The 144,179-nt window shown below is 43.5% G+C and overlaps 1 protein-coding gene and 1 long non-coding RNA gene across 5 annotated transcripts; both read right to left on the reverse strand.

Moving 5' to 3' along the window:
- Positions 1-20,674: 20,674 nt before the first annotated feature.
- On the reverse strand, positions 20,675-87,201 carry ZFP64 (ZFP64 zinc finger protein). Of its 4 annotated transcripts, XM_072944431.1 has the most exons (9): positions 86,590-87,201; positions 83,439-83,678; positions 69,647-69,808; positions 68,552-68,614; positions 65,340-65,591; positions 32,931-33,080; positions 32,633-32,695; positions 24,925-25,176; positions 20,675-21,922 (listed from the first exon to the last, which is right to left on the reverse strand). In XM_072944431.1, exons 1-9 carry the CDS (start codon positions 86,633-86,635, stop codon positions 21,213-21,215), a joined length of 1,938 nt encoding a protein of 645 aa, XP_072800532.1. In that variant the 5' UTR covers positions 86,636-87,201; the 3' UTR covers positions 20,675-21,212. The 4 variants fall into 4 exon arrangements, with proteins under 4 accessions (XP_072800532.1, XP_031543551.2, XP_072800531.1 ...); XM_072944430.1 differs by lacking the exons at positions 20,675-21,922; positions 24,925-25,176; positions 32,633-32,695; positions 32,931-33,080 and adding an exon at positions 57,883-59,807 and having other exon boundaries at positions 83,439-83,672; positions 86,590-87,199; XM_072944429.1 differs by lacking the exons at positions 20,675-21,922; positions 24,925-25,176; positions 32,633-32,695; positions 32,931-33,080 and adding an exon at positions 57,883-59,807 and having other exon boundaries at positions 86,590-87,198.
- A 26,423-nt stretch (positions 87,202-113,624) lies between these two features.
- Positions 113,625-139,603, reverse strand: LOC116284294 (uncharacterized). Its single transcript, XR_012061831.1, has 3 exons — positions 139,428-139,603; positions 115,869-115,972; positions 113,625-113,712 (listed from the first exon to the last, which is right to left on the reverse strand). It is a non-coding gene; the product is annotated as an uncharacterized lncRNA (long non-coding RNA).
- Between the last annotated feature and the right edge of the window lie 4,576 nt (positions 139,604-144,179).

Raw genomic sequence — 144,179 nt, forward strand, 5'->3', positions numbered from 1 at the left:
GGCCCACGGCCCACATACTGTTGGCCAGGATGCGTACAAGTCATTAAACTAATCTTAAGACATTTCATCTTCCCACTTTGACACATAGACATTCATAATGACAAAAGCAAAACGTACGTGTCAAGCTATTGTCTATGTAGGATTCAAAGTCAGAAAATTATCACAAGGAGAGAATGTCCTTATTTTTGCACACGTCTGGGTGTCCTGTTGATGGCCTGTGATTTTCATGTGAGGAACGAACGCACTTCATAAATCACTATTTATCCCATAGCATTTCTCTTTGTTGCTTCCACTTCAGTAAAATCACAAAATAGGTAGTTACAGTCAAGTTTTTACATAATTTATATTCTACTGACCATAGACTGTAAAATATTTTTGTAAAGAGCCAGATAATAAATGAGGCTTTGTGGTCTACATATGGGGTCTCTCACATATTCTTCTTGGTTTATTTTACAAACCTTTAAAAATATAAAAACCATTCTTAGTTCACAGGATAAATATAGCCCTCAGGCTGTTAGAAATAAAATTCTGTCATTTGTTGATGCCTGATATCGACAATAATCATCTTAAAGATAAAAAATATCAAGTCCAGCTACATTCAAAATATAAAAAATGTGAACGTAGTCATTAAAAAATTAAATGTTAAAAAATACTTCATGAATGTTTTAAAATATTTTTCTACCAAAACATTCAAAATTATTTAAGATGGAATGGTAAAATAGATAAGATAATTGAGATCAAGCTTTATATAAAGATTATTTAAATGAAGCTAACATATATGTAGTTAAAAGAATTCATTAAAGCCCATTAAATATTTGCTATTAAAAAAAACCCTATTTTCAATTTCAGCATTCAGTATTCATCTAGCTGCCAATGTTGTGAATCTAAGCATGTTACATCAAGACCAATATATAAACAAATCGAAGAATAATATGAATTGTTTAATATCACATGTCGTCTGCTGCCATGTGCAACTGACGCAAATACCGTGCTCTTTGTAGGCACCTCCAGAATAATGAATTGGGACACTGAGAAGCAAGAAAGGGGATGGTTGGTATTGCTGGGGAGATAGGCTATACAGGCATCCGATGCATTTACGGCGGGAGAAGGCTTCGACAGTTAATTCAGTTGTCTTTTCTCTTTCCTAAGTGCTTCCCCTGTTCAAATTCTCCCCGCACTGTGGAACAGAGTCCTCTGATGCTGGCAGCAAGACGACAACCAACCTTCAAGATGTTCAGAAGCAAGTGCTTCTTGCTTTGCAGAACAGGATCAGAGATGTGAAGTGTTCCCTGTGGCCTGAATGGTGTCAGGCACGAGCGTGGATGTTTAATGCCATGGGTTGCCCGTCGCTCTTCCTACCTGAGTCTAAAGAAAGACTGCAGGATAGGTTAAACAAACTCAAGTGGGAAGACAAGGGCCACTGACACCAGGTGGCAGAATCAGAGAGATGACATGAAGTGGTGGAGATGTAGCGATCTGGGAAGCCCACATTCCTGTCTAAAGAAAACTGTCAAGATTCTGCCCTTACCAGTTATTGACAGGTAGGAAAGTGCACCTAATGTTGCTGGACTGTGTGATTTCTCAAGAGAATGCTAAACTCTGGGGTTTTATATGAAAAAAAATGATATTACAAATAATTCAAATTAAAAAAATTAAAAGGTACATTTGGAGGGATCACATCTTTAGGCTAGACTGATTCCCAAAGCCACCATGATCAGCCTTTTGGTCTACCACATGTTCCTGTCTGTGCTCATTCTGAAGCATTTATGATCATCAATTCTTCATTTTGGATAAATATGAAAGCAATGACAGAGTCAAAAGCATGGAAGACGAGGTATATGATTAGGTTAGAGAAGACAGTGAAGGTTATGTTTACACCTATCTGAACACAAGGGCTACACATGTTCTGTTACTTAGACTTAGCAGAACATGGACTCGGCAAGATCCTGTTTACAAGTAGTGAAGCCTCCATGTGAGGATATGTTAGTCTGTTTCTCTAAGTTCAGATAAATGTTGTAGAGATCTTCACTGTACTTCAACTAATTTTCAGTAATAGGAGAGTGAGTGGTGAAAAATGTGAGATGAGGGAGTGAAAGGATGAAGTGAGAGATCTATGGGGAGTATTTCTAGGAGAGAGGAAGACTCAGGGTGTGGGGGTGCATCCTGTGGTCCCAGAAGGGCTAGCAGAAGATATTTGGCCTGGGAGTCAGGGAAGGAGAAAAGAAAGGAAAGGTGTCCAGTTCTGTTCGAGGCATCTTGGGAGCACAGGTGAGAGGCCTATGGCGATGTCAAGAGGTCAGACTCCCAAGTTCAAAACCCAGCTTTAGTTGCTTCTGAAAAGTTGCTTCTCCCTCTGAACTTCTGTTTCATCATATGTAAGAGGGTGATAATTCTTACCTATCTCTGAGGGCTGCTCTGGGCAGTAAAGGAGCTAATCAAAGTCAAGGTCTAGTGCACATTCCTCAGTAAGTGCTCAATAAATGCTGCCTGTTGTTAGTAGGAGAGTCCCTGGGATTAGTGAAGGGAACTTGGAAATCATCAGCAGAAGGCAGGCAGCTGAAATCTGAAGATACCACCTTGGAAGGGGGCATACGTATTGGGGAACATATGGACTTGGGGGAGTAGAGGAAGGAAGTGGAACCCTCAAAGGGGTCAGAGAAGGAATTATTAGGTAGGAGAAAGGTCAAGAAAGGGTTAAGGGTTAAGAATTAAACTGGTTGATTTCCAAGTATTGAACCAACCTTGCATTCCTGAAATAATCCCATTTGGTCATGATGGATAGTGGGAAAGAGACACATTGGTCAGACCTCAATCTCAGGTTCCAGGATCCCTTTCCAGTCTCCAGGGTTCACGATACATGACCTTCTACACCCAAACAACACAACAGCTCCCTGAGACTTGGAAATAAACTAGAGGTCTTCAGGAGCAGTGATCTTTAAACTGTTTTTCTCTTATACTCTATAAATTAATTTTTTAAAAGTTTGTACTCCTTTGCATGTTTTAAAGTTGATATTTAGAAGATTTCCATATATTTAAATAGCTTAAAAGGATTCTGGGGCTTTATAATTTATTTGTTAGATCATTTCTTTAAATGTATTGAAAGTCATCTAAATATCATACATCCTTGACCTCCACTGTCATCCATTTAAATAACATATGAATAAGCTGTTCTTTAACAGTTGAAATTTTACCTCATTATTTAAGGAGTTTTTCTTAAATAATAACTTCAATTCTACATCCTCATGGAATTTTGTATTAATCTTATAAATATTTTTGGCTTAGAAGTCTTTTATTGGTCACCTTGTCAAACTTCTCAGCAAGGAAATTTATATATAAGTAAAAAAAAAAAGTTTAACTTCCTTTGGTCAAAATGGAGTTACTGTTACAATTATTAATTTTTGTGTAACTGATGAAAAGAAGGTGAATGTTCTACAGAATTAGAACATCAGAAGTTGTATCATTGTTGAAGCTGGGTCATGGGTGCAGGGAGGACCACTGTGATTCTCCTTTGTACATGTTTGAAATTTTTCACAATAAAAAGTTTAAAAACATATTGAAGAAATAAGTATGCTATATTCTGGTTAAACATTCCTAAAGAAGAAATATAACATTTTATAGGCAGCAACATTTTAAATAGATGGATGTGACTTTTCATAAGGTCCCTTTCTTTGGTGCAGATCAAGTAGCAACTCCTATTACCAGATTCTTGCGATCTTTCCAGGCATGTTGGGTGAATATATAAATATTCATTTTTTTGGATATACAAATGGTAGCATAATGAGCACATTCTGAGCACTATTTTTTTGCCTATATATCTTCTATGACTATGTCATATAATAATATATGTATATATACAGACAGACAGATACTTGCTTTCCATTTTTTAGAATGTCTTCAGAGAACTCCATGGAATGACTGAACCATAAGTTATTTAGCCAGCCTCTTTCCTACTTAGGAGCGTTTAAGTATTTTCCAACCTTTCACCTTTATAATCAGTGCTGCAGTGAATAACCTTCACAAATATTGATTTTACACATTTTACTTCACAAATCTCTGATTTTATCCTAGAAAAAACCCTGCAAGTTTTAACAGAAAAAATGCCCTCTTTCAATAGCTTAAAAAATGCCTTTCATAGACTTAAAAACTGGCCACAAGTGATTCTCTTGGCTCATTTTCAGATGGGCCCTTGTCCTCTTACTGCTTTTCTAATACAAACTAGCCAACCTCAGTGATCTAATACAAATCTCACTTCCTGTTATTTATTCTCCAAATATTTAAGCACAGCCGTTTGCTCCTTTTTCTGAAATGACAGAGAAGGGAGAGCTAGCATTTACTGAGAGTTTATGATATGCAGGTCATACTAAGAGATGTTATCTCATGGAGCCCTCACAACAACCCAATGACATCGACATTGTTTAAAAATAAGCAAACTAAGGCTCTGAGAGGTTAAGTCGCTTGCTCAAGGACACACAGCTGATAAGTGGCAGACAAAGCGATTCATCGCAAGGTCTGTCTGATTTCAAGAATTCACTCACTGCATCAGGAGTCCTATAATATAAATCCATGCTATCCAAGCCAACACCGTCTTGTATGCTTTTAAAACTACTTTCAAACTGATGGAAATATTTCTAAGATAGTATAGGAAGTTCTAGATATGCTTCACCCAACTTTTCCTAATTAATAAGCTAAGAAATTAACATTGGTATAACACATAACACTATTAACTAAACTAGACATTTTATTTCTATTTTACCGGTTTTCCCTCTAAAGTACTTTTTTTATTTTCTAATTTGGGATCCAATTCAGAATATTATATTTCCTGTAGGATTTTCTATTACTTTTGTTCTTTCTTTCCTGAATTTCTTAGCTCCCCCATTATTTCTTGAGAGTAAAAATGTTATAGAACATTTGAGTCCATCCTAGTGCCCAAGAGCCAGTGCTGGACCCACAACAGTGGAGTCAACCGTGATGTGACGTTTCATCAGGCTTGGCTTGATTTATGAAGGATCTGGCTGTAGAAGAAAACAGGTTTCCAGGGCTCTGGACTATCAGGTGTGCTAATGAATGTCCTGTGAAGCGGGGATGGCGGGGGGGGGGGGGCGCCCATCAGCACCTCATCACCTCGTCCGCCAGGCGCTGGAGGAAGAGGGAGATTTGTTCATAACACCAGGTCATTTCCTCCCTTCCTGTCCTGACCTCCCAGCTCTTTCAGCAGCAGCCAGCGAAGGCCATGGCCAAGTCACTTAGTGACATCTTAAGGTGAGGCAAAGAACTGACAGGGCGTGCTGGTGCGACACTCAGAGGGGACCTTCTAAATCCAGACTTCCCATCCTCGGCTGGGCTGCCGCACAGAAATATGAGAGGTCTAGACGCTGAATGGACATCAGAACATATTTAATAAAAAAGAAAATTTTGCTATGTAATTTTACCGAATTCCCTGATTATTTAGTACTTACTACCCATACTAAGGTTTTTAAAATGTGTGAGGCTCATTCTTGATTCATTCAACAAATGTTTACTGAATACTATGTTCCAGGCACTATTTCAGAGGCTGGGTATAAGCAATAAATGCTAGAAAAGAGCTTATAGGGATACAGAACGCAGACCAAAAATCAATCAGTCAATCAATCAACATAGTATATAAGGCAAGTGAAATGTTAGCCAATTGTGGTAAGTGTTACATTCATTTAGTAAGTATCTGAGCACCATCCTGTGCCAGGCACTGATCTAAATCCTGGAGATGTGACAAGGAACAAAATAGTCCCTTAGCTTTGAGATAACAGAGATTCTAATAAAAAGGGAGGTGATTTTAAATAGAAGGGATCAGGGAAGGCCTCTCCAGGAGTATCCTTTAATCTGGGATCTAAAAGATAAAAAAGAGCTAGCCTTGGGAAGAGGGTGGAAAAAGTATGCCAAGCAAATGGGGCAGCATGTGCAAAGATCCTGGGGTGGAAAAGAGGCCAGTAGTTCTGAAGAACTAATAGAAAAGAACATACCGAAGAGTGTGGGTTGAGCAAGGGTAGAAAGCAGCCATGGTATGGAATGAATATCAGTCCATGGGAACGTGGAAGCCACTGGGCTAATTTATTGCCATTTTGCCATTTCCTAGAATCCCCTTCCCATGGGTTCCAGGTCCTGCCAGTGGGAGGCACCCTTAAGAAACGTCGCTGGCAGAAGAAGAGAGGCTAGCTGGAGGCAGCTTTCTGGAGAATTTTGTGAGGTTTAACTGTGGTTAAAGGTTTTTAAAGGTTCCCAGTGGTTTTGGGCAAGCTTTTGAAAACTACCTAAGAGGGCAAGGGTTGACAATCTATGGCTCTCAGGCCAAATTCAGCCCACTGCCTGTTTTTGTAAATAAAGTTTTACTGGAACATGGCCACGTCCATTTGTTTGTATACTGTCTGTGTCTGCTCTTGGCTACGACAGCAGAGCTGAATGGCCTGCAAAACCTGAAACCTTTTCTTTCTGGTCTTCTACAAAAAAGTTTGCCAACCCCGTGCTAAGATGTGGCAGGACAGCATGTCAGAGGCTGGCCTTGAGCAAGGCTTCAGTTCTCCGTGCTCAAAGACAGGGTGATTTGAGTTATCCTGACCTGACCCTGACACCCAGCAGAAGTATTATGCGAGGAAATGATGAGGTCCAGGTAATGTTTTAAGATTATACTTTTTGCTGCTGTTTAGAGGACAGATTGGAGGAAGGCAACTGGAAGTAGGGGATCCATAAAGAGGCAGTTATCCAGGTGAGACATGATGATGTACCAGGGGGATGGTGGTGGGCTGAAAAGAGAAGATGCAAAATTTATTCTAGAGACACCCAACAGCAACAGATAAAACTAGTGCTCAGATTGTGCTTTCAAGTCCTATTCTCCAATAAAAAGAACCAAAGCTCCTTTGGGAAACGGTTGATCCCAGACTGAGGCAGGAAATACACAAGAGGCACCAGGAACATCTTATGATACCAGAAGTTAAGAAGTGCTTTAAAAAGTATGGGGCCATGTTGAAAACATAGGAGCCAACTTGAAGGACCTCCCAATGGCCAAACCTCGAGCGAGCTGAACAATAAAGCAATGAGAACAATAAACGATTTAAGTCAATAAACAAATAAACGGGGGGGGGGGGGGAAGACAGTACTTCTTTGGAGACATTCCAGTTAACAAATGTGAAAGAAATGATAGAAATTGAAAATCACCACTTGGCAAACCACAGGAGTAACTGTTACAGCCAAGAATCGTGGATGAATGCTAAAGTTAGTGGGCAGAAGAATGATGAGAAACAGGGTATTTGCAGTCTTAAAGAATCTCCCCTTCTCTCCCCAAGATTCTTATTAAGAACAAAGGGAAGAAGAGTAACTCTACAGTGAAGAAACTCGATGGACACCGTCTTCACCAAGTTCCCAATTAAGGAACATTCTGCAAAACACTGGTCAGTGCTCTTTAAAAGTGTCAAGTTCCAGAAAGACAAAGACTGAGGATCTGTCAAAGGACAACTAATGCATGCGGGACACTGAACAGGATCCTGGACCAGAAAAGGGACCCGAGAGGGACAACTGGCAGATTTTGAATAAGGTCTGTGGATGAGGGGGCAGGAACGTAGCGAGGTGGCTCCATGCCCATAGCTGTCCTCTGCTCATGTCGGACGGTCGCGTTTGGAGAAGCTCGGTGGAGGGTCTTCCTGGAAATGCGACTATTTTTCCAACTCTTTTCTAAGTCTAAAATTATTTCAAAATAAAATGTTGGAAGCTCCAGGGGAAAAAAAGACCTGGTTTGGAGAGAAGAGGAGCAAGATTGCAGATCATTGGGTGTGTAGGAAGAAAAGGGGAAGAAGTTACACTCTGCTTTGCATTGTTACCAAGTAAGATAAGAAGATACAGATACACGTAAAAATGCCCTAATACTTAAGGAAGACGAGCTTATAACCACCCCTGAACACTCTGTGTGTCTCTGCCCATAACACCCACTTATTTGTACCCAGTGGAATTGATTCTACACGTCAAGGCAGAGTTGTATGATTGGGCACCACCTCAATCCTGAATTTCCAGAAGGGAGCAGGGGAAATTCTGCCAGGATTATGAGTTTATATGAACATATTCATCTTGAATATATACACGATATGCAAATGCCTATCTTGATTTCATTATCCGAAATGAGAATCTCTTGTGAATATTTTAGGAAAAACACTAGAATTAGCTAGTGTTTATTTTGTGCCTGTCCCAGAGCCTATTGTCACAGACACTGTCATAATTTACTGGGGACATAACACAAAGATCCCAGTTATAGCCATCACTGAGTGAGCCCCTACCTGGGTCAGGTGCCAAATGCCACCCCTCCATGAACCCTGTGCCCATCATTTAGATGTGGACGCTGAGCTCCTGGGAAATTAACAGTCCTGCTCAAGATCCCCTGGTGCGAGGATGAGGCAAAGGCATCTGAGGGTCACCGCCCCGGGCCTCTCAGCCAGTAAGTGGCAGAGCCGGACTGAGACGTGAAGCTAGGCTTCTAACCACAGTTGCAGGTACTCTGTTCTCTACTCTCTCCATAACCAGCAGAAGGAGGGCCGCTCGGGGAGTGCTTCCAGTTTTGTCCAAGTCAGTGTGTTCGTTTGAGACAGCAACGTAACATGTTTGTATATTATAGAGACTGGGCCCTCAAGCCCCTTATTTTGTATTTTAGCCACTCTTTTTCCGTAGAGGTACTGGGGATTGAAACCACGACCTCACGCATGCTAAGCACGCTCTCTCCCACTGACCGATACCACCCCCTCCACCCCATTTTAGCCGCTCTCGTCAACACTTGGTATCACCAACTGTACAAGGTTTGCCCATCTTATGGCTGGAAACTCTCTGTCCCCATCAAGTTCATTTTCTCGAGTCATCCCCTTGCAAATGGTACTGAGCACGTCCATCCTCTCCCGTCACCTTCCTGTCCACGGCCTTTGTCATGTTTTCTCTGTCGGGTTCTCTTTTACTTACTCACTCGAAAGAGTCCTTTATGCACCCTGGATGTTAATAATTTGAAAAAGTAGGTGGCAAAGTTTTTGCCCAGTATCCTGCTTGTCTTTAAGTTTGCTATTTGGTGACTTTTACTGTTCTTACTATCACTGGTGTTTGGAATTTGGAGCTGTCACACCTCTTTCTTTGACGGTATTTGGGTCTTCTGAATAAAGTCAAATGTATTTTTCCATATTTTCTTCCACGACTGTCAGTTTTGTTAATCAATGGGGATCTATTTTTGTAATGGAAGCAGGGACTCTAACTTTACTTTTTCCCAGCTTGATAGTATATTTTCCTAGCCATATTGATTAAATTGTCCTTCGTCTTTCTTTTTCAGTTATATGTAAGATTTGAATCTTTTACAAATTTCCATGTATTATTTTTATAACAGCAATGACTGAAATACAATTACTTCAAAAGAATAAAATCATATATTGATGTCTCCCTCTCTCTCATGTCTCTCCGTGGCTCGCATAAAGCCAGCATAGTATGTGTTCAGTAAATATTTCTGAACTGAAGGCGTCAACTGTCTGTTTTCTCCAGACAGTCTTATGGGTGATATAATCTTTGTTAGCTGTGGTATCGTTACAGGCAGCTGGGGATAAGATCACATCATCAAAGATTTTGTGCTCTTACTGCCAGTTTTTCAGTTAGATTTTATAGAAACCCGTTCCATGGATATAAAGACAGAAAGATGGGGAACCAGGATTCTCTCTTTAACTAGTGAAATCAACACGCTGTCTGTAATCTTCAGATCCTCTTCAGCCCTTAAGTATCGATGGACGACTCATTTCACACATTTTTAACTACTCTTAAACGAAGCTACTCTGCAGCAATCCTGAATCTTCTCCCAAATAATTCAATGCGGATACAGAAATGAGAACAAGGAGTAGTCCTCAATAGACACTAGAGAAGCATTTCTCTTTCCTTCCTTTTAAACATATACATTTTAAGGAATTGCTTCCCTCCATCTCCCCACCGTACTGCACGGCTCTCACTCATTTTCTGACACACTTTATCCACTGCAGCATTTCCAATTTTCAGGTTGCCCTTAGTTACTGAAAATTCGGCAAAGCTGTACGTTTATTTTTTTTTTGTGGCGCCCATCTCATCCCCTTTCCTTGATCACTGTTGTGTTCAGCTTTCAAGAGGTACATTTAAATATAGGAGTAGAAACCATCTGTGAGGCTGTTAGTAATGAAAGGTAATCAATTAGAAATGGTTCCCTGCCCAGCAATTTTCAAGCACAGTCATCACCAAAAACCAATTACGCTGGCAGCGTTTGGTCATCACGAACGGCGCTGTCCAATTAGAAGTTACAGCATCTGCTGAGTCCTATGATTTATTTACAAGTGGCATTTAATATTGATTAAAAAAATCAAGGCTCATGGTATAAATTCCCACCATCCTTGGGAAAACGGTCCAGATTTTTAATAATTTCCCCTTTTGCTGGTTACTATAGTAATTATGAGCTAAATAAAGTAAAATTCTTTAGTAAAAAGCTAAATAAAATTTCAAATGATTTTATGTCTTGTGCCTCCTATGGTGCTGGATTAAGGTGTTGGGGGATTTCATTTTTGCAAACTGATATCTGGTCATCAGGACACTCTTTTTTTTTTGCCAATTTAAAATTTAATACACATCACTTAACTACACAAAAATAGGATCATGTATTATGGATTTTTTAAAAGTCCTCCACTAATGTCATTAAAAGTTACTAAGGCAATAATGATAATCAGCTTATCCAAATTAGCACAGTACTTAAAATAATACTCAGTTTTGGAGATGAGGAAAGTCAGCGTGGCCTTCCAGCATTGCTGACGAGGGGAAACCGGCCCCACCTTTGAAGACAGCAATTCGGCAACGCTTAGCAAGAGCCTTAAAAACGTTCATGAACTTTCACCCAGTAATTCAATTTCTGGGAATCTATCTGAAGGAAATAATCCTATAGATGGAAATTTATGCATTATGATAAATGCAGCATAATTTTTAATTATAAAAAAATGAAAAGAAACCCAAATGTCCACTAAGGGAGTAATGGTACGTAACTTACGTCGTTTTGGCAGAATGAAGAAATGCCATGTTAGGTTACAAAGAGGGGAAAATAAATTTCAAATTGTGTATATACCAACACACATTCCACAATGATGTAAAAACATACTAAGCAGAGCAAAAGACGGAAAAAAAAAAAAAAGGAGCAAAATGTTAGCAGCTGCTGCCTATGGATTTGGGACTTGATTTTAGGTAATTTTACTTTCCTGTATTATTTCGTATTTTCTACAAGCATGAATTTAATTTATATAATAGAAGTAACTATATTGCAATAGTTTTAAATTTAAAAAAAACTAAGATCACTATTTCCTTTTGGTGTGATGCAGAAATACACTATATTACCCCAGCACATTACCTGTTCAGAAGAGGTGCAGTCATGTTCTTCAAGAGATATTTTATTAAAAGAAACCATAAGCATGGAAGGTGAGTTCTAGATGGAATCTGGGAATAGATCTACTCTGTGACTGAATTTTTGGGGCAGAAACAAGGTTAGCTGCTGAAATGACTACTGCTCTAATCGGATAAATTCCTATTTCATCCTGAAGCTAGAATGTCAGAGAATAACAAAGAAACCCAGGAAAGCGATCAGTTCTTCCACGCTCACCTGTGGAAAGAGGTTCTGTGCAATTCACAAAATGCATTTTAAAGAGCACTTTTCAGTTGGTTGTCCAAGTATTTTTCGAGAAAATGAGATTAAAAAGTGCCTAAAGGCAAGTAGGTGGGTGGGAGGGAGAGACAGGTGCGGAGGCAGAGATTAGAAGAAGTAAAACAAGCAGTGAGTGCTCGTGGAACTTCGAAATTCCTAGGATTTTACACACTGAAATTAATACATCATTTATATTTAGAACATGGATACCGACAGAAATAAACCGGCAAAGCAGATGAGAATCTGGTGGATAAACTTAAAAGCTATTTTAAAAAATATTCATTTAATACTTGCTTGTTGTAAAAAGCCTAACAGAACAGAGGGGTATTCAAGTAATAAAAGCCTTCCTCTTTCCCACATCTGCTTCACTTACCAGGGACAGCCTCCATCAAAGTTATTTCACATCCTTGAAGACAATATTCACGCATACACCTTTTTTTAAAAACATCACTGGGGATTAAACTGTACAGAGTACTCTGCAGCTTAATTCCGCCCCCCACCCCACTTACTAACTGACCTTCAGCCACTTGCACGTCAACACACATGGGTCAGCCACACTTTGGTTCTTTTTAAAGTGACGTGTGGTCACGACTGGACGGCTGTAACGTCACCTGCCCAGACCTGTACTCACGGACGTTTGGCTGTATCCCGTTAACTGCTCTTGTGAACAGTGCCGCTCTGAACATCCTTGTACCTATTCATTTGCACACCTAGTCAGGTTAATTCCATGTGAGAAATTCCTGTAAGTCGAACTGCTGGGTCACAGGGAACTCAGATTTTAGTATTTTGGAAGATACCACTAAACTGGTCCCCTCCAAAAGTCTCCCTCTAACAGACCATGTGAACGCTCTTCCCCCCCTTATCTGGCTGTGGAATTAAGCTTTATTTATGGTGAAAAGGTGCTTTCTTCTCTTTTGGGTCCACTTATTTCTATTACATCTGTTTATTTTCAAAGTACAGGTGCTTCTTACTTGACCGAAGAGAAGAGGATAAAGGGGAAGGTGTGTGAAGGTTTGTCCTGGTTCAAGTAGGTGCATCAAAAATTACTATTAAGAAAGTAAATCTAATACATAAAATATGTGATTAACTCCAAAGTCACACATGACTGATTTGAGGATTAAGGAAATTCCTTAATTGAGAATTGTTGGCACTTATTAACTACTCTTTAAACATTTTGAATTACAATCAGCTAGTCTGATCTGGGGCTTAGCCCATGCCAGGCCCTGTTCTAGCTCTTTACGTAGATTAACTTTATTTAACCTTTATGACAACTCTGTGAAGTGGGTGCTATGATTATCTCCATTTTATAGGTTAAAAAAAATGAGGCATAGAAGGTCTTAAGTAGTATGACCAAGGTCATACAACTCATAAAATGACAGAGCCAGAATGCGAACCAGGTATTCGAACTGTAGCCTCTGGGCGCTCAACTACCATGCTAGCATATATTTAAAGTTCATCTTCGGGAAATAAGGATGTATTCCACAGCTCTCCACAAAGCTTTTCATCACTGCGTTGATGATGGAAAATTTCCTTTCTGCCTCTGGGCTGGAGGTGGCCCCCAAAGCAAGATGTTGCAATGACTGAATTATAGATTTTCAATTTTTCTTTTGCTTTCCTACATTTCCTCCAGTGACTGCATATTGCTTTTGTAATAAAACAAAGTTGCTTTGCAGTATTGACAGTTCTTAAGAGAACACTTTTGATACCAGAAAGTGGCTCATCTTTTTAAGTGTCTCAGTCACCATCGTACCGACAGTCACTCAGCATCAGGAGGGTTTCAGCCCATCAAACCACAAAACCACACAGACACCCCGACCTGCTTGTACCTGATGACTCTACTCCATCTGTAAAGTGGGGCCAGCATCATCGACACTGGAGAGTTGCTGTGTGGAGTAGAGATGTTTGTGAGGTTCGGAGCACCATTTGGCACTGGTAGCTCCTATAATGATTATTTCTGGCAGCTAATCCCAAAAGACAGCCATGATGACAAATTTTAAACCAAAACTTTTATAGATACAGGCACTGCTAATGGTGACTGCCTCCCAGAGGGGAAAATGGGGGACTAGGGTGGGGGAGAGACTTCACTGCCTTTCCTCTCATATTGCTGGATTAAAAAAAAAAACCAAAAAGACATATGTATGGAGTATTATTTTAAAAGAAATCATTTTAAGACCACAGAACTTTCTATAAATGACTTTCACATTTAGGAAGACCTTTTTAATTAAGCAAACATTTTGACATACGTCAATTTACTTGGAATCACTTAGATACATAAGGCACACTAGAATCTTCGATTACAACAGCTACACGGCTGAGGCTTTTGTACCTGAACTGCAATATATAAACCAGTATTTGGGAACAGCACGGGTCAGAAAAAATCCTATTCAAACATTCCGTTCACGTCAAAAACAATCTAAGAAATTCTGCAGAGAAGTTTAAAATTAAGTATCATTTAAGTTCTGACTGGCAGGGGATGTAAACGGACAGTTTGGGGGCTAAATCCAGCCAACTACCTGTTAGTTTATTTTTTTAACTGACATTTTTACCGAGGTAATTGTAGAGCCACGTGCGGTCATGGAAGCAACACTGAGATCCCCCGCATCCTTTGCCTGGTGTTCCTCGTGGTCACTCACCACCTGTTCTGTATAATCCACAAGCTAAGACTGGCTTGTAGATTTTTAAATGGTTGAGACAATTAAAGAAAAATAAATATTTTGTGGTGGAAAATCACATGAAATTCAAATTTCACTGTCCAGAAAGACTTACTGGAACACTGCTATGCACCTTCCTTTATGAGTCATCTCCGGCTGCCTTTGTGCTGTGAGGTCAGAGTTGAGCAGGTGCAAGAGGACCACATGGCCTGCAAAACCTAAAATATTTACTACCAGCTTCACAAAAATGTTTGCCGACCTTTGCGCTGGAGACTGGGCTAGGGTCAGGAGAGAAATGAGTATCTAGAATATTTTTCTTTTAAAGACAAAAAAAAAAAATTTCTAAATGCTGCCCGCACTGTTGATTCCCTCAGATGTGGATGTTAGAAATATCTTCTTGCAGCAAGGGACAAATGGACAATGGAAGGAGATACGTCAAGCTCTTTTCAAAATCCAGAGACGTCTATGTGTTTCGAAAGAACGACACACAAGACGTGAACTTCTCTTAAATATGAAGGGGTCATTGATCAAAAACTAAAAGAAATGAAGATAGATTGTTTCAAATCTACAAGTAACAACCAGTATGACTCAAATAACCATTTCCCTCCTAGGATGCTTAACATGAACACATGCAGATGACACTGGGCTACATACCAGAATAACAGCTCGTTTTCTCATGTGTTACTCCCCCAGCCTTGGACAAAATCCTTACCCTTAGCATCAGGCTGAAGCCAGTCTTTTGTGACCTTTCAAGAAATAGACGGCACATTGTGAGAGCACGTGAGTTTGTGCGACGCCTTGAGAATTTCAGAATTGTGTGACAAATGTACAGTGTCTGTTTTCTATACAGTCTCTCAAACTACCATGTGAGAACTAAGCCATCCTCAGAACCGTTTGTCACGAAAGGGCTGCACGTAGGTATTACAGACAGCCCTGTTTGGTGAATCCCTCCCCAGTTTTTTTTTTCTTTTAGAGGGGGTAAAAAATTTCAGTGCTGGTGCTGATGGATCTAGTTATGATGGAAGCAACTGCAAATTCAAAATTTTACCGAGAAAGCCAGACCCCAGAAATTCCACTCACACCGGAGGTCTTAACACACGAGGCAAAGGGCCCACGGATGTAATTGAGAGGGTCCAGGGATTCGGATGGGAAAGAAGATGAATCTCATTTCACTGGCCTCTTACTGAAACTGAGCACGTGTCAGTCTGGGATGCAGGTACCAAACCACAGCAGCACTAACAGGACCAGTGATTCAGTCGACAAAAGAAATCAGTTACTTTTTCATGTAACAGCCTGGTTGTTGTAACTATCTTGCAATACCATTTATTATGCACATTTCTACTTCAAAATTCGAGTACCCTTGAACAACACAGGTTTGAACTGCACCGGTGTACTTACGCACACATTTTTTTTCCCCAACAGTAAATACTATACCACTACACTGTCGTGGTCGGTTGAATCCGCGGGCATGGAGGAACCTCGATATGGAAGGCCAGAGGCCGACTATAAATTATCCTCATATTAGCCCCCGCATTGTTTAAGATCTCTAGTTAGTGGATTTGCTGTTACAGCCTTTACTGTGATGCTAATAAAACTGCACATAATCCAAGAAGCATTTTGATAACCATTTCAATATAACTGTTTTCCTTGGCAAACCAATGCATTTTGCTTTATTCTTTTAACATCACTCAGAGAGGGGACTGATAGAGCCCGCTGGGTTCACAAAGGGGTTCAGGACTCAAAAAAAAAAAAAACAAACACGAAGAAAACTGGCTTTAATGTGGGTCTCCCAGGCAGGCGGTGTTGGGTATTTGAAGGAGCGCAGACGCGGGGTCTGATCCCGACCGGCTGCTGGACTGCAGGCCTCTTTACCTTCATTTTCTTCTCTATTAAAGCAGAGGGACCTGAAGGTGGGGCATAAGCAAGGTCCTCGCCACGTGTTCCCTGAGAGCGGCTGAGCACGGGCCATTCGCGCTCAGGGGAGTTCAAGTGCAGTTATCAGCAACCATCAGTATCGATGCAAAATAGACTGTAATTGTGTAACCTGCCCGTGCTGGGGGACGTAACCTGGGTCATTCCTGCCATACTTGCTCCCAGCATGCGGGCAGACAGCCTAGGGACATTTTCCGATCATCCAACAACACTCACATTCGAAATTTTTTTTCCAATCCAACTACAGGCCTCACCATCTGTGCAAAAGATCTTGTCCTTTTTTTTTTGCCGCAGCACTTAAAACTCAAAAGTTTCCATCCCTGATCCCCCAACCTCTGCCAGTGGAAGATGCCCTAGACTAAGGGGAGAGTCAGGCTGCAGATAACACACAGGCCCTGGAGTTCAGCACACCGGGATGGACCATCCTGTACCTGCGGCACCGAGCGAGTTAACTTTTCTGAAGCGCAGTTTCCCTCCTGAGGGTGAACGCAATGCCATTCGTTGTAAGGTTTGAACGGAATCGTGCAGGGAAATGCTTGAACTTCATGGTTCACGGTGCGTGTTCCATCCAGAGCCCTGGCTGGACCTCCCCAGCCAGGAGTCTTGGTGTCAAAGGTTGAGACCTTTTTTGTACCAGCAATGCAGACAGCTTCCTTCTTAGGCACGTTTTCTTGCCTTCACAGGATTGGCTACATAATTTACAGGACTTGATGCAAAATGAAAACACAGGACCCCTTGTTCAAAAAAAATTTAAGAATTCCAAGACGGCGACAGCAGAGCACGCACCAGAGTGTGGGGCCCTCCGTGACAGCACCGCCCACGAAGACGGCCCTGCTGCTTCACTGGAGCAGCCGGACCTGCCTGGTTACACCTTACCGTCACCTGCGGGACCTGAGAAAGTACCGATGCCCAGGCCCCTCCGCGCAGAGACGACTCCAAATACCTCCCAGGGGACGGCAGCATGGAGCCAGCTGAGACCCGCGGGACTAGAGGGACAGAAAACCTCGGAAGAACGCCGTGGCCAGTATCCAAGAGCAGGCAGAGGGAGCCCCGGGAAAGCCCCGATAAAGCAGAAATGTCTGTGTATAGAAATACCCCGGGCGTTCCGGACCTGTGCCAGGCGTTTCACAGAAAACGAGCCTTCGAGAGTCTGCGCCACTGCTCGGGGGCAGAGAACACTCAGAGCCCAGCATCCTTCCGGGCTTTAACTCCGCACGGGCTACTCCGGAGCCACGATTTCCCAGCACCCTTTGCACAGCAACGCCGCTGAGCGGCCAGGTGGCCGGGGGAGGAGAGCAGAAGTTTATGCGCAACTTTCCAGCCGTGCCAAGGGGAGGGAGGATGGCCTCCTCCCATCCTGGCTGGAGCTTAAGTTGCCACCTCCTTGGACCACATGAAGCTGCGGAGTAGGGGTGAGAAGGACAGAAACCACGGAGCCCAATGTCGTAAAGTCACAGTACAAGTTCTCAGTTACCCTCACCACCCCCAACAAAATAAACGAGAAAAGACACAGAGGAGCCAGTTTTTGTTTTGTGTTAAACCAGCTGATTTTATCATTAAGCCAAATGCCCCAAACGGCCCATTTTACAGACGAGCAAACCAAGAATCTGAGGTAAAATCTTCAGCCTGATGATGGTGCCCGAGGCAGGGCTACTGTCATCTCCTCCCTCCTCGACCCCATCACCTTTTAACAGGAGAAGGCTCCTTCTGGATTGTTCTCTCTTCACCCCACTGAGATCAGCTTATTACTCTAACGAAAGATTTGTTTTTTTATGGGAGACCCCGTCTAGCACTTTGGTTAAAATCGTGGGCTTTGGATCTACACTGCCTGGGGCTGAAACCCAACTCTGTTCTAGAAGTTGCTTCACCTTCGTGCTTCAGTTTCTGTATCTGAACAAGAGGCAGGGACTAGGGTGAGGTGGCTGAGGCCATCCTCTCTGGTGCAAATACAAAGTGGCGTCCAAAATCTCACTGATCAGGGTCAATATTTTAATGCAACTTTTCTGAAAACCAAACGAAAGGCAGCAAAATCCACTATGAACAAAAACATCAGAATCTCAAAGACAGGACCAAGTCTGCCCCTGTACAGCCCTGCCTTAATTCCCAGGCCAACTTCTAATAAAACTTTATTTACAAAAGCAAAGCAGCTGACCTGTGGGCCATACTTTGCCAATTAAAAAGATTGTGCTTTGTGCTTTAGAATATGTGATGACCGAGTTTTTGGTGACTAGGCCTCCTTAGTCTTGCCCCAGTTCCAGCTCTGGTTGGCACCTGGGAGAAGGAGGTGAGTTAACACAGGTCAAGTTCTTAGTACAGTGCGTGGCTCAGAGTAAGGACTCACATCACCATGGCAACAGGAATTGAGGCTCACCTTTTTCTTTAAAAAACTGAATGCGTGGACAAACACAAAATCTGTGTTGTACAGCTTTGGAAGGCAGAAAGAAACCCTGGGCGGAGGAGAGCAAGAGGATGCCACCTTGATTTCTGGACTCTCCGCTGCAGATTTTATAGCTGCACTCAGTGTGGATCAAAAGGACTCAGCCCGTCCCAGAGCGTAATCTGGAACTCATCTGTCTCTGGCATGAAGCTGTACCTTCCTCAAAGGGACCCCGGGAAGGTTGGCATTCTGAGTATTTCTCCCGTGTTTTTACCCATCACCCATTACCCTGCTGCTTGCACTCAAACAACCCAGCTCAGGAGTCAGCAAGAGAAGGCCCTCCAAATCGTGGCCTGTTTTTTGTAAATAAAGCTTTATTGCCACAACGCTGTACCCATTCACTTACCTGCTACCACGGCTGCTTCAGGGACGATGGCAGATTGAGTGATTGTGTTACAGAGGTGAACAGAGCTGAATGGTTTCGAGAGAGACTAAGGCCAGAAAAGCCCAAAATATTTACTAAGTGGCCCTTTACTGAAAAAGTTCGCCAACCCCCGGTTCCAGGTGAAGTCGAACTATAAACATATCCATTAATCAATTTCCCCTTTCAGATCCATATCAACCTTGCAAAACGGAGGTGGGTATAGAAACTTGGCCTCCCCAGCTCTGCACCCCATCAGCAGCCTCTGAGCCATTATGGCCGTTTCCCAGTTTTATTTGGCAATTAGCTGTGTATTTTAAGTCTCACCCTAGCAGGGTTAGCCAGGTTGCTCTCCCACTTCCTGAATTACTTTACAAAGTTTTGTTGGAACACAGACACGTGGATTCTTTTTCTCACCATCTGGCTGCTCTGGTGCAGTCACAAAAGAGACCTTCTGGCTCCACGATGCCTCAAATATTTACTATCTGGTCCAGAACTTTTTGCTGACCTCTGCCCTACGGGGCATCCACATTTACTAGATGATACCAGGGTGGACCCAAGACCCTAGACGCCCACACAGTTGTGAAAGTACGCTTTCCAAAAAGGCTATTTTTCCTCTTTGTCAAAAGAGCTACACCACCAGAAAGTACAAGAAATGTTTGTACGATTTTGATCTATGGGTTTCCACTAGAAAGGTCAACAGCCCTTCTGTTCCTAGAACAGAAACATTGATAGCTCATGACAAATGGCAGAAAGGTGACAACAGACTGTAAAATGCACCAGCATTCCCCAGCCAAACCCTTCCGAACAACCGAAAATAACTCCAACGCAAAGAAATGATTCTATCATGGGTCTCCGCCGTGAACTCCATCTTTCCCTCTTACAGCGAAGATTCAAAACTGTGTTATCACCCGCCTGATGCCACCCTTCCGTGGAATCCGATTTGTTCAAACACAACTTCTAAAGTAAGCTATATCTTCAGTGAAACAGCCCCCATATACAACCAGTAACAGAGCTGTTTTCACATCCTTTTCCCCAGTTTACCAAAAACAATGAACTCTATTCAATGTTTTAAAAGCAGGGATGTTTAGGCTGACAAGGGCACACGAGAATTTGTATTAAACAAAGGCTGTATTTGAAGAAAGGAACTTCGCGTAAACTGTCACTCCACAGCCTCTTAAGCTTTGGTCAAATAAAATGTCCATTTACAAGAAATTTGGGTTTTCACCTGCTTGTTAGTTCAGCAAACACCAAGCGCTTACGGTGATGAAAGACACTTGTCTCAGGCTTTCCCACACATCACACGTCCCAGAACTAAGTCCAGGACCCAGTGGGCCCCTCATCTCTTTTAGAAACACAAGCACAGAAATTTTGAATTTCACAACACACAATTACAGGCTGAGCTGGGGTTAGCTTGATCTTTGGTGCCACCTACAGATCAAACTGCGTTTCTCTTCACTGCAGCGCTAAGACACTGAGAAATCCCACGTGCATTTACAACGAAATTACTCAGGGGAAGGGGTGGGAGGTGGGTGGGGTGGCACTGGAGAACCCCACACCGTAACCTGTCTATGGGAGAACATAAAAATGGAGTGTCCCTCATTCTACAGATGAGTTTGCATTTTTATTGTAAGACAACAGACGGAAGGAATCACACAAAAATGTATAAGGCGAATTACTCTGATAAACCATCACCCAGGTTAAGAAATCGAAACTTTCTGGCTACCCCAGGCCCTCCACCTACCCCGCCATCACCTTCACCTTCTACAGATCAGTGTAGTTTCAGTTTTCCCATGTGGTCGGTCTAATGAGTTTCATAATTCCATCGGAGATGGATTAGTTTTAGAACTGGAATCCATTGTGAAGACGCTATCCCTATTGGATAGAGCAGTGCTCAATGGACCCACACCTCGGAGCCGAGTCAACCTGCTTGGATGATTCTTGGAGGGAAGACAGCCACGTGGAGAGGGGTCTCCGTGGCACCTGCCCTCATGCCACGGGGACTGCAGCCATCGCCTCTGCAGGCCTGTGAGGTTGGAGAAGGCATCTCCAGAGCTAGTGATGCAAGTCTGGCTTGATGGCCTGACCGCAGAGGGCTGGGCAGGGGCACCTGGACATCTGGACAGCTGACCACCCTCTTGGGCAGAACTAGAGGCACTGGCTGGGCTCCAGGGACGTCTCGAGCTGCCCGACGGAGACCAGGGTGCCCAGCTGCCCTGAGACACTGCTTTCGGGCGGGAAGGTGACCAAATCCGAGTTCTTGCTCTCATTGTGGTCACTGTGCTGCTTCTTGTGGCACCGCAGAGAGTCGTCCCTGACGAAGGAGGCGCCGCAGGTCTCGCAGCGGAAGGCCCTCTGGGTCACGATCTTGGCCACGTGCTGTGCGCTGCTCTCCCGGGGCCCTTCCCTGCCCGGCGGGGCCCGGTTCTCCGTTTTGGCCTCGTCCCTGTGCACCTTGTCGATGTGCTTGGCCAGGCTGCTGGGCCGCTTGGTGTCGAAGCTGCAGAAGTCGCACTTGAAGGGGCGGTCCTTGCAGTGGACCCGGCTGTGCACACGCAGGGCAGCCGCGCTGGAGCAGGAGTAGCTGCACTCGGGACACTTCTCGGGGTGGTCGGCCTGGTGCAGCCGGCTGTGCTCCAGGAGGTCAGCGCGGTCCCGGCCCTGAAAGGCGCAGTGCAGGCACTTGAAGGTGTGCTTGATGCGGATGTGCGACTTGAGGTTGGCCTTCATGGTGCAGCGGACGTCACAGAACTCGCACTTGAAAGGCTTCTCCCCCGAGTGCACGATCATGTGCCTTTTCAAGTCCGAGCTGATTTTGAACTTGGCGCTACAGAGCCAGCACTGGAAGGGGGTGTCCCCTAGCAACGGAAGGTGTGTTTCCATTAGAGCGGGCAGGCCAAACAGAACTCCCCCAAAACATGCGTCAGAACACCTGGCTGCGGAGATGGTTGGGTCTTTGAACTCCCATCACCTGTCGCCTCCTAAGGCCACCACTTACCGTGTACATTGATTCCTTAATCCTCACGATCCTATGAGGGGTACCATTACGTCCATTTCATAGATGGGGAACTGAGGCTCAGAGAGGTCCAGTTGTTTGACCATGGCCAAAGAGGAGAGATTTGAACCCAGGTATCATGGTATCTAAGTCCACACTCTTCATGAGGACACTATGGTTTCGAACCTAAACTCACTTCACTCAGCATCCCAAATTGGACGTGGAAGGAAGAGGTGTGACTTACATTACATACAACTCTTCCAAATCAAGCTAAGACTTATCGACACACTTTAGTGTTTAAGCTGTATTAATACCTCGGTGAACTGGCTTGTACTATTTAAGTTTCATAGTTTTACAATGACAGACTTTTATTTATAAAATTAACCCACAAATATGGCAGCAAAGACAAGTAATGAAACGCCACAGCCTCTGCATTCCCTGGAGACACCGTGAAGGGTTTAGCTCCTTTGGAGGCTGTTCCTTTAAACATCGTTGTCAGCCGTCCATGCGCAGAGATGAGATTCTTACTTACCCTACACGCCCATCCTTTCCCCGCTTTCTGTTGGTTGTGACCTTCATTCTTCTAGCATTACTTTCTAAGTGGAGTAATAAGCTCCACGTTGAGCCCATCAGCTTGAGAGGTTTGAGGACTCCTTCCTCTTGGTCACACTACCTCCCTCTGCTTGTCAGAGATAGCTGTACTGCACTGACTTGTGAATTCTCATGTTTAACCAGTTGTTTTTAAACTTTAGGATCAAACCCCAGGTAACTGACATTATGGCTGGGCATATGAATATTCACCAGAGCCAAATGCTGCCCTGGGATCACATCTTCTTCCTCACAGGGTCACTGTCACATCGGGGCCAGTTGACTGTGTTGCTAGTATCAAGGTCAGATTGATTTTTTTTAAAAAATTGAAGTATAGTTGACTTATAGTATTATCTTAGTTTCAGGTATGCAACAGTGATTCAATATTTGTAGAGATTATAAGCCCTTTAAAGTAATTATGAAGTAACGGTTATATTTCCCAGTCTTGTGCAGTACATCCTTGTTGCTTCTCTTATACACAGTAGTTTGTTTCTCTTAATCCCAGATCCCTATCTCGCCCCTTCCCTTGATTCTCATTTCTCGCATGCTCACTTGGGGTCACATTCTGTCTCGCTTCTTGACTTGTGCATTTAGGACAAAAAGAATCTCACCATAATGTCAAAAGCCATTGTGTCATTTAATGATGTAACATTTTACATGAAATTTCTTACGGATTTTGAGTTTCATTTATGGAATTTCCTCTTAACATTCTATGTATGTATTATTCTGTTACTTCTCTTTACTTTGATTATATTCAGCTATATTCAGATATTCACATCATTGAATATCTCATGCCAAATTTGGTTTTTTATTTGGCTAGAGCTGATCTTCTGCAACTTCCATCAGCCAGGTGGCTGGGAGTAACACCGAATTCTTGCATACCTTTGTCTAGTCTACTTTCGTACTTGAGATAGTTTGGATGGGTATAGAGGTCTATGTTCCAGATCATTTCTCAACTTTGAGGGCACTGTTCCACTATTTCCTAGAAGCCAATATTACCAACAAGTTTTTCTAAGTAATGGATCTCTCCAGCCGTTCATTCCCTTTGTCCTGTGCAGCATGTTGTGAGCCCCCTCATCTCTCATGTCTCTAAGAATTGCAAAACTTTTCTCATTTCCTCACTTCTATTTTTTCTTCCTAGATCTAGTCAGAAACCAGACTTCTATCTTCTTATTGTTAGTTTTCCAACTTTTTTTCCCCTTGTCCCTTGGAAGTTTCTTTTATCTTTAAAGCCAGTAACCCTACCTCTTTGCTCTCACTACCTTTTTTTCACAGAACTCTTCTTGGATACAACATTTCTGCCAGTGGGTAGATACCAATTAGAATGGATAAATTCTTGTAAGTACCCAGGTACTCTGTTATCTCCAGTATTTGTTATTTGTTAGATTTGGCACCTTTTATACCACTTATTTGCTGCAAGTGACTCATCATCCATAGCTGACACTTTGCCTTTAGGAAGAGTAGATTGGTTTAGGAATTAGACATAAGTGCAACCTGCTGATAGACAGTTTGGGTCATTTTGCCAATAGGTTTCAGCTTCTCCTCTGAACTCTGACCTTTGCAGCCTCCATGCCAGCTCCAAGTCCAGAACTCTCCAGGCGGCCAGACATTGTCTGCGAAGACTGACTCCCAACTCTATCGCTGCCTCCCATTTGTCTCCTGGGACACAGTTTTCTTTATTCACTTTTAGATGTCAGTGTATTCCTGTCTGTCTGCCATTTTTCATGAATTCATTGAAAATTCTCATTTTCTGAACCTCCTTATGAACCCTGTAATACCCATTTTTCTGTGCCATGATGGGTTGGCTCGTTCTATCTTACTATTGCAACAGGGTCTCACAAAGAAGACAAGGAAAAGCTTTTTTGCAAAGTCTAATCTCTAGAACTAGAAGCTTGTGCTCTGCATTTATGTTCAACTGATTTTGCTACATGTTTCTGAATTAAGCCATGCAATTAGAGTTTAAGTTAGATGACAGAAACACCTAGTTTATACATCAGGCTTTTATTGAGATTCATCCTTTGCTTCTTGACTGCTGAATTGGGTAATCATCCCCAGCTGTATTCTGCGCAGTCACGTTAGTAAACCCAGCTGTCAGACTTTCGTGTTTTACTAAAAGCTGTTGTCCCAGGGAAAGAAACCACAATCTTCACAATCACCAGAGAAGTTCCAAATTTCTTTACTGACACCATGAAGTCATTTAAGTTGTGTTTTAACTAAATGAGGGTTGAGACATCAGGGAACGAGTCAGGCACAGAGGTCTCGAGGTGTGGGACTTACCTGTGTGGGATCGGAGGTGGACGGTGAGCTGGCTGGAGTTGCGGCTGGCGTAGGGGCAGAGCTGGCATTTGTACGGCCGCTCGTCGGAGTGTATCCGCAGGTGCTTCTTGAGGCTGCTGCTGTCCACGGCAGCATAGTCACACAGGTGACACTTGTGGGGCTTCACACTGGTGTGGCACCGCATGTGCATGGTCAGGTTGTCCTTGCGACTGAAGCACTTATCACAGAACTCACACTTGTGTGGTTTGTCCCCTTCAAACACATAAGAGTCAAGGTGTTAAGGGTTTTCTCTATCAAGATGATGACAAAGAGATTTGACCAAGATGGTAGCCTGAACACATGGGTGGGTCTCCTTCTTTCTGTCCAAATGCCCAGAGACAGCAGGACACTATGAGGTCTAGATTAGTACACTGGGAAACAAAAAGGTGTGCTATTCATTGATGGCTCAGAACTTTTGAAGAATCTTAAGAAACAGAGACAAAAACTAGACTGAAGGAGAAACTCACAGGCCTAACCTCATTTGGGAAAACGAGAATGGTTACAGGAGTATCCAAGATCAGAGATGGCAGGCATAGGGGTCTTCTGACTCACTAGTTGATGAACCGCATTGAGAATGATCGCCAGAATATTTCCACCAAACTGTGTTCCATCCTTCCTCAATAACCACTCCAGACTGATCACATCCAGATAAAATTAATCTACCCAATAACCAAATGCTTGGGGAAAGTCAAAATCAGAAAGACATGCCCAACTCAAGAACCTGAAGTTGGAGAAAATAATTATTTCTGAATACTAAAGACAGACGTGGGTCTTAAGATGGCTTATCTAGAGGCAGGGTGGTATAATTTCAGAAGCCTAAGAGTGCTGAGATCTTAAAGCTTTCAGGAAAAAAAAAAAAAAAGCCCTGATCAGCACAACTCCTTAGACAAAAGTGGATAATAGCAAGGAGACAATATCTGCAAAGTTCTGCAGAAATTATTTAAAGAGAATCCTATGCTTGAACGAGCACTCAGTGGGAAGAGAAAATACAGCTATCTGGCAAAGGACAAAATGCATCACATTTGAACTGTGTACATCAGAACAACAGAAAAAAATGGGAAGTGGACAAGATGTGGGGTATAGGTAATAAAATGGAAAGTTTTGCTTCCAAACCACAAGGGAGAATCCATCATCAAAAAAGAGAATACAGCAGAACACAAAATAAGGTAAAAATCAAACTAATGTCATTAAGTACAACAAACATAAATGGATTAAATCTCCCTATTAGACGTGTCAATTATATTTTAAAAAAAAAAGTCAGCTTATTGCTCTTAAGATACCTAAATAAAAATGATAGAGTAGAAAACAGGAAAATATTTGAGGAAAATGCTAAAAGAAATCAGAAATAGCAATGTTAGGCAAAACAAATCATGGTGAAAGCCACTCAAAATTTCATATTGAAGAGGCAGCTCACCAAGTAGATGTGAATCAGACTTTCATGAATCGAACCTGGTTTCACTAGAAGTTTTTCTAAGAGAGTGAGCCCTGAAAATTGTCAGACATATTTTAAAACAATTTTGTTCAAAAATCAAAACTCAGATTACCAACTCCCAGGAGATGCAGCGAGAGCTCTAGGTGTCAAAGCCTGCAGCCTAGTTACTTTTGAGAATAATGTTTGTGATCGTCAGTCCATTTTAAACAAATGGCTGAAAGCAAGGAAACCATACGCAACTCGTGAAACTAGAAGAAATGAAAATGCACAACACTTGATCAGTTAAAAAAAGATCATCGTTAAGAGGGAGGTTTGCTCAAAGAGAAGATACTAACAGGTCGGAGTTTTCAGTCTCGGCAGTAGGACCACTGGGGCCAGGTACTGTAGGACGTTTAGCAGCATCCCTGACTCCTTCCCGCAAGATGCCAGCAGCACCGCCCTCCCCAGTTCAAAGAGTCAAAAATATCTTCCGATATTACCCAAGGTCCTGGGGGAAAAGGAGGCAAACTTGCACTTGGCTAAGAACCATTTTAAGAGACAACTGGAAAAGAGACAGGACAACATGATTGACTGTCTAAGTAGACCTTTGCCCCAATTTAGAAGACTCAGTAAAATGGTGATGGTCTAAGAAGACATCGAATTACAAAGTCTGAATCAAGAAAGAGAAAACAGAACGATAACTTCGAAAAACTGTTATCAGTCATGGTGTGTCCTGAGGTGAACTGTTTATTGTTCAAATATCTGCTGTCCTTCCCAGGAGCATCACACTGCATGGTCTCAGCTGCAGGCTTGGACGTGTGACTGGCTCTGCCCAGTGGAATATGAGCACGACTGACAAGTCCCTGTTAGGCAAATGGTTTTAAGAGCCAGTTTCCGGTTGGCTACACTTGTTTCTCTTGCTCAAGAGGACCTGTAACATTGCAGATGAGGTTTTTTTGGTTTTTTTAAAATAGTTTTTTTAACTGAGGTATTGTTGATTTACGGTATTATGTAAGTTTCAGGTATACAACATAGTGATTCACAATTTTTAAAGCTTATATATTCCACTTATAGTTATAAAATATTGGCTATATTCCCTCTGAAGATCAAGAGTTCTTAATTTGAGCCTCGTGGATAAAATTTAGGGGATCCAAGATCTTGTATGGGAATGGATTACATTTTTACCTCCAATACCTCTAACTGAAATTGAGTATTCCCTGCATCTGTAAATATAGTCGACAAACCACACTAACGGAACCCAAGACCCTCACCAATCGACAGGAGCCATGTTCAGACCACATTTTCCTTGCTGTAGTTCTCAAAGTATCATTCAAACTCATCACTCTTCACAATTAAGGTAGTTAGTAGACCAGCCACTGGATTCTAACATTAAATGCATCTGGGGGCGAGATGGCTCATTAAAATGCAGATTATTTTCCCCCAGCTTTGAGATATAGTTGACATATGATATTGTGTAAGTTTAAAGTATACGATGTGATGGTTTAATACATGTTCATCTTCAGAAACGATTACCAAAGTCAGGTCCGTTAACACCTCCATCACCTCAGATAAGTGTTCTTACTGCACTATGGAAATTAAGATCTACTCTAAGCAACTCTCAAGTACACAATACAGCACTGTTAACGACAGTCACCATGCTGCACATTACTTCCCCAGAACTCTCATAGCCGGAAGTTTGTTCCCTTCGACCAACATCTCCCCATTTCTCAAGCCGAACTCCCCAAAATAGTAAAATGCAGTTTTTGATTCAGTGGGTCTGGGTGGGGGACTGAGATTCTCTATTTCCAACAAGCTCCCAGTGGTGCTGACATGTCTGGTCTTCACCAGATTTCAGGTAAGCAAGGTTTAGTGTATTAAAACGCCACATACTGAACACTTTGATAGCAATTATACTTAAGTATGGTTTAATGTGAGTTTATTATATTTAAAAACATTGTTCTGGGAAAGGGCCATAAGCTTCACAAAATCACCAGGAGTCCACAGCAGAAAAAATGTCAAGAACGCCTTTATCTGATGTGTTCCAGACAAAGACAGCGCCACCCGCTGGGTCCTGGGGAGAAGACCACGGGGAGCAGAGCTGAGCCGGACTCTGCGGGACAGGGACAAGCAGCCTTCAGTGACCACTCAGACTGACACTGTAATCGCAGCCTAACCTACACCTCCTCCATCCTCTGAAAAAAGTCGTAAGCAGAGGATTGTGGGCACGTTCTACCCAATTTCCCAGGAGAAGTGTTTCCACGTTCAATTAGTTGTTTAATAGCAGAGGGGAAGAAAAAAAAAAGCCTCAACTCACTACACGATAGGTTAACCCAAGTGAAAAAAAAAAGTGGGATAAAGACACAAACATTGTAAGTCAATTTTCTTTATGAGACTAAATACCAAAGAACCATCTTAATCGCAAAACATTTGAAATTCCACCATCATTCTTGATTAAAAACCTCAAACAAAACACACCTCAAAATCAACCTCAGAAGCCTTGAAGAAAAAAAAAAGTCCTTCACATGATAAATGATCCCTACAAAGCCTAAGGACTTGAACCATAAATGGTGGTTAAAAAAAAAAAACAAAAACTAAGTATTCCATTAGAGTAACGAATAAGATATACAGATGGTTACTTTCACTGCTGTTTTTCAACTCCGACCAGAAGCACCAAGATCAGGGCTCTCCAGATATAGAATAAACAGGGATACAATAGTCCATCTGCGCGATCCAGAAGAACAGACTTGAACTCTCGGAATAAGACAGAAGGGGCCGGGGAGAACACACGAAATTCACCTGAAAACACTGTGCTCCTGTCAGCACTCTGTCCAGTTCCTGTGCGCCCCTCATTCACACATCCTTAACCCCAGTCTTCTCCCTCGAGATAACCACGTTCTCCAACTTGGCAGGTGGGGAAGAGGGTGTGCCGGTGATTAAAGTAAGTGCCCAGCGATATACGATGCTCTTCGATTCACTATCTTAATTTAGTACTTTTTAGCTAACCAGATGCGGAAGATACAGTATTTGTGTTTCTTTGCACTTTATTGGCTTGTGGGCTTTTCATTGGAATATTGGCACTTCTATTTCTTAACTGACTGATTGCTTGTTCAAACCCTTTTCCATTGGGGGTCATTTGATTTGTAGGCATCCTTGAGTGTTCTGAAGATTAACTCTGCCCCATGTTGCAAATTTTTCTCATGGGACACTTGTCTCAACTTCAGTGGTGTTTTATAAGTTAAAACTTTAGTCATATTTAACGTCTTCTTTGTGGTCTTTGTTAATTGTTTTTGCCTGTCTACTTATACTGTACGTTTGTCATCCGATATTTCCTAGTAAGGAATGGACTTTAACATTTAACTTATTTGGAATTTGAATGTAAGGTGAGGGACTACTGACTGTCACTTGTCCCGGCACCATGCAAACTTCACCCACTCCTCCTCCAACCAAGGCTGGGTAAGAGCCATTCAGAGTGGAAAACAGACCAAGGGATTTTAATTTAACAGTTTGAAAAACTCATGGATGTGACTTGACTGCAAATTCTATACAGCAACTAGTCTTTAAGAAACTATCATTTGCTGTGTTTTGGTATAGTATTAAAGAAATACAATTATCTGAAAAGGCTATCAAAATACTCCTCCATTACATTATGTGAGACGCCAGATTTTCCTCCGATACTTCAACCAAAGCAACACAGGGCAGTGGACTGAACACAGGGACAGAGGCATGAGAATCCAGCCAACTATTAAACAAGACAGGTTTGCAAATGTGCACACAGTGTTACTGGTCATTTTGTTTTGGAAAATACTTACTTTCCATAGATGTGTTTATATAGAATGGCCTTAGTGCTATTTTAAAATCAATAAATATTTTTAAATCAATAACTATTTTAAAGTTTTGGTTTTTAACTTCAAGTGCAATTAACTGTAGATAAAAAACTCTCTGGGGATCTTCAGTTTTGAAGCGTAAAGGATCTCAAAACAGTGGTTTGAGAACTACTGTACTCATTCGGCGGAGGTGAAGCTTCAGTGATCACTTACACATACCACCATCCCTGCCTCCCACTTACAGCGGGCCCACAGGTGCCACTGGCCCTATGTATCAGTTCTTTTTCTCATTATAGAATCTTCTCTTCATAGCTGGGCACTTGCCACAGATTCAAGACTTCAAGCTCCTGGCCTTCTTTTCCACAGTGAGCACTGGCCATACGACTAAGTTCTGGCCCAATGGGCATCACCTAACTCAAGTGAGATAACATCTAGGCTGTGCTGTTAAAGAGGAAGCCATCTCAGACCATGCTAGTGAGAGCTACACCCTTGGGATGTCAAACCAACAAAATACGAGCCTGAGTCCCTGAAACCACGAGGCTGGCCACATACTTAACTTGGACGTCACGGGACAGAAGTCCTTTGGTTTTCTGTCCTTTGGCTTTTACTCATTATTCTTCTTGTCACAAGGGATCCTACTTCTGGGTCATGCCCAGACGGGGAGATGCTGTGAGGCTCCCAGGTCCCACTCCTACTTTCTACCATTCAAGAGGTTCAAAGTACTAGCAAGAGCAGTTGCCTTGAAACCTGGAACCAGAGAAGTAGCCTAAGTGTTCCTCTGCCAGAGGGGCAACGGGTCTGCCTACATTGCGTTCCTGACTCAGGGAACCCACCAAGGACAGAGCCTTGCTCTATGCTTTCTGTGTCCCCATCATGCTCTGTATTATCCTCAATAAAACATTATTAATCCAGCTGCTGCCTCGCGAGGTCCACCTGGCACTGCTGACATCAGGTGCCGACAGTTCTTTGTGGGACCTGTCCTGAGCATTGAGGGATGTTGGCAGCACCTTTGGGCCCCACCCACTAGATGGCAGTAGCACTGCCCCAACTGAGAAGGACCGCTCAGTTATCACCAGGGCAGTCACCCACTTCGAAGTTGCCTAAAAGTGCCACGTTGGTGGGGGTCTCATCTTTGTTCAAATGGTTCCCGCAGTCTGCACACTCTTTCCAACATCATCCTGGCAGCCTTGTCTTTCAACATTCCCTTTGCTAAGAAGCATTTCATGCTCCCAGCCAAAGCTGACCCTTCGTTCTCTATTTCCAGAGCACAATGCCCATTTCCAGCAGAGACGACTAACTGTGCAGAGGCAGTCCTCTTAATGAGGCCCCAGGATTTTAGCTGGGCATGAGGCTGCCCTTCTTAAAAACCACCTTCCAGCCCCCCGATGCTTGATGCGGCCACAGCTAAGTTCTGCACAAATCCCCCAGTCACAGGGGATGCTGCTTCTGGGGCACGGCCCGAAGGAGGGACGCCGTGAGCCCCTCCTCCTGCTGGTTTTCCACCCGTGGAGACCTGGAGTGCCAGCGCAGCTGCCCTGGACCAGGGGATGAGGCCGTGTGTGAAGGGGACAGCTCCTCTACCAGCTGTGGACTCTTCACTTCTTAAATCGGACTTAGGACACTGGATTATGTTTAAGTCACTTGGTCGGGTTTCTGTAAGAGCAAAGAGATCAGTATCCTAACCCATCTAGGTCCACACTAATGACAAAAGGTTGGCAAAGTTTTTATAAAAAGGCCGGACAGTAAATCTTAAGCTCTGTGCACCATGCAGCCTCCAGCAATTACTCCATAATGCCACTTTTCATAATAATTGTTAATATATAATGGGATTACTGTCATATATTTGTAACAGGCTGGATTTGGCCCCTGGGCCGCAGTGTGCAGATCCCGGTTCTAGATCATGCATCCCTTTGCTCCAGCACATCTTATTTCTTTGTCTTCTCAGTAGCCGGTTGCTCTGGAGAAAGGCACCTTTAAGGAGCAGCCTTATTGCTCTTATGGTATTAAGATTACTACACCAGGCCTGTGTATGGCAGCCCCCCACCTCTGCCAACCTCCCCAACTTCATCTCACCCGTTCTGCTCCTTCAAGCCTTTGCCCTGCTGTTCCCTCTGCCTTGAACTCTTCCTGCCCCTTGTCAGGTGACTCAGCCATCTTCCACACTTTAAGAGCGTCTTCCGAACAGCCTCTCATGACCCGCCTGGACCAAACGCCCTTCCCACAGTCCCAGCACTTTCCCCTTGGCCTCTCAGTTACCATTTTCGCCTCTGTGACTTTTTAGGTCACAGCCCACCCCACTAGACTAAGTTTCACGAGGCAGAGACCGTTTCTGTCCTGCTCACCGCTCTCTGTCCAGCACTTCACTCATATCCATTTCCTGAGGGTTTTGGGTTTTTTAAACATTACAGTTTTGAACAAATGAATGGGTACCTACCCGTGTGGATTCGTAGATGGCGGTCTAAATCTTTCATGCCGTGAACAGTTTTGAAATGGCAACCTAGAAGAGAGAAACAGGTTCTCTTTACATAACCTCAAAAAGGAAGCTACCGTGAATCTGAAATTCTGGAGTCACACACTGAGCTCTGATGCCCAGGACACGCAGCTCCCCGGAGAGGGCTCCTGTGCAGTGACTGGCTGGGACAACGCCAGGAGTCTGCGAGCGAATGGATGCAGCAAACTGAGCTCGCGCAGCCGCCCAGATGGGGCTCAGCACGTTCAAGGTTCTTCTTTACCTGGATAGCAACAGTTGAACGTCCTCTCCCCAAGGGTGGCTGTTTGTTCCTTTGACTCTGAAGGAAGAGCAGTTACAGGGGCTTTCTGGACGTCACCGCTGTCGGTGGAGGGACAAGGTGGCTTTGGAACCTCGTTATCTAGTTCTGCAGCTGAAATTTGAGACACAAAGTGTTACTTCATTTCTCAAATACAAGCACCATGGTACGTCTTATAATACAGCAGGTTTGGGCTCACTTCACCTACCTACCCACCCCCTCCAAAACCATTTAAAATTAAAAGCCATGTGTACTCTGGTCTTGAAGAATTCTTCTTCTAAATACCAATTTCCAGGGAAGTGCAGGGGACAAAGGAACATGCTAACATGACAGGTATACAAACGGCAAAGATCCAGGCAGCAAAACTCGGCAACAGCGCTTCTCAAAAAACGTAAGGAAGGCTTAGTTCCTTAAATAATTTCCGATCCATCACTGGCCAATATTTGTATAAAATAAACACTAATTACGAGAAAAGTGAAATAAGACAATAGAAGCCCAAACGTTATTTAGAGATGACAGAGAGCTGGATGCCGAGCTATTTTTAAGTGCTTACTCTCCATTTCTGAACTTATTTTGTCTCAACTCAGTGACAGGTCAGAGGCCACATGTCAAGCACCACTGCTCTGCAGAAAAAAATGCCATTGTTTCAGCTTGACAGATGGAGGGAAAAATCAGACTAAAAGACTTGAGATGATAGTCTGCAACATCAAGACCTTTTTTGGATCCTGATTTAAACCTATTGGAAAAGCCATTTAAGACTGTGGGACACATGAACACTAACTGAAAGTTTGATAAGGGCTTTTAAGATGTGAAGATGAAATTAAAGTTTTTAACAGCATTCTCGTCGTTTAGGGCTGGGCATTTATAAATTCTGTGTGTCTGATGTGCTTCAAAATAACCCAGTGGAATGGCTGTACAGAAGACTGGCCACCTGTACTTAGCTGAAGCTGAGCACCTGGTACGTGAAGTCCATTGTCTCATTCTCTACCGTTATTAAGGATGAACCATGTGAAACTGTCTTTTTTGGGGCCAGAATGGTCAGGTAACTCACATGGTTCAGTCTAATACGTAGTTTTAAAAGTTTCTATAACAAAGACAAAATACTCGTAAAAGATTGTAAAATGATTTCTCTCCAAACAGATTTAAGACCAGGGTAAAGAGAGGTGCTGTCAATGCCTTACGCCTTAAAAGAAAACTATATTGACCAGTTTATGAATTATAGGCCGAGGTCAGGGACTCTCGGCTCCAGATACAGAGGTGGGTTCTCTTTTCCTTGAGAGGTTTGTCCAGGTAAACCTTCTTACCATGAGAAGGTGTACAACACACTGGTGAGCGCTCTTAGGCACAGGGCTTGCTTAGCTATATGCTAGCTGTTAACTACTGGCAACTTAACCTTTCTGAGCCTCAGTTTACTTGTCTGTAAAAAGGGATCACTAACTCCCTCAGAGTTAAGAGATGTACAATGTAAATTCTCGGTATAGTGCCTGGCCTCTGTCAAGTAAATGTCATCACAGGGCTTCACTTAAAGGATGCAGCTTTCTCATCCAAGTAGCTGTGATGCCTAAAGCCCCTTAACAGGGTCTGAACAAGTGGCCTAGTCCTGTGGCTCTCAACTGGGGGCCATCCTGCAATGCCTGAGGATACCTAATTGTCACGACCATGTGCACACGTGTTTATGATGGTGGCATCTAGTGGGTAGAGGCCAGGGATGTTGCTAATCACCCAGTGATGCACAGGACAGCCCTGACACCTATGCCAGAATCACTTGAATTGTTGGTTAAATCTACTTTCAGAAGCCTCAACTGGGGATGAGGGTGGTTAAGGGCAGACCCCAGGAACCTGCATTTTTAAAGCACTCCCAAGTTATATGCTCAAACTACCCTCTAAGCCTTGGCTACGCGAAGGGTGGTCCCCAGAGCGCTGACATCAGCATAACCAGAGAGTTAGTTAGAAATGCAGAACCTCAGGTCCCAGACTTCCAGAACCAATCTGCACTTTAACGAGATCCCCAGGTGATTCCCATGCACATTAAAACTGGAGTACACCACAACCCCAAGCCAGTGCTTCTCAAACACCTGTGCATCAGAATCACCTGGAGGGCTTGTTAAGGTATGGCAGCTCGGGGTCCACCTCTGCAGCTCCCGATTCAGTATGTCTGGAGTGGAGCTGACAAGTTTTTCATTTCTAACAAGTTCCCAGCTGATGCTTTTAGTCTGGGGACCACACTTTTGAGAATTCCTGCCTTGTGAGAAGGGAAACTGGCTCAGAGGAAATGCTGCTCAAGACTGCAGGGCTACAAGCTTTCAGCTCATTTGAACTCACGCTTCCCAGACCTACAGTCCAGCTTATGTCCCTCAGAGGAAGACACAAAATCTTGCATTGTTTAGCAATTCACTTGTTAAAAAGAAAGTCATTAAACTCTTGAGAGTTTTCAATCCCACAGAAACCACATAAGACTGAATAGCTGGAATCTCAGTGAGAGGTTGTAAAGCACAAAGGTTTAGGAAACTGACCAGGAAGCTAGTTGGTAAGTTTCAAATTCCAATTCTATCTTTTTATTAGCTGTGTGACCCCAGATAAGTTACTCAACTTCCCTGTTCCTCAGTTTCCACGTTTGTAAAATAGAGATTATAGCCCCTATCTCACAGGTTTAGGTGAAGATTAAATTCTTCTACTTACAGACCTTACACATAAAGTAAGAGGACCTTATACAGTAGCCAGGACTGTATAAATGTTAATGGTTTTATTCACCGACGTGTACACATGTGAGCCACCAGATTCTCAGGGAGAGGGAAACACATTGTGCAACGCACACTTGAAGATGGGAGACTGATGAGTTAAAGCTATCAGAAACCTGTGCCCAAGGCCATAAAGGGTCACCCATGCAGAATCCAGAGAGGCATGAGGGGCCTCCAGAGGCGACTTCCTTCACCTTTAAGCATCCGGGAAAGCAAGGAAGGTCGGAAGCACAGTCTCCTGAGACAGGTACAGCTGGGGCAGAGGCCCCTCTGGTCTGAAGGAAGGGGTGGGCCACATTTGACAGTCTGAACTCAGTTTACCACAGTGGCCATTTTAACCCTTTGAGAAACTGTCTTGAGGCAGTTCCTCCACAAGCTTGTTTTCCTGCCCCTCTTATTTTCCCACTGGTGGTGACTGTCTATCAACTGACCCGCTCCATTGTATTTCTTCCAAAAGCTACAGGAGTTGCAAAGTGAGTTAAGAGTGGCTCAACCTTAAAAAAAAAAAAAAAAAGAAAAGAAAAAAGTCGGGCCTCTTGCTCAGCCTCCTAACAGACCTAACACGCCTGGAGGGGGCCCATCAGTTGGAAGGCCTCTCTTCTCCTCCGTGGTGGCTGCTGTCGGGGTGCGCCGGCACCCTTAGTGCTGCTCTGTACAAAACACCCTCCCCAGCCCTTCCAGACACAAGGGCAAGGCTCCAGGAGGTGCCCTCCAAGTGTTGTTTGCCGGAATGAAAAGTAGCCCATGACACTCATTTTGAACAGCCTGGGTTTATTCAGGGAGGATTCAACCTCCTCAGTAACTCCCCAATTCTTTTACAGGGGATCAGCAAGCGCCCTGCCCCCAACCCAGGAAGACCCTCCCGCTCCACCTACCTGTCCCCGTCCTAGGCCTTGAACACAAAGGCAGTTACGGCATTTTGGTTATGGTAGCCAAGCTTTAGTTTTAAACACAAACCATCAGTGTAGGAGTGGCTGCGTTAAGTAAGCTTCGCTCCTCCACTGCCTCCTTGGGAGCGTGTGGTCATCAAAGCCCACCAGACAGGCTGCGCTGCTGGAGGTAGGATCTTTCTGGCGGAAGAGACTAGATGCCTCCCCCCACCCTCTTGCTAAGCAAAAGGCAGCAGCTAACCTGGGCGGGAGGGCAGGTGGAGAGCAGAGAGATGGTCAAGCAGAAACCTACACAGTCTTATCTGAGTGCAAGATCACCAGAAAGGGAAGCGCCTGAGAAATGCAGATTCCCCGACTCCGCCCCCACCCCTGAGATTCCAACGCGTGAGGAGGGGGAGAGGAGCCTGAGGGTAGATCGAGGAATTCAGCGAATTCTCGAAGCTTCCTACCTGAAGGCTCTTCAGAAGCAGAGCTCGCAGGCCCACGGGGTAAGAAATAGTGCTCCGGGGGCTTAGAGCAGTCTAGGGACCCCCCCCCCCCCGCCCCAGCCTCGGGCATCCGGGGAGAGCCCGCGAAATCCCGCCGCGGCACTGCCCTGCTCACTCCCCGACCCCCCCATGGCTCCTCTTCACTTAAGAGTCAAAGACCTTATTGGATCCCGGGCCCGCATCACTTGTCAGACCTCAGTCAGTCCCGCTCCAGGCTCCAGCCTGGCTGACGCCCTAGGCCTCCGCACTTGCTGTTCCCTCTGCCTTGGAACGCTCTCCCCTCCGCCATCTCCAGGGCTCGCTCCCTTAACAACCTGCAGATTTTTACTCGACGGTGCCTTCCTTCGAGGCGGTCTCTGGATAATCTCCCCCCATCTAACTCCCTTCCCAACTTTATGTTTTCCCCAGCGCTCACCCCTAACACACTTCACGCTCCACCGCTTTATCTCGTGTGCCATCTAGCTCGTCCCCACTGGGCCATAAGCTCCAAGGACCGGAATTTTGTCCTCCTTGTTCATTGCTATGTCTCTCTCCAGCACCCGGTCCCGGGGTCCTGGCAGAAACTCAGACATTTTCCAGATATTCCCTCTCCATCCCGCGGAAAGACGCCCGGGGCCCGGGTCTCAGAACGCCCACCTTCCAGGCGCACAGACCCAGCCCGGAGCCAAGGAGGTCGGGGACCCGGGTGCCGGCGCACCCCGAAGACAGCCTCGGAAGGTCTCAGAGCATCCTTCCAACGCGTTCGGGAGACGAACCTTCATTGAATAGCTTTTAGGGGGAGTGGCAGCAGGAATCCACGCAGGGAGCGACGTAATTTACCCAAGGAGGGTGAATTTACAAGGAGAGGGTGTGTAATTTACAAAGGCGGGGGGTAGCGAGGTCGGAGCCCCAGAACTCGAGTTGGAAGCTGCACCCACCCTTCCACGCCCGGTGGCGGGGGCCTCGCACCGGCGCGGGTCTGGGGAACGACCGAGAAACTGCCTCCAGCCCTGGGTCGGGCGTCCGCAGCGCTACTCACCCGGCTCCCCCACCACCTCCGGGGCCGCCTCGGCGAACTCCTGGCGTTCAGGCTGCGGCTCCTCGGAGCTGAAGTGCTGGGGATTGGCCTGCTTGCGCCGCGACATGGCGTGAGGATCCGGGCTCCGGCGCGTCCCTACGAGTGGCCGGCCGGCCTCACACAACCAATTCCCGGAGTTCGGAAATTACACCCCCCACCACCCCGCCTCGGCCAGAGCGCGCATGTCCCGGCAATTCGGCTCTTCAGCGGAGCAGGGCGATTTATCAGGCGCCCTGACGGCCGATTGGACCAGAGCCAAGGCCTCAGGACTCCAGGGGAAGCGTGGTCCGCACCCGGGCAGCCCGCACCACCTGGGAGCTTGTTAGAAATGCAGACTCTCGGGCTCCACCCTAGCCCCGCTGAATCAGAATCTGCATTTTAACAAGCTCCCCAGGTGATTCGCATGCACATTAAAGTTTGAGAAACCGTGTCTGCATTTTAACGAGATCCCCAGGTGATTCGTTTGCCCATTAAAATTTTAGAAGCACTGCTCTCCTCCAACTTTAATGTGCGCACGAATCACTGGGGATCTCGTTAAAATGCAGATTCTGCCTCAGTGGGTCTGGGGTGGGGCCTGAGCGTCTGTATTTCTAACGAGCTCCCAGGTGGTGCCGTCGCGGCGGCTGCTGCGCGGGCTGCGCTTTTAGATTCTGACTTAATTGATCTGGACTGAAACTTTGGCACTGGGATATATATATTTTAAAAAGCTCTCCAGGTTATTCTGATGTGCAGCCAAGGTTGAGAAGCACGACTTCCACTCGTGGCTGCATATTCGAATTTAAAATTTAAATGAGACTAGAGTGTCTCCAATTGCAGAGTGAACCACTGGTCCTGGAAGAGCTGGTTAAAAATGCAGATTCCGAAAGTTCTGGCTTCAGGCGGCGGGGCCCAGGAATCTGTACTGCTAAGCAGCGTCTCCCTCGCGCTCCCCCCCGCCCAGCCGCGCCGCGGCTCCGGGATTCTGGCGCCCGGGGTCTGAGACCACACAGATGAAGCCTCGGGGCCAACAGGGGCGAGGGCCCCGCCCAGCAGGTGACTGAGGCGTGGTCCTCCGGGGGTTGAGCTAATTGGCGTTCGTGCTCAGACTGGCTGGGCTCTTGATGAGACCCGAGGGGGACCCCTCCTTGCACCAGGTAAACGACAACCAACAGAGAGCAAGAAAGCCACCTACATGCCCCAGGTGTTTACTTTCTTCAAGTTGGGGAGTTACTTAAGGCAAGGCTGTGTGCCCCAAGCTTGCCCGAACCTGAGAATCACGTGTGGGCCTTGGTTAAAACAGACCCAGGTTCAGCTCTGACCCCGTGGGGTGGGGCCTGGGAATCCGTATTTCTGACAGCGCCTCGGGTGAGTTTTTCGCTGTGGCTTGCTCGGGCCCTTTGGGGTTTCGCAGCGTCCTGTAATTCGCCTTCTGTGAGGTTCCCGTTGACAAACCCTAGGGGACTGCCTGCGAGATGAGCATTTTTATATTTCTCAAAAACAGAGCTATTATCCTCAAACTGCCCGTTGATTTTCAAGTTGTGAATTGATGGTAGTGATGTTTGTGTAATGCCAGGTGAAGTTACTCGAGGTTAAATTTTTCGAGGCGAATTTTTTTTAAAGCAACTTTTATAGTTTTCTCTGGGGAGGGGGTGTGTAGCTACACATATACGTAAAGCCATTTCAACACATACATGTGTGCTTGTGTTTACCTGTGTCCTTTTGGAATGTTTCAGAAGGATACTGGGTCATCAGGGGACAGTAGTTGCCTCTGGGGAAGTTAAAAGAGGAAATGCACCCAGCCAAGAGGTTGGGCGACATCTGATACCCCTTTTTCCTACTTGAGGTGTGTATCTGGGTTTGTTTTTGCCGCCTCTGTAGCTCATTTCTTCAGCTTGGGTGTACACAATGGGATTAATCAATGTTTGGTGCAAGACCCCTTTGTCATCACTGATCCACCCCTCGCCTGTATGTGGTTACTTGTTTGTTCCTTGGTTTGCTACGACATAGTACCAGGAAGCCCACTGCCCCAAGCTAGGACCTTAACTAGAACCTGCATTTCTCATATGTCCTTCTTTATTTCTCCCCAATTTAATAGCGATCAACCTAAACCCTTCATACTTCATTCCTTTGGTGCTTCTTATAAGCAAAGTTGGGTTTTTTTGTGCACTTACATGTATTCCTAAAAAAATAGCAGTTTTATTTTTTTCAAATGAAGGTACTGGAGAGTGAACCCAGGACCTCATGCATGCTAAGCATGCATTTTACCACTGAGCTATATACCCTTTCTCCTCAACAATTTTAATTTTTAAAGAACTTCATAGAAAAGATATGTAATCTTCCAGGAATTGCTCCCCTCACCCCATTTATCATATTGCTAAGATCATCCAGATTGTCACGGTTCACACATCTTGACTGATGTGTAATATTCCATGGTGTGAAAATACCAGTGTATTCATCTGCCCTCCTGTTGATGGGCACTTGGGTGGTTTCCCAGTCTTTGCTATGTGCATAGTGCAGCTATGATCTATGACCTCTGTAGCAAGTGTCAGCTTCTTAAATGAATGTATACACTGGTTGGATTATATGTGACTGTGTAAGAAATAATACAAAAGAAAAGAAGAGGAGAAATAATGCTACAGTGGAGGCACCAATTTTCACTTCCCCCAGCAAGGTCAGAGGTGCCACGGAGCCACGACCTTTCCCAAACTGGGTATTATCAGCTGTCTTAACTCTTGCCAATCAAACTGACAATACAATGATATTTCACCATGCTCTAGATTTGCATTTTCCCTGCATGTATTATTTCAAAAAAAAAACCCAAAATGAAAATGATCAATGTTTTCCACAAATATAATGACAGCAGCTGATTAAAACTTGATTCCTTTTTTGAAGGCATTATGTTAATATTTTACAATACAGCCATTCGAAGTTATGGTCCTAAATTAAGTTTATTACCATGTTTGGTTTTAATGGCTTGATTTTAAGGGTCGTAACTGAAAAACTGAAGGAAGAAACCCTCACAGGGTATGTAGATCTAAATGAAAGCAAAATATCTGCGTAGTCAGTCAGGAGTCTCCCTTTTTAGCCCCGCCCACCATTTATACACACTGACTGTTCATTGTCTTTGAAATCCAGCTTGGAAATGTTCATCATGAGAGCCCCTGCTACTCAACCTGGGGCTTTGGCAAATTAAACTGAAGAGGGTGCATTACTGTATTTTTAACAAGTGGATTTCAAACCCACTGAAGCTCTTTATTTGGAAGATGTTTAAACAGATGAGGAAATTCTGTTTTAAGTTTAAACACGTGGATAGAGATTTTTATAGGTGACAATTTTTCATTATTTTCAGCAACAAAATCACCTAACAAGGGAATCAACTAGACATGCATTTCAAAGTACTCCATAGGCTGTTTCTCTTGGAAACTAGTTACTTTCACCTTCTTTATATACATATCACCTTTATCCTGATTTATTTTTTAAATTTTATTTATTTATTATTATATTATCTTTTTGGGGGGAGGAGGTAATTAGGTTTATTTTATTTCTAGAGGCAGTACTGGGGATTGAACCCAGGACCTCGTGCATGCTAAGCATGTGTTCTACCACTTGAGCTATACCCTCCCCCTTTATCCTGACTTATTTTTAATGGTTGTTAGGTTGGCCCCTTCCTTCACAGAGAAAGTTAGTAACTTCTCAACCCTTGTCATTTCGTAAAAGAAAAATGGAGAATATTTGTAATTTTGATAACATAAGTATTTTGCCAAGAGATAAAGTATTCCTTTGAGTTACATGGAAGATTCTCCTAGCTGCTCTACATCTCCTTACAAAGCATTACAAAGATTCCAGAGGCAGTAGGACGTAATTACTAAGCACACGGACTGGGACTGGCCTGGGTGAGAATCCGGGCTCTGTTTCCATTGACCTGGAGAAAGCTGCCCTGTGCCCCAGTTTTCTCATCAATAAAATGGCGATGCTAAGACAGCCAGGGTGGTTGGGAGGATGAATGAATTCGTATATGTAAAGTACACGGAGCAATGTCTACCACAGAGGCAATGCTCTGTGAATGTTAACAGTCACTAATAATAACAGGGTAAGAGTGGCAGTTATCTGTAATCGTAGCTAACACTCGTCTAGAATTGGTGGCTCCAATGAACTCGGCACAGATATTCTATTTTATGTGGAAATAAATTGGAAGCAAACAAGCCTGGGCTGATCTTACCCAACCCTTCTGAGCTGCAGATTTCCCATGCCAGAAATACCCGTTTCTCTCTCTATATTAAACGAGTATTATAATAAGTTAATATAGTAATATAATAAAGTATTACTCATTTAATATTGGTCAAGTAATTGCTTTCTTAAGAGAAACAGATAACAGTTTCATCATCTCTCTGATTGTCCTGGGCCTCCTGCGGGTGTGTGAGCACCCTGCCTGGGTCGTGTTCTCCTAAGCCACCTCACTTCTGTCATTATCACTAAGTACTTTCCACTGTGGATACAGGGATGAATGAAGAAATATTTATCCAGATAAAAATGATTCCCAAATGGGGTGTAAAGCTGGACAGGAGCAAAGCTCATTTCTTCATCTGCCAATAATTCACTTCTTTGTTCATCTGATGATAATCTGAGCCCAGACTATTGCCTCGCTCTGTTCCAGGTGCTGGGGCTGGAGGAATAGGCAGAGCAAGATCCGGCAGGGCAGTCAGAGAAGGAATGAAGGAATGATTGAATGAATGAATGAACGAACGAACACACAGGTCATTTCAGATAGCGATGGGTGCGGCAATCAAGGTGAAATGGAGCGGTGTGATGAAGAGTGGTACTGGGGGCAGTACCTGAGTCTGGCTGGAAGTGACGTTTGAGCTAAAACCTGAATGTAACAGGCAGCCCTGGGAAGAAGGGAGGGAGCATTCCAGGGGGAGGAAACAGTAACTGCAAAGGCTCTCGGGAGATCGGCTCTGGTGTGTTTGAAGAAAAGTAAGAAGATTCAGTGACTAGCTGGCTCCCAGAGAAGATGAATGTGGCTGCTAAGAATTTGAAAAAAGATGTCCAGGCTCACTTATGATTAAAGAAATGCAAGTTAAAAATACATTGAAGTCCTGTTTTATATCCTGACTGAATAGAAAAGATTAAACACACACACACATTGGTAAAGGTGAGCATATGCTGTGATCCAGCCATTCCTCCCTCACTGCACGTCTCAAACTGTGCGCGGGCATCACTGGGGACCTTGTTAAAATGCAGGTTTTATTTTCAGTGCTTCTCAAACTTTAATGTGCAGAAGAGTGTCCTGGGGATCGTGTTAAATGCAGATTCTGGGCAACAAACCTATAAGAGGCATTTGCAGCCTCACTAATTATAAAGGAATGAGTATTAACCATAAATTCCTCTTTTTTCCTTTCACCTACCAGATCAGTAGGATGTAGGAATGGTGATAACACGGACTGCTCGTAAGAGTGCAGGGAGATTAGGTTTCTACCGCATTGCCAGTGGGAGTATGAATGTTTGCAGCCACTTTGGGGGGCAGTTCGGCCATCAGTCTTTCAATGTGCCCTGCCAATGACCCACAAGGGCTGATTTCCATCCTTTCTTCTCCACATGTGCACAAGGGGGCAGGTCCAAATATGTTGCAACACCATTGTTGTAGCAAAAACATTTGGGATACGACCTAAATGCCCGACAGGTTATCCCTGGGGACATGACAGCAGCATTTGTGACGCAGTTGTTTGAGTGACTGACATCATGCCGTATACCTTTTTGTAATCTTTTAAGTTTCAAAATTTTAAATAAAATCTGGCACACATACAAGAATGTATAAAACAGCGGGGAAGGTAGAGCTCAGTGGTAGAGTGCGTGCTTAGCGTGCACGAGGTCCTTGGTTCAGTTCCTAGCCCCTCCATTTAAAACAAACAAATAAATAAATAAACCTAATTACCGCCCCTCCAAATAAAAATAAAGGTTTAGATTATGTAAAAAAATCAAAAAAGAATATATAAAACATAAATGTGCAATTTAAGGAATTAAAATACCTGGGTAACCACCACCAACGAACATTCCTAGTACTAAAGAAACCCTTCGCCTGTTTCCACCCATCAGCTTCTCCTTCCTTCCACCACCTTCTTCCAGTCTTTAATTTTGTGTAATAATTACTTTAAAATAGTTTTGTCACCTAAATAACATGTTGCTTAGTGTTGCCCCTTGTTGACCTGGATGGCTAATTTTCCTTCACTTGCCTCTTAAGGCTGTGAGATTCCACCCGTTGCTGCAGGCAGCTGTAGTTCAGTCATTGTCACCCTGTGACGATACCACACCTCATCTGCACCTTCACCGCCAATGGCTGATCTCCAATTTGGTAATTAGAGCAATGTAGCTGTGAACATTTTTGCACAGGTTTCCTGACTCATGTGTGTGAGCTCCTCTGCGCCCAGAATCTGCATTTACCGAGATCCCCCCTGGTGATTCGCACACATGGTAAGTTTGAGAAGTGCAGTGTGGGAGGAATAGCATACGCTTATGTTCAACTTTCCTAGGAAATGCCAAACTATATTTCAACGTGGCTATGTTAATTTGTTTGTTTTGAGGAGGAGGTAATCAGATTTATTTATTTATCTGTTTATTTAATGAAGGTACTGGGGATTGAACCCAGGACCTCATGCAGGCAAAGCACGTGCTCGATCACTAAGCTATACCCTCCCCGCCTTATATTAATTTCTATTCCCATCAGCATCTATAACTTCTTAAATTAAAATGAAAAGAAAAAAAACTAGCTAACAAGTCAGTAGGGCGCAGTCTTAGTTGAAAGTGGAAATAACCACAATACAAATCCTCAGTTATTCCTCCTCTTTCCTTTCTGCTCCTCCACTCCAGCCCCTCCCCTTCATGGATTAGAATTTGAAATGATGAGATGAAATATAGGAGGAGGGTACTGTATAAGCAACAATGTGGATCAGGACTTCTATTTACAGTGAAAACAACCTCCAGTTCACTGCTGGTCCACCCCCACCCCACCAGGTTTGGAATTTCCTGAACTGTAAAGGAATGTTATCCAAGAATAGGAATCCTAAGCTTCTAGACCCGGGGCACAGTGTGGCACACCGGGGTTGGTCAGCTCTCTTACCTGCTCTTGAGAAAAATGAGTTTCTCATCTCTTTCTGGTGACATTGAAATCACCCAGATCATCTGTCATTTCAGGATCTTTTAGTGTTTTCATATCTTACAGCACACAGTCTCCTTGACTCTGACATTTTCCAACAGGGCTTGGTCCCATGACCATTTCGTTTGTTTACCAGACATTAGTTGGGTTCCAACTGGTTGTGAGGTGCTATGCTAACCTCTAGGAATGCAACACTAAGGCTTAAGGAAGTCACAGAGCAATCAAGAGGAAAAATAAAGAGACAGGCAGTGCCATACAGTGTGATGAAGATTCACACAGTGGTCAGACAAAGCTTCCTGCAAGAGGCAGATTCATAACCTCAGATGTATAGGAAGAGCAGGTCTTAGGCAGAAAGAAAAGTGAGGCGAAGAGGGTTCCAGGCAGAGGGAATAGCTTGTGCAAAGTCCAGCTCTGGCCAGGGTGGGCTCAACGTAACCCAGTGTAGCTCCCTGACCACTCCTGGGGTATTTACACACCAAAGGAAAGAGACAGAAGGACTGCCCTCTGCGTTTGCTGAATTGGGATGATGTTAAGCTGGAGTTGCCTGTGACTATATCTTTCTCCCATTTTCAGAAGAAACCACCTGCAAGGGGGAAGAATAAAGCCAAGCAAAGGCCAGCAGTGAAGAACGTGATCATGAAACAAGAGGCTACACACGAGCATCTCCCTGCTTTAGGTCTCAGGGTCCCTGGAGCAGCCTTGACCCTGGGGTTTCTTTCTTAGATTTTGGAAACGACCTAGTGTCTGTCCAGGAAGTCTTCTTACTTCTGGTAGTTTTATGTGTCTTCTGTCACATGTAACCAAGACAGTGGTAAAAATACCTGGTCAAGCTGTAGAGAAAGGGCGGAGAGGAACTCCCCTTACCTAAAGTCAGGAGGAAGCAAAAACCCTACGGAAGGAGCAGCCATGAGGTGTGTAAATCGCAGGGAATAGAGGGTGAGGTGCAGAACAGAGAAAAGAAGCCAAACGACCAAACAAATGTGGAATAGCTCGTTTACAGCAGAGAAAATACCAAGAACTCCCAGAGCGAATACACGTTGGTTCCCGTGTCTGATCGCCTGCAAGCCTGGGGGGCGAACTTTTATTATCTTGTACTGCAGATACCTCTGTTGTTATCACCTGAGTCTCAGAGGCACTTAAGCCCCAGTTTAAAAGGCCCTTTAAGAATCAGCTAGTTTCACATGAGTTGATATGGGATGATTTCTGAATCTTCAGCCCTGAGTGGGTGGAGCAAACTGCTCCACCCGTTCAAGATGCCTGGTGTACGGAAAAAATGTCTGGTGCATAGTAGGTACTTAATAAACGTTCATGAATGAACCCTGAGTGAGAAAAGGAAGGCAAAGTACAAGACAGTATGTTGAGCAAAGACCTTTAAGAAGAAATAATGAAAAAGAAGAAACTAAAACTATACATACAAGCATATGGTAAGCACGTGATTGCCTTTGGGGAAGGGAGCTGGGAATCCGGTGTGGAAAGAGTAATTTTTCATCGTATACCTCTTGGAATGTTTGAAATTTTTTTCACTCTCTGCATGTATTACTTTTTCAATTAAAAATACTGCAGTGACAGATAAATATGATAAAGCATAAAGAGTAATATGTTAATGATAGAATATTTGTGGAAAGAATGTGGGTGTTCACCAAACTTTTTCTTTCCCCCCACTTTGCTGTATGAAATGTTTTAGGAAGAAAAATTGCTGGGACGTTTTTACTTTAAAAAGTTCCCTATCTGATGAAATCAAAGGCCAGCCCCAAAGCACTGGTACCCACCCAGCTCTCAGAAGGAAGGAGAGGTCCCATGGTGGTGGTGGGGGGCATCTTTCTGCTTAAGGGTGCTAAGGTTTGCACTGTTAGACTGGAAACATCTGAGCTGGCTTCTCTGCTAAGTGCAAGGGCTGAGTCTAAAGCCATGACTTCTACATTGATGTGGCCCCCAGTTCTGCCCAGTTGGGGTCCACAGATAGTGACAATAGATCCCCAAAGAGCTTCTCTCTTTGGGATGTAAGTGCAAGACAAGATGGGGCTTTTTTCATCATGCTTGCACTGAAAGTGATTTTAAAGTGGTATTGTAGGGAAAACATTATTTCACTCACTCAAATAAATGCTAAACACAGAATATGGCAATTCAGTAGGTGATCATAAAGTGAGTTTTTTCACTAATAGTCTCCTGCATTAGTTTCTGCTGTGTAACAAACAACCCCAAAATCTCAGTGGCTTTCGATAACAAATATTTATGGTCTTCTTTATGGGCCTGTAAGTCACTGTGGCTCTGCTGGGTTGGGTTGAGGTCAACTCCATGTGTCTGCTCATTTCCCCTTCAGGTTTTAGCTACACAGGGCATGTTCTTCTCATGACAGGTCACGTGAGAGCAAGAGGATGAGCCAAATTGTACAGCACATTTAAAACCCCTCTTCCCACTGGCCAACACAAATCACATGGCTTTGCCCAAAGTCAATGGGGCCAGGAAGCCACCCTACCCACCATGACACCAATGGATAAGTATGATTCTGCACCAGGGAGAGAGTGCCGAGTTGGAAACAAAAATCTAATCTGTCACAGCTCCTGATGTTGAAAACAGGAATAGAATCACACAGCAAAGAATAAACAGATTGATAAACTTGATACACTTACAGTAATAATATATTTATATCTAAACCATTAGGTCAGAACCCAAACTCTGATCAGCTCTGTGGCATGTGGCATTATTTTTCTTGAAAAAACTGACCCACGGATATGAAAGTCTGATCTTTGCCTTGCTGCATTGTGTTGCTGTATTCTACCACTAGGGCAAGGCATTACTTGACAGCTTCTGGGCTGGGCCTCCCATCTGTTAGGGTGTATTAGAAGCTGACTTGCACCTGCTCTCCCAGCGTAATTATCACTAGTGCCACCTCACTCTCAAAGGTGTCCCAGTTTGATGTCCCAGGCTGGATGATGAACTGTATGATCATCTTATGTACACGTATACATGTGATGCTGCTTCTCCAGAAGTAAACAACTCTCCCAGGATCTAATATTCCACAAGGAGCACCTTTTCCTTTCTAGAAAAACGCTCCAATTATAAGTAACCTCTCTCCTTCAGACCCTCACGTGTTCTAGTCCACCTTAGAATGCTCACCCCCCACTTCCATGTTCTCTGATTTCAATGATCATTTTGACTTTCCAGGAGCAGCCTCCCCTGGGCCACCCAAATCTGGGTTATGTGGGTTCCCCGTTGTCTTGCTGTGTCCCCTGTTAGAGCATTTATGTGCTGCGACAAATGTTTATTTGCTCACCTGCCTTATTAGTGTGTGAGCTCCCAGAGGGCAAGGACCCTCCCTGCCTCATGTCAGACTGTCATATGCCCCTTTGGCAATTAGTATTTGCTGAATGAATGCAACCATTGCTATTGTTTTAGTAATTATTATAAAATATGGTGGAATTCAAAAAAACATACAGAACAACACTGCCCCCAAGCCCATTTTCTACCTGCCCCTCTTTCCCTTGCTCACCTTTCTCTGGCCACATCAACCTCAAACACCCCAGGCAGGTTTCCGTTTTAGGGTTTTTGCATTGGCTGCTCCCTCTGCTGGGAACTCTCTCCTTGATAGCCACATGGCTCCCTCCTTCCCTCATTCTGGTCTTTGTTCCAGTCCTAACTCCTCAGGGAGGCCTTCCCCGACCACCCTAGGTACAACTGCAACCCCTCTCCCCATGTCAAACTCCACCCCCCACCCCCCAGCGCACATCCTGCGGAGACACTGGACTGTGTGCCGTGGATCCCGTTCTCCATGTACTGTCTGTTTCCCCACACCATAAAGGCAGACTCCACAAGGACAAGGGTCACTCTCGGTTTGCTCTTGATGCCTCCCAAGTTTCCAGAACTGCAGCCAGCACATAGCAGGTGCTCAAGAAACACTGAATGAATGAATGGATGAATGAGTTCAATGACCATTTACTGAGCACTTCTGTCTGGGAGTTGGAGAGGCTAGAATCAGTCTCAGACTTCAAGATCCACAATTTTGGTAGAAGAAATGACAAGACAAGAAACAGTGGCATCATGACAGTAAGGCAGTGGCTGGATCACAGAATCCCATGTCCTCAGGGTTCCGTGGACTCCGTTACAAGTTCTACACTCGTGCGTGGAATGAATCGACCAGTCAACTAGCAAAACCGCAGCAGCTGATGGTGTTCAGAACATTCGCCCTATAGTCTCCCTTTTCCTAATAACTAAATATCACCCAATTCCACCTTCAAAATTCAACAGAAGTAACTCTCAGGGAAAGATAATACCGGAAAAATACAGCCCAAGCTAAATGACTATCATTGCTGCATAAGAACCACAAAATCAGCATTAAAAACATAATGACCAACTGATTATTTTAAAATTTTATAGCTAGCATTTTGAAAAAAAACAACAGCAGAGGGAGACTGGTTTAATACTCAAAAGCACTATTTTACTGACAATTTGCAAAAAATCTTGACTATCCTAAGAATCCAAATAAAAATACAAATAAATGTATCTTTGTGTGTTAAAAAAAAAAAAGGTAAATGTGCTTTGTGTGTGGAGAGATGCGTTTCCTGAGGATGTACAAGTCCCAGACCAGAGATGCTGGATTTAAAATACAGATTCTCAGGCACCCCCACCCAGATGCACTGTATCGGAATTTCCAAAGCTGTGCTGTGGCTGTAGGCGTTTTAAACAAGTTTTCCAGGTGATTCCCAACCAGGCCGAGTTGGGAGATATCTTTTCCTGCACAGTGTGGGTCATAATAGTGCCTCCCTCACGGGCTGTTGGGAGCATTCCATGAGATTATTAGGTAGTGCCTTACTGACCCTGAGTCAACATATGTTAGCTTTTTAATCACTGAAAATCATCTTTGCCATTCATTTAATACATATTAGTTACGTGCCTACCATGTGTAGGGTCCAGGGCAAGGAGTGGCAAATTCTGGCCCAATGCACCCGTTTTCGTATGGTCCATGAGCTAAAAATGGTTTTCACATTTGTTTAAATGGTTAGACAAAAGAAAAATCATAGTTTGTGGCACTTGAAATGAAGTTCAGATGTCAACGTCCATCCATAAGGTTTGATCGGAACACAGCTGTGCCCACTCCTTCACTACTGTCTCTGGCTACTTTCACGCTACAACAGCAGAGCGCGAGAGGCGCGGCGAAGACCACGTGGCCCACAGGGCTGACAGTGTCTCCCGCCTGCTCCTTTACAGAAGTCTGCTGAGCGCTGCTGCTGTGGGGCGAGGGCCTTCCATTGGGGTTCTTGTGTTTTGAGAATATACAAAGGTTTCTCAAGACGTGTATGGGCGTGATTAAGGACATCAACTCTCAGGTCCTCAGCTTTAACGTGTACTTCTCCCTAAAACTGGTCATCTAAGAATACACCCAGAAGGTGACTCAGGGTGCCCGTGCTGAGAAAGTAAGTGCCCCGCGACTGGGAAAGAAACTCCAGGTGGTTCAGTTCTTTGCTTTTAACACAATGGACCCAATTAATTATGGTTGATCCTTGTATGATTTTCTGGTATTTAACTCAGAAGGAATTACACCAATTGAGAAGCATTGCTGTAACAATACACTTTCTATTTCCGTATCCTTATTTATGTGAATGAGACTTCGCAGAGATCGCATCAATATAAAAGAAAATTGGGACTCTAACTGAAAAGTGACCTGTATCTCATTCTAGCAGTGTGTAAAACATTTTTTTTTAGGTCATAATCGTCACAGATATATAAGCTGATTAAAAACTAGGCCTGCTTCATTAAGATATATTCATTGCTGGCACATTTTTGCTTATTTTAATTATTTATCAAAATGTATCACATATTTATGTTTTTTTTCCTGGCAACACTGCCATTTTGTCCCCATGTTGCTGGTCACTGGAGCTAGGGCATCTGAGAACTGGATCAAATCCGTATCAAACTTTCCATCTCCACGAGAACAGGACTTAAAGATTACTGAAGAGAAAACAATCCTCTGTCCAAAGGTATCATTCGTCTGCTAGGATAGAAGAAATACCAATCTATGTGCCCTTTCTGAGAAATATATGTAAGAAATTAATGGAATAAGGATAAAATCAGAGTGAAGACATGAAATAGAGGGAAAAGAGCATAAGGAACTATGCTGGAAAATGAATGTTATAATTTTTGGTTAAATCAAAATGGATGGTGGCAATTTGGGAATTATAATGTAAGAGACACACTGTAGGACACTCAACGAAAGCCTGGAAATGAACTTGCAAGCCACCTCAGCAAAGCTCAGCATGCGGAGAGAGGGGGTTGTAGAAAGAGTCCAACGGCCTCCTCTTAGGAGCAGGAGACTCTTTAATGGAAGACTGGGGCCTGGTTAATACTGATATTTGATTTAGCGCTAGAGGAATTAATTTAAAGATAATTGCTAAAGTTTAGAAAGAATAGAGACATACATAAGAACTTTCAAGAGCCACGTGGAAAGTTAGAAAGGAAAAAGGAGAAAATCACAAAGCTTTATAAATAGTAACTATTAAATAAGAAAGGAGTCATACTGAGTGTATGTCCCTCTATAAATGCAAACGTTTTGAATTTTCCTACAGAAGATAAAGAGGAGCTGATAAAGAAACGTATTAAACAACAGAGTGGGCACAGATAAACCAGGCAAATGTAATAATAAAAAAGAAGACTTAGAAGACTTCGAATATTGCTATGAAATAAAGTGGAACTTAAGGCCAAAAGCGATTAAATGGAAAGATCAGGCATAGACTGAAGGACAAAATGTAAAATTGACAAAGAACATATAATAGTCACATACTTATATGCATCAAACAACATACAGCAAAATATAATAAAATAAAACACCCCAGTAATACAGAGAAAGCTTGATTAAAAAAACACAGCCATAGCGAAAAGTTTAAAAATACTTCTTTCAAAGTTTATCAAATAGACAAAAACTAAGAGGGGTTTAGATAATCTGAATAACAACGTCAACGTCCTTGACTCACAGACCACCAAACACCTGCAAAACTGGTCATGTACGTGACCACAAAGGAAACTAATAAATTACACAGAGCACATGTCTCACAGGCCGTATCTTCAGATCAAAACTCATTAATATCAGAAATCAAAACCTAAAATATAGTTTCACAAACCTTTATAGAACCCTTGGATGTTATCCCCCTGACTCACCAAACCAACCAACCCTAAAACTGAAATAACAAAGTACCTAGAAATTTATGAAAGAAGGACACTTCATATAAAAATCTATAGAAATACGAATGTCATGAAAATTTCTGCAAGAATTTGAAAGAGGCAAAAAAGATGACTGGAGGTCCTGTCAGATCCCAGCTCTGGGTTATCTAATTCTGGAGAGGTTAGTGCCTTTCAGTGAGAGATCTGAGGTATTTTACAACTTCGTGTGTTATAGAAACATGTAATAATGCAGAAAAACGTAAAGGAATGTAAACAGACTTTGTGGGTGGAATGCAACTGTTGGTTGTCCTGTAGACAGTGACCAGTTTTGCATCTGTCTGTAAATTCACTTCAGCATTCTTGATTGCCTGTGTGAGTACTGATTCACTGAATTCTGCTTCGATCCTGTTGTGACGTCCTGCTGATCGCCTTATCAACTGATGACTTACATAAAATTGCTAACACATGTTCCTTTGATAGTTTGTGACAGTCATGAGTTTAACTTTGAAAAACTGATCTTTTAACACAGATGAAGTCATACCAGAAAATATACAGCTTTCAATGCTTTCATTACTAAAGGCTGAAAATAAGCAAACTTAATGCAGGAAATTAGACTAACAAATAAATGGAAAGAAAAGCAGGGGAGAGAATTAATGAAGTTAAAAAATGAATGCTGAAATAAATAAAATGGAGGCGGAGTAGAGAAAGAAGAAAAAATGAAAGAAAACGTTTTACTTTTACATAAATGACAGAACAGATAAACTCTTGGCAAACTACCTAAGGAGACAATGGAAAATCCAAAAAAAAACCCACCCCAAAACCCACAAACAATAAAAAAAAAATAAAGAAAATGGTAATAAGAAAGTTGTTAGACCAGAAAAAAAAATGCCAAAGATTCTAAAATAATTCTAGGAGAAAAGTTAAGTGGAATTACACGTCTACAGATTTGAAAATTTACAGCAAAATGAATGATTTTTTCTTTTGCAAAATACAAAATACCAAAATTCATTAGGTTGAGACATAAAAGCCAAATAGACTGTTAATTACAGAAAAAAATTGGAAAAAATGAAAAAGGCTATCAGCCCAGAAAATAGATACTTCTTGAAACAGCAAACTATTGCTGGTCCCTGAAAAAGAAGGAAAGAGCCTCAATTTATTTTCAGAGCAACAACCTAAGACAAAAAAGCAAAGTCAGAGCGCAAAGAAGAAAACCAGTGCTCAACTGCACTTAACACACAGAGTTGTAAAAATTTCAAGTGAAATATTAGTAAATGAATGTATTAGAAGAATCATCCAACATGACCAAGAGTTTGCTTCAGGAATATGAGGGGATTCAATACCAGGCTATGTCCTACACTAATTCACGTGTCAACGTATTTAAGTACAAGCCCCAAATACCTATGTCAAAAGGTATTGAAGAGATATTTGACAATAAGCAGCAATCTACCTTGATAAATCTATCTTGATAAAAACTCTTGAGTGAAAATTGAAGTAGAGTATATGAAAATGAAAATGAAGTAGAGTACTTAAGTATACAGCACCCAAAATCTGTACCCAAAAGAACAACGTATATTATATTAAATTGGGAAATTCTAAAGCCATTCAAGTTAAACGTAGAGATGCACTAGAGATTCCAGCTGTATCAACATTGCTGGGAGGTTTTGACTAATGTGATAGGACATGAAAACAAAATAAGTAGAAGAAATGCTGCAAGGGAAGAGATAAGACAACCTAGGAATGAAGTGACTATATCATAACCATCATAAGTCATATTTATCAGAGACCAAGGGTATCTAATAAATACTGTCAATAAGGTTTTTTCCTAAGGCAGTGCAATACAGACAGAAATACCAATCATAGCTATTCTTTATGTTTGCAACAATTATTTTAACATGAAAAAAATCCTATTTACAATTATAGTAGGATTTAGAATAACAAGAAAATACAGGCTTTATTAAATAAGAATAGACTATATATGAAGGGAACTATGTAATTTTATTGAATGACGTTTGTAACAGGCTTTAAATGGAAGTTTTTGGGTGGAAGATTGAACATTTTTTAAAAAGTCATTCTTTTCATAAGTTCATGTAATTATATTGATGCAATTCTAACCAAAATCCAAAAAGATTTTCTTTTTTGGGAGGAGGGGAGAGAGGTACTAGACAAAATGAGAGTTGATTTGGAAATACGAGTATCTAAGAATTGCTAGGGAAATTTTGGAAAAGAATAGCTACAGAAAGGCCCTAAAAGTCTAAAAGATCTTAAGGCTTACCTTAATGCTAATATGATCAAATATGTGATATTGGCAAACCGGAGAAGATATAAAGATCAGTGGGACAAAAGAAAGACTCCAGAAATAGATTTAAGTATACTTGGGAACTTCATCTAGAGGTGAAATTAAGATTTCAGTTCCAAGGGAAATAATATTTTGCTTAACCAGTATATGGTATATGTGGGCAGCCAAACTCCTATATCACACATATATATAAATATGAATTACGGCTGCAGTAAGGTGATAACTGAAAACAAACACTGAAAATAACAATGAAAATATTAGAGAAAAAACCCTCAAGAGAAGGAAGGACTTTCTTAGAAAATACAGGAGCCACAAGTAAAGCACTGGAAGAATCTGACTACATAAAAAGATGGTTTTTTTATATGGAAGCAGCACCATGAGGAAAGTCAAAAGACAAAAGATAAGAGAGGAGAAGACTCAGCACTATGTGACAGACATGGGGTTCGTACCCCAGGTGCCCAGGAACCCAAGGAGAAAAATGAGTATGAGTTTCAAGTTCACAGAAAAAAAAAATCAACAATTCTAGGCAGAGATGTCACGCAGATGCAAATCCCAACACCAGCTGGGGAAACGCACAAAGACCAGATCACCATTTTCACGCATCACATTGACAAAACTTCAGAAGACGGACAGCACCCAGGATTGGTGACGGTTGGACCCCGCACCACAGACGAGATAATCCTTCTGAAAAAGTCCTCTGAATCTATGCAAGTACAAATTACGGAAACTCACTGAAATTGACTTTGGGAATCAAACCTATGGAAAGGGGAAAAAAAAAAGCGTAACTGAATGGGAGGAATTATGTGGGATGTTTACTGTGGCAGTTTGTGATGGCAAACAAAAACAAACACAATGGAAATATCCATGAATACAGAGATGGTTGAATAAAGCATGGTATAGTCATACTCTGGCTTTCACTTGAAAAAAGTTAGGCAGACACACAGTACTGTTAAATGAAATAATAAGAGCAAGGTAGAGAGAAATGTACATAGTATGATACAATTAGTATAATAATAGGAAAAAACCTTTTCCAGGTTATCTTTTGGGTCTATCTTTTGGTATGAACAAGGAGATCTTACTTTGGGTGGGGTGAGGATAGGCTGGAAATATCTGGCTTAGTTTTTGTACAATTATATATATATATATATATATATATATATATAAATATATATATATTTTGTACAATTATATATATATATAAATATATATATATTTTGTACAATTATATATATATATTATTGCAAGGAACAAGTTTTACTGTTGTAGTTTGTTAAAAAAATCCAAAAATGCATGTATGTGTATTGTATGCATACATGGAGGGCAGCATCTGGGTGGAGATAAAAAGATACAAAGAGAAATACAGCATACAAAAATAGTACACTCAGTTCAACCCCAGTTCTGTAACTGGAGTAGAAAACACACAAGCATAGAAAAAAGCAGCTCAGAAGGAAGTCCATCAAAATGGTCAGTTTTTACATCTGGGTAGTGAAATGATTAAGGACTCTGAAGTTTTCTTAATAACATACAGATAGGTAGTCTCTGACTTACGATGGCTCAATTTATGGTTTTTTGACTTTACAGCGGTACAAAAGTGATACACATCCAACGGAACCATACTGTGGATTTTGGTCTCTTCCTGGGCTAGCAATCTGCAGTCTGACCCTCCCTCCTGACGGATCACGAGGGTGAAACACTGCTACAGTTACAAGCATTCTGTACCCCTACAATCCACCCGCTTTTCACTTTCAGTACAGAATTCAGAAAACTGCATGAGATACTCAATGCTGTATTATAAAATAGACTTTCTGTGAGATGACTTTGCCCAACTGTAGGCTAATGTTAAGTGTTCTGAGCATTTATAAGGTAGGCGAGGTTAAGCTATGATGCTTTGAAGGTTAGGTGTATGAAATGCATTTTTGACTTAATGGTATTTTCAATTTACAATGGGTTTATCAGATGTAACCCACTGGTACATCAAGGAAGATTTGTAACATGGTTTCCATATTTTCTATCTTGAATACACATTACATTTATAATCAGGAAAAAAAATCCTTTAAATGTTGAAACAAGGGGCACTTTGGAGGGGGGTGAGATGTAGAGTGCAGGTTCCTGACAATAGAAGTTTCCTAGCTAAAATTCAGTAGCTAAATAGTTTCCTAAAGAGTGGCAAGCAATAATTCTAAATTGATGAAATAACTAAAATACTAACAAAAAGAAAAGCTGCAAGCTTTTCTGATTTCTTACCAAACCACAGTTAATGACGCATTATGACCATTGGTGATAGGAAAATAAAGAAATCCTGACAAAGAAGACGTGCGAATGATCAGAACTGTGTTCAAACATTAGGGATCAAAGGAAGAAAGGTGACAAAATTCAGCCTGAGCCCTGTTATATATTTCTTAAGGGAAGCTGATTTTCTATTTCCAACAGGCAACCCTCAAGGTTTCCAGCATCACCATTTTGCCTATTTCCTTAGTTTGTTATTACCAAAAGAAAAAAGGAAAACAAAAAAACCCCAAAATCTTTATATACAAGTGAGCTTACCTGCGTGAGAATTTTAATGTTTATGTGTAGGGAAGTAAAAGTGGTGACAACTCTGGCAAAAATGCATCTAAGCATTCTCCCAACATTTTAAATGTGCTTTTGTCACAAAGTAACCTCCCCTCCTCACCAATCCCTGCTGTCGCTCTGTGGGAGAATGTTTCATTCATTCCGTATTTATTAAGAGCCCATCATGAATTGCAGATCACGCTAGAGGCTGGAAATCAGAGATTACGGCCCTAGTTCAGGTCCTTAGAGAAGTGTGAATAATTCTAGCTCACTCTCTGGCGCCACCTACTGATCACACGGTATTTCAATTCAAAACAAAAAATGTTAATTTCCGTCACGGCAACACAGCCTATGCTTTGAAAGAAACTAGGTACTTTTCCAATCCCATTTGTCTGGTCCCTGGGACTGCACATATATTAACATCTAAAACAACAGTATCCAAGAAAACGGTCCTAAAGGTTAATAGGATCTTGCATTCTATTTGCATCTAAACAGAAATGTCAGGTTTGTCAGCCTGAAGTTTCAAAATCAAAACAGTTGGGTCACTTTAGGAATCACGCATATTTGATTTGACTGTGAAAAAGGTAAGACTGTTTATGAGAGAGGACTAAAAACCTTTGCTTCTTCAAGTTCTCTTTAATTATATAATTCACATCCCAATAACCTAAATCACACCATTACTCTAAAGAATCATTAACATTCAGTATAGTTTAACCATGTATCAATTTATTAGGAAACCATTCCTTTTTTTCTCACTTGCACTAACCTTTTTTTTGGGGGGGGTCAAATATCCGTGTAACATTGTGTAGAAAATGGTCCTTCACGCCAATAGATTTGTATCCATGTGTTAAAAACACTATTATCCCAAACACTGGGGGGTATTTTCAGAGGCTGGAAAGTACCATCTACTACACAAATTTAATGAGATGGAAAAACTCTTTATTAGAGTTGGGAAATCAAGCTGGAAGCAAATAAGTGTATTCACTACTCAATTCATTTAATTCCAACCCATAATTGGAATCATCCTGGTAGCGTTTAAGATTCTACAACAGTTGCAACACGGCGATTCAGAAGTGGTCCGGAAATTACCACAGTGTTAAAAAATTATAGTAAGCAGTATAAAATTACAATTTATTACAGAGGTGGGGTGTTTTCACAACGATCTTTCAAAACGTTGAGGGCAAACCTCTTACAGAATTCTACTTCTGACGTTTTTGGGGTCATCCTTTTCTTCCCCCTTTCTTTCGTTTTATGGGCACTAGTCTGGTATGGAATCTGCTGGACAGAGCAAAGCTGGGTGGGCGCCTCCCTGGATGATGGAGTAAGTCTGCTTGGGGAGCTCTTGCTGGGAGGTGGAGAATATGGGCGGAGCCGTGGTGGGCACGGCGATGCTCTGGCCTCCGTCGCTGACCACGGTCACCTCAGCGGTGCCCTCCTGAATCAGCGCGTTCAGGCCTTCAAAGTCAGTGCACGTGATGCCCGAACTGGTGATGAAAGTCTGGTTGCCGGAGCCTTCCTGGGGGCCGCCCGGGGCCGTGGGGATGAGAGTCTGGTGCAAAGTGGCTCCGTCCGTCTGGTCGTGAGTGGTCAGCAGGACAGCCGGCTGGGGCATCGTCGCGGCCGCCTCGCTCGGACACCCCGAGGACGGAGGCGGGGCGATCAGATTGACCTGGCGTAAGATCTGCAGCCGGCTGTTCCCCTGCAGTTCCTCTGGGTTCTGGGCCACCAGCGCCGGCTGCACGATGTTCACGGCGGTGGCCGCAGCCTGGACGATGGTGTTTGCCTGGGGCACTTGGTGCCCGACGATGATTTTGACCCTGCCCTCGCTGAACTGGGGCACTTGGCTGGGCTGGAGGGGCACCTGGAGGTGCCCCACGGTGAGGGGCGCGGCGGGCTGCTTGCCGGGGTCGATCTGGAACTGCAGGACGGTCACATCCGAGTTCTTATTCTCGCTGTACTCACTGTGCTGCCGCTTGTGGCTGCGGAGCGAGTCTTCGCGCATGAACGAGGCATCGCACCTGTCACAGTGGAAAGTCTTCTTGGCGTCCAGCCTGGCCACCTGCCGGCTGCTCTGCCGGCCCGCGTCCTTCCTCTCCAGGGCCTCGGTCCTGACCACGTCCCCGTGGAACTTCTTCACGTGCTTGCTCAGGTTGCTGGGCTGCTTGGTGTCGAAGCTGCAGTAACTGCACTTGAAGGGGCGGTCTGCGCAGTGGATGCGCTCGTGGATGCGCAGGGCGGCCTTGCTGGAGCAGGAGTAGCTGCACTCGGAGCACTTCTCCGGGTGCTCGGACTGGTGCGCCCGGCTGTGCTTGCGCAGGGCGGCCTTGCTGTCCCCCAGGAAGTCGCAGTGCGGACACTTGAAGCTGTTGCCGCTGTGCTTGATGCGGATGTGCGACTTGAGGTTCCCCTTCATGGTGCAGCGGACGTTGCAGAACTCGCACTTGAAAGGCTTCTCCCCCGAGTGCACGCGCATGTGCCTTTTCAAGTCCGAGCTGATTTTGAACTTGGCGCTACAGAGCCAGCACTGGAAGGGGGCGTCCCCTGTCAACACAAGGTGAGTTTCGATAAGAACAGGCAGGCAACAACCACAGCGGATCCCCCCGAAGCACACACCAGAAAATCGCTTTATACCAAGGCAGGCGGGCGCAGACCTTCTAACTGCAGCTCCTAGCAGCCCCTGGGAGAAAAAAAAAGAGGGGTGGGGTGGGGGGGCTTCTCTCCTTTTCCCAAACCTAAACCACCACCACAGGCTTGGGTGCACGACCACAATGATGTCTCCCAGGAGAAAGACGGAGACTGAAAATCAAGCTATTTAATAACTCCCCCATAAAATAAGATCTGCGAATATACACCTAGCATATTCTGCAAAACAGTCAAGCTATTGTTCCTACAGTTAACGTGCCCACTCTGCTAGTGAACCGTTCAGTTGTATATTTTTGCATAATCCGTTGATTTTGATTGAGTTACATGTTGTAACAGATTCAAGGGCACATTTTCAAGTTAGTCAGCTCCCGGCTCACTCGTCAGCGTGTTCTTTTTATAGTGATTGAAACGCCCAGCTTATACTTCATGCAGATTTTTATTAATAAAGACGTGTTTATTGCGCACAATTTATTTATCCCACATTGCCAGCTGCGTTCTTTACTTGTGAAGTTACAAAATCCAGCTGCTTGATTTCTTTCCTTTTTTTTTTAAATTCATGTTCAGTGAAAGATGAACAGAAAAAGCGAAATTGCAAACATCTGAAAGGACATGATATTCCAAATTTATTTTCCTCAGTGAATGCCAAGTCCAAATCGTCTACGGCACTGATAATTCAAGCAAATTGGTGACCCCGCCTGTGGCAACAGTGTTTAAGCAAGCAAAAACAACAGCCGCTAAGATTCTTCCGTCTCTTCTGGGATGGCAGGCGCCCTGCTGAGCGCTCCACAGGAATGGTCTCATCTGATGATCCTGACTGTCCCATGAGGTGGGTACTGTTATCAATATTATTCTCAACACTATTGTACAAAGGAGGAGACTGAGGTCTAGAGGGGCTACATGACTGGTTCACGGCCACCCAGGAGGACACGCCAGAGCTTGGATTCGAACCGAGACTGATTCCAAAGCTGGTTATTCTCAGATGCTAGGTGAGCACCTGTACCTACAAGCGATGTTTGCTTTCTTAGGCCATACGCTCAAAAGAGTGGGATGGTGTTCCCGGCTTTTTGGTATAAGACCTATAACATCACAATGAGCTGTTTAATAAATGCAATTAAAGATGCAGGGAGCAAATTAAACAAGCTTCTAGGAGATGGAGAAGCCCCAAACTAAACGATGCTTTGTATGACTCAATGCCCCGAGATCATTCACACAAAACTCTAGAACAAGGAACCGTAAGCTATATAGACTGTCGGCCAAATCCAGCTACAGCCTGTTTTTGTAAATAAAGTTTTATTGTAACACAGCCACGTCCATTTCTGTGTTGTTGATGGTTGCGTTCAGGCTATATCAGTAGAGGTGAGCAATCGTGACGGGCACTGAATGGCCTGCCAAGCCTCAAGTGTCTACTATCTGGCTCTTTACAGAAAGCTTGTTGACTTCTGCCTTAGAATGTTGTTCTTAACCTTTTTTTATGCCACGGACCCCTTTTTGGCAGTTTAGTGAAATCCATGGACCCTTTCTCAGGATAATGTTTAAATGCAGAAAGTAAACCAAAATAAAAATCAATAGGAATACAAATGCAACTAATTGTATTGAAAATTACTTTAAAAATTAAAAGAAAAAAATCGTGATATGGCAATGTGTGTGCTTTTTAATGCATTAAGTAACAAGCTCCAGCGGCGGGTCGAGTGACTGCGATAATTTCTAAATAGAGGAGAGAGTAAACGATATTCTGATCGATCACTTGCTGTAAAGAGAGCTGCGACTTCTACTGGCGACAAGTTCACACGCCCTGTTATCAGATGGGACGCCTATTTTCATAATTGAAGGACACATCACATTTCAGGAAGGTTAGTGAAAATGAAGATGTAATTTCTTTTCCTCATCCAAGTTTACAAACCTCCTAAATTCTACTCATGGACCCCTGGGTGGAGGTGCCTGTGGACTCAGAGGAAGAGTGTCTGCTCCAGAATGTTCTACTAGGTCTTCCAGTTCCATCACTGCCCAAGTTGGTGATCTGTTTGTCTTTTGTTTTTCTTTTTCAAAGCAGTCAGCAGAGGTCAAACGCAGAACAACCAGATAACCAAATCTTGCAGCTGAGTTGCTTTCTGACATGAAAGCAAAGGGCTTACATCTCTTCATCGGCCTCCTTCTCATCTTCTTCTGCTTCTTCCTTTTAATCACGGATTTGTGTCTTCAATGAGGCAGACTGGTCAGCAGCACTCCCACTAGACTGTAAGCTCTCCAAAGCTAATGACCATGCTCATCCCTACCCACCGCCTGATCCCCACAGTGTCTGGTACCTGGTGGGGACTTCATGTTGCCCAATGAGCAAGCAACTGGCATATTTAAGCTGACAGATCTTTCTTAAGTTTAAGTTGCTAGTAAGACACTGCAGTTGAACAAAGCGATGGAAGGGTAAAAACAAAATCCTATTAATTTCACAATTTGTGAAATTTTATTAAGTGCCACAGATTTATAAGAGGGAAATGAACATTCCATGGAGACACGTCATAAATGGCACACATTTACATTTTTAGAGAAAACAGCCTTTCTAGATCAACTTAAAGGTGCTACTATAAATGGTAAGTTTATCCTCATAAATCAAAATGATTCCGAATCACTTCCCTAATAAATCCTTCAGTGCCTCTAACTTAGGCTGGGGAGATTTCTCAAAAAAGTCAGACAGGTATCAGTTATGTCAATGTCTTAACCTGCTGTAGGAGATTAATGTCCCCAAACCTCCCCACCTCCGATCCCTCCCTGTAGCCATGGCCTCTGCCACGTATGTAATTATACATGCTCTCTTGACAGGGGCAGGATGACCTGCCATGACCCCCGAAAACAGACAGGACCGTGTCACTGGATTTCGCCGATGGTATGTTAACTAGACTCACTACAAGCAATGGCTCGAAATGGGCTTGCGAATTGGGGTTTGCTCGCTGGCCCTGTGTCACGCACCGCCACGAGAAGGTCAAGCCTGTTCTGGCCCTCCAATCCCAGGAGGCGGATGACAGATGTGGAACAGAGCTGGATTACTGCTGCCAAGTCCAGTGGCCGGCCAGCCCACAGCCCGCAGATTCTCGGGTTTGTAAGTGAGCCCAGTGGAGATCATCAGTTCTGCCCAGGTGTCACCCAGCTGATCCCCAGGTGTGAACAGAGAAGGCATGTTGCTGCATCCACTGAGGATTTTTGGGGTATTTGTTACACTGCATTACTGTGACAACAGGTAACTGATACAGATATTGCATCTAGAAACAGAGGGCTGCCATAACAGAAAACTAAAAGATGCAGTGTTGGCTTTGGGATTGGCGGCAGGCAGAGGCTGGAAAAGTGGCAGTGCACATTATTTAATGGCGAACATTTGGTAAAACTGTCACCTGTGGTAACTGAGAAGATAGAAAATATGCCCACTGAATTTTGGACTTGAGTAAAGAAATGAATTCTAGGCAGAAGGGTGAAAGTGTCTTTCAAGCCGCCTATGATAAGGTACCTTAAGAAGGAGAGAAACTCAAAAAGAACCAGCCGTTTTCAAAATGGAATTTAGAGAGAATATAGGAGATCAAAGATGTGCTGGGTTAGATGAAGTTTCTCATCTCCAACCAGCAAAAGATTTTCAAAGTAAGACAAAAGCCTGGGGACGAAGATCACATCCAAGGAACCGATCTCAGAGGGAAGAACAGATGGGCGATGAGGCTCGCAAAAGTGAGGTTCTTTGTTAAAATCGCCAAAAGAATAAAGTTGGTGCCAAGGAAGTTCTCGCAGCTAGACAAGGAGTCCTAAAAGTCTCATAGGATTCAACCTACAAAAGGCTAAATGCCAAAAGTGCCTATAGTGGGGTTTAAAGAAAAGACAAGTCTCCAAAATAATTATGGGTGTGGCTTCTGGCACCCAGATACACAGGAAACTCACACAGTTTTAAAGACAGCTCCACCAGTGAAACTGTCACCAGCTTAGACTAAAATAAAATTAAAGATCCCAACTTTCGGTAGGCAGGTAGTAGACTGAGAAAGTCTCTCAGAGGTACAGTTTCCACTCCTTTTCAGAAGTGGTTTAGGAAGGTGATGAAAGGATGCTCCAGGGACAGTCAAAACCCCAGAGACTCAGCCAAGGCCTAATGAAGAAACAGTCCCGGTCCCCAGAGTCAGGGGACCTAGAAATATTTGCCCAGAAGGATTTCAGAAATCTGTGGACCAGTGACTACCAGGTGCCTCCTGTCCCTCCCTGTTGAAACAGCAGGATTATTATCCCAGCTCGGTCTCACCACTGCACACTGGGAGCGTGCGGACAGACAGCATGCCTTTTTACGTCAAAGGGCTCTACGTCAGGAGAAGCTATACGCCTACCTGATGGAGAGACGATGTCTTGGTCTTTAAGCCTGAGCCTATGATTGGGTGTGACTTGTAGGGGTCCTGGGAGGGCATGAATGTCTCTGCATGTCAGAGAGATGTGGTTGATGGTGGGGTGAGCTGAGGTTGCTTGCAAAAATGGCCTTTGCCACGTGACCTTGTGATGACTCTCCATGTGGGCGAGCTCAGCCCCATCCCTTGACACCAGGCCCAACCATATAACTTGCTTTAGCCAATGGGACGCAAGCAGAGGCTTGAAATGAGCTTACACACTGGGGCATGCTTGTTTGTTTGCTGTGCAGAGGTCTGTCATTGTCATGAGAAGAACTGGAATAGTTCATGGATTCCCAGAGGGAGGTGATGAGACACGTGGAGCAGAGCCAGACTGCCCCAGCCAAGGCAAGGGGATGGCGAGCTAACCCATAGCCAGCAGGTCCCTGGCCAAGGTCAGCCAGTGGACACCCAGCCTTTGCCACACATGTGATTAAGCCCAGCCAAGATCAATGGAAAGTCAATCCCACCTTCGTTGACCTGAAGTATGTGAGCAATAAATGCTTTTACAATACGACACTGAGGTTTTGCGGTAGTTGTTACACAGCATCATTGTATCAAAAGCTAACTGATACACTTGCTAACAGGAAAACATACATAATTTGTTAAGTTATATACTCAATTTGTTAACTTATATACTCTGCTGAGTTTTTCTATCAAGCTGTCTCATGCTGAACCGATCAGAATATACTTTAAAAAAATGACTGAACTGCCTAACCATACATTATACAATTTATTAAAAATGCATTGTTTGTATCTCTTTTATTTAGTGCACCTCCTCATTTAAATACTTTACTAGTAAATAAGTTATAAAGCTGCATAAAGATATACGTAAAGTTATAACCTTGATGTTTTCCCCTATTTTACTGAGAAATGCACTTCAGAGCAGACGAAAAGCAAAACTGCAAACCATGGGGTGACCAAACATCCCCGATTCCTTTACCCAGGTTGCGACTACGTGCTTTACGGTCTTGTGACTGAAGCAATAGGAAACTGGGAGGGTAGCGCGAGGACCACACGAAGGACTAACCTGTGTGGGATCGGAGGTGGACGGTGAGTTGGCTGGAGTTGCGGCTGGCGTAGGGGCAGATCTGGCACTTGAAGGGCCGCTCGTCCGAGTGTATCCGCAGGTGCTTGTTGAGGCTGCTGCTGTCGGCGGCAGCATAGTCACACGTCTTGCACTTGTAGGGCTTCACGCCTGTGTGGCACCGCATGTGGGTCTTCAGCTTGTCCTTCCGGCTGAAGCACTTGCCACAGACTTCACACTTGTGGGGTTTGTCTCCTTCACACGTGCACAGATGGCATCAGGAAACAAGGTGAAAAAGGAAAAAGGCTTATTTCCCGCTGCCTTATAAAAAGAGTAAAACACAGTCACCAAAGAATATTTAAAAACCCCCTCTGCACTAGATGGATGATTGGCAAAGAGAGAACATCTTGGGAGAGGGGGGATCTCTTCTGTTTTGCTTATTCATATTTTCTAATTTTTCCTACATTGAATATGAATTCTTTATTATTTAAAAATAGATGGCAACTCAAATGTTTAAAGTACAGCTAAGTAAAATAAGAAACACTATCTTGTACATCCATTGGTTCTTCTTTCTTTTTCATAATAGACATACCCTAAAACTCAGAATCTCTAGTTTAAGGAGAACTCATGGCTGACCAGCTAAAGACATTTTCCAGCCTCCCTTGCAGCTAGGTGTGACTCTGAGACCAAGTCCTCATCAGTCAAAATGGCAGAGAAGGTAAATGTGTCCTTCATAAAAGGAAATTGCTTGCCTCATACGTTTTCTCTTTCCACCTGACTTGCCAGCTGTTACCAAGACACAGGGGTCAACAGGCGAGGGCAGCACACCTGCAGACGGTGGATAACGTAACCGAATGTACTCTAATGACACAGAAGGAACTTAAGTCCCTGGATGATCTCCTAGGACAGAACTGCCTACCTGCTCAGACCACTTGCTTACCTCTGGACAGTGTGACAGACATAAACCTCTACCTTGTATGAGCTGGTGTCTGGGATTCTTTGTAACAGCAGCTTAATGGGTCCTCACTAACACACAAGTCAACTTGCTACCCATGAACTACTGCTTATTTTTCCAATTATTTCTGTATGTGTATGTGTACATTTTGGGGAACAAAAATATTCTTGGCCAAAGTCACCTGAAATACTTATTTTTTGAAAAGCACTGTGCCTCTGAGTGATTTTACTTAATCCTCTCAACAAGTGGGATTAGTACCCAAACTCTTATTTTCTTAGCCAAATCCAGCACTGCCTCCCCATTGACTGCTTTCTGGTACTTACAATATTTCATTTTCACATCATTAAGTTTCTACAACGTGATTTTCTTTTTTTAAATGAAGTATTTCACTGCATGGATGTACTGTGTATTACTAAACCAATTTCCTACTTGGCCATGGAAAAGAATGACGTAGATACATATATAATGACATGGAAAAATGTCCAACATTAAATGAGAAACAGCAGGTTGCAGTGATAGGTACATAATATTAACTTAATAAAAGATGGAAAAAGCAAATTGTGTGTGTCTGTGTGTAGGCCCGGTATAGGTAAGCCAAAATTTAATGACACACACTGGACTACTAAGATTTGGTGACTTTTGGGCATGTGTCAGATGATGAGGTGGGTGGTGAATAAGAATTTTCACTTTTTACCTTATATATTAAACATGTATTTTGGCCAAATCCTAAACAGCCAAGAGCTAAAATCAACTGCAGCCAAAGCTGATGACAATCGCCACAGAGTAAACACCTGGGATTTAAGAAAGCATCTCCAAGTGTATTAAAGATCACACTCTTATTATTAAAAATGTTCATAGTCGAATTCAAAAGTCCAGGAACACTACTTTCTCATTATTGTCAGTTGCTAAACAGCTCCTGTGGTTGCCAGCCTGTGTCTTTGCGGCACTGAGTGGATGCTGGATGGTGGTGGAGCTGGATGGTTTTTGGCCAGTTCTGCTGGTAAAGAGCCCGGTTGCTCCTGGCCACGCCCTCCTCTCTGAAAGTAGCTAAGGTGAGGACACCTTGTCAACCGTCTGACTTGAAGATGCTGACGGAGATGCTGCAGTCATACAGAATCTATCTGACAAACCCAAGCTTGGCTAACCATGCGCAGAAGATGCTTCCTGAAGATGTGCTGCCACGGACTTCAGGTTGCTGTCCTCACTTATATTTTCATAATGCTTCCCCAATCATCATGAATAATGATAGCACTTTACTCTGGCAATGATGAATGTGGTATGCGTGACTGATGGAGCTCCACCAAAGGGAGCCCGCCAGGAGAGACTCATTGCTTGTTACACTGAGAATGCTTACCAATACCTGAAACATAGTAACGTCAGATTCTGATAATTAGAAGAAATCCAAATGACAGATGCTGTGAGGCTGATCAGATATGATGGAGACCCCAGTGCAACAAGGCAATCACTGGCCACGGCCAAGGACTATGGAGACCACTGCCGGATAGTTCATCTTCCAAAGGCTGAGGCTAAATAGCAAAACCTTGGCAATGGGTGATGCCCACACCAAATTTCAGCGTGTCCCTCCCTGATCCACACTGGTACTCTTTCAATTTACACGTCTGTATCATTTGAATTATGAGCATCTAATACTTTGTTTAAAATAGTCTAAAAGCTATTCCTCCTCCATGCAAAAAGTCTACGAGACGTAAAAATAACATATTGAAGAAAACTAAAATCATCAGAAGTAATCACAGTGTTCTTTTTCCAGGCATCAATCTTTTTTCTGTCTTTAAAAAATAACTCTTTATTAAATTCCCCCTTCTGAATGCAAAAATAACACACACTCATCATATCCAATGATATAGGGTAAAGAAATGAAATAAATGAAAAGCTACTATTCTCCCCCCATTTTCCTCTTTTTACCAGTTATCACACACACACACACACACACTTTTATAGGATCAGCTCCTCAAAAGGAGAAGATGTGCATTTAATTTCAATTAATTCTGGAAGAATAATTTTCAAAACGGCTGTCGCCATTCTCAGTTCCTCTCCTGTTCGCTTATAACTGTCCTAGTACTGGATTTTCTTGCTCTAAACATTTCCTGCCAAAATCACATGTGGAAGCAGCATCTCATTTTTATTTAACTTCTATTTGTATCCCCGTGATGACCAGGAAGGTTCTGGGTCATATCACGTGTCTGACTTGTCGGGACCCACAGCTCCTAGCTCAGAGGAGGGATCTGTGTGACTCACTTACCTGTGTGAATTTTTAAATGACGTTCCATGTCCTTCATGCCGTAGGCAGTCTTGAATTGGCAACCTTCAAAAGGCGAGGAAAGATTGTCAACCGAGGGAAACACAGTCACCTTAGAATAGAGAAACCTGGCAGAAACTTCCTTAACCAAGTGATGAGGGCCAACCCTACGGTAACAGGACCAAGAGACATCAGTGTGCCTCCTGACAACACGTACCAAGAAGCACACAACCTCACTTCTGTGATTCCCACCTACGTCCAATCACGAGGAAACATCAGACAGACCCAAAGGGGCGAACATTTTATCAATTAACTGGCCTGTACTTTGAAAAACTGTCAAGATCATGGAAGACAAAAGCTTAGGATTAAAGGAAGCTAAAGACATATGAAAACTAAATGCAACTTGTGATCATGAACTGGATCCTGGATCGCAGGGAAAATGTTTTTCTTTTGATACAGAGGATATTTGTGAAACAACTGGTAAAATCTTAATAAGGTCAGCAGTTTGATAATGTTATGTGTAAATGTTAATTTCCCGATTTTGATGATTGTACTGTGGTTATATAAAAAAATTCCTTTGCTTCTAGGAAAGACACATTGAGATACTTACGGGTAAAGGGACATCAGGTCTGCAACTTTGGGGGAAAAATACACGTATATATATAGAAAGTACAACAGAACAAGTGTAATATGCTAACATTTGGGAAATCCAGATGAAAGGTATACAGAAATTTTTTGTACTATTTTTGCAACTTTTCCCTAAGTCTCAAAGTTTTTTATTTAAAAGCAAGGAAAGAACAATTTTTCTGGTTTCTTCCCAAGCTATTGCACAGAAAGAAAAACTCACAGTAATCTGAAATGCCCACTAGTCCCATTCAAAGTCCCACAGCTATTAAAGTCTAAATAAGAGCCCATGTGCATGGTGACCAGAGACAGTGAGAGACGGGTCATGTGTGATGATGGAAGAGCTGTGGGGTTGTCATGTTTAAGCCAGGCAGCCTGGAGCTTCCATGTCCCGTTGTCAGGAGTTCACAAGTTCAAGCCCTGGACCTGTTAGATGTCACATTCTCTACATGTGGGACACGATGCTGCCTTTACCTGGATAGCAACAGTTAAGCCTCTTCTGAGCAGGTGGGACCGTGGGCTTTTTGGCACGTGACTTGGCAGGGAGAGAGATGACAGTGGCTGTCTGGTTTTCATTGCTTTCCGTGGGCAGATACGTTTGATAGCCATGTTCAAAAACAAATTCTGGAGCTGAAACTAAAAGAGACGATGATTATTAATTTTCATAGTATGAATACCCAATAGCTCTTCCCTTTGCCTACTTCCTTTGTAGAGAATGAACATCTTAGATTTCTTTCCCAGCCTCCTTTGCTGCTTAGGAGTGATCATGTGACCCCATCCTAACCAATGAGACACTAGAGAATATGTTGGGGTTGGGTTCCGGAGAAGATTTTCTCCCTGATTTAAAAAAAAAAAAGGGAGGGGCAGAAAGAGAGGCAGCTGAGGAAAGCTCATTCTTGCTGCCCTGATTGCCCTACTTTCTAACTTTGGACGTACTGGAATAAGGATGTGACATCTGGATCTGTGGCAGCCATTCTGTAACCATAAAGAGAGAGCAAGAAAATCAGATGTTGAGCCACAGCCCTAAAAATAATTCAAATTGAGACTTACTAAACAAATAAGAAATGTTCCTATCATTTACACCAGGGAGGTTTTCTGTTCACTTCAGCCAAAAACATTAGGCACTTTCATAAGCTTTATCACAAAATCCTAACAGACACTGGAAAGGAGCTGACTGAAGGAATTTCGGGCAAAACTACAAATACACTCTAAACACAAGTACTCATTTAAAAAAAAAATTCTTGTCCTCTCACTGAAAGTTTGAGGAAAAAAGAATGAAAAGGAGATCAAACATCTTTATCACCTTTGTCTTTAACTTTGTCATTATACCAGGTGAAATATGCAGTCTCACATTTTTTTCCCACTTATAAAATTGTTTTTACTACTTTGTTAATTAAACTTATGATCTGGGGCTTGGGAATATGTATTTTCTTTCTTCCTTTATTAATGTAATCGTCACATGGAGACTTGGGTTCAAATAGAAGTAAATGTAACCATGGGGACTGTTCATTGGGTGAACTTGTCCGGCCGAGACACCCTAATGTTGACTTTGAGAGCCACTGTCACATTCTGTTTCCCAAACGTCAGTCACTGAGGTACCACCTTTGCCATTTCTGCCACTGTATTCACAGAGTATACTTACCTAAGTGCCTGGTGTCCCTCCCTATTCTGGCTTTGCCTGAAGCAGTAAAACTCATTCCACAGGTTCTAGTCATATTTTCTCTTAAAACAAACTTCATCTTTCTTTGAATCTAAGATGTTATAGACTGCTAGATGCAGCATTATTTTACATACAGTAACTTTTAAAAAGCCACCATTTTGACACATTATAATAAAATGCTTTCATACTCTTTGGGTATTTCATACACATATTGATATTCCTTAGAAATGCTGTATTGATTGAATGAATTCTTTTAGACTTCACTGAACATTGACAGGAAATCCAAGTTCCTGACCTGTACCTCCTGGGCACCTTTGGCAGTGACATCACTCCAGTGTGCGTCTATGAACACCTGGGTTTTATCAGCATTTGGTATTTGAGCAAACTCCTGGTTTCCATTTTTCTCAATTGAAACATGAAGGGGGAAGTTAAGTAGCTTTTGTTTAAAGGTGGCCAGAAGATTCTGACAAATTCCATCTTCACGCCACATCTCTCCGATGCATGAATCAACCACACCTGCCCCTTGTTGAAATGTTTATTGCTCCTGCTTCCTCTGCTCTGCTTGGCTCTTAAAGAGTGGTCCCCAGCCAGCAGCACTAGAACTTGCCACGAAGGCAGATTCTCAGGCCCCACCCCAGCTACTGTATCAGAAACTCTCGCGTGGACCCAGCAATCTGTTCTAACAGGCTGCCCACATGATCCTGATCTCACACTCAAGTCTGAGAACTAATGGTGTAGATGAGGCTTTTCCGCACATCTCAGCAGCACATCTTAACCCAGCTTTGTCTAGTTGAGGGGCTCTGTCTTTCTCCATTGTTGCTTTACAAGAACTGCAGTTGTTCCTCCAACAACAAACATTTGTTTCATTAATATCAAATTGATCCCCTGCTACTGTTACCAGGTATTTCTGGGCATCCAGTTACTTTTCATCTTGAGCCTGAATCATCCTGCAATATCTCAAAAGGTGTTTCAAACAGCAATTAAACTCAATACACACAGTTCTAAAAAAAATGCACACAACTCTACTGAAGTGACAAAAAAAGTGACCAGCGATGATCAAGTCTTCACAAGTGCTCAAAGACAATTTTTTGTGACTGTCTGTTGGCTGACAGTGTGATCTCATTGCTTCAAAGGTGCACCACCATTTCAGATACGTTACAATATATCTTTGAATTGATGAGTCCAGGTTCAGCCGCTGCCTGTGTGGGACCTCAGGCCAGTTATGCAACTTCTCTGAGCCTCAGTTTCCTTGCCTGTGAGTGGGGGTAATCCCAGTGTCCCCTTCATAAGGGTGCTGCAACGTTTACTGAGAGAATCAGTAGCAACAGCTGAGTCTTAATAAATGTCAGCCGCTACAGAGAACCAGAACTGGGCACCAAACTCTCAACGGGAATGGTCAGGATCCAGCAGGGGCCAACTGCCTCTGCTTGTCTGGGACTGAGGGGTCACTCAGGACACAGGACTTTCCATGCTACAACTAGGATGGCTGGTCACACTATTACGACTTCCCAACTTCTTGCTCTACCACTTTTTGAACAAAAAGAAGGCTGGAAGGCGCTGGGGTGGGGAGGGGTTGTGAGAGTGGCCAGATCCCCCCAACGGTTCCACTGTGGAGTCCTCATAACCCTCCTGGCAGGTAGCTGAATGCTCCTGAGCCCAGGACTTCCTGCCCGCCTCCCAGGGAGATGGGCGGGGCTCTGTCTCCTAACTGTCCACCTGCCCCTCCACCTTAAGCCTTAGCATCCTTCTCGTGCAGAGTGACGGTAGAGGGGAAACGTGGAAGTATTCCGGATATGAACCTCTGCTCAGATACACATTTCTGCCCTTCTGTAGGTTGCCTTCACATTCTGTTGGTTGCTTCCTTAGATGCACAGAAGTGTGATGTGGTCCCATTTGTCTATTTCGCCTGTGCTTCTGGCGTCTCCGGGAGGTGGCAGAAGCACAGGGAGTCAGGCACCCAACTGCAGGAATCATCTGGGGGTGGGGCTAACCACACACAGTGTGTGTCACCCCAAGTAGATGGCTCCTAGACCAGAAGGGGTCTGCTCAAGAGCTTGGGCTATTAAGTCTTATCTCCTGAGCCTCAGTTTCCTCACCTGGAGAATGGGAACAATTTCCATTCCTGTCTCCTAGGGCTGTCGTCAGGATTAAGGATCAGGCACAGGAAACATGCTGTTATTGTCTACTGGTTGATTTGGCACCTACTATGTGCCAGGCACTGTTCTAGGTAATAGAAACATCAGGGAGCCAAAGGAACAAAAGTCCCTGCCTTCATGGAGGTGACGCTAAAGTTGGCAGTGGTGCAGGCAATAAGTAATCTAAATCCCTACAGCCAAACGCTATGGAGGGAGATAAAGCAGGAAAGGGGAGCAGGGATGCCGGGGGCACGCAGGTGCAAGCAGGGTGATCTGCAAAGCGGTCAGTGAGATGATGACATTTCAGCCTGGAACGTGGAAGCACGTAACTGAACACGTGTCGGGAATTCCACAGCCGACAAAGGGCACTGGGGCATCCAGTACCCCAGTGGTGGGGCCCTCTGGCTGGCTTTATCCCGGTCACTTCCTCCCATCCCTCCCCCACACTCGGCCCCTTTCCAGGATCCCCTGTAAACAGCAGGACCTGCAGATACCTTCAGGGGGCTTTGATCTCAGGGGCCGCTTCAGTCCTTTCCAGTGTTGGCGTGTGATTTGATGTCGAAGTCGCTGTTAATTTCAAGGGGGGGGTGTGTGTGTGGCCTCAGTCCTTTCCAGTGTTAGTGTGATTTGATGTTGAAGATGTTAATTTCAAGGGTGTGTGTGTGTGTGCGCGTGTGTGGTCAGACTGACCCGGGACCCACATCTGTCTATGGGCCCTGGACCAAGTCCCTCGTCTGCGGTTCAGTTCTTTCACCAGGAAAATGGGGATGGACGTTAGCTGTGACCTCAGCACTTAGACCTCATTGTTCCAGTCACACTATGCGGAGGCTAAGACACACCAAGCTGGGCACATTGCCTGCGCTGGAAAGTTATCAGAGCACAGTGCTGTCGTATTATACTAGGAGGAATGGAGTCACTTGTCCGCCTTCAGATTCGGCAGGAACGGTGGCAGCGGCCTTGGGGGATCTGCGTGCCCAGCAGAAGCGAAGGCAGCACGCACAACCCCATGCACCCAGGTCTGCTGAGGGGGGAGGTGCGCAGAGCAGAGGCGTGACTTGTCCCCAGGGCAGAATGTTCTGAAGCCCCTCTTTTCACTGAGGGTGTAGCAAGCGACACCACTTTCTGGGCACATGGGGTGGGGTAGGGTCTCATTTCTAACTTTCTGCGAGGGCTCAGGGCCTCATCTCCTCCTTGGGCGTGGCTGTTACAACCTAGTCCAGACTTAGTGAGATCAGCCCCCAGTCCTCTGACTCCCAGCAGCGCACAGCCTCACCCTGCTTTCCCCTGGGTTTCTGCCCGCAGGGCCCTCCCCGGCTCTCCGGGCGCCTGGGGGGTGCATCTGAGATGCGTTTGTTATGTGTGGTCCCAGCCGCAGCGGGGGCACTTTGGGCGTTCGGTTACTCATGACGTTGCTTAAAAAGCAAGACTGTCCCATGAATTTCACAGGGAACCAAACTCTTTCTCCCTGAGGTTAGGACCCATTGATGTCTTAGACCCCCTGGGCTCGCATGGGCAAACTGTAGCTCCTTTCCCAAAACTGCTCTTCAAGTAGCTTTCACATCTCCCAATCCACTTTATTTCTCCCTTCTCTTCTTCAATTAAAAACCTCGATTTTTTTATCCTTTTCACTTCTTCCACTCATTTTTTAAATTAAAAGTGTATTATTTTTGCAAAACCAAAGTAAACACCAATTGCAGAAAATCTAGCAAGTATAGAAAAAAAAAAACCCCGCCCAATGCTGTCCTCACAGGACAATGTACCCCCTTGCATGACATCCTCATTAAATGCTATACTTTTTCTCCACAGCGCTCAGTCTCTACCGCAATTAAATGGTTCTTTGGGAAAGTAATGACCGTCCTCTCCTCCATTTGGTTGGATGAGCAAGTGAGGACAACACCTGTTTCTCTCCATCACTGTCTCCCAGCATCTCACACACAAAACCTGGCAAAGCGCAGGGGCTCAAAGAAAACTGGTTGAATTAATGATGAGCTAAATGCTAATGCATTCTTTTTACACAGATTTTTAAAGTATAAAACTGGGATCATGGCTTAAGCCATTTTGTATTCTTTTCTTTTTTTTCTGTTAAACAATTTTACACAGTTTTACTAAACAATTTTGCTATGTGAAAGCCTTTTGCCATGTTATTATTCACCCGGAACATAATTTCTTAAGACTATATAATACACACCTATTTTGGCTGCCATAGTTAAATCAGCCCTTCCCCTTTTGTGGACACTGAGCTGGTTTCTACATGTTTGCCTCTAAAAATAACACCTATCCAAAAATGTAATTTAGCTCTGGTTTCTCTGGATACCTTCCTATAAGCTGAAAAACTGGGTCAAAATGGATTGGTCACTTTATTGCTTGGTGATTCATAGTTATATGATCCTTCCAGAAAATCTAGATCAATGTACATTCTCCCCTTCACCTTGGCTACCACATAGACTATTTGACAGGACAAAATGAGGTCATTTTCATTTAATTCTTTCATCACTGGTGAAGATGAACCCCTTTTTGCCATATTTTATCTACTTGCATTCCTGCTTTGTGAACTGCTTGTTCAAGCTATTAGCTGCTTCTTTTTTTTTTTTTTGTATTTTTACTTTCTTCTCATTCACCTGTAAATGGCCTTTATAAATTAAGGATATTCCTTCATTGTCATATATATTTGTATCTACTGCTTGTTTCTTCCTGTTCCTTCCAATATTGTCCACACCTGTGAGTCACATGTAGGGGTCTTGATTCAAATGCAGACTCAGGATTCGCCTCCTGAGAGAAAAGCCACTTCTCTCTCTAAGGAAAAATCGTCTCAGGCTTTTCCCGCGTGTGGTACACACCTTCCCAGGCACATCAGCCCAACTGTCCCCTGTCCCGCGGGAGGAGCCTGCTGCCCTGTTGGAATTCCTGACCCTGCCCCTTCTCTCTGCTGCAGTTGATTGGTCCAGGGCAGACACCTGCACAGAAGCTGGACCAGTCAGACCCGCTTACCCTGGAACTAGGAATTGGGGCTAAGCTTTTGTAGTTTTGTGTGGACTTTCATTCTGAGAAGGAAGCACCTATGTGCCAGACATACTGCCACCGATAGATTTCCATCCTTTCTTGCCTTCCTCCTGGTCCAGTGGTTCTCAAAATCGATCATGTACCAGAGATTCTGATGCAGAGATCTGGGTATAGTCTGGGTATATTTATAGCTGTATTTTTTCTAAAAAAAACAACAAGTTTTCCAGGTAATTTTTTTGCATACCAGCATTGAGAATGCCTGCTCTAGACTATTCTAACAGGGTAGTGGCAAGAGTGTGGCTCTCCAGAGGGGCCTTGGGATTGGATTCCACTGCCAAGACCCTCTTCCTTGTCCCTTGCTGCCTCCAAGACAGGGCAACTGGGCACAGGAACTGGGCATGTTACCCATCTTGGCTGATGGGATCTGGAGATTCTGGGGAAGCATTTCCTCTCTGATAAAGGGAAGCTTCCTCTTTCTCCATCCCTGGGCAGGGCTGAGAAGACTTGAGGCTAAAGCAGTAGCAGCCACCTTGTGGCCATGAGGACAATCGCCGAGGACAGCGAGAAGATGAAAAGACCTGGGTCTGCCCTGCCTGTTCTCATCCTGAGATAAGCAACATCTCACAGTCCAGCCCACTTGTAGTTTAGTGTTGCTACGAGCAACTGAAAGCATCTGAACTGACCCAAGACCTCAGTCACTGGCTGGTCCAGATTCCCAGGACCCTGCTCAGGCCCACCCAGATGGAATCCTCAGGGGAGGGCACTGGGCCTCTGCGTTTTTCACCAAAGCTCCAGGTGGTTCTTTTGAGAAACACCACAGCGAGGACTTTACTAAGGGGTGATGTGGTATGGCCAAGTTACAGACGCTGCAACCAGGCAGCCTGGCTCTGAGGCCCACCCAGTCCTGCCACTTTACGGCGCTGTCACCTTGGTCAAGTTATTCAGCGCCTTTGTGATATAGCTCATTCTTAGTAAAATGGGGACAATAATTCTGAATACCTAATTTATGTTTTAAAATTTTAATTTTTAATTAAATATAAAATGCATCTTTTTTTTTTGAAGTATAGCCGGTTTACACTGTTGTGCTAATTTCTGGTGAACAGCATAGTGATTCAGTTATACATACATACATATATATATATTCCATCTCATATTCTTTTTTTAAATGTTAAATTTAAATTCACAACAATTTAAGTAGTGAAAAACTACTTCACACAGAGGACTTAGAAACGTGCGTGGCACATAATAAACACTTCCTACGAATTAGTTGCTCTTCTTCTTATTATTGCCAGATCCTCCTGGCAAATCAGTACATAGTCTGTCTTACTAAATTACTCACACACTCAACAACCTTCAATGGCTCCCCAGCTCCTTCAGAACAAAGGCCAGAGCTAAAGCATGGCTTCCTACATTCGTCCTGTGTCACTGAGCTTCCCTACCTGCAGATCAAGTAGGCAGTGCCCCCTTCCCACCATCTTCCTCCCAAATGCCAGGGAATTTTTCAAGGCCTCTCATACATTCATTCTCACTCATAACTTTTCCCTCCAGGCTTTCCCCATAGGGACCAATCTACTCTATTGACTTTTTGCACAAGGCTGTTCTTGTCACAGATGGCTGGGCTTGTATGCGTTACAGCTAAATTCTCCTCCCCTCCGCGTGCGGGCTTGGGGTTTCCTCTCCGGTCCGTTATCTCAGCTCTAGTAGGTGGCACAGAACAGTCCCAGAGCTGCCCTCCCCCGGCCCTCACGGCAGGGCAGATGCCAGGCCAGGAACTTCGGGCACCTTAACAAATGTAATCCTTACAGCCGTCCTTTCCCGGGCTCATTCAGTAACTGACTTGCTGAGGGCCCCGGATGTGCCAGGCCTGGTGCTGGAGGGCAGGGAAGTAAGCCTGATTAGCTCCTGCTTGGGGGAGATTCACAGTCTAGTGAACTAGAAATTAAGCCACTACTTTGGAGATCACAGGCTCAACTTTTTTTTTTTTTTTAAAAGGTTTTCAAGATCATTTAGGTGGGCGAGGTCTTCCCTCTCCTGATGACTCTGGCCAAAGACCACCAGGGACACACCTGCCATTGAGGGAAAACTCCCACCACAGGAGCCGTGGAGGGTCTCTGGAAGAAGGCGCTAGAAAGGGCTTCGTGTATTATAGGTTTGGGGTTCATGTTAGATGGTTCTGGAGGGAGGGTTCAAGGCCACACTGGAGGCTGTCGGGAAGCAGGGACAAGTGCAGGATTTGTATCTTCGTGAACGTTACCGGGCAGCAGAGGCTAGAGCCGCACCAGCTAAAGCAGCAGCGTCCCTCGGGTTAGCGGGGGAGGAGGGCATGCCTGGTATTCTGTGGCTCAGAGATGATAACGGAGGGGCTTTGTTTGTGTCCTGTTCCCCCATGGTCACAGCGTGGCCCTGTCTCCCGCTGAAGTTCTGTGAAATCCTGATGCTCCACAAGGGAACGGCGTGGCCCGCCCGGGAGAGCCAGCCAGCCCCCAGCACCACCAGGGCCCCGCTGACGATGCTTCCTGCCTGTTGGAGGGTGCCTTCCTCTCCCTCTGCCGGTGGTCCACAGGCCCGCCCACCCTCCACCACAGCAGATCTGTTGCTGCCTTCACTGCCACCACTTGAACCCCGGGAGCATCTGAATTCACTTCTCTGGCTAACTAAAGACTGCTTGATACCAAATAACAAGTTAACTGCAACTGTGATAAGTGCTCGGTGGGGAAGCAGTGAAAAATCTAACCTTGGGGTGGGGTGTGGGAGACAGGGAGGAATCATGGCCAGCTTCTAGGTGAAGGTGAGTTTTATTCTGGGACCTAAGAGTAGAAATCAACCAGAAGAGGTGGGAGAGATCATTCTGGGTCCAGGGATAATTCAACTCATATCAGCTGTCGGCTTGCCATGAGCCAAGCCCTTTGCAAAAATTTCTGTGTGCTGTTTAATTTTCACCGCCCCCTGATTCGGTAAGCAATGAGAGCTAACCCTGATGGCTCTAAGTGTCTTCTGTGCAGAAGCCCACTGAAGCCTGGCTGGGACCCTGTGAGGTCGGTACCATCATCATCCCCACCCATTTCTCAGTTGGGGAAACGGAGATACTGAGACCCTAAGTCACGTGCCCAGGGTTACCTGGTTAGCAAGTGCTGCAGCCGGGATCTGAGCCCAGGCAGGCTGGCTCAGGACCCCGGACTTGTCACTACCAAACTCCATGGCCTTTCTATTTATTTTTGTCCCCACTTTAAAAATGGGACACCAAGAGCTCTTTTAACTTGCACTGGTCACACAGCTCCTAAGGCCCTAAGCAGCCAAGACTCACACTCAGGGGCCTGATTCCAGAGCCCCGTGATTTTAAGTCATAAACTCAGAAAATGCATGTAGGATGTGCTAATTCTTTTCACCAGCATCAGTAGCTAATTCTACTGCTTCTACAGGAAGATTCTTAAATGCCAAACAGGTATCTTATGAAGCTAGCAGGCAGAGAATAAATTTTACTTTACATACTGGGTCAAAATTTTACTTTACATACATACGAGCTGAGCAAGGAAAGGGTTGGTTTAATCGAGTGCCAAAGAGGGACCAATACCCCCAGTTCATGTCTGGGTGGGATCAGCCAGGGTTGGGGGTCGAACTGTGGCCTTGGGCAGTGAGTGACTCTCCAACTGAGTTGAGACATGCAATCTCCCGGGAGTTTTTTAGTTTGTTTGCTTTTTAAAAGCCTCTTATTCATCTTTTATTTTTATTTTGGGGGGAGGGAGGTAGTTAATTTGACTTATGTATTTTTCAGAGGAGGTACCAGAGATTGAACCCAGGACCTCATGCATGCTAAGCATGTGTTCTACCACTTGAGCTACACCCTCTCCTCTCTGGGAGTTTGTTAAAAATGCAGATGCCTCAACCCAAGCCTCAGTGACTCAGATTCAGAGATACAGCCCAGGTACCAGTGTGTTTCACAAGCTCCCCGGGGACTGTGGTCCACAGGCAGGTCTGGGGACTGCTTCTAGTGGGACATGGAAGCCCAAAGTTCAGGGGAGTCGGGCCCAGTAAACCAAAATAAAGGGTGTAAAAGAAGGGAAAAAGCAAGAGTCCGCTTGTTTTGTGGCAAAGACACAGGAGAAATCAGGAGCAGCTGAGTCAGGCCGAGACAGGGCATCCCACACATTGCACCATGCACCCACCACCTGCTCATTCATCTCTCCATTAATAAAACAGCTGTTTATTGAGCCCAAGTGACTCTGTCCCAGGTCCTTTATGTGGCTCATTGAAGAGTCCTCACAATAACCCAACGATACCAGGCACCTAATTCTATCACCTAATAGTATTAGGTACCATTATAACCCCTTTTCACGGGTGACGAATATGAAGCAGAGAGAGTAAGCGACTTGCCCGCAGTCTAGGTTGGCAGACTGGGATAAAGGCTTGGAGCTCCCATCAACCCAGTGCAGTGGGTGCCACTGGGAGCTGGGCACAAGAGGACTCCAGGCCCGGCCTGACCGTACAGGGCAGTCAACAGCACTGGGGCATGGCTCACAGTAGACATGCTAAGAGAAGGGTGACCATCTCTGAGTAGACAACTAGGGCAGAAGGAGCAGTTATTTGGTGTGAGGTCAGCTTTACTGATGGACGTGAGATTTGGGCAATTGTGTGTTCATGCCCCTAAAGAATAAGTAAGTGCCTAGAATATGGTGCTGGGATCCATGGTGAACAGGAGGGGGGAAGCCCTGACCTCACGGTGCTTATGGGTCAGTGACGGGACAGACCTTAAGTTTGTTCTGCAAACAACCATTTAATTACGGGACCTGGTCTGGGAGAACAGTGTGCACGCGGTGGGTGTTGTCAGAGGGGCCCTTTGAGGAAATGCGTTTAAGCCCAGCTCTGATGCATGCATAAGAACTGTCAGTCCCAGGCGGAGGGAACAACACATACAAAGGCTCTGAGGCATAAGGAAACGTGGCTCATTTGGAAGACAGAAAGGAGATTGCAGCTATGGTAATTCAGAGGGTAAGGGACTGTCCTGAGAGGAAGCCAGATTCTCCCTGTGTAGACTGTCCTGAACCTTAAAGTTCTGAGGTTGACTTGGCATCAGCCAGGCAAAGGCAGGAAAGGTATTTCAGGCAGAGGAAACAGCATAAGCAAAGGCTCAGAACCCAGAAAGATGCAAAGGCCATAGACAAAGTGTGGCCCTTGAACCCTCCTCACGCAGGGCCCTCGTGTCACAGGCTTCACACCCGGTGTGTGGCGTTACTGGGAGTTTGTTTCTGAGGACAGGGGACCGAACACGAAGTCTCCAGGCAGAAGACCACTAGGGTAAGGGCCAAAGTGCTGAAGTCCCAGGACTGTCTTGAACCTGTGGTGGGACCCTGGCCATGTCTCATGCCCACTTGCAGCTTTACTTTGTCCAGCTGTCAAATGAGAAGTTTATACCAGGACCAACTCTAAGGCAGTATTCAGTTTTAACATTTTCTTGGTGACTTTCTCTAAGATGAGAATTAAGATAAACGCAAGAGAAAGTGGGAAGATCTCAAGGTAATCTTACTGCAGTTTCTGAGGTGATCAATTATATTTCAATGCTTAAAAAATTCAGCAGAAACATGTTGGATGCATTAAAGAAACCACAAAACTTTGCTTACTTTGCTGAAAAATTCGCATACCACATCAATATACGACTGACAAGGTGAAAGCTGGTACCCCCACTTCAGATGTCCTCTGCTCTGCAGCCCCAGATTAACTACTTGGTAAACACTGAGAACAGGCTAGAAGTTGCTGGTGGGCTCAGTCAGGCTCACAGATGTGTTTTGCTTGGTCAACAAAGTTTTAAAACTTGGGGAATTTTACATTTTTCAGTTTCTCAGACAAACCCAAATTTCTAACCAACTGGATCTGAAGAGTAGCTTTCTCCACTTTACCACAGTCCCCACCATTCCCTGATACCTTGTGCACAGCTTACTTCTCTCATTAACATTGCCTGCTTCATTCCTGTTCTAGAAGCTTTCTGTGAATATAATACCATGTGTGTACACATATGTGTGCTTTTTCACACTCACCTTGAGAATCTATGTCTGTACACAGATCTAGTGCCCCTTTTCAAAGCTAAGTCATATTCCATTGTCTGAATGTATTCATTTAATAAATTGTTAGATTACTATTCATTATTCATCTCTAGTATTTATTCATCTAATTTCCTCTTGACATATACATACAAAGGTTCCATTTTCTTTATAGTATATACTGTAAGCAAATGACCTTGCACACTTGTTTATCAGGTTTTATAGGATAAATACCTAGAAGTGGACTTGTTGTGTATATGTGTTTCTGTACATTTTAAAATTTGAAAAGATTTTAAATGTAAGATTTAAAGTTTGAAAGATACCACAAAATTGCCCAGGTTACATGAATTTACATCTCCAGAAAGGAAAGGAAAGTGGTACCTTGGCCCTAAGCCTTCTTTTGATTTGCATTTCTTTAATTACCAAGGCAATGACATATCCTTTTATGTTTAGCAGCTCTTGAATATCATCTGCTGCCCTTGGCTGACTTTTCCACTTGGTTCTTTTATTGATTTTTAGGAGTTCTTTATATATGAGGGACAAGTCATGTATGTGCTGCGATTTTTTCCCCCAATTATTTGTCTTTAGATTTTTTTATACACTGTTTTTACTTTGGAAAAATAGTAACTTCATTTGCAGCCACATAACATAATTCTTTTTCTTTTGGGGGAAGGATCCCACAACTTGTCTTCCTTGACGGGCACAGTTTTAATAAATGTATTTTTTAAATTAAAAATCAGCTAGGGAATACATTCTCCATTTCCCCATGGGATCCAGCAGTGTCTCTACTATCTCATAAATGGGTTACTTTCTGTTTTTAAAGTTCTCTGGTCCCTTAAGGCAGATCGTATAGGTATAAGTATGAGGGGAGTGTGTGCACATGTGTGTTTCTGTGTGTGTAATTTTTACTCTAGAACTTTTACAGTTTCATTGTGTAGATTTAAATTTTGGATCCATCTGAACCTTATTTTGGACACAACCAAGAACTAGGATGTACTTTTCTGTCTTCTTGTTGGTAGTACAGGGGAGGGGAGGCATCAATGTGTGTTTATAGATTTAATAATTTTTAAAAAATCACTGTTTCGTCCCTTTGCAAATTCAGGAATCACATACATATTCCCATCACCCAAAATACTTTTCCCTTTTTATCATTTCTTGCAAGTATTTTTTTCTTAGTATATAGGTTTTTGTTTTAGAAACTTGATTTTTGCCTGTTTTTGTTTAGCACATGACAATTTATAACTGCTACCACTTAAAGCTTTAACCAAGCAGCTCCCAAACCTGGCTGGGCAGCTGGCTTCCCAGTGGAGCTTGTTAAAAATAATGAATCAGCAACCCTCAGTGGTGGGCCCTGGGTATCTGTATTTTTAACAAGCTCTGTGGAGGCGTTTGGGACACAGGTTAACTCTAAGTGACTTCCTCTCACCCCCCAGCCATACCTGTGATCGTCTGGGTCTCCGAGGTGATGGTTCGTGTGGTGGTCTGCGTCTGGGTGGCAGGCACTGTTTCCTCTGATACAAACTGGACGGTGCTAGGCACTGCCCCGGACGTGCTGGTCAGCTGGCAGCCACTTTGCTTGTGAGCGACAAAGGTGTCCAGGTTGTTAAACTGCTGCTTGCAGATGCCACAGATGTGGATGTCGGGAGTCAGCTCAACCAGCACTGTTGTGCCACCTGGAACTCCATGGGACAAAGGGAAAGTCACGGATGAATTCCAAATAGGTTGAAATTACTACACAAACCAGATTCATGGTAGGAAAAAGGACATGGTGGCAGGCATGACTAGTTACTGGCCCAATATCCATTCGACTCCCCTCTTCTTCATTGCAAACAGGATCCCAGTTCTGTCCCAGCAGCAATGTACCCAGACCCAGGTGGTGCTCCTGATTATTGCCCACAGGGGCACTAGTGGCATTTTTATGCAAGAAAGTTTTTCAACGTGCAGCGTTCTGCACTGCACTTCAAAGGATCAGCAGGCATCTCCTGTTCCAATTAAATGGTAGTTGTACTTCCCAGTCATTATGAAAACCAATGCCCCCACTTTCCCAACCCCCTCCACAATCATGAGAACCACTAGTCTAAATAATCTTGGTCCCCTACATACTTGGGAACCCCTCTAGCACAATGCTGGAGGAGCTTCTGGGAAAAGTGTGGCTTTGTGATAAAAAAGGAGCTGATATGGTTGGGACTGTCCCCCTCTTCTTCGGGCCTTGAAAGCAGTTGTGATGCCAGGGGCTTTTGCAGCCATGTTGTAACCATGAGGTAAATGCTAAGATCCCTACAGAAGCTTACTTCACTGATTCCCTGAATCAACCTTGGAATCAAACAATTCCAGACTTTTCATTAGGCCAGTATAGTTGAGTTTTGTTACTTGTAGCCAAAATTCATTCCTAACTGAGAGAGACATTATTTCTCAATAGTAATAATACCAAGAGTTAATACTGTGTTAACATTTGCAAAGCACTTACCACAGTCCTGGCACTATATTAGAAAGTGCTATATAAATGTTTGTTAAATAAAGAAATATAGTTAATAAGTCTCTAATATGACTACCTTAATTTTTATTTTAAAATCTTTGTTTGCCTCATTACAAGTAAAGTCATGTTTATAACAGAAAATTTGGAAGAGAAGAAGCTGGGAGGGAAATCACTTATGTGTACCATGAATATTACAAAATATTTCTTTCCATTCATTTTCAATTAAAAATTATTTTCCATTAAAATTGTTTGAGATCATAATGTGTTGTAATTTAATCTTTCCCCCACGTAATACTGCATAAATATTGTGCTATATCACTAAAATCTCTTTATAAATGTAATTATTTAATGACAGCACATTATTCCATGTTTCCCATGCCTCATAATTTCTCAGTAACTATAAGGTCTTCATATTATTTCCAATTTTCCCCAAGTCTAAATAGTATGAGAACTACCTTTGTGCATATATAGTTGGCACCCATGCATCATAATTTTATGAAAATTTCTAAAATATGAGCATTGTATCCAATTTCCCCCTTCCAACCAAGACATCTCTGTGTGGAAATACCATTTGGTTGACTTGCTAAGAAAAGGTGCTCTGGGCTGAGTATGGTAATGTTTTATAAGCCATCTTGCAGAACACCCTGTGCACTTAAGTACTTTGAAATTAGTGGATGGAGGGAATGGACCCTTTTCTTCTCTGAAACACCACCTTCCTGTGCCCACGGGATTAACAGGAAGGTAAGAAACCAAGAGATGTAGCCTGTTGCATCGCTGAGGATTCTTTAATGGTCAAATAATACTGATGCCCAGGATGAAACGGGGAGAGGGTTCTGCCTCCTAGGATGGTTATGAGGATTAAATGAGTTGGTCCTTGTAAAAGGCCAGCACGGGGATTGCCACCCCCCAGCATGCCACCTGGTGGGCTTATTGCTGAAGTGCTCTATTTGAATTTGAAAGTATCCCCTCTGAAAATCTGTAATGAGAATTAACTGAGACCAAATAAAAAACAAGGGCAGTCTGTGCTCACCTCAACAAAAAGAATTCCTTTATCTCTGCAAAGTCCTCCAGACCGGTCTTGGCATCAGAACAACGGGGGTCGGGGGTGGGGTGGGGTGTTTAAACATACATATCTGAGCCCCACTTCAGAGACAGTCATAATGGAGGAGGGGTACATGGGGGCTGGCGTTCCGGGAAATCTGTGCTTTTCTCAAGTTATGCGAGGAATACATAGCCAAGTTTGGGGGCCAGCGTCTCCAAAATTGTTAACAGTTAACAGCTAACAAGCTAAGTGCTTACTACGTGCCAAGTGTCTGCAAACCCCTGCGCCAGGGGTTCTCAAACTTTACGTGCATCCGAATCGCCAGGGTAAGGTGGGCAGATCCCCCTCCTTCCCTCAAACCCAGCCCCTCACTGAATGGGTGGGGCCCAGAGAGGTTTTTTGCTTTTTTGCTTTTTGTTTTTAAATAAGCGCTTCAGCTCCCAGGTGGCTGGTTTGCGCTCAGTCCCTGGACCAGACTTTGGGAAACACTGTGCCGGACGAAACCACGGGCTTGAAAAACGCTGCTGTCCTCAACAAGAAAATAAAAATGAACCCCGAACTCTAAGCAAACGACCACGGCCCCGTTCCCTATTCAGATCTCCACCTTTAATGTGCAAAAGGCTTTGCAGTAAGCCGGCAAGGCCAGCCGGCCAGACCTCATGAAACCTTACGAGCTCCAGAAAGATTTGGGGCCACCGAGGCAGAAGTTTTCCCATCAGCGTTGCCGCGGTTACCCCAAATCCACCTTCAAACTCCACCGGGGGGCGGGGAAAACCCCGAGGGGGTGGCGATTGTCTGAACGGCATGCCCTCCCCCACCGTTCCCTTCCAACGGGTCTTTCGAGGCTGGAGAGCGCCCCCCGCCTTGCGCTGGGTTGGGCGCCCCCACCCCAAGCCCACTCCGGCGCCTCCTGTACTGCGCGCCCGCCGCGGTCCCCGAGGCGCCGGCTCCGGGCCGTCACCCCGATTTCGGGGCCCCGGGCCTGCTCGCTGCGTCGCAGACGTGCTTGGGCCCGGGCCCCGGAGCGCGCACTGGGCCCCGGAGCGCGCACTGCGCCCGGAAAAGCACTTACTTTGCACCGAGCCCGGAAAGCTCTCGCCCTCGCTGCTCGCGTTCATGGCCGCAGACTGGGAGGTCCCCGGCCGGCCGGGGTGCCAGGGTAGGGGGCGCGGGTCTACATGGTGCAAGGACTTTTCCTTTTATTTTTCCACACCCCCCAGCCTTCCTTCTCCCAACTCTGCGAGGCGGGGAGGACGGATGTAAAGCAAGCTCCACTTCCGCTGCCTAGAGGGCGCTGGCCGGGCCCGGCCGCCCCAACCTGGCTTCGCATCAGCGGCTCCCGGGGGAAGCAGCGGGCCAATCCCGATGCCCAGGCCGCGCGGCCCCGCACCCGCGGAATCCCCCGGGGTTCGGCTGGTGCACACGCGTCCCAGCGCGCTGGGCGACCGCGGGCGAGAGATGCGCCCCCCGGGCTACAGCAGCCGGCGTCCTGCCCGCACCGCTGCTATCTGGGCCGGCGCGTCTGGCCTCCGGGTTCTGGCGCCTTTGCACCTGCCCCTTAGGCGTTTGGTCCCCACGGCGGCCGGGCAGCCTCATCAATCCGGGGTCGCCCGGGAGGTTTGCAAGAGGACCGAGTCGGGGTTCAGTTGGAGGTGTGCGCGGGGCCCGGCGGGCTTGGGAGAAACCTCGGCTGAGCGTCAGCACCCCTCAAATCAGCAGAGCGCTGGGCGGGTCCCCTGCCCAGCTGGTGGAATAAAGAGGACCGTGATCACGTGCATGGGTAACAGCTGGGATGAATCGCTGTAGCGCCCCCCTACCCCCGCCCCGGGTCTGCCAACATTTTTGTGCATCTCAGTCACCTGGAGAGCTTGTTAGAATACGGACTGCTGGGGCCACCCCAGAGTTTCTGATTCAGTGGGTCTGGGGTGAGGCCCAAGGGTGCGCATTTCTAAGTTACAAGGTGAAGTTCCTGATGCTGGCTGACACTGCCCTCCCTGATGTCACCGCTCGCCTGGCTCCATCTCCTACTATTTCCTTCTCTCTGGCGTCAGCCCCACACACTCTCCAGCTTCAAGGCTTTTGTGCTTACTGTTCCCTTGGTGTCCACCTGCCACCCTCCCTAACGCCTTCACGTCTAGATTTCAAATTCACATTCTTAGAGATTCCTTCCTTGGCTAGCCCGTTCTAATACTGCAGCTCCATCCTCCCCACTCGGTGGCTCCCTGTTTCCTGCTGGTCTGCTTTATCTTCCTTCTTAGAACTTAACAAATCCAACATTGTGTATCTGGAGTGTCTCTATCTGTCCATCCATCCATCTAGCTATGTATCTGTCTATAGACATAGATGATAATTTGCTTGTTTATTTCCTGCTTTCCCTTTCGCTTATATTCAATAATTCCCCATGAAAGTGGGATTTTTAAAGAAACAAATCTCTTTACTTCACTGAAGCATCCATCCCCAGCGACCTGGCCGAGTGCTTGGCACATAGTAGGCCCTTGGTAGACAGGGCTTGTACAACTAATAGAATTATCCTACTGCTTTCATTAAGGGTTCGTTTACCCCTCCTGCAGCTATACTCCTGTTCACAGTGGGCCAGGCACCGTACTCGCCCCTGGAGGTACAAGGGTGATCCACAATATTTGGTGCCTGCTCTAACAGAACTGGGCTAGTGGCTAGCGATGCAGTCAACACTAAATAAGCAGATCAGCAGTGTAATTTCTTAGTCGTGATATGATCTCAGAAGACATAACACCAGGATGTGATAGTGGCTTCGGGAATAGTCAAGGAAGCCTGTCTGAGCAGGTAATATTTGAATGAGGTGACAGGGCGGGGGGCCCGGCGAACTGGCAGGAGCAAGAGCCCTGAGACAGGAATGAGCTAAAGGGAACTGGCCATTGCCCACCAGTCCCACTGCAAGTCTTGTCATTGTGTTCCCCACCCCCCCTCGGCGTTCCTCAGGTCAGCCACACCTGCCTCCTTGCTATTGTTCAAACCCACCCTCCTCTCCCAGCTCCAGGAGCTCTGCATCGGCTCCTCCCTCCGCCTGGATTACTTCCTCCTGGTCTTTGCAGGACTGGCTTCTTTCTATGATCCAGGGCCAAATGGAATGCCACCTTCTCAGGGAGACTTTTCCTGTCTCTTATCTAAAGCACCTGCTACCCTCCTACTTTCCGCTACATCACCTTCATTAACCTGCCCAGAGCCAACATGATCCAGGATGGCACTGCAGCCAAGGGCAACACTTACTCTCTAGTGCTTGCTTCAGGTTTACACATGTGCACACCTGGGTAACCCCTATATGGATGAAGATACAGAAACTCTCCAGCCTCCTGCCCCTTCCCAGTCAACGCTACTTTGGCTCCCCTGGCCCAGAAAGGTACCTGACTTCTGTTGTCACAGGTTCCTGTCATTGAAAGTACATTTTCTATTTGCTTGGAGGGAAGAAACACCAAGAAGGCTTGCTAAAGAACAAATTCTCAAGTCCCAGTCCAGGCCAACTGCATCTGAGTTTCCTAGGGCAGGACCTGGTAACTTGCATGTATTCCACAGGTGCCTTGGGTAGTCCTTACCATGTACGTCAGGGCCTTACCAATAGATGGTTAAGTCTGTAGGTCTTGGATTCAGGCTGATCTATGGCCAGGTAAATCCTGCAGCTGCGACACTGTAACTAGTTGGGTGACCTTGGGCAGGAGATTCAACTGCTTCTCAGCTTTCTGTAAATTGGAGAATAAAAACTGTGTCTCAGTTTTTTGTAAATTGGACATAATAGGTGACACCTACTTCACTAAGTTGTTTTTCAGAGGAAACCAGTCAATACACATAAAGTGCTTAGAACAGCGCCTGGGCGACATTAGTGTACCTGGGCCACAAATCCCAGCCATTATCATTTTATACCTTATACTTGGTTATTACCTGTCTCCCTTCCAGACTGTAAGCTCCAGGAGAGCACGGACTTGGCTTCTTTTATTAACCCTGTATCCCTGGAGCCTAGAACAGGGTCTGGCACACAGGCCTACAGTACAGTTTTGCTGTTGAATGAGTTCATGTATGTTTCCATCAGCTCCGTTTTAACCATTTGCTGTTATGCCCAGCCAGAGTTTACTGCACACATAGGTCACTGCAATGTGTTTTTTCTTCTGCTCTTAAAATATCCTTTTTTTTCTTGTTTTTCTTTCTGTACTTGTTTTTTCTTATTATAAGAGTTTTACAAGTTCTTGGATTAGAAATTCAGAAAAAATATAGAATAATATAAGGAAAAAAATAAAATTCATTTATAATACACTACCCAGAAATAACATTTTGGTTGATGAATATACCTAAAGTCTTTTTTCCTTTTTATGTGTGTGTATATATATATACGTATATACATATATATACACACACATATATATGTAACACAAGTTATATTTATATATTTCATAAAAATGTGATTATAACTTACATGCTGTTTTTAACGTCTCTTTTTGGGGGTATATATTATGATCATTATTTATAAAAATTACACAGTACATGGCTACCTGAGATTTCTTCCTATAGAAATATAATAGAATGAACCATATGAAATTGCAGACATTTATCTACTTTTTACTTAAAAATGGTAAAAATCACTAGATATTCACCATATTAGTATTACATTTCTGGTAGAGATTTTGTTTGTGTGCCCATCATTAGTTCTCTCAAATTCTCTTAGTATTAGAATTTCTGATTCGCAGCTGAGCACATGGCCTCCCTGAAAGGACAACACGGGGAATATAGCCAGTATTTTATAATACCTGTAAATGGAGTATAACCTTTAAAAATTGTGAATCACTATATAGTATACCTGTAACATATAGTATGGTACGTCAGCTATACTCCAATTAAAGAATATGATACTGTAAAATAAAGTTAAAAAAAGAATCTTTGAGCACAAGAAACAGAAACTGTAGAGGAATAGAGATTTGCATGGTGTTTCAAAGCCAATCTATTAGAATTCTTTCCTTCTCTAACCGACTTCTGGCAGGACCAGATAATTTCTTAAATTATTAAGAGAATACACAATACTTTAAAAATTCTGGCAAGAATTGACTGGGAAGGGGCAGGAGGCTGGAAAGTTTCTGTATCTTCATCCATGTGGGGTCACCCAAGTGTGCACATGTGTAAACGTGAATAGTGAGAGCATAGTCACTGGTTTAACTGTCGCAGGTTTTGTGAGCAAAGGTATCTCTCTCTTAACAAAACAGTTTATAATTTCAAGGGATCGACATTATTTTCCCACAGCAAACATTTTAACACAGGGTTCCTATAGCAGCCCTGCACAATTCACTAAGATTTAAGTCCACAGGGCAGAAACTTCTGTTTACTTTCCTCCTTGTTGCACACCAGCGTCTCTAACAGCACCTGGGATCTAAAGAGGGCTGGCTGGCTCAATGGTTAGCATCAAGGTTATTTTGGAAGATAACTGTTACCAGTTGGCTGTATCTCCACTGTGACCCCAGACCCCAGACGGGCCACTGTGGCCTCAGCTTCTGGCAGGTGACCCCGGCTCCTAGTCTCTGAAAACACCACCTCCTCCCGTTGTGCCCAGCCTCCTCCCTAGGGAGCAGGAGCCGTGACTTCCAGCTGCTACTAATCTCTGGGTGGTCTAACTGTTCCCACGTGGCCTTTCAACTCTTTGATCGCCTGTATGTCAATTCCTTACATTAAGTTGACTCAAATCCTCAGAGTTGCTTTCTTTTACTCGTCGGGACCTGACTGACCCGGCTGGATTAAAGTTTGTGAGGCTTATAATTTTATTCTTGCTTTTCTGGACATGGCAGGTGATTCTTAACTGGAGAGTGCCTTAGAGTCTCCAAGGGAACTTGCTGAGAACACACATGCTCGGGCACCACCCAGATGCCCTGGAAAAGAATCTCGGGGTGTGGAGTCCAGGCACAGAGCATGGAGACACGGCGTGGGTGACACTAGTGAGCCCCTCCTGACTTTATCACCGAAACCTGATCTGAAATCTTCAAAGCAGACCAGGGGGAAATTTTTTTTTTTATTCTAAAATTGATTCACTAACAATGTTTAACAACTGCCTGCAATCCTTACATAAACATGAAAGTTGATGAAGAAACACTTGAAAGTTAAAATCAGTGCTAAAACCTTCTGTAATAGGTTATAATCAAGACTGAACTTGTTGGACATTAAGTGGTGATTACACAACTAATTATTTTGATGAGCGCTGGCTGTGAGTCTTGCCTGGCACCTACCTGAGTGTGGCACACCTGTGTTTTAATAGTATGTTCACTTAGATAATCTCACAGGAGCAGCCATACACATGCCTGACTTTTTCCCTCTCTTTTGTATAGTTAATGTCTGAACATGAAAATGCTCAAAAAGTATAAAAAGGTATACAGTGAAAAGTGGGTGCCTCTTCAGTGTCTCACAGCCCCCCAGTTTCCTTTCCAGGAAGTAAACATACATCACCAGTTTCTGGGATGTTCTTCAGAACTTTCCTACATACCCATAAAGGTATATGTGTATCCATCCAAATGATACCATAATGTAAACAATACTGTACACCCTGTTTTTTTTTTGGCATACCAATGTATTTTGGAAAATATTGCTTATCAGAGGATCTATGTTTGCCTCGTTGCTTTAGGAAGAGTTCAGTTTTCCATTGTGTGTGTATATATATATATATATATATATACTAAAATTTACTTAAGCAATCTCTGTTAATGAACATTTTGTTTCCGTTTTTTATAACTACAGACAAAGCTGCAATAAATATCTGTATCTATATCTGTATCTATGCCTGTACGTGAGACAGTAGATCTGTAGAATAATTTCTTAAAATAGAATTGCTAGGTCAATGGGTTTATGCATTTAAAGTGCTGAAGCCTTCCCGGGGGGGTTGTAGCACTTAGAACTCCCATTAGTAACTTGTCGGAGTACCTCTTTCCTACATCCTCACACAGTGTTATCAAGTTTCTGATTTTTGTCAATCTGACGGGTAAAAAAATGCTATGTTGTAGATTTAGTTTGCACTTCTCTAATTATGATACAGTTCTGAATTTAAGCAAACAAAAGCAAACTCTTAACAACCATCTGCATCAAAACAGAACAATGTACTTACAATCTGTGTAATTATTGACGCAGAAGAGGTTCAAATATAACGCGTCGATGGCAAAGGAGACACTTTGTTCCAAATTTTGCATCTCAAAGAGCTAATCTGACGGTACATGTGAACTTGCTGGGGTCCGCAATGTATTAAAAGTTAGCCTGTGATACTCTGGCTTGTGTGTTTTCAAATGGTTTTAATATGTTAAAGATACATTTAAATGAGATATTTGCTCAGCTGTTGAAACCCCCCCAGTGACACTGTGGTTTGAAAACGACTGACCTAATCCTCATTTTACACAATGGGAAACTGAGGCCCTTCCTTTGCTGTGGGATCCAAAGCTACTGATGGAAATTGGAAAATATTGATTTATTTTACCTTTTTGAATACCTTTTTATTTTGAAATAGTTTAAGACTCACAGGAAGTGCCAAATCAGTACAGAGTCCTCACACTACCTTTCCCTCAATGATAACATCATATTCTTTTTTGAATTGCGAATAAATAATCTTGAAATGTTCATTACTTTTAAATGCTTTTTACCCTTGTAGGTTCGCAGCCAATTCAGGAGGTAGTCCTCTCACAATTGTATTGATAATCCAGATTTGCATTAAAACATCCTGGGAATTATTTTAGTTAGGGCCACTCTTGCTAACTGAAGTCAAGAGTCCCCCAGATACAAAGGCTCAAAGTCACAGAAACTGACTTCTCATTCTCAGTGGTCTAGGATGGTGTCCCTGTCAGTGGAACGGGAAGTTCTTGGTCTCCTTGAAGGAGACCTAGGCCCTTTAGACTGGGGGGTGGGGCAATGTCTGATGGACAGCTAGCGGGCAGCCGTTCTCTCCCATGATGTTATCACCCAGGAGATCGGGGGACCTAGGTTTTAATTCAGTTTATTACCTAGCTAAGTCTAGTGGACTGTTTTGTTTGCTTGGTCTTCCTAGGACTCCTTTCTTACTTCTGATAACAGGACTGCTTCTTTCCATGACTTACTTTTGGGAATGGCTCCCCCTCACTCCACCTAATGTTAATCACAGCCCCCCCCCATCCCAGTGGTCACAAAGGTGAGCATGGGACCCCGACCTGGCCAGTGTCTCCTCCCACACTGAATTCCCTGGAGTGCCTCCAAGCTTCCGTACCTCTGCATTCTGTTCTGTTTCCTACTTTGTCTCCCAGGATCATGACCACGCCTTTAGTCTGGGCTCGAGGTCTCTTCTGTGAAGCCTCCTTCAGGATCTCCTGGGTGCCTTTAGGGGCCTTTCCCTAGATCCCTGTGTGGCCGTATCCCAGCGCTTACCCCAGTGCTGTGTACTGGTGGACTTGCTGGCCTGTTTCAGTTAGGACGCCTTTGGCTGCTGACATTTACAGGGAGTTTTTCTCAGTTATGCCTCAGGGCAGAGATATCCCCAGTCCTCCCAGTAGCTGGACAGACCTGGGTTTGCTGGCGTTCCTGGACTGCTTACCTTGGTCAGGACCAGCTTTGTCTGGGGCTGTGTCCCGCTTCAGACTAAGCTATACGTGGAAATAGTAATTTCCTTTCACTAGTGATTAATTTATCCAGTGGACAGGTGGGATATTGTGATTTATATTGAGAAATATGTATTTGGTTTTCAACATTTCTTGGCATGGAGCTCCTAAAACCCCTGGAATTTCCTAAGTGCTGTGAGGAATTAAAATATCTTTTGTTATGTTAATGAGGCGACTTGTGGAAAGCCCCTAAGTAGCCTAAGGATGGGGGCTGGTTGTCAGGGGGAAGGAACCAACCCTGAGATGAGAGGGCTGGAACTTCCAGTCCTACCTCCCCTCCTCCCTGCAGAGAGTAATCGCCAATGGCCAATGGTTTAATCAACTCTGCCTCTGTAATGGAACCTCCATAAAAACCCAAAAGGACAGGCATCAGAGAGCTTCCGGGTTGGGGAACGTATGGTGATTCAGGGAGAGCACGGGAGCTCTGGGCCGCTTCCCACATCCTTGCCCCCGGGCATCTCTTCCATCCGGCTGTTCCCGTGTTGTGTCCTTTTATAATAAACTGGTAACTGGTAAGTAAAATGTTTCTCTGAGTTCTGTGAGCCACCCAGCAAATTAACTGAACTCCAGGAGGAGGTCCTGGGAACCCCTGCCCTACAGCTGTTGTCAGAAGCACAGGTGACAACAGGGACTTGTGATTGGCTTCTGGAGTGGAGGCAGTCCTGTAGCGCTGAGCCCTTAACCTGTGGGATCTACAGGCAGGCAGTGTCAGAACTGAATAGGACACCCAGCTGGTGTTGGAGAACTGCTTGGTGTCAGAAAAAACCCCAAAACATACCTTGGAATATGTGACCAAGTTCTGCTCAGTAAGACATAGAGGAAATCTCCTGGCACCTCCTGAGAAAGACCTTCCATCCTGAAAAGAAAGAGGCATGTGAGAAGAAAGTCCTTCCCTCCCTCATTCCCAGCTTCATCCTTTTTAGTCTGGGCGTTGCCATGAGTGGACCAGGTTTCCCGCGCTGTGGCCACCATCCTGTGGACTCCAGGGGCAAGTCTGTGGGCGGAAGCCGGGATGCTGAGGTAGGTGGAGAGCAAAAGGGAAAAGAACCTGCGATCTCGCTGACACCACTGAGCCACTGACTCCGCTCTGGGACTGCCTACCTCCTGACTTCTCATTAATTGTACTAATAAATGTCCTTACGATTTCAGGCAGCTCTCTCTAGCTTTTTTCACATCAGGATACACGATTAAAATAATAATTAATTATTGTCACACCAGGGTAAAATGGCAGAAATTTTGAGGCATTGATATGGAGGCTGGTAAAATAAATTAAACATATTTATGTTATTTCCTTAAAATATATAAAGTAGTTTTAGAAATTAAATATAATTGTATAAAACTTCTTGTTACAAAATACCAGATCTTTACATGAGAAAATTGAGTTTGCATCCATAGATGCAACTTTTATGTATCAGATTTTATGCTTAAAGTGGCTACATGTAATTTCTTTTTGGGTCTTTCTAATGATGATCTTTCACATATTTGACAGGTACCATCAATGAAAAGCTTTGTGAGTACAGGGAGACTATATAGAAATATACAACTAGTTTTTTATAACACCCTTTCAGAAATTTCCAATACTAACATTTTATTTAAAGGCTCTAACAGTAAGGATCTCCTTTGTTGTCACTGGTAAATGTTGGAATTTCTTGTGATGGTGCAAATGACTTTCAAGTCCAATCAGACTTAGAGGTGAAATATTGCATATTTTACAATACTGATGAACCGCCACCTGCAGAACACAGAGGTGCGGTTTAAAAAACCCCCTGCAGTGAGCCCGGATCCACTAAGCGGGCACGGCTGAGGATGCAATGACGTAACCAGGTTACATAAAGGCAGAGATCAGGACGACTGCCTGGAAGTGGACCAACCAGGAGTTCTGGCCAGACGCTCAGCCAGCCCCGGGTCAGTCGGCTTGGGTGCGGTGTGCCTTGGGCATCTGGAACCCCGGGTCCTGCAGCAGCTCCGTGGCGCGTTGGCCACTGTGCGCAGTAGCAGCAAGCGAGCCCTGCAGTGGGAGTGGACGCCCAGCTGGGAGGGCGTCTTCGTGGTCGCATTCGGCACATCAGGCACCCTAGGGCTGCTCAGAGGGGGGCCTCAGTGAAGACGTGGTGCTTCCTGCTGTGGAGGGTCCATAGCTTTGGTATTTGCCAGTTTTCTGTCGGTTGTTAATGACAGAAATCCAACTTTGAACTGGCTTTAAACAAAGAAGGGGATTAATGACTCCTACGTCAGAGATGGTGTTCTGAGGAATGGATTTTTTTCTTCCTCTTGCTGGCCTGATTTAGACAAAAATAAATTTCACCAAGTTAAATTTGTTTTTAGTTTAGTTTTCATTTTCATCCATGTTGTAAAGGCACATAGTTTTAAAGAGTTAAATAATTCTACAAGGCTTGTTGTGAACGAGAGTGTTCTCTCCACCCCTATTTTCCAGGCCCCCAAAGAATCACAGTGTAATTATATTTAGACAAATATTCAATGTTCGCATTATGTAAATCCTGGTCATAGTTGTGCCATAGGATATTCTGATTATTTTTCCTGTTCTGCACAACTTTTTGTTTTCATTAGAGTTAAAATTTTCCCTCTTCTGTTTATCTGCTTACTTTTCTGTGCACTAATTCATCTGAATGCCACCACTGCCACCACAATGTGTAACTCTCTTCTCACTGTATTCAAATACTTTACCATTTCTATCGCGTTCATGTTCTGAAGGTTCTTCCGTGTGGGCTGGAGCAGCTGAGCAGCTGTGTCTTGGGCTGTTGTCTTTATCATCATCCTGGGGATTTCACAGGCTTCCTCCTGATGGCAGATGCTCTGGTTTTACAGATCTCATGTCTCCACTTGGTTTATTCTCCACCATCCACTTTGTGTGTGTGTGTGTGTGTGTGTGTGTGTGTGTGTGTGTAGCAGACTCCTGTGACAAAGTAGAAGGAAGGTACATTTCAAGATCGAACATGTGTATCCTCATACTTTTATTGACTTGAGTTTAAAATGCTAGGCTGGATAGACTTACTCAGCAGTGAAAAGGAACACATGACAGAAACACATAAAAACTTGGATGAATCCCAGAGGCAGTCGGTTGAGTAAGAGAAACCAGGTTCAAAGGTTACCTACTGTAGGATTCCATTTGTAGGACACTCTCTAAAAGCCAAAATGATAGCAATGGAGAACAGAGCAGTGAAGGCCAGGGTTGAAGGGTGAGGGGAAGCCTTGGGTACAAATGGGCAACACCATGGAGATTTTGAGGGTGGGGGATTGAACTGTTTGGTGTCCTGACTGTGGGGGTGGTCACCCAAATCTAGACATGTGTTAAAATTCATAGAACTGTATGCTGAAGGAAAAAAGTCACTGTCTGTATTACAAAACAAAAGCAAAAGAAACACCCTAGGTTCTAATTCTAGTTGATTCTTGTTGTTCGAGGGAGCGTGTCCTGCAGTTACCATAACCACCAAATTAGCCAATATTGAGCTGCTGTCTGGGAGAAATACAGAGTTGGGTTCCTTTGAGCCACTGGTCATGACATTTTCATACGCCCATCAGTCCATAATCCTATTTTGTGTGTGTTTCTGTTGAAGGACAACTTATTTCATATGCACTCATGAGCATTGGACTCTGCCAATAGAGCGGCTGCCTGTGCCCGAGCCATGCTCCCCCCCTACACCCATGTTCCCCACGGGGTGTGTGGGAGCTTCTTGCACCAAGAGCAGTTCAGCGCCAGCTTGGGGCTGTTTCAAACAGTTTGAAATCACTGACAAGAAGCACACACAAAAACCGTGACCCTAAATGCACTGTGAAGAGGACACTTGCTTAGCACAAGATTGGGGAGGGAAGGCAGAGGGTTGCCTTGGTGGGCCCCAGCTGGAAATGTCTGCTTCACGGGACTCAGATTTTGTGCTGCTCTGCACGTGTCTCTAAATGACCTGAAAAGCACCTCAAGTATTGATTTTGGTGTTAAAAATATATTGTAGTGAGTAGATAAATTCCAAATACTGAATCCACTAATAATGAGGATCAGCTATAACTGTCCCTCAGAAATTTGGTGGCCTCGCTCCACTGTCCTTGAGTTTTTCATGTCGATGCCATTCTGATAGTTGTACCTTTGGATAAAAACTTCGTATTTTTTCCACCAGCTTTTAATTACTTTTCCTTGTCTTTCTGTAGTCTGAATTTTAATGATGATGTTTATTTGTTGGGTCTATATCCACTCATTGCACGGATCCCTGCTGGCTAATAACTCATGTCCTCTGGTTCGGGGACATTTTATTGGGTTTTTTCCCCTTTCCCTCTGTCTTCTCTGTTCTCTTTCTAGAACTCCCAGTATTTGGGACTGGAACCCCTACATTGGTCCTCTCCTTTCCAATTTATCATTTCTCTCCAAGTTCCATGTCTTGATTTATTTTGCTCTACTTTCTGAAGTATTTCTTCAACCGGATCATCCAAGCTTTCTATTCAGTTTTTCATTTCTGCAGTCGTATTTTTAATTTCCCAGAACTCTTCTTTGTTATCTGAATTTTAAAAAAGTTGACATCTCTTACGTGTGGCTGTGGTATTTGCTCTTTTCGACGATGTTAATGTTTTAGGGGGAGAGATTTTTCTTCCTCCTGCATAGTTTTGACTCCCTCCGTGTGGCCTGACTTTGGCTGTTTGGTTCTTTTAGTTTGTCTTTCAGGTGTCTTCAAAGGTCTTGTGGACGTCAGGCGTCCAGGCATCTCCTAGAAGGAGGCACCAAAGACCTGATGGGCGGCTCTGAGAGCTTGGGATGAGGGCGGTTGCTTGTCAGCCTGAGCATCACTGCAGGATGATCTGGCTGGGCTGCGTCACTGCCCACCCCACCCCCTTCACCCACGTATCAGTATCTTTAGGTTTTCTTTTTCTACACCAAGCAAAATTTCCAGAGAATCCTCATCCACTTGCCTGCCTGGAGGACACCAGCCTTCCTGCCTGTGGCCTTGGAAGATGGGGGGGGGGAGGTGGGAGGTGGCGTGGAGAATCTCAGCTATCAGAATGTAACCTTTCACGCGCTCCTCTGTTTCAGTTCAGTCCCTGAGCCTGAAGCTCCCTGTCCCGAGACCTTTTTTTCTATCCTCTCAAAAGCCCAAGTCCAGACGTGGAAACTGGTTTGAAGAGAGCTGGATGCCCAGCGTGTGGCATGGGGGAGGGGAGCACAGGCTTCTAGCTCTTTCTTAGATTTTCACACACTCGTCCTTTTTGGGTCACATTTTCACCTCCGGCTTGCAGAGGTTTCTGGTGCCACTAATTCCTGAGCGTCTCCAGGGCTTTGCAGGATGCACGGTTCCTTCCCGGCCTTTCCCACGGCCAGCTTAGGAGGCAGCTTTCCTGAGATGGCTGGTTCAGGGCCACTTGTTCACCTGCTTTCTAGTGTTGCAAGATAATTCTCAGAAAAGGTAGAGTCATGGCTCCCATACAGACAGGAAAGTGAACACACCTTAAAGATTTTAAGATTTTAACGGGTTGGGGAGAGTGTGGCTATAAAGGGGCAGGATGAGGGTCTTTTCTGGTGGGGGTGATGGAACTGTTCTGTATCCTGCTTGTGGGGGTGCCTACACATGTCGATATAGGGGTTAAAATTTATAAAACTGTACATCTAAAGAAACAAAATCAAATGATCTGCATTTTAAATTAGAAAATAAAATAAAAATACATTAATTAATGAAAAATTTAAGACGAGGCTTTACCTTTGGAAGGATGTGTAGTCTGAATCCCTAGCAGTGGGCTCTGTGGAGGCGAGATCTGAGGCTCAGGGAGAGGCTGTGTGTATTAATAGATTTCTACACACCTCTCCTCCTCTGGCGCTGAATTAGAGGCAAGTTGGTTTCCAGTTTCCCATTTCTCCTCCTGTGTGGGCAGAGTAATGCCCCGCCCCCCAAGATGTCCAAGTCCTTATTCCTGGAAACTGTTACCTTAATAGCAACAAGGACCTTGCAGATGTGACCGAATGGAGGATCTCAGATTGCGGAGATGATCCTGAACTTCCTGGGTGGGCCGAATGTCATCACAAGGGTCCTCATAAAACGGAGGCAGGAGATGTGGAGACCAAAGAAGAGGTCAGAGAGAGAGAGAGAGAGAGAGAGGCTTGAAGTTGCTACCCTGGTGGATTTGAAGATGGAGGAAGGAGCCATGAGCCAAGGAATGCAGGCACCTCTAGACGCTGGAAACGACCAGGAAATGGATTCTGCCCTTAAACTTCCAGAAGGAATGCAGCTTTGCCGACACGACATCTTGGCTCTGTGACTTCTGCACTGTAGATAATGGCCACTTAGTATTTTGAAGACATTAAATTGTGGTAATTTGCTATGGCGGCTTTAGGAAGCCAGTACAGCTCTGTTCACACAGTCACTCCATGTCCCTGCTCTGTGAATGTGTTCGTCCTTTGGCTCCTCCTTTGACCTGGTTCTAACACCTCCATCAGGAACCAGACCTGCTCAAAACCTTAAATGCAGCCCAGGGAGACTGTGTTTGGACTTCTGACCTCCACGGCTGTAAGATAATACATTTGTGTTGTTCCAAGGCACTAAGCTTGTGGTAATCTGGTACAGCAGCGACAGGAAACTTCCCTCTGCTTTGGGACACAAAGGGAATTTTTAGCGCCTGTGCCCGAGATGAACAGGTGGGTGTGGAGAAGTGCTTGAAAAACTCACGAACCTAATAACTCAAAGCGAAGCCTGCAGCCTGCAGCCTGGGTTAGAGTACACTTTTATCGTATCAGGAGCACTTAAGAGGTTTTCGAAATGCATTCAAGGCCCCAAACTCCTATTAACATAACAGAGATCCAGCTAAAAGTGTGAGACACAGAGATCATGTTGGGTCAGCATTGCTGTCTGACCACAGTGTATGAGAGGGTCCCAAGACCTCCTCTCATCAAAGGAGATGAAGCTGGTGTTAATGAGACCATGTCCAGGAGGTGTCAGAGGCAGACGAAAGGTACACGGTGATGGTCACTGACTTTCATCTTTTACACCACGCTGCCAAGATGACTTGATGGCTGAAATATCACAACTGACTTCCTTTTTGATTTTTACCAGAGATTTCATCGCTCGCTTCATTTTTTTTGTTGGCAGATATGTGACATATTTTTTTCCAAAAAACTTATTCAGCACTTCAAGGTGTCATTACTCTTTAGCCCTGTGTCCTAGCATATTTGGCTCAAGTTAAAAAAAAAAAGAAAAAAGATGACTTTAGTGTGTACACTTGGCTGACCAGTCCTAGAGTAAAAAGGAGAATGAAAGTGAACAGAATTGACCAAGAAGATTTCAGGAAGGTCTCATAACAGCTCATTTCTGGCACGAGTTCCACATTACATATATATACTTTTTTTTCCCTTAAAGTCTTCTTACCTGGGAAATGCTGAGAGACACACAAATAGGTTAGGGCCCAGGTTCTGTTGTGGGTTGAATTGTGAACCCTCCAAAAATTATATTGGTTGAATCCCTAACCCTAACCCTAACCCCTGAATTGAGCCCCTGGTTGAATCTGGGGACACTGTAGCTCATACTCAGCTGTTGTCTCAGTCAGCGTGGGCAGCTGTAACAAAAATCCATAGACAGGGTTTGTATGTGGGGGGGGGGCTTCAAAAGCATAGATTTGTCTCTCACATTTTTAGACGTTGGGATGTCCAAGGTCAAGGACAGCCAATCTGTTTCCTGGTGGGAGCTCTCCTTCTGGTTTGCAGATAACTGTACATGGCAGAGAGGCAGAGAAAGAACAGGAGTGGTGCGGTGGTGGAGGGGACACAAACATTCAGTTCACAGCAGCTGTGTAGATCTGCTCTGTTCAAGGTGGCAGCCCCTAGCCACACGTGGCCACTGAGCCCTTGAAATGTGGCTAGTCCAAATCGAGATGTCCTGTGAATGTGCCACACACATGAGATTTTGAGCACACAGTACCAAAAAAAAAAACAAAACCCAACAGTGAAAGATCTCATTAGTAATTTTTAATATTGACTACATATTCATCTGTTTTGACTCTAATGGGTTAAATGAAATGCACACTCCAAATTATCTCACCTGCTCATTTCTGCCTCTGTAGGAAAGTAGCTGCTAGAACACTTTTAACTGACCCGGGTGAATGGCATTATATTTCTATTGGACTGAGCGGGTCTCTACCCTTGCACCTGTTGGTCATTAGCTGAGGGCTTGGGTAAGGCATTTCTAGCTCCCCTGATCCCAGGCAAAACTGGCTTTGGCAGCTCGAGGTGGACAAAGAGCCCAAGCACGGGGCTGCTGGGAGCAGGAGCGCGCCGGGAGTCCGTGTGCAGGGAAATGGGAGCAATCCTCAGGGATGCGCTGTCCTGATGTCATCTGTTCTAATCTGCGTAATCCTTACACCATGACTTTGTTATATTTTCATTTATAGGAACTTCTTTTAAAACAAAAGTTGATCATAAGCAACATCATTGTGGCATCTCAGGCTTGGCACACTTGTGACATTTATTTCTGAGATACATTAAAATAAACACGAAACAATTAAAATAGAATCATATTTATCTCTCGTCTCACCAATGGCACAGATTTTGGAACATTCTGGCAAAAACCAAGTTTGTTAATCTTCAGCAAAGGAATTCTGTTGAAAGAGCAGTCAATCATTCTCTGATATGTGTAATTATGACTTTCCTTCTCTTCGATTTTATGAAGCCATTTGAATTCCTCCAATGTGTTACTTTGACACAATGCAATGTTTATGCAACAATCATAAAAATTAATTGTCTTCCTTCTAGAAACTATTTAAAATACCCATCCTTGGCCTGCCTTATTGACATGTGCACATTAAAGTGTGACTATGTGACAATAATAATTTTACAACAATGAATAAATGTCAAATTAGTTATGTTAAAACAGTAATTTGTCTACCTCCTTTCTAGTATGTATAATTATTAATTTGGGGGAAGTGTGCAGGAAATATTAAGTATCTTGTCAGAGCTGAGGTTCAACCTCCTAAGTGATGTTTACTTTCTCTTCTGAAATGTATTATTTGGGAGTTTCCTTCTTGTCCAGATCTGTTACTTGGTGGTCAGTAAGTTTTAGGGAAGTTCCAGACTGTGTCTTAGATTTCAAACCAGTGGCTAGAAGGTGTCGATCGCAATATAACCACGACTTTCTGTTTATGAAAACTATGTGGGGTTTTTTTTTTTTTTTGGTGAGAGAGGGGGCAGGTTTTTCTTCTGTTATGATAAGGATTGTAACTTCTTCATTTGCCAGGATATCTACACAGCTAAAACTAGAAAGCACATGTGCTACTTTTCATTCTTTGAATATTTCCTTAAATACATATCCTCAAAAACTCTTCCCAATGTAAGCTTAACTTTTTTGGCAGCGTTCTTTGCCATCATCTAAGATGATACGAAGAGATGAACTGAATCTCTCTCTCTCCTGTAATTATACCTAGTTTGTAACTTTTACACAAGTAATTTTTCAGGTGTATGCTTCCAGCACTCTTTCATTGGAGATGCACTTGGTGAAAAGCAATGTGGATATAATTGGGGTTTGTGGGTATAAATGGGGGCTCTGGTAGATTGAGGTTTAGCTCCCAAACTCCTCTTTAGTGTAATATGGTCCTATTGCAGAATCTCTTACTAGAAATTACAGGGTGCAACGTTCGGCATGATTTTCCTGAAGGCTTGACTATTAAAGCTGTTAACTGTGGCTGTTGGCAGAGCCCAGAGACCCAGGCTGTTCTGTAGGCCCCTCACTAATCCTTGGCCAGTTCGAAGCCCACCTGCCTTTTGCAGGGGCCAGCCCACGCCCCACCTGTCTTCTGGGTTTGCTTTGGGCAGGCCCCTCCCCCTCTCTGTCCCCTAGGCTGGGACCTGCCTCTGAGCGCTCAGCTCTTGCTCTTGTCCTCTCTCTTCCTCCTCCTCCTCCCCTTCCTCCTCCACTCACATTCCTTCTAGAAGGCAGGGCTGGGACTAGGGTGAGGGGGGTCTTGCAAGCGAAGGGGTAGATCCTGTCCTTTTAAAATTTTTTATATTTGTTCATTGTGGATTTTTTTCATTAATTAAAAAGATTGCATTAAGTATTATTTATCATGATTATTTGAGTTTTTCGGTGCTGCCTCTAATTTTTCACCTGAGGTGAGTGCCTCACTCTAGACTTGGCCCTCTTTCCTGATAAACTGGAGTAAATGCAGCACAGTCTTGACAATTCTTGCATCTGGATAATGAGTATGTGGGGGGGTCCTACTATTCTCCATGTTTGAATTTTTCCAGTAAAAATACAACTTTACAAAAGTAAATAAAAATGCATGTGTTTATACATAATATACATGTAATAGGGAAAGCTTTGTTGTGTTGTTTTACATATATTATATATAAATATAAATATTAATTATAACTTTTTCCTTATGTTAAAAGTTCTGTTTATATTGTAAAAATTTGGAAAATATTTTTGCAAGTATGATGAAAACGATTAAACCCCACTTCTCAGAGGCTCAATGATATTTTAATGTACTGCTGTCCCATCTTTTGTGCGCATGTGTGTGTGTGTGTGTGTGTACATGTACATATAAGATGACATCAAACAGGGGCAGATGAGGACATCAGTTAGAAGGGCCCCCTGGCATGGAGATTTAGGCCTTCAACATTTTCAAATTTCATAATATATGCAACTGGAACCTTCTATTTTTGCTTACTGTATAATGTCATTAAATATTGACAAAGTGATTAAAAATAACCTCTTTCATGTCTAATTCTGATTATAAAAGGAATATATGTTAATTTTAGAAAATTCCATGTTTGTATGTGAATGTGCACTACCTACCAAATTATCCTCCTACTGTACATACTATGTTGAGTTATATATTTTTACGGAACAAGAAATCACGAATATTTTTCCACGTCAGTCATATCCCATGATCTTTAATGGCTACCTTGTATTCCTGCAGGTTTTGGCATCTTGACTGTCCCGATCCTCCCTTCACTCCTTATTAGCCGCAGATCTTGGGCAAGTTATTGAAACTACTCATGCCTGTTTTCTCACCTGTAAAGGTAGAAAGAAACAGTATATAAGTAAGTCAGATAGAAAAAGAAAAATACCGTATGATATTGCGTATACGTGGGATCGGAAAAAAAAGGACACAAATGAAATTATCTACAAAACAGAAACAGACTCAGACATAGAGAACAAACGTATGGTTACCAGAGGATAATGAGGGTGGGAAGGGATAAATTGGGATTCTGAAATTTGCACCTCTTGGGGAGTGACAGAAATGTTAGCTATCTTGATTGTGGTGTGGTTTCATTGGTGTACACATCTCTCAAAATTCATCAAATTGTACATCTGAAGTATGTGTGGCTTACTATACAGGAATCATACCATAGTAACAGCGTTAAAAAAAAAAGAAACAGTATATACCACATAAAGTTGTTACAAAGAGTACATGACACAATGTCCATTAAGTCCTTGGAACAATGCCTAACATATTATAATCCATAAAGGCAAGCTAATAATAATTTAATCATCGAATCCTCTGTGACTAGATGGTTTCCTAGTCTTTGCTTTTTAAGGTCGTGCTGTGAGCATCAACCCTTTTCTCAGGCTAAATTCTTAGAAGCAGAAATATTGGATTCAAGAACAGAAATATAAGTGAAGCTCATGCTATATAACACAGAGGTGCTTTCTGTAAAGGTTGTGCCAGTTTCTATTCCCGCCATCCACTGAAATATTTTAAATACAGGTTCTGCCAAGATAGATGTTACTGTTATTTTCCATTGCTTTCATTAGAGACCTATGTCTTTTTCCTTTTCTAGTCCCTGGTCCTCACACTTATTTTAATATTATCCCCCATACCTCATATAAATGACATCTTTTTTCATTCTTTGCTGAGCCGGTGTATAGACAAAATGAGCATTGTTTAAAGTAACACGGGGTCTTTTGTTTAAAAAGAGTGATGCGGACACAGGTAAAGAGTGAGTGTTCCTTCTCTAATGTCCTGCCCACTACAGTAACTATTAACAGGTTTTATGGTGTCCTCTGGGCTCTGTTAATAATCATTTGAAACTAATACAGTGAATAAATTATATATTCTTGTTATAAAAATGAAAACAGTGTTCAAATGTATTTATGAATACTTATTTAAAAATGACATCTTACTATTCTTAGCGAATGCAGAATGCTTTTTGCCTTGAACCCTATGTCGGGGCAAACTTCCACACTGGTATGTGCAGATCCGCTTGGTTATTCCCAATGTCCGCTGAACAGTCTACATCCTGATGACTTGCCTCTAACCAGCATTAGTCAGTCATTCCCTATTGATGAACAATTGTCTCCAGTTTGTTGATGTTATAATTTGGTGCGTTCAGTATCTTTGTATCTATATCCTTGCTTATTTGTTTATGGATAAATATCTCAGTTTGGGGTGATGGGGGTGATTTAAAAAAATGCTAAGGCAGTCAGTAAGCAAAGACAGATAAGCTAAGATTTGAGAAAATACAGTAGTAATCTCTCTTTTCTCCCCAGCGGTTGTCTGAGGTGTTCCAACATAAATAATACATGTGCTTAATTTAAAAAAAAAATGACAAACACAAGCCGTTCCTGCCCAAATTTCAGTTTTAAATTCTTATGTACAAATGTTAATTGTGTCTTGTTTTTTTTTTCCTGCCTTTGCCGTGAAGTTTAATTTTTAACCTAAACCACCTTTAAAACAAATAATTTATTCCAAAGGTTTGCTATGTCATAACTGCCTGGTTATTTGGATAATGGATCTGTCATATCTGAAAACAGACTAGTTATCCTGTGAAATTTATTTCAACATGCATTATCTGAACCACACTGCATGGATAAATATGATAAAAAAATATGATGGATTTAGAAGCACAGCACTCAAGTTTAGTATTTGGTCATTTTTATTATATTGTTGGGTCAGAAATGTAGAAGAAGATCAGCAGAGGAACTGTTTCTGCATCTTAGAATTTTTGCCTGTTTTCTTGCCTGGGAAGGAAGTAATTCTAGCCCATAAGCTCTTGAATGCTTTATAAGTAATAGAACCCAAGTGGGAAAAGCACATTCTATATTTTAATGCTGACACCCTCATAGGAAAAAAAAAATTAAAGATTCAGAATACTTGGCTGTGATTCAGTACCTAAACACTTCTTGGTGTTTTTCAGAATTCCCTGGAGACCCATAAATGCTTCCGTGCTGGAGGTACCCATTGTCGCTGCACACTTAGGCCAGTTTATCAAACTAACGAGCTCAAGAGTGATGCTATTTCCAGGCTCAACTCTGTGAGGGAGGGACAGAGAGAAAACAAAACCAAAATTCAGACAGAAGAGTAATCCTAAGGGCCAGCCTGACAAAAAATTTATTAACTCATACACACCAAATCTCACCCAGAGTAATAGTCTTTGTGGAGATTTTACTCTACAAATCTTATGCTAGTTCCTCTACTCCAAGCATTATAGATAAAGCACTGCGGTTTTCACACTGGGTGATGTTTATTGATGTAGACTTAAAAAACAGTACTGTACAGTTTTTTTCCACTAACAGAATATTTGCAAATAAGTGTGAAACGGATAGAATGCATCTTCCTTTTGTTAGGTCCCTAATGTGCCTTTTAAAAATTAACAGAAGGGGAAGGAGGTCATTACCTTAATTGAAAAAAAAAAAAAAAAAGGAGAAGGAGGTCCTAAGATTCATTGAGAGGAATTCTTTCTTTACCTTGGAATTTGAATGATGGGTAAAATTGGGGGAAAATAGTGAGTTTCCATGTAATTTGTGTCATTGAAACAACCATTATATTAGAACAAATGATACAGTATCAATAGATAATAGAAAATGGAACTTATACAGATGTGTATTTCTTAAAAGCTTTTGTGACCTATTATTTTCTAGCTATGTAGGCAAAAACTTGACACATGTTAGATACACTTATATCGATAGTAACATATCATATAATTTAAAATAGTAAGTCCAACTTACAGTTCTGCCTGAGGCAATGCTGAATCATTTTGAAATTCAACTGATGTTTGTTTAAATAGATTATTCAAATATTGTCAATCAAAGATTAAGACAATTTCTCAGAGGTGACTTATTACAGTTTCAAAAATATTTACAACGTAACCAAATATGAATTTTTGGGGTCGTAAAGTTGTTTTTTTAGCACTACAAATTTGGGTTCTTTTTCATTTTCTTTCTTCTTTTTTTCTTTCCCCCTGCCCTCCTCTTCTTCCTTCTTCAACAAATTCACAGAAGTAGGAGGCCTTCTCTATTAACTATTGTTTATCAAAAAATTTTTTTTTCTTTTTGGCATATTTCAACATGTCATTTGGATGAAGCATGAAAAAATTTAATTTGTCCTATGTTTTTTCTTGTTTTATGGTAGAAAAACAAAACCAGTAAATACAAATAATCTGCTAATATTTCTTAACCTTTATACTCGTGTCCTAGAGAAGAATTTTTTTTTTCCTGGAATGGCATTTAAAAAAAGAAAGTCAAGTATTATGTATATAACTGTTGTATTCTTGGTTACGTTTGAAAAACTTAAAACCATTATTATTTCTTTTTTTTTTCTTTGGCCACCAAAGAACTCTAACGGACAGAGCATATACCTGTCTCATTAACGGCACTGCAGTGGTGGGCAGGTGTCATCGTCCCCACTTTATAGATTGGGAACTGTGGGTTCAGAGCAGCCAAATGACTGGACCCCAAAGCTCACAGTGAGCCCATGACAGGGCCATGATTTGTTCCTGCCGTTTTGACCTCTGCTTCAGAGGTATGACTTCAGAGGTACTTTTGATTTCGGTCAGTGGCAAAGCATGGGCTTAAATACCAGACAGCTTTGTGTTTGCATCTTGGCTGATGGCCGAGATTCCCTGGGCTTTATTCCCTCAACTATAAAAGAGGGTAATAATGTCTACTCCGGAGGACTGTTGGGAAGACCATGTAAGATAATGATCTTGGAAAGCACTTAGCGCAGTGTTTGGCATGCAATACGTGCTCAGTCAACATCATTCCAAAATGAGGGGTCGACAACATAAAATTTAGGATCTCAGGAGTTTGTGTGGGCAAGTCTAATACAATGAATGTTCCTCAGCAGTAGGAGAGTTGGTGGGATGGAGAAGCACCCCCAGGACCGCAGCCCTAGCTGGGATGTGTGGTCAGGTCTCTGGGCTATTCCTACGCCAGCTGCCTGTCCCTTGACCTCTTCAGGAGACACCAGGTGTGCGTATCTCCCCACCCTAACTACGGGGACCACGGGAAGACTGGCACAGCCTCTTTCCCTGGAATACCAATCAACCTAGACTTTGTTGGGTCATGTCCTTAAGCAAGGAGATTGGTTGCACTGGAAAGAATATGAGGCTGTGGAATGGAGGGGACAGAGCTGAGAGCTCAGAGCTTGAATCCCGACTCCACTCCTCACTGGCTTTGTGACCTTAGGCAAGTAGCTTAAACCTCTAGCAACAACTTCTCACCTATAACGTGGGCATAGCCCAGTCGTCCTCTGTGGGCTTCCCTGTCCCACATCTGGAGAAGCGTCCACCTCTGGTTCCAAGGTTTCTTCTGGTGCCCAGCTCTCCCTTCAATACCTTTGCTGCATCCCTGGGAGACTTTGATCCAGACGTCATCTGCTGGAAGACAAGGGAAGCCCCAAAAAACAAAGTTTACTCAAAAAGTTAATTATTCAATTAACGTCCATCTTACCTTCTTGACTGTAAACTCCCCGAGGGCAGGGGCTGTGTTTGCTTCTCTCCCTGTTGGATAAGGGGCCAGGTGGCACAGGGGCGTGTGCTCAGCAGGTGTGTTCTGACTGTCCAGTGACTGGCCCCAGCAGTGACTCAGAGAGTTAATCTTTCTAGCCGCACACAGTAAGGGCACCCCCCGCCAAAGGGCAGCTGAAATGTGCTTTTTGGTATATGCCACCTGGTGGAGATTGTTGGATTCATTTGTCTGTGATCCTGACAAATAGGAATCCTTACTTTTTTTTTTTAATATATATATATATATATAAATTTATTTTATTTTAGGGGGTGGGGAGGTAATTAGGTTTGTTTATGTACGTATTTATTTTAGAGGTGGTACTGGGGATTGAACCCAGGACCTCATGCATTCTAAGCATGGACTCTACTACTTGAGCTATACCCTCCCCACCCAGGAATCCTTACTTTTAATAGGTTAAGAGGAATGGTTACTTATGGACCATTGATTGGGTATCTACTTAACAGATTAAAAGACTGAATTTAATTTACCTAAAAAGTGATAATACATGATTTCCAGTATTGTCTGTAGAGCTCAGTCTCCCCAAATGTCTGCAAGACCTTTTGCCATAGATATGTGAAATGTGTGCTATTATTTATTTTTACAAAATGAACTCGTTTAAGAAAATAAACCTAAATGACTATCCGAGCATCCTCTTCCAAATGACTGTCTATGAATTTGCTGTACTTTGCTGTGCCAAATTTCTCCTAATACACGGGAAAATAAATATTTACTTGGTGGAGTATAGACTCATCCTTTATGTCACTTGAGTGTGTGCAGCACACTTTGGGGAACCCCAGATGCGTCACTATTGAAGCCATGTTTTATGGGTTGTACCTGTTTGTTACATGTAGGAGGTTGGGGTCTCTAAATTCAGAGCTGTAGCCCCCTCTGGAAAGGAAAGGTGGTAGCTGGCTAGGGTGACCAGAGGGTCCCGGTTTGCCCAGGACGTTTCACTGCAAGTCCACCCCCTGGGAACCCCTCAGCCCTGGGCGCCCTCTAGGTGGCACACTCATAATTTACAGCTGCTGTCTTTTAAGATTTGACTCAGTTAGTCCAAAGACCTTGGGACCAGGAAGCAATGGCAAGGAGGAGACAAATAAAAACCATCCTAGATGTGGAGGTAGGAAAACTGGGTTTAAGAAACGGACTCTATTGCTCATAGGTTTCTTAATTGTCTTAATTTGGGTTTCTCTGGTAGCAGATCCTGAGATACTGATTCAAGTGCAAAGAGATAATTTGGGAGCTGACCCCAGGAAACACCTGTAAAGGAGTAGGGCAGTGAGACTAGGACTGTAAACAGCCAATACAAGATGTGCTATCAAGCAAGTTAGCACTTCGAGTAACTGGAGCCTCATCCCTCATGGGAACTCCAGGAGCTAGAATGGATTGCATGCCGCCCCTACAGGAGGGAGAGGGAGCTGGGGGATTTATACACCAATTTCTGCTAGTCATTGACTGAGAACTGCTCCTGGGGAGGTTAATTCTCCAAGTCTACTGGTCTGCCCTGAGTGCATAAGGGGAGTGGTCCCTCCACGAGAAAGAGCTCCCAGGCAAAGAGATGGGATGCTGGCAGTAAGAAGCTGCTCTAGAAAGCACTGCAATGGAAACACCTGGGCTGTGGGCAGACACTGACCAGGTCTGCTCCAACAGCCTTGGGCTATTCTTGAGTTTTATTTTCTTCCATCATTTGAGAAGTTGTGGATGTGGACCACTGCCAGTAATGTAGATGATTTTGGTGCTACATGGACAGAGCTTCAAATAACACTGAATCCTGACTAGTTCAGTCCTTCTGGAAACATGGACGAGAAAGTCTACCTTGGGTGCTGCTTTGTCCTGAACACCTGTCTTCTCTTGCAACCTCCTCTTTCTCATAAAAGAGACCAAACCCCAATGCAAAACCCAGTTTCTAGAATGTAATCCAACCATTTTCTTTTAATTTTGTTTATTTGTAGGGTTAGTTCCTATTTATGGTATGTGATCTTGGTCTTTAAATAAAGGTCAAGCTGATGAAAGACAAACATGAAGGGAATAACGGTGCAGATGGTATGTTAATACAGTCAAAGTCGTGAAGGTGAGATGCTGAGTAAAATAAACTCTAAATGCGCTCCTGCTTCTGAAGTTCCGCGTTTCTGTGTCGCTTTGAGAATGTTGTTGTTTTGGTGAAATTCCTGCTGTTGACCTTTTGGATCCTATATTAAACCTTTTCAGTGTTTGAGGGTTTAAACTCTTCCCCCTTCACCTGTGTGATGAGCTCTTTAGTATACCAAATAGGGGCAAACTAGGATCGAAGGTTGTGTAAGGATGGCCAGTCTTGGGAATTTTCTGAAATACGCTGCGACAGGCTTCCTCAGCACCTTTCAATTCTGCCTAAAGAGGGGTTTTAATTTGGTCATTATCATTGTCTGCATCAGGCCGCAGACAGCATCTGCAGACTTGTGCTGAAGGCCAGAGAAGTTTTTGTAAATGTGCCCTCATCTTACATTCATTTGGAATCAGACGTGCCAAATTCAAGGGTTTCTAAACAAGGAAGGGCATTCTAGTGATTGTTTCAAGCCTTGATATGTTTTGAGAAGAAAAAAGATATTTTAAAGACTAACCAATTGCATTTAACTTAATAGTTGAAGAGGGGAAACATTGGAAAATGCAGTGGTTTTAATGAAGAATGCTGTGATTTGAAGTAATATATTCTAAGCATAGTCTGTTTTAACGACAGCAAATCTGAGATGCAACGTTTTCTGGAAATAGGTCAAGTTCCGGTATTTTGTATAAACACTCTACCCACTAGAGGGCGCTCTTAAGTCGTATATTTAATATTCTCTACCTTTTGGTAAAAATAATGAAAAAAATGATGATAGGGCTATGAATTCTCATACAATTCTTGTTGAGCATGTTATGAAATTTTCTCCTAGACATTGTTTTATTTTCAGCTTATATGTGTGAAATTCCACTTTAAGAAGAATAACATGATCCTGAATCTTTCAATATGTATAAAATCCCCGTGGTATTACGGTACCATAGAAGCCAAGACATAAGTTTAAATTATTGTCATCCCATAGATCTTGTGACTATTGTTTCTCTGTATATGCTGCTGCACAAAGAAAATTTATTGTAAATATTAATACCATCCGCTTAGATCCTTTGTGAGAAGACAAAGAGGGGCTGTGTGATCTAGGTGGGTGCTTCTGCTGGTTTTTCCAGAGTGACTTTTGTTGTCTCAGCCAATGTGCCAGGATGTTCTTTTAATTTGTTTTTCCGGATTTCAGTCTGTTCAGCGTGTATTGTTTTAGCTCCCTGATAACCATGGCCTACTTTTCTTTTCTTCGATTCTGTTCTTCTAGATTCTCCTCCTTTCCCTTAAGATTTGGGCTCTCAGACTACACTGAACGAACCACACCGAAGCCTGCCACCTTTAAGAATGAATTATGACTCCCCTTTCCGATTTTCAGAAAAGAAAAGTAAATTAATCAATAGGAGTTTCTCAATTTACGTTGTTCCACTGCATTACGTTTTTCTTAAACTGTTACGGTTTAAGGCTATAGCTTAATACGATATTGAAATAACGCAGACACGCAAAATGCAGCTATTTAAAGTTTTATACGTTGGTCTCCGTGGTGTTCTACAGAAGACTTCATCTGCACGTGTTTGGGAATTCTGACTTTGTCCTGAAATTACAGTTCTTTTTTATTTTTATAATTACACATATAATACAGGAATATACGCTTTCATAAAAATTCAAACAATAAACATTTCATAACATGATTTTTAACACAGAGGTAAACATTACAGTCCCTCTTTATGCTTTCCTGAAAATCCTCCTTCTTCCCCAGAAGGAATCACCGTTCCCCTGTGTAGACTGCAGGCCTTTCCTATGTGTTTCTGTAGTTTAAAAACAAATTGTTAGTTTTTTTTTTATTACTTTTACCTTATGGAATTATAGCCTCTGTATTGATATGTCCCTTTTCCTAGTTAACAAGAAAAGAAAATGTCTTTTTTTTCCACTGTGTGTAGATCTATGTCATTCTTCACAACCACTGGAAAATATTCCACAGTCTCTGTGGATGTTCTTTCATTTATGTCCAGAGATTGAGGTTGAATCCAATTTTTAAAATATTTTACACAGCCCTGCAGGAGACACCTTTGTTTGTGTATCTCTGGCGCCACGTTGGTGGCTCTGTTGAATGAACCTCTGGGTGGCGAGGGAGTGTCTCCAGGTCACAAAGTCGGTTCACCCTTTATTATTATCAGTGATTCTACCTTCAGAATCATCTTCTCCCCCTTCTCACCCCCAGGAGTCACCTAATAAACCTCCAGCCTGGGAGATGATCACAGAAGCTAGTGAGGATGTGGGAAAGCCTGGACGTGTGGATGCAGTGGGAAAGCTCAGCTCCTGGTTTCTCAGGGACATGGCTGTGCCTGAGCTGATTTGGTCTCTCAGAGAGAAGCGGCATTTGAGGCCGTTAATCTGCTAAGGTAAACGTTCCCTGGTTGAAGAAGAAATGAGAATTCAGCTCTGAACACTTGTGGAGTATCTGATCTGTGTAAGCTACGGTGCCAGTCATGGCTTGAATTAAAAAAAAGAAAAAAGTTAAATAGAGTCTGTGCTCACAGAGGGGGGCAGTAGCAGGGCTGGGTAAACTGAGAACACAACTAAATCTAATCCCCAGCAGGAGAGCGAGAGACAGTGGAGCAGGCCAGAGAGCGAGAGAGGCCGACTAGAGACACCACTGAGCTGTGGATGCTCTTGAGGGAGGCGGCAGCCCTGACAGGTCTTGAAAGATGGGCAGACCTCCATCTGTGATAATGAAGGAGGGAGGGGAGTAGCTGGGGTGGATGAACCATCATTTGAAAATGATACGTGTGCAGTCCCATCCTACTTTTCCACTTTGGTCCCTTGGCCTTTCTTATTCTTCCTATCTGGAGGACAGATGTGAATCCTGGAGGAGAAGCAGCCATTTTGTGACCATGCGGATCAATGCCTTAGGCTGAGGGTGTTGGAGCAGAAAGAAGGAAAGGTCTGAGGGCTTCACTGACCAGCCCTGGCCTAAAAACCTCTGGACTTCCTGTTGTAGAAAACGAATTACTTTTTAGGCCACTGGTTTAGAGTTTTCAGTTATTTGCAGCCAAAACTATTCTTTTTTTTTAAAAAAAAATTGGGGTAAAATTCATATAACATAAAACTAACCATTTTAAAGTGAATCCAATTCAGTGACATTTAGTACATTCACAGCGCTGTGCAACTACCACCTCTACATAGTTTCAAAACATTTTTATCCCCCTCCAACCAAAAGAATTCTTAACTGACACAGGTGTTAGACTGATACTGTCTTACTGAATGCACCCAACAGTCCTAACAAGGTGGATACTGGTACCAGACACTTTCTGCCCAGTGTGCATTCTTCCTTGTCCTGGTAACAGCACAGAATTTCCCTCTGGGGAACAGTGTCTTCCCCACAGTCTATCCACATGATCTGAGTCGTGCTGACACCCTCCTGGCTCTGCCGTGGGTGTGTGGATGACCAGAGCATCGCTGACTCAGGGATAAGTTGAGGGATGGGCACATGACACAGTGTGGGCCAATGTTCAAATGGCTGGAGAGGAGTGTTTATTTTTCATCACAAAAATATGTACACCATGGGCACCGGGCCACCCTCCTGCCCCCAGCTGGAGCTGGTCAGCCTGAGTGTGACACTGACAGAGGGGGCCAGAGCCAAGAAACAGAGTTACCAGGTCCCGATGAGAGTTTTGAGCTCCCAAATCTGGCTGGGTTAAAAGTCAGCTCTATCTTCAATATTTTCAAATATTTGAGTCGATGAATCTTTTTCTCTCTTAAGCTCATTTGAATGGGATTTTCTGTCACTTACACTCTGAAGAGCACTGCCTCTCCCTGGAGCAGCAGTCTAGCTCCCCCATTTTACAGGTGTGGAACTTGAGTTCCAGGATGATATAGTTTGCCCAAGACCATCTAGCTTTGAACTCAGGTCCAGATCCCTCCAAGGCCGGTCAGTTTTATCACTAAGAAATCATTTACCTACCTCTACTCCATGCTGGCTGTGTCCACAGACGGGAGTCAAGTTCCACCGTCTTGTTAGTGAATGTGAATCCGTGATTCTCTTGGGTCCCAGGCTGAGAACACTTGCTGGAGTGTAGGCGAAAAGAAAAGAAACATTTCCTTGAACAGATTAATTTGGGGACTTGGTACTTTTAATTAGTTATTTTTGAGTGAGGTACAGCAACCTCAGTGGGTTATTTATTTGATTGCACATGACTCTGAAGCAAAACAGCTTTGATTTGGTTTCCCGGTGACCAGATGATCTGTATCGTCAGGCAGTTGGTAGAGGGCTTCCTAATTACAAGAAATAAAAAGAAAAATCTGAGCCTTCCTCCTTCCCCGCCAACATTCTTTGCAAAACATGCTTTGTTAGGCCCTGGACTAGTTCACTACAATGTGTCACTAGCAAAATATCGAAGAGGCAGAAGAGCCTGATGGAAACAGTTTTCTTGAGTGCCTCTGTGACAAAAATATCTTCAAAGGGAGTTCTATCAATTTTATTAAGCTACATTGTGCACTTTTACATGACAAGCGTATCAAGCACAATAGCATTTGAATTAGCAATCAGGTTTTAATAGTATTTGACACTTCCCCACCTCGTGCTGGCAGGAGCTGTCTCCCTGAGGAGAGGCGCTGAGAGAGGGGAAGTCGGCCTCCAGCGGAGAAGTGGGCGGCCTCCGAAAGCTCGCTTGTGAGTTTGTGGGCTGTTGCCCAGCACACATCTTCCCACAGTGAGAATGGTGTTTCGCGCCCTGCGTTCGTACTCAAGAGCCAAGTGAGCCCCATTTTATCAATTAAGGGGTTTTGGTTGCAAATAATAGAAACTACCTTCAGTTAATTTAAGCCAAATTACCAGAAGGATACTGGGAGCTCTGAGTCAGTGGGAAGGCTGAGGGACCACACTTTTCAAGAGGCAGCTCCGGAGAGCGACAAAGCAGACCCACAGCAACAGCCACCACCTTGGTGTCCGTTGTCAACCCATCTACCCCAAACCTGGTCCTCCTTGCGCTCCTCCACCTCAGCAAACGGTTCCTCAGGCCAGCATGTTGGGATTATCCTCGGCTCTTCCATCACTCTCACTTCCCACCCAGCCTCTCAGTAAACTTGGTTAGCTCCACCTTCTAAATACATACAGAACCGGATTACTTTCCATACCCGGTTCTAGGCAGTATCATTTCTCACCTGAAATTTTGCCATGGCCTTCTCGCTGGTCTCCCTGCTTCCCTGCTCAGTCTACACGCCACCCAGCAGCCAGCAGGATTACGTCAAACCCTAAGTCAGATCATGTCGCTCCCTCCAAGGTTTTCTCGTATCTCAGGAAGTGGTTTGATCTGACTGGATCTGGCTCCTGCCATCTCTCCAGCCTTCTCAGCCATCACCTTTCCATTCCATCCTTCTGCTGCAGCCACACTGACTTCCTCCTCACTGTTCCTTAAACACTCCAAGCATGCTCCTGCCTCAGGGCCTTTGCACCTGCTTTGCCGTCTGCCTGGAACACTTTTGTCATAGCTTCTCTGTTCAAATATAGTTTCCTTAGAGGAGTCTTCTCTGAGCAGCCTCTAAAACAGAAGCCACCTTCCCCCACCCCTCTCACAATCTGTCCCCTTCACCCTACTTTATTTTCCTTTGTAGACTGGTCACCACTTGATGTGTTTGTAGTCTAACTCCCTCTCTTAGGATATAAACTACTTGAATTTGTCTGTTTTCTTCCATTCCATGTCCTCATACTGGCACATATTAGGCGCTCAATAATTTTTTGGAGGGGGGAATGAACGGATGAATGCATGCATGGTTAAATACAGGAACAGCCCTGGGGCGGGAACAGCCTAATCAGCCCATCCCGCTCCCGCGGGGAGGGATGAACTCCAATTACTTTCCATTTCAAAAATCAAATTCCAGGGAGGGGTTTCTGATGAGCATAGGCTGCTCGTATCTTAGCAAAAGAAGAACAGGAAGTGAGTCCCATGAGCTTCCCCAAAGGGAAGAGATACTCCCAAAAGGAAACTGCTCCTTATGTTCAACAAGTAGTAATGGATTCTTGGGTTAAGGTGGGGGAGCTATGCCTACAAATGTGTAAACTAGTACACAGAAATGAAATGACTTTCTGTTCCTGTTTGGGACAATTGATGCTTCCAGTAACCAAAATCCAAGTAGCAGTAGCTTAGACATACAAGGGCTTATTTTTCAGGCATAGTCAACCTGTGAGAAGGCAGTTGCTGGTACTGGTTCAGTAGCTCAGCAGCATCAGAATCTGGGTTGGCATTTCTGGGATCTTCTTGGCCTTTTCCTCATGGTCACAATATGGTTGCCACATGTCCAAGCTTCCTGCCTTCACACATTCTTCAAGGGAAGAAAGAAGTGGAGGATAAATGATGCAGTGTTTTCTTCCAGTACATGTCTCTCTAATCACAGAAGGAACTGTCCTTCCTAGGAGCTGTCTGAGACATCCCATTTTTTATTTTTGGCAAAACTGGACAATGTCTATGTATTTCCAGTCTCTATGGCAAGAGCCGGGCATTGAGAAGGGTGTTGGGAATGCTTCTGGGTGGTCAGCCAATGGTGTCTGCTCATGATCAAACAGCTACAGGGTAGAGGACTTGGTCTTATCTAAGTTTTGTCTGGTGCCAAAGTCTCTTAGACTGTAGGTTACATTGCCTCTTGGGGGAAGGTTTTGTTTTCCCTTTCAATTTGCTCTGTTTTGTTTTCAGACGCTGTCTAGGTAGCTACACACAAATGGCCATATAGTACATGATTCTGTTGATATGAAATGTCCAGGAGAAGCAATCTATAGAGATAGAAAGTAGGTTATTGGTTGCCAGGGGCTAGGGGGTTGCAGTGAATGGAGGGTGACCGTGAATGGGTATGGGGTTTCTTTTTGGGGTGATGAAGATATTCTGAATTTGATAGTGGTGGTGATTACACAATTCTGTGAATATGCTAAAAATCACTGGATTGTACACTTCGAAATGGTGAATTTTATGATGTGTGAACTATAATAAAGTCGTTAAAAAAAGTAAATGCTAAACCTATACTATAATTTTTGTAACCCTCTACGTTTAAAAATATACCAGGATCTTCAAAACATCAGAATGCCCTACGCCTCTCCTGCCCTGTCTGAAGTCTTGGGCATAGCCACTCTCGACGAGCTCCTGGAGGTCCAATCTGACTATTAGCTTGCCCTGCCCTGCCTTCACAGATCAGAACTCCTTTCCCTTACTCCTTTAAGGTCTCCTTTCTAGGTATTTTTCCATATATACTCACACATGAAAAACAATTTATTTCCCTTGCACTCTCATGACCTCATTAAATTGCAAATTCCACGAGATGGTGCTTGACATTATAGCTAAGATCGTTTCTACATAGTAGATGCTCATATGTTGCTAAGTGGAGGGGCCGATTATAAAAATATTTGAGAAGGACTTTAAGAAGTTCTGTAGCAATATTAGACTAGTAGCTTTAGGGGTGGAAATTCTCAGCTCAGGCCATGCTTTAGAACCCCTGCGTCGCTTTTCCTATGCGGGTGCCTGGGATCCATGCCCAAGGATTCTGATTCCGTTGGGATGGCATCAAGGTATCTGAGCTCTCTGGGTAATTCTCATATTCAGCAAGAACTAGAACAGTGTTTTTTGACTGGGAGTGATTTTGCTTCCTGCTCAGGGCACATTTGGCAATGGCTAAAGACATTTTTGGTTGTCACAGCTCGGGGAGAAGCATGTGCTGTTGGCATCTTGTGGACCAGGAGAGACCAGGGATGCCGATGAACATCCTCCAAAACTCAGGGCAGCCCCCACGACAAAGAATTACCTTGCCTAAAATGTCAGTAATTCTGAGGCAGAGAAACCCTGAGTTAAAGGGATCAGAGAAGACCGGCCAACTGCATTATCAGAGTTCGACTCTGGAGCAGGTGGTGGCAAGTAGAAACACGTGAATGTGGCACCCAGGTAGTCAAGTGGGTGATCACGGGGAGTCACAGCTGAGGCTCAGCACAGCTCTGAGTTTGATCTCCCCGTGGGTCCTGTGGATCCAGAACTCCTTTGTTGATAAGCTCATCGGGAAGCAAGACAGAAGTTAGGGTTTTAAAATTCTTGTTATTTTTACAGGCATTCCACAGCTAAAAGCCATCAATTGTCAACCACGATGAGCAATTCAAGTTCAAAATGAAGAACTTCTGACAATTACTGTGCATCTTTATTTCTTCGGCATGCTTTTAGAATTATTGCTTTCATTGTGGAGTAAAACTTGGGCCACGGCAACACACTCCAGAAAACAGCACACCATTATTTGTGATAAGGGGGAGCAGGAGATAAGAACACAGGCTCAGGAGAGACGTCTTTGTGGGCTGGAGCGAACACCCGAATCAGAGGCTGATCATGCCAAAGCCACCAAAGCAACAAGCATCCTACACACCTTGGGACAAATGTTGACTCGGTGGATTTTTGTTTGTTTGTTTAAAACCAATCACTTGATATGTTCTCATAAGCTATGCGAGAGATTGCTATCATGGATAATGAAAACAAAATGACAGGCAGATAAATTTAGTTGCTGTTTAAGAAATCTTGTAAGGTATTCTCAATAGTATAAAGATAAGGAAATCGCATAATTGAAAAGAGCTGAAAACAGCATTAGCACAAGAGCATATGAGGAGAGCAAGGGAATCAATCGTGGAGTGCAGGAAAGGAGCGCAGATAAGGCTGAGCTCCCTTCCGTGAATAAAACTGCCCACTTGCTACGAAAGCCAGCCCAGTGGTTTTCAACCCAGGCTGCACAACAGAACCTCTGGGACAGCTTTAAAAGCTCCCGGTGCCCCGGCTGTGCTCCAGCACAATACGGTCCAAACCTCTGGGGTGGGGCGAGGTAGCGGCACATTGTAAAGCTCCCCGGGTGGTTCCAATGAGCAGCCACACCGGCGACCCACTGGTGGGTTCTCCCTCTCTCTGCCTGCTCTCCTACAGAGGCAGCATCTTGGCTCGGCTCACACCACAGTCTGTTGCACCTAAACCCTGCGGGACACAGAGGTACTTCGTTTAGTAAGTATTTGTGTCAAAGGCGTTGGGACAGTGTTGTGAGCCCAGTGGCAGTGGCGTCCAGTAGCAGCAGTGGCCACGGTACTTCGGGGCAGTGGCTTAACAAGAGTTAAGGTCCCCCTGGGGGGACTGCGAAGTGGTTCCTCTGACACAGCTTCCTTTGTTTCCTGCTCATTGTCCCAGCCTTCTTCTCTTTTTGGAGACTTCCTGATTTCCTGCCAATAAACTAAATTTCTACTAAGTTAACCAGACGTGGTTTCTGTTGCTTGCAGCCAAGAACCCTGAAGGCTTTATGAAGGCTTTATTTATTGAATGTTTTTCTTGAAATTGACAGACTAAGAAAATATCTATCTTAGCTTCATCCAACGTAATGATATCCATGGAACCCCTTTAGATGTGTCAGTAAGGTCTTTCGGAATGTATGTAAAATAAACACACAATTGTTAGACATAAAACGTCTCTATACAACCTCAAACTGTCTTGCATCCCAGCAGCTCATGAGCTCCCTTTTGGGAAAGGCTGAGTTAGGATTCTTTTTAGCGCAGTTAATAGAAAGCAGATCTGAACAGCTTAAGCCGAAATAAGGAATTTGTTGGGGTTTCTCGTAAAATCAAGGAAGCAGCCGTGGGCACCTTGGGACTCAGGGAGGGTCGCAGCTCTCTCCTCCCAAGCACTCCCAACAGTGCGGTTTAACACCAACACCTCCTGCTGAAACCTGCAAACACAGGCGGGGGAGAGGTTCCGCTGTGGCCAGGAGGGGCCGGTCATGGAGCGTAGGCAGTTGCCGGGGGCCCTGGTCCACGGCTGGGGTCAGTCCCCAGGGCAGGGTCATTGATTGGAGCGAGGTAACTACCTGAAGAGACGCCTCCTGCCTTACAGGAAAATTCTCGTGAACTGGGTGGGACAGGCTGTAAGTCAGGCAGGATATGCTCAATGCCAAGTGACGATCCCCCCAAACCTCCCCCCCAAAACAAAATACAAGCCGATCTAAGCGAAAAAGGGGCTTTACTGACTCAGAAAACCGGACTGTGTAGGGCCGAGAACCGGTCGGAGTCGTTCCTGGAGCTGGGGCTCAAACAGTGCCATCAGCGCTAAGTTTCACCTCCCTCTCCTCTCTCTCTCCTCTGTGTCGGCTTCACTCCCCGAAGGGTGTTCTCCTCCCGGAAGCCCAGCCGTTCTGGGATTATCTGTCATCCTCAGAGACAGCCATCTCAGCGCCTGGAGCACCTCTCTTCGGTCCTTTCAGCAACAGCCTTGGGGCAGATTCTCCTTGGTCAGGCAGAAGTCAAGTGCCCATCTGGGAACCGATCACTGTGGCCCTGGGAGGCCTGTACTACATGGAGTGACCAGGTTTAAACCAAGTGCCCATCTGGATGGGCCGTGGGTGGGGCCAACTCCTGTCATATCATGTGGGCTGAAATCACAGCTGGTAAATATTCAGAAATTGGCTCTAGGGGTGGGGCAGGGGACATGTGTATGTGCAAATACTTCCACCATGGCTGACTTCAAGCTACCTGCACAATCTCAAATGGCTTACAAGGTTGCTAAAAGTTTAACAGTCAGCATTCATGAGCTGGTAAGACAAGGGAGAGGTGGCAGAGGTTAGGGTAGAGTTTCCTTAAAATAAATCATCATCCTAGCAGCAGCATCAGGATGATGGGGAATAGACGTGGGGCAGGTAAGACCAACAGATGCATCCTGCAGAGTACAGAAACTTCAGTTTATTCTGCTAAATACCTACTGAGGTATATTTCCACAGAAGTGCTAGGAAGTAGGTTCTAGAAGAGAATTCATTGATCCATCACCAAGTATTTATTTTCTACCAAGGACAGAGACTGCCTCTATTTTGGGACACAGACATGAACTCATCGTCTACGTGGGAAGCTGACGTGTCACAAGAGGGTGTGAAAGGTACGGTTAGTGCTCTAACAGAGGACAGGTGTTAGCAAAGGGAGCAGGCAACCTAAACGGGGAGGGGAGGACTAGGGGAAGTTTCAGAGAGCAGGTCTTACCTGTGCTGGTTCTAGAAGGATGTGTGGGGACTTGTCAGACTAATGGGGTGGGCATGCCAGGCTGAGGGTACCAGGCTTCAAAGTCGTCGGGGTAGGAAATAGCTCTAAGTGGTTTCAGATGAACTCGGGTGGGAGGGGGAGGCAGCCAGTCTGGGGCTAGATCTTGCATTACGTGTTCAGGATATTGGATTTTATCCTGCTGCCATTGAAAGAGCAATTAAAGTGTTTCAATCTGGAAAAAGGGTCCTGATCATACGGGCATTTTAGAACAGCGGTGCAGCTGTGTGGAGGGCTGATTCTAGAGGAGGGAAGTCGAAAGCAAGGAGATCAGCAGGAATTTAGGTGAGAAGGTGGGCGGAGCAAGGAGGTGAAACGGAATCAACTTGGTGGCCAACTGAGCGTGCGGGGGCAAGCTCCAGAACATTCACCATTTTGGTCCAGCAGTAGCTTTGACCGATGGGGAAGGACAGGCTTATATGTAGCAGAGAAACTCGAAGCCTGCATGCTAAAGAAGCAAGGCCTCAGAAATAAAAAGTGTCTCTCTAGTTTAATATCACAAACTAACATGATTTGTGATCAGGAAGAAGAGAGGTCAATACTGGTTGGCACAACTCAGAAAAACTCACGAATGTGGCAGAAAGGGATGGGCTCCACCTGGCAGGGGCTGCATCTGTCAGAGCGAACCAAATACTGCAGTGCAGATCCCGTGCCCACACTCTTCCTCACTTCTGGGTCCAGGGCTCAAATGATGGGGGCACGATTCCATCTTCCCTCCCCGCTACCCTCTTTTCCTCTGGGTTGAATTCATTCTCAGACAGGCGTCCTCCCCTTCTCTGGAGAAAAAGGAAAAAAAAAGTCCTCCTTTTTCTGGAGAAAGGGGATTTGAGATTTCAGTTTTTGAGAGATTGCAAGTTTGAAAATGTAATTGTTCTTGAGTAATCATTTGGCTGGTTATGAAATTATCTGAAAGAAATACTTTCGCATTGGAATTTGGAAGAAACGTATTGCCTTTCAGTTTTCAGCACAGCTGTTGTGACATGTGATGATGTTTCCTAATTTTTCTCTCTCTGGAAAACTTTCAGGGTTTGGAGTTATATGATGGTATAACTTGGCATGGACTTTTCTCACTTTCTGAGCTGGGTAACCGATGGGTTCCTGAAGCTGGTGTTCTTTCGTTTTTGAGATTTTCTTGGATAATTTTTTTAATGTTATTTCTCCTTTTTTCATTCTTAATTTATTATCATTGTTTTATGAAATTTCTATTATTTGGATGTTGTATCTTTAATTTTCTTCCTAATATCTTCTCTCCATCGTCTACCTCTTTTTCCTTTGTCTTACTTTCTGGGAGAATTCTCACCATCATCTTCCAAACTGCTGCTTGAATTTTTAATTGTTGCACTGTATCTTTCAGTTTCCAAAAGCTATTTACTATTCTCTGACTTTCCATTATATGTATTTTATTGATGAATGCTGTATCGCTCTGAGGGTACTTCCAGTATTTTTGACATTTTTTCCTTGCATGCCACACAGTCTCTTTCCTTAGAGTTCCTTTCCCCTCGTTTGTCTTCATCTCTGAATTGTATCTTTGAGGTTTTGCTCAAATACTTGGTGATGCCTGGGTGTCCATTTGTACTTTGAAGTGAGCCACTAAAAGCAGACTCAGCGCTTGATGTGGGACGGATCGTGTTGACTGGTGGGCTTCTGAGTGCGAACAATGCGGGATAGTTGCTTGTTTTATGGGAATCCCCCCACATGTCAGCACCTGTGGTCTTCTCTCCTGGACAGAGGAGCGTCTTCGGTGAGAAGACAGTGAGCCTCTCCCTTGGGAGGGCAGTGAGTGTTGACAGGTAGCCCAGACTGGGAACCAAGCGGAGAAGGGATGAGAGTCTCTGTCGGTGTGCCTGCTTGTGTCACAGGGGGCCGTCAGTCTCACCCTCCCTTGTGCTGGGCATCTTCCAGTCCAGAGTCTTTAAACTCGCGCCCATGACAACTTCGCTTTCTGTGGGAGGTAAGCGAGGGAGGAAATCCTGAAGAGTTTTCCAGATTGCACGCCCAGTCTGCACTCCCGTCTTCGGGAGTACGCAGCGCCCCCCAGCCTCAGCTCCGCAGGTCCCGGCGCCTGCAGCGCTTCCACGCGGACTTCCCAGCGCCCGTCCTGGTCTAACGCGAAGCGCTGCACCTGCCACTTGCCACGTGTTCCTCCGCTTTCCACCTCTCAAAGTTTGACTGACGTTTCTCTCCTGTCATCGTCCGTTCTCCCACTCTTTTTGTCCTTGTGGCGTTTACGCCTCTCTAATCCCTTTACTGTCATTTTAGCAAGGTTTTGAGGAGAGAAGATAAACGGGTGGATTCAAGCCCCTGTTTTAAACCGGAAGCCCTTTAATATGCTTTCTATCAATTTTTAACGTGTCCATCCATCCCGCCTCTCTTCACTGCTGCTCCAGGCTGGTCGGACTCCGTGACTGAGCTGTCCTTGACGACTTCTTCCGTCTTTTCCTGTTGAGTATTTCACAAGGTCAGGCCCCAGGTGCGCGGTCGCACGAGCTCCCTGCGGCCCGGCGGCAGAGACCGTATAGAGGCTGGTGGCAGATTCCACAGTCTTAGAACAATGCGCATGGGAGCCACAACGTGGCTCTTCCTCTTGCAGTTTTATTACGTTTTCAAAGGCTTTTAATTCTTTCCCCTGATAAAGCCTTTTGAAAAATACTCATTCTAAAAATACTTCAGCAGTGTAGAGGCTCAACATAAACTTCCCTACTCTCTCCCCTCTAATCCTGTGCCTCGCCTCTTAGGCATTTGGTATGTATCCTTCCACACGTGGTACGTATCCTTCCACACCTGGTAAATTATGCTTGTACCAGCACGTGATCACTCACTTACTCATTCAACAAACAATTTCTGAGTCTCTGTTTTGTGCCAGGCACTGATGTCGAGATGTAGGCAGTATGTTGGTGAACAAGACAGGTCAGATCCCTTCCCTCCTGGGGATGTACACTCTAGTGGATGTATACCTCTCTGAACACCCCACACATGCTCACCCTACATCCATAAAGACACACACACACTCATGGCCATATTGTACATATTGTTCTGTGAGCTACGCCCCCCCCCACTTATCATCTAGTACATCTTTCGACTTTAGTACAGTAGATGATCTTTGTAATTTTTAATGGTTGTGTGGCATCTCTTTAGGGGAACGTGTCATTTATCTACTCTCCTAATAATACTTATTTAGATTACTTCCAACATTCTGCTGTTGCAAACAATGGATCAAGTGTGATTTGTTCAAATAGTCTCCTACTGGTCAACCTTGAAGTGTTTCCAGTTTTCTATTTAAAATTTTTTAATTATACAAACAAATTTGCAAAGTTCGTTTTGTACATTTAACTTTGGACCTCTTCCCGAGACCATCTATAGTGTGTATGTTCCTATAAGGAGAACGCTGGGGTCAAGTGGAACAGCATTACACATTTTGAAAGCTACTGACAAACTGCACTTAAAAAGTTTGAATGCATTTAAACTCCCACTAGCTATGAAGGAGTGTGCCTGTTTCTGAAAAAGGTGTTTTTGATGTGTGTTGTGATTTTTTTCACTTTGCCATGTTGCATTTCCCTAGTTAATTTAAACCTGACTGCGACAGGACTGTATGCTTCCAGACACGGCCCGATTTACACAACCTGGGATTTCTTATCAGACTCCACAGCACTTACCCTCTCTGAAAGCAACGTGGACATGGAAAATTCATCATTTTCTTTCCACTAGATCTTGAACAAATAAGCTAAAGAAACTTGGTCTCAGACCTATCTTTGAAGAAGTCACTGAATGAAAAAAAAAAATCTAAGAAAACCCCCCAACTATACATCTGTGTATCATCTTCAATCATTTTTAATCCATAACAAAATGTTATGCTTCAGCTCATATTTAGAAAAGCAAAACAAATTTTATGTATAAGGTCATCTCTATCCACTCTCTCAATAAGCCTTTTCAAAGATCTCTGTGCAGATTGTGGCATGATCTGATTATAAATGAATGTGCATTACTAGACAGGAAAACCAAAGACATCAAAGTGTGGTGACTAGGATGGGCGATGTTAGACATCGTGATGTTAACGACTGTCACTCACGGCAACTTCCAGAAGTTATCTCCACTCAGTCTACCTTCGTTTTGGATAAGAGATTTTTTCTGTAGGGTTGCTCAAGTCAGATCCTTGTTCCTTTAATCTTGTTTCTCTCTAAGCGCATGCAAATTGTGCTTGACTTAACCAAGCAGCTCTGCTTTAATTTGTTGGCACGATGTGATGCGTAACCAAAATGGATTTTTAGGCTCATCACATGTCTACGCTGGATGGTTCAAAAGCAGAGTGACCTTTACAACTTGCATTGTGCATTGCAAATCTAAAATCGGAGATCAAGATTGCAAATTCTCACACTATTTTGCTTTCATTAGAGGAGAAGACAGAATTCAGCTGGACACAAGCACTAAAATTAGATTCTTAAATAAACAGCCCAGGTCTTAATAATTCATGCAAAGACGCAGGGGAAAAAATGAGGAAAATAATTGAGCAATGGCAGGCAGATACCATGTCGTCTTGTACTGCCTCAAACTAATTATCAGTCCTGTATATCTCTGATGTACAGGTTTATTAATGAAACAAAAAGGCATCTACTATAGATAAATAATACACCATATGCAATCCACACATTCTATGTATAACAGGGACTAGTGACACCTATCAATTCATTTGAAATCAGGTCATGTGCACTTTGCTCAGTCTGCAGTTTGTCAATCTCTGCTTTCTGCTTAATAGATGTTGTTTGTCGTGCTAAAAAAAAAAAGCACCGTAGTGAGGAAGTAGGTGAGATATAAAAGTAATTACAAAAAATCACGACTCACTCTGCCTCCAAAAAGGCAGCCTAAACAGTGATATATTTGTACATTTATCATAACCAACATGGGCTCAGCTTAGAGATTTAGTGAAAGAATTCAGCGGGGCCATTAAGAAATGAAGACATTTTGCAAACCTCTTTTTTTTTTTTTTTTGAATTCTACAAACCCATTAGGGTATTTATGCTTCTGGATGAAGAAGAATTAGTATCATTAACATGAAGGGGTTGTCAGGGAGGTTGCAGGAAGCCAGGGGTCACGGGATGGGGGGCAGGAAAGAAAGGCAGAATCCAGACTGAGAAAGTAGATGGAATAGAGGTTTCTGAAAAAACCAGAAAATAATTAGCGGTAGAACATACACAGACGTCATTAGCTGCAGGAATGTCTATGACAAATAAATAACGGTTGAAAACAATAAAATTCCTGGTAATGCAGTGTGTTGTAATATTGATGGCAACATGTGGGAAGCCTCTGACAGCTGTTAAACAGATGTGGCAATTAGCGAACCTTATGGTCATGCCGGTAAGATTATTATGCAACACATTCTCCAGCAAAATTAGACGATTTCCTTCTTTGTGTGGCTTTATGCATGTGGGGAGTGAGCTAGTCTAAAGCTCCATTTAAGCAAAGTCGCTAGCTGGTGTGTCTTCAGCCACATACGTATGCGTGTGTGTGTGTGTGTGTGTGTGTGCGCGCGCGCGCGTGCGTGCATATATATATATATATACACACACACACATATATTTTTTGATGTCTTCTGAAAGATTTAGAGAAATTCAGAATTTAAACAAGAACAATATCAATTCAGCTGTGCAGCAGATACTTCAATTATAATCGCTAATGGACAAATTGAGAGATAAAAAGACTTTTCTATCATGTTGAAATTCAATGAACAGTTTTCAATTAGGCTTAGGATATAAAAGGAAAAAAGAAAGAGACTTTTCCTTGATGTTTAACATTGCCGAGAAAGATGAGAGGAACTTTGCTTTTTCATTATACTGAAGAGATGCATATAATGCCGCATATTTAAATTATAAATCAGGTCGCTATCTGCCAACTGAAAGCAATATCAATTAGAACTTAGGTGGATTAAGCTTTAAAATGCCTTATATTTAATGACAAAAGTATGACTGTTAATCTCCACAGCCATCAAAGGGATAATTTAAGGCAGCAAGAAATCAGAGAATGATGTCACAAAAATAGGCCCTTGCAGCTTTTTGGATAGTATTATCGTAATTAATGTACTTCGAATGACTTTTTTGTGGATTATGGGCTTTCACAAAAGCATTTATTGCGGGCATAAAATATAAAACTCTAAAGAGTAGGTTTGACTAGGGTTGACTGGAGGGTCCTTACCCTTTCTGCTCAGTAATTCCTGTAAAATAATAGTTTCATTTACAGGCGCAATTTATAATGTTGAATTTATGCCAGTTCATCTGATATAAATCATGGTAATAGCATGATCTATTGTATGTCACTTGAGCGAATGCAAATTAAATATCGTTAAATTAAAGAAAAACTGTTAAAATAACATTAGGTTGTAACTAGAGCTGCTGGAATAAAGGAAATGTGGGGTTAAGGATGAAATTTCACTACTGTAGGTCTCAATCTGATACTGGAATGTGTTGCCCCAAGCAAACATCCATACGCAAATAAATAAATTTAAAAAACGGGAATGTGGAATTATGGACAAAGTTATAAATCCACTCCAAAGCATTCTTTCATTTTAATTTCTAACCACAGCTCTAAAAATTAAATAGCTGTTTTTCTCCAGAGTTTTGCTTGCTGTAATTCTTTAATGTCTTACTCAGCAATTGGAAATTAAGTTTCTTCTTTAACTACTTTTTTTTCTTTTGATTCATTGGCTTTTATTTTTCTTTTTTTTCCAGGAGCACTTTCAACAAAGCTATTGTTTATTCACTCTTCTGGACCCCAGCATCCCCCTGTTAACAGGCACGGGGGTCAGTCAGGCCGGCAGCTGCTGCCGATTCTTTTCACTGCTTCTACAGTGGGATGTTCTGAGGCCAAATTCAGCAGAGCCGATAATTCGCTTCAGTTCTTGAATGTGGTTCTGGAAAACCCGGGTCACTAACAAACAGAAGCCATTAAAATGCATCTATCAGACAAATTTACTTCTTCCCGCAAATCAGAATTCTCTTTAGTCCATCTCAGAAGTTGACTGCACCTCGTGTTCAAAACCAAACAGAACCATCGTGCTAAGATACATACGGGGTGTGGGGTGGAGGGAAGGGAAGGAAAAAAGCGGGGGCACAGAGAGCGAGAGGCAGGCTAAGGTGAAACAGGGGTTCAGGCAATATTTCTCTTTTAATTAAAAAAATCTATTACAAACTCTGGGGTGTGTGTGTGTGTGTGTGTGTTCTGTTTCATGCGTAAACTAGCACATTGTCAGAGCTCAGAGCTCAATAAATGTTGATGGATGACAGGGTGACATAACCATTATAACATCAATTAATTTGCTGTCAAGAAAAAGTGGGCCCTTCAGATTATCCAGCCATAATTGTTGCCTTGGCTTTGCTAACTTCTCCCCTTTCTGTAACAGGTTATGTGAGTGGTTATCAACACATATGCCTCAGACATATTCAATAAAAGGCTGCATTTTCTCCCCACATGCCATGATAGAAAAGAAAAAAAGGAAAAAATTTATTGTGGTGACTAGTTACCTGTTAAGATGTGAATATGTGGTCATCCTGAGAGACCAATGAATCAATGTGGGGATTGTAAAAGAGAACACTTGTTGTAGTGCTGGTTAAACTGGGTTTGAAGATGAGCTGTGAAGCCAACACTTATTAAGCACTTACATGGTAGGCATATACTAAGCAGGGCCAGGGCTAGGGTAACTGATGTGAGGCACTCACTGTGGGTACAAAATTAGAGGTGGGGAACACACATTAAAAACCTCAGTAATCAAGATAACTCACATTTTAATACACTATTTTAAAAAATGAAAGTCAATATAAAAATCTATAATGAACAAAATATCAAAACTTTAAATAAAGACAGTGCTGTGTAGAGCCATATTGGAACCTGAAGCAAAAAGGGGAAAATGTGCATTTCGCATTATGCATGCTCGTATGTATTTTTTAACTGTTAGTTTTTTTCCCCCAGAATATTAAAGAAATTGAAAAAAAAACTAAAAATTTGACAGGTAGGTGTATTAAAACTCATAACATTAAGTTTAAATATTTTATTTTTGTCCTAAACAGAATTGATTATAATTTCATGTTTCTGGCTTGAATGGAAGCAAAGTCATCCTTTTCATTTCATCAACATTTTGAAAGTCTAATTCTGAAAAAAATTAACCATTAACAAATACATAAAAGCATGCATATAGGAGTGCACATTTTCTGTTCTGCCTGATTCCAGTATGAACTCACATGGAGCTGTTACTGATCCTACTTTCATGTAGAATTTTGACATTTTATTCATAATGGATTTTTTTCCATTAATTTTGTTTTTTTTTTAAAAAAATGTTGCATCAAAATATGATTTATCTTGATTACTGAATTTTTTGGCATCCCCCTAAATTCTATGCTCAAGGCAAGTGCTTCACCCCCCTCTCCTGGTCCCAGAACTACAGCACTTCACATGTTATGCATTTAATCTCTCGATACACACACTGGGTAGGCCTTACTATTATGCCTAGTTTGCAGGTGAGGAAGCTGAGTGGCGGGGGGCCTTTCAGTGCCCACCCCCCACCCCCCAGGCATTCACAGTTCCCTGTATTCCAAAGGTGACTACAGGCCCCTGTGACTCTGCCCCAGGGCCTTCCCTGGTCTCCGGGGAATGGTCTGTCAGCGTGAGTGAAGAGGTGCTGCCGTGTCAAGGCCTGTAGGGGCAGCCCCCGACCCCTGCTGGCAGAGGAGGAACATCCCCGCACCCTGCCTTCCTCGCCGGGTGGGGCAGCACTGAGGCTTGCCGCTTGCTGCAGCCTCCTGGATCGCCTGCTGCCAGCAGCAGTAACCTGCTCGTTGACACTTCCCACATTGAACTCCCTCCCTTCCCTGTCTTGCTTCCTACATCCTGACCAGTGCTTTTTGGGATCACCTCCCAAATAAACAACTTGCCCTCAAAACCTCAGGATCTGTTTTGGAAGAACCCAACCTAAGATGCTGAAGCACAGAGATGTAGGGTAAGTAACTCACAGAATTTATACATCTAAGATGATGTGGAAGAGCAGGAAGTCATCCCAAGGGAACCAGCCTCCAGGGTCTGCGTTCTTACCAACATTCTGCCAGCACTTTGGCGAACTCCAGCTTATGGGCCAAATTTGGCTCACTGCCTATTTCTGTCTGGCTGTGAGCTGTGAATTGTTTTTAACTTTAAAAAATAGTAAAAAAATAATAATAAAAAAGAAAAATTACATTTTTTTGATGTGTGAAAATAACATGAAATTGAAATGTCACTGTCTATAAATAACATTTTATTGGCACACAGCTATGCCCGTTCATTTACATATGGCCTGTGGGTCCTTTCCAGCTACAATGGCAGAGTTGAGAAGTTATGACAGAGACTGAATAGCCTGCAAAGCTAAAAATATTTACAAACTTTCACAGAACAAGGTTGCGGAGCCCTGCCCTACTGCCTTTCTGTTCCAGGTTTGTAGCTTATTACTTGGGTGGCCTTAGACAGGTTCCTTTACTAACTTCCCTGAGTTTCAGAATTTGTAAATATAAAATGAGATAAATAATTGCTTCCTTAAAGTACTTGTGAGGATTTAACATTTGAGGTAATATTTGCAAAGCACACAGTTCACTTCCTATAAACCTGATTTCCATTTCTACCAAAGTAAATTTTATGAAAATATCGTTATCTAAGTTGTCCCTTAGCCTATGAAAGCCCTATTTAGCTAGTAATCAGCAGGTTTTTCTGAAGGGTTGGTCTGGGATGATGTTTACCTTCTATAGTTAATGGTGGGCCTAATTGCTTGTTAGCTGCAGATTCCTTTAAAGTTGGGCAAGACATGGGAAAGCAGAGAAAACAAATGCATAAAAACAGAGCAGCATGGAAAATGTCAGGAGTAGTATGTGAGAAACTGGAATCAATATTCAAAACGCATGCATGTCTCAATTTTTCTTCGTTACTTTGTCACTGTTTTGAAAAGTCTAAATTATGCTTGCAAAAACTTAATGTATGCATACATATGTATGAAAGTGTACAACTTAGCATGGGTGAGACAGACGCGCACAACAGTAGGTTTTGCTTAGAATAAGAGGCAGAAGCAAGAGGTAAAATGCATTTCCTTGCAGCAGTGGTGTGGTGGGTCACTGCACTAGATCCTCTCAGGAACAGGTAAACAGACTGATGGGGAACAAAGTGTGCTTCCAACATTTCTCCCAAGTCCATCTCCTTTGCTCCATTGCTCAGTCTGGGCTGCCTTCAGCTCTCTGCTGGCTTATGGCTTCCCAACCCAGTCTCCTTCCCCAACAATGATTTTCAGCTGGGGGTGATTTTTCTTCCCAGGGGACATTTTTTTTTTTTTGGAACCATAACCAGGAAGAGGCTACTGATATCTAAAGGGCACAGGTCTAGGATGGTGATAAAATCTTACAATGCACAAGACAGCCCCTTTCCTAATAAAGAATTCTCCCGCCACAAATGTCAAGAGTGCCGAGAATCCCTGCTCTCGTCACCCCCTCCAGTGGGTTCTCGATTCAGCAACCAGAGTGCTTTTTACTTTCTAAAATGTAAATTTCAGACTGGTCATGTCACTTCCTTGCTTATGATGCTTTGTTGTGTTCTCATTGCTTGTAGGGTAGGACCTGCATCCTTATTCATGATTACAAACCTCCCTGGCCTGTTTTCTCCTTCCTCCTCCCACTCTGTCCTTGCTTAGCTATAGGCTTTGCACAAGCTGTTTCCAAAAGCTGAGGCACTTTCCCTCAGCCCTCTTCACCTTTTCCTGGCCGACTCCTATGCGCCAGTCATGTCAAACATCAGCTGACAGTTTAGCTCCTGTGAATGGCAGCTACCATCTCTCTGACATGATCCTTAATCCCTTTCATTGTAATTGCTCGATCCATTATCTGCATTTCTATTTAGACTGGACACTCTCTGAGGGCAGAGATGGTGTCTGTCTTTTTCACTATTACATATGCAGTGTCTGGCACACAGAGGCTTTCAGTAACTATTTATTGATGAAAGGAGTACTTACACTGGTTTGTTTATATGAGATGGTCTATTTGGAATGTTAAGACATTTACAAGTGCAGACAGTTGTGCTAATTCATACTTCTGGTTTGTGATAATACTGGTGTGCCATGTAACTATACTAACTGTAAAGTAAGAAAAGGAAGTAGCAATCCAAAATTGTGGAATTTGAGCAATGTACATTGAGACTGTTCTAGATCCTCTGGAGAGGATGGAGGAGTGCTGGTTAATTTACTAACAGTAATTTAAAAAATTAACTAATAAAAACATCACTAGACAATAAGCAATGTCACTGTCAAGATCTTTGGAGGGTCTAAGATTTTACATTACTTGCTAGATAACAAGTGAGTTCCACGGATGCTGGCTGAAGACACGAGACTCCTGGGTCAGAGACAAAAGATTTAGTTACTCACAGTACAGCAGGAGGAGCTTTGTATTTGTGTCTGTTCCCTTTGCCTGCAAGTCCCGTGTAGCCACTGGGGAGTGGCCTGGGTAGATTCTGCACATGCAGCAAGTTTATGCTACAGCTGGGTATCCCCACGTTTAAGAAACCTCCAGTATTACAAAGGGGCTACTGGTAAATCTGCCCAAATGTTGCTTTAGACCAAGATATCATTTTTATTTCCGAGGTCAGGAAACAAATCTGCTTTCTGCCCTGGAGGAAGACAGGCTATTTTTCAAGGCTATACACTATACAAATATTCTTGAGAAGACAGTCTGGGGCAAAAGCTGTCACAAGGCATGTAGAAATGCCACGGAGAGTCGCTCCCTCTCCTACAGAGTCACCTTGACTTTAGAATAATCTTCAGACTCAACCTCTTTTCTACCCTTTGAAGTTTGAGGTAATAATTCCCTGCATACTCATTTACATGCAAGATAGATGGAATGAAGAGAAGATGTAGAAACATGCCTGGGTTTTCCGGTATCAAATTATTTTCATACACGCATATGTGTTGGCAAACATTCGGAAATGCATTTCTCTGGGAATGGCACCAGCCATCAAACCATCAAGTCCTATTGATTGCATCTTCCAAATGTGTCTTGAATTCATCCATTCACCTTCACCCCCATTACCGCCATTGTTTCAGGCTGCCACTTTCTCTCTTGGGGATTATGGCAATGGTTTCCTAGGTGGTGCTCCCCTTCTGCTCCAGGCACTGCTTAGCTAGCCCCTTGAAGCCCAGTTTCCTTACCTCTGAAATGGAAACAGCAATATTCCTACCCCACAGCATTTCTGCGGGAATTACATGGAATGAGGCAAGTCAGCCTGACAAGTACTGAGGCTCAGCTGTTGTTAGCTCTCATGATTTACTACTTCTATATGCGCAAGCCCTGGATTCATAGTCTCTAACTTTGATTTCTTACAACCAACATGAACTCTGAGGCAAAAATCTTCAAAGTGAAATCACTCCTTATGAGTGGAATCAAGTAAGGCCAAAGCATTTTGGGCTGAAAGCTGTGATACAAGGAGAAGGGGTTTGAAATTGGGAGAAAGGATAAAATAGATCAACTGATGCCTACCCTTCAAAGAAACATTATGTTAACTATTCTCCTATTGCAAAGCAATTCCATCTCACTAGGAACGTACATTTGCTAAGTACATCAGAATTAAAAAAAAAAAGATTTGAAAGCTCTTCTCTATTCTGTGATTAACTGAACATGTTTGGGCCAATAGAGGAGGAATAAAATTACCACACCACCGTATGTACGTGAGATAAAATATACGATTAAAAATATTTATTATACTGATGTGGAAAAGAATAATATGTTAAACAGATAAGCATGTAATAATGCATATTTTCCCCATAAAATTTAATTTATCCCTCGGGCCGGGCATAAACTTTCCTCTTGAACAACTTGCTTTCGAACTATAGATTGCTGAGCTAAACTGCTTAGTTTTATAGCAAATTGATCACTACTGTAATATTTCAGGAGCAAAATGATCCTTACCAGTCAGTTTGATTTCAAAGGCCAAAATTTATAGTTTTGTTCCTGATTTAGTGATAAGATTTTTTAACATATTGAGCGTTTTATCACCCTCTATCAGGACATGGAGTTGAACTTACAAATGAAAAAAAAAAAAGGCCAACAAAAAGAGGGCCATAAATAAGATACTACAGAATGACAGAGGAGTTTAATATTCCCTTTGGGTCGGTGGGAATTACTCAGATTTCTGTCCTTGTAAACATATGTCCTGGTCTCTACGGAAGATGTGTTATACAATCTTCATGCTCCTGGAAAAGTAGTCGTAGACAAAGCTGGAACTCCAGACCACAAGGACTTTGCCAGAGCATAAAGGAAACTTTATTGTATGTATGCTCTGCCGTGTGTCAGCTAGGGTTTATTCAAGGCAGATAAAACGTAGTTATTGGACACTTCTGATATGTCGAATATAGGTGCAGATATTTAATGATGGGAAAGTTCATGACTCAGTAAAGATGACTCCCTAGCTGGTAGCTTAGGACAGAAAACTATAAAACCAAATTATGATAATCATCAGAGTCAGGAGAAAAAAAGGAGGCCCACCGAGCTCTATTTATTGAATTTCTGACTTCATTATACACCACCTACTTTGGAAACACAGGGAACAGATTTTTGATAATCTCAGTAGATGTGCAAAGTAAAACTATTTTGTGATCACTACAGTGATTTTGGGGGGGGGAAGACTTGGACAAAACAGGCAACAGTAGGGAATAAAAACAGTCCACCTGCCCCACAATCCACTCACACGTATCCGGAATTTACTTCTGAAGAGTTGGTTTGACATTAAACTAGTGAAAGTAGATGTGGTTGTCTTGTTTTTTACCACTAACAATCATTTTTTTTCCCCAAACAACGTTCCCATCACATACCAGTGTCTACCTGTCCTGACATAAAATTTAAACCATTGATCTGGGGCTTAAATAGAACTTTGAGCTGCAATGGTCTATTTTATCACACGTAGCTTATGTGTTGAGTCAGCAAGGCCAAATACACTTCTAGTAGACATCACATCTAGACAGCAGGGGTCCTGCCAGTTCTTTATTTTTTAACCTTCACTCGGATCTGTGTTTTAGGGAGAGGGTCAACATTTTCTACCTGTGACATTAAGAATATCTATGCCTTGGACAGTGCCCTTGGTTGACAACTCTTGTGGATGATTTTATATGGAGTATCAGCACTTGCTCTGCCAGGTTACAGAGCTGTTAGCATGAATAAGATGCCTTTTTTTTGGTATGCTTGCTAACATTTACAGAGTTCTTACTATGTGCTTAGGTTTTTTTGTTTGCTAAACATTCTTTGATTTTATTAAAAAATTTTAAACCATTCTGTAGCATTAAGGTGTTGCTGCAAAAGCTCAGTGATGTACTATATATATATAAGTCTTTATTACTCTTGCTTGAGGGGTGTCAGCTAAGTGGCCTTTGTCTGGATTGCTCACATATCTGGGTATCGGCTGGGGCCACTGGGTGATGGATGACTCGTCTCTGCCCCATGCTTCCATCCTCCAGCAGCCTGGCCGGGACATATTCTCACGATAGTGGCAGAAGGCTGAGTAGGACACACAAGACTCTTGAATCCCAGACCCAGAACTGGCACATCATCACTTCCATCGAACTCTATTGGTCAAAGCAAGTCAACAAAGTCAACCCAAGTATAAGGGATTCTTCCTGTTTATTGAGAAACACTGTAGAGTGATAGAGCAAAGGGTGCAGATACAAAGATGGAGAAGAACTGGGGCCTGTAACTGAATCCACCATGCAGCTCATTTAATCCTGACCATCATGCAGTGAGGTAGGTACTGTTATGGTTCCCATTTTGCAACAGAGGGGACTGAGGCACAGGGTGGGTGAGTAAACAGCAAAAAGTCCCCAGCCAGAAGTGGAGAGAGCCTGGGCTCCTGATGTTGTGCTAGACAATCTGATTATAAGAAACACGAAACCTGTAGCTCATCAACTCAGGCTTTTGAAATTTATACTCACACTCCAGTGGTGGAGTGAGAACACATTGTAGTCTGCAAAATAAGATGCACAATAGAACTGTATTCTCTAGATTTCAACCTAATTGTTAACCTGTAGCTCCCATTCTGCTGAGATGGCAGAAAATTCAAACTGAGTTCTTCCTGGAGAGCCCCTCCTATTATGGACATCTGTCACTGCTCCTGGCTGCCAAGCATCTGTCTGCGTTCCCTCCTCAAGTTGGAGGAACCCTCATGTTTACAAGGCAGAGCCCATCTTCCACTTCTGATGATGGAAAAAAACAGATAAGTACTCTCCCAGCCTCCTTGGAAGTTCCAGATTCCAACAAGAAGCTTGTGACAAGAAAAAGCAGGGCTCACACAGAATCCATTCTGGCAGCAGATCATAGAAAAGGCAGTGGTCATATCCTGGTAGGGGTAAAAGTTGTTCTGACATCAGTGTCCAGCGTCCAGCACTGTTTAAACTACAGTGTCTGTGCCCAATGCTGGCTGTGGGGGGAAGCATCACCATGGGACCTGCCTCGCAGTGCAATTTTAGGCATTGTTCTGACTGCAAAGCCTCCAAACCTGGTCCTTCAGAGCTCCTGGGAGTTTCTGTGAGCTACAGAGAATCCGTTAGAACTTTTTTTTCTCTTGTTGAAATCAATCAGAACTTGCTTCTCTTCCTTGCAACCATGAGTCCTGACCCCTCCTGGTTTGAGCCACAGTTTTGGGGCCTTGCTCTGGACCTGGACATGAGGTGAGTCCCTTGATCTACTGGCTTTGGAACACATAGGCTCCTGCAGGCATGTCCATTGCCCAATTTTCTTGACAAATGCAGCAGCTCCTTGCTACCTCTCTGCCATGTTCGGGATGAAGGGACTTTGGGGAAGATACTCATGGCCCCATCCGCATAGACTTGCTATGTGAGCATTTATATTTTGGGGGACCTGCTGCCTCTGTAGGAGGTTATAGGAAGTGAAGTAAAGGCCTCCCCCCTCTCTGAGCCCATGGACCATCTTCTTTCTCTCTTTTGCTTACATTCATCTCCAGCCTGGAAGGAGTCTCTTTCTTGTCTGGGGAAATCCCTTTTCCTACACATTTTGTCCAATATACTTTGGGTTTGTTTTCAAACTTCCTCTTTCTCTTTTAAAAGTCACATTAATCGCAAGATTTTGGAAAAAGGCAAAAAACCTGGAGAACAATCTGTGTTCTGCTCTGAGCTACCAGATGCAAATCGACAACCTGATTAAAAGCGAGGGAAGAGGAGGACAATGTGGGAGAAAACTCTGCTTTTCCACAGGGTAACATCTTACAGCTTGAGTGCAAGGTGCCTCTGGCAGGGCAGGTTTCTAAACAGCCTGGCACAGTTTTGGTCAACTATTCTGATCTCAGTCCTGACATTTATTCCCCTTGCTGCTCCACAGAACCTGTGCTCTCCTGAACTGTCACCAGCAAAGCCCATTAATAATTCCCAGGAAATAAAAATAGGATCTGCGTAACAAAATAAAGTCTAACCTGTTTTTTCCTCTTTGTGCTTTGTCTGGCTTCACTGGCTTGCTCAGTGCCACATGCAGAGGCCTCACATCTGGCCCTTCAGACAGGCGTTCCTGGTGCAAAACGGCCACACCTGCACCGCCGCTGCCTGCGCCTCAGCTGGGCAGGCTGTGTGCAGGAGCTGCGCACGACCTTCAAGATGGTGGCGGGGGATGGGGGTGCGCATGTGCAGAGACGCTGAGCCCGCCCTGCCCCGCCATCTGGAGCCGGAAGCTGCGCAGTTGCGCCCGCCCCCGTGAGGACTCCGCCCTCCCCGCCCCGCCCCCGCTGACCGGATCCCTACAAAGCAGCCCCGCCCACCGCCTGTCCCACGAGCGGGTGCTCTAGACCTCACATTTTTCCGTCTTTGATCAAAGAATAAAGCTTTCCTTTGCTTCTAAACCAAGCTCTGTCTCGTTCTATCGATGTGAGTGACACTGGGCAGGAGGACCCTTGTTGGGGAACCGGCTTGGGAGGGTCGGTAGCAAAACCAGCTAACGTGTCTCCAGTATCTCCTTGCTTCTACATCTTGCTGCACAGAATTATTTTCTCTGCCTGGCACGTCCCTTATTTCCTAGCTCTTAGAGACTAAATCCTAACTACCCTCAAGAAGAAATGGAGACAGGTATGAAATGTACACCGTGGGGAATGTAGCCAATGACTGTGTAATATCTTTGTGTGGTGACATATTATAACCAGACTTGGAGAACGCTTTGAAATGTATAGAAATATCGAATAGCTATATTGTATAACAAACTAACATAGGTTGTAGGTCCATTATACTTCAAAAATAAACAAACTCATAGAGAAAGAAAAGAGATTTGTGGCTACCAGAGGTGGAGGTCGGGGGAGGTGAAATCGACGAAAAAGGTACAGTCTTCCAGCTACAGGGTAAATAAGTGCCAGGGATGTAATGCACAACATGATAAATCTGTGTGTTATATATGAAAATTGTTAAGAGTAAATCCTAAGAGTTCTCATCGCAAGAAAAAAAGAATTTTTTTTCTCTATTTCTTTAATTTTGTCCCTACATGAGATGATGGATGTTCACTAACCTTACTGTGGTCATCAATTCATGATGAATGTAAGTCAAATCATGATGCTTTCTTTCCATCTTAAACTTATATAGTGCCATATGTCAATGATATCTCAGTAAACCTGATACAAAAAAAAAAAAAAGAAACGGAGAGAGGAAATCCTCATTGGAAGGCACAGATACTATTTGGATTAGTGTTTCAACAAATAGTTTGGCCATTTTGGGAAACTTACATAGGCAAATTCTTATTTAATGGAGGCTTAAGTTTTGATGGAATAACTAGTCAAAAATGTGAGCTTCTGGGACGCTGAGTAGTAGCATACTGTTCTGCAAGGGGAAGTTACCTTACCTAAACCCCTTCTACTCTGCAGCTCGGTTCTTGTCAACTTCATTTGTTCACTGATTTAATACATAGCAATGGGTGCAGAGGAGAAATTTTCAAGTGCCCAGGAATAAATGGAATGATAATTTTAATGTCATTTTAAATTTAAGTGGGCTAGAAATTACCTATGGGGATTTTGTCTTCTTGTGTTCTCTCTTTCACTTTTATCTTGAAATGGTAATTTTCAAGGATGTCTTCATTCCTTTCAAGGACATTTATTGAGAATTTACCATATGTAAGACATTATGCTAAGGAGTGGCTTTATATGTATAATAGAACATTAAACAAGTTAGGAATAATGGGAGTGTAAACATAAAGCAATTTTATCTCCACTATCACTTAAAACTATATTGAACTGGGAGGGGTTCTCCTCTGCCTTTAGATGATTTTTTTGATCACTTACTTAAACATAAATTTCTAGTTACTCTAAGTTACTAAACACAGTCTTAGTTCAGTAATTAGAATGTTTTGCACCATATAATAAGCCAATTTCTGAACCTGACTGAAATTGAATCTTCTCCTTCCCTTAGAGGTGCTCTCCAGGAAAGCTTACATATCCAGTAAATAGGAACATGATAACTTTCTTTCTTCCTTCACTCTGTAGACACAAGTCTGTCCAAAGGGGCATCTGAACTTCTTCATAGAATGAGGATGGCGGACAGGTTGAGAGAGAATTTTTCAGGTTCCTGATACTGTTGGGAAATGCCTCCACAGTCTCCTGCCCTAGCACGTGTTTAAGCCGACTCTTTTCCCTGTGAGCACTGTCCTGGTTTCTTTGGAGATTCTTCTCCCATTGCTGGGGAATTTGCATGGAACATATATCTCCCCAGCTCTCCCACCCGACTTTGTCTTGCTCAGAGGCCAAGGGTTTCCCATGATGAAACTCTCCTTGCTCAAGATATCGAGAGCCGCCATTCTTTTCTCAGAGGGTTTACAGGTACCACAGATTATTGGGTTGCACTGTCTACACAGGGACATTTGGCACTAAGTCCCTTACATTCTGCTCTGAGGTCCTGGAGACACCCCATGGGTAATAAATTCTCTCTTGCAGGTTCAGGATTCCAGAGTTCACTGCTTCACGTCTGATCCCTTTATCTGTCCCCTCCTCCTCTTTTCCTTCGGCCCTAGTCTGACCCCTGTTTACTGGGAGCCAAAAATTCCCCCTGAAAACATGCATCTAAATCTTCCTCTCAGAGTTAGTCTTGTGGCATCTTTGAGCGTTTGTTTTCGGTTTGGGAGAAAACGTTCCTTGGATGCCTATGAGAGAACCGTGGGTAAGGCAGCTAGGCTGAAATAACACAGAATAAGAGTTCAGGATCTAATTCTGCCACAGACCTTGATTACAGGGTCATCAAAGTTTTTCTAAGAGGTGTTATTTTTGCTGGTACTGAAGGATAAGTTTGTCTCTAAGGTAAAGAAAAAGGATGTTCTTGGCAGAAAGAATAGGGTACCAAAGGGAGGGCATCTGAAAGTACGTTGAAATGTTTGTAAAAATGGCTTCAGCTTTAGAATGCCTGGCTGGGAAGGTCCTGAATGAAAAAGCATTTGGCGTGTGGAGTGAAAGGGCTTGGCATTTACCCAACAGTCCCTGGGGACTCTTTGGAACACTGTAAACAAGGAAACAATGTGTTCCAGAAAGACAGTGACACTTAGGAAAAAACTAACAAAAGACGTGTAAGAGATGGATGGAGAAAATGACAAAGCATGAGTGAAGGAAAGGAAGCAGGCAGGTGGAAAACAGAGAAATCTGTCGTCTTAAAGCCCTGGCTGCTGACCTCCATGGTTGTGTTATTCGTTGGTCTGGTTTTCACGTCTCTTTTTTCTCTTGATTACTTTCGAGCTAGACGTGGAAAGGGCAGGAATGGAAATAAAACTTCTTTAATTGTTTCCTCTTATCCCTACTCCTCTTCAGTGAGTTGTTGAAAAAGTTAAAACCAAACCAAACCAAACGATTTGGGCTTTAGAAGTAAATGGGAGACAAAAAAGTTGCCAAAAAGGATATGTATTTGTATATTCACTTGTAAAATAAATGAATAAATAAATAGATAGTACATGGAAAAAAGTTTGGAGGAATATACACCAAACTGTGAATATTTGTGTTCTGATGTATTTTCAAGTATTATATCTGAAATAGAATATTTCAAAAAATAAAAAGTACATACTACTTTTAGAACCAGAAAAAAAGTGTGTGTGTGTGTATTCACGTGCACACCCCTATGAAGATGTCACACTTACAACATCTGAAGCCCTATCCAAAAGGGCCCCATGGTCCTACATGATTCCACCCTCACTCTCTCTGCCCTAACTTCCTTCCTCTCTTCCTCTGGTTCACTTCCCTGCAGTGTGTGGCCTCCCTGCTCCTTCCTGATCCTGTCAAGTGCACTTCCACTTCACAGCCTTTGCATTTGCCTGCATTTGTGGCCCCAGGTATTTGCACGAGTCCTTTCTGCACTTCAGTCAGGCCTCTCAAACATCATTACTTCAGAAAGGTTTCTCCAAAAGTACTCATCTCTTAACCTACTTTATGTTTCTTCGTAACACTTATCCACTACGTTATATCCTGTCTACTTTTCATCTATTTATCATCTATCTATTGTCTGTCTTCCATCTCAATCTATCAATGCAATCTCTGTGAAGACTTTTCCTAGAATAGTCTCTGACACATCACAGGAACTCAATAAATCGCTGTTGAATAAAGGAGTAAATATGTATAAATATATAGGAATCTTTTGCTTGTAAACAGACAGCACTTTTGCCTTTGTGCAGTAAGGGTTGAGTTGTGGAAAATATCTGAGATTCTGTAGACCCAATTTATTGAAGCTCAAAAAAAAATGTCAATCATTCTTGTTTTGAAAATTTTCTTCCTACAGGACAGAGTTTCTCCACCTTAGAACTCCTGAAATGTTGGGAGGAATAATTCTTTGTTTTGAAGGCTGTTCTGTGCATTGTAGGATGTTTAACAGCCTCCTTGGCCTCTACCAGCTAGATGCCAGTAACTCCTCCCTCCCTGTCCCCACCAGTGGTAACAACTGAAAATATCTTCAGACGTTGCCCAATGTCCTCTGGGGGTCAGAATCCTTCCCCTTGCTCCCATGGAGAACCACTGCTACAGGAGAAACCCAGAATCAAATAGCTCTTCACCTAAAAGTATACAGGGCATCATATTGAGGTAGACAGGGTAAATTTTGAGCTACTGCTATGCTGCTGGGAGGGAAGCTGAAAATTCTGTCATGGATTCTTATACTTTAATGAGAGTTACTCAGGTCTCAGTACCTCTCTCCTTTTTGGTTTTCTTGTTTAGTATAAATGCAATCCA

This window comes from Vicugna pacos, chromosome 19 (genome assembly GCF_048564905.1).
Source record: "Vicugna pacos chromosome 19, VicPac4, whole genome shotgun sequence".
In the NCBI taxonomy this organism is placed as follows: domain Eukaryota; kingdom Metazoa; phylum Chordata; class Mammalia; order Artiodactyla; family Camelidae; genus Vicugna; species Vicugna pacos.

Bases quoted from the DNA above. Each gene is read 5' to 3' on its own strand.
- ZFP64 (XM_072944429.1), bottom strand. From the start codon at position 86,635: ATGAACGCGAGCAGCGAGGGCGAGAGCTTTCCGGGCTCGGTGCAAA. The intron at 68,615-69,646 runs GTAAAGGCAGCA...CGCCTTTTGAAG, and splicing joins GCTTAACTGTTGCTATCCAG to GTTGCCAATTCAAGACTGCC. The intron at 65,592-68,551 runs GTAAGTGAGTCA...GCACGTGTGAAG, and splicing joins TCATTTAAAAATTCACACAG to GAGACAAACCCCACAAGTGT.